This window comes from Vulpes lagopus, chromosome 4, assembly GCF_018345385.1.
Source record: "Vulpes lagopus strain Blue_001 chromosome 4, ASM1834538v1, whole genome shotgun sequence".
Lineage (NCBI taxonomy): Eukaryota > Metazoa > Chordata > Mammalia > Carnivora > Canidae > Vulpes > Vulpes lagopus.
The window spans coordinates 104,332,947-104,477,125 of NC_054827.1; the positions used below are offsets into that span (position 1 = coordinate 104,332,947).

The window sequence follows — 144,179 nt, forward strand, 5'->3', positions numbered from 1 at the left end:
AATAAAATACAAACAGAACAACAAAGGAGGGGGGGATTTATCTGATTTAATTTCCTTTAGCCACAAAACTCAAGGTGAATTTTGGAAGAAGAAAAATAAGTTAAGGACTAATTTTCATTCTATTGGTTTTTAGAAGGCTGAAAGAAAAGTTTCAACATAAAGCATATAATTAAAGAAGTAGATGAACAAAGACACACTGCCATAATAGGAAAACATGTGTGAATTTAGAAAACATAATTAATTAATTAATTACCAACTGCATTTCTCCCCTTGAGAGGGTGATTTCTTGAAACGTTGAAGGTACACATTAAAAATAAAGGACTTCTGTTCAAAATTAAGAGGAGGATATTTAACATGATATTCAACTCCATGACCATAGGAAGTTTCATCTTGAGAGTTTACAAAGTATAATATTTAAATGAAAAGTACACTGGTCCTTTTATTTTGAATATTGGATGGAGACAGGTACTTTTCCCATCTGTCCATTACAATTTATAATAAATTAATCAGCCTTATCGAAGAGATTACGAAGTGCTTGACTGAGGTAAATTGATTTAGATGATATCACTTAAAACAGTTTAAAGCAAAAGTGAAAACATAAAAAGAAGGGGATATTGGCTTCAGTGAAAAATGTCACATTGGGTATTTCTTGACAGGGCCACATCATATCATATTTCAGGGGGAAGTAAAAAATTGGGCAACTCTGTTTCTGTGCAGAATGTATGTTAATCGCTTATTTATTGACTCTAAAAGTTATAATGCAGATTTTCATTTTGCATATACTTTGTTGCCATATTACCATGCAATTAGAAGGAAGCCAGCATGGTCAGATGTAAGGGAGGTGAAGGGGTGGAGGGGTGGGGGTTAAAAGAGTATTATTTTTCAGTCTCCAAGACTTAATGCTTATTCACTCATTGATTCTTTTCATATGATATTGGTTAATTTAATGGCTTTTAAAACCATATACTTGCTAAAACCTACATTGTTTCTAAATACAAAACAAAATCAGAGGCATTCTATTTAAAACAAACACACTTACAAATATCTAAACCTACTCTTCTTTGCTAATAACTCTCAACATTGTTACTGACGTGGCTGTGGATGAATATTTTATATAAGAGCCTTTAACTCTCTTCCTATTTACCCTGGAAATGCATTTAATTTGTCTTTTGTGCTTTAAAAAGCGTTAGTCAATATGCAAGAATTATTCACCCTCTTTTAAAAACCAGTAAATAAAAATTCTGATCATAGGAAAGAGATGTGATGTTTACTTTGAAGTTTCAGGAACATATAAAGTTTTCTTAATAAACTAGAAGAAACTCTATCCTAGATAAATTTAAATAGGGCAGCTGTGGGGTATGGTTTATATTCCTGTCCTTCTGCCTTCTTGCCTTTGGCACTAAGGTATCTGGGTTTTTGTCTTCACACACTGTCTATTGTTAACAGAGTAGATTTTGAGATTAAAAAAAGAATTTTCAAATTGTTTTGCTTTTATAGTCTAATGCATTATTAAAAATAATATTTATTTCTGTGTTCAAGTTTATATATCTAGGCAATAATGAGGAGGTGAGGCTCTGAAACCCTCCTGCGTCCCCCCAAAAAATAAAAACAAAAATAAAAACATTAAATAAATACACTAAAGAGGAAACAAAACCCCAACAACAGGATTCTGTGTGTTGAAAATACAGGCACACTGTTTTTACAATGGAGCTCTTAGGGTTTTTTTCATCTTAACTATCAACCAGCATGTGACACTTTGGTTTTATAAAGAATTTATGAATTTTAAACAAACTTTAACAACATAGCATCACAGGCTTTTTGAAGTAAAGGAAGATTTGAAAAATCAGCCTCCAAGATAAAAGACACAAATAAGAACCAGGGCATTGTGGCTTGCCTCAGTTTTTAAAGCTGTTAGGAAAGTTATACTTTTAAAAATTACAATAACATGCGTTTTCATTAGAGTGCAAAACAAGATGATTATAGGAGAAAAAAAAAAAAGAAAAAGATTCCCTGCCACTCCTCCCCATCCCCCCAACCCCCCCCCCCCCGCCCAAAACAACAACAACAGAACACAAAACCAAAACCCCAATCCTAGACCCCACCTAAGAAGCCCCTTACCACTGTAGGGAAAGTCTCTGTGTAACTGTGGGTCCTGCCAGAGAGCTTCGGTCTACTTTTTAAACGCGGCAGGCAGCGGTTACACTAGTCAGCAGCCTGGCAGCCTGGAGAAGGAGGCACAGTGTCGGAGCTCCACGGTGGATGACCTACCACTTAGAAGCAAACTTTGAAAGCAACTGTTGAAAGTTAACCTCTCCTTTCCAAAGGAGGTTTTCAGGGGCTGGACAGTGGGAGCTGATATAATCAATTTTATTATTTTTGAAGTCATTCCTAACTTTTATGATCCTGCCACCCCCCCCCCCCCCAACTCTTTTACTATCTGTCTTTGTGCCTTCAGGGCCAGTGAAAGAGCAGGGCAGATTCTAGATTGCTTTCAGAGTTTGCCTTCTCTGATGATGGATTACCATGTCAATTTAAACGGCATAGGATTAATTTGTTTCAATGATTTCTCTTTAGGCTGAATGCCAGCCATTTTTCTATCTCTCTCCCTGCTCTTCAGAACAACAACCACAAAAAAAAAAAAAAAAAAAAAAAGCCTTCTTTCCATATTCTAAGTTAGGAGACAATAATAGAAATAGACAAGTTAGGTGTAATGTTGCAACACAGTTATAGGTCTAAGGGTTTTTATCTCTGCCTAAGAGGCTGAAACATACAGTCAGTCACATTAAAATGAAATTGGACTGAACATTTATTCAATAAATACTTGTCTTGTAGATAATCCAGTGCCGGGTGCTTTTGACACATAAGGACTTAATTTGTCTTGGATAACAAGTTATTAATATGGCACATTTAAACTTGCCACCTACAATAAGGTTATTGAGATCTGTAACAAACTCAAATGATCATTGGGAAGAAACATTTGAGGGAGGGAGGGAGGCAGACTTTTTTGAGAATGCATATCTTTATCATACTCACACTCACACACACACACTAGTAACAGATATGTATTTCAGATCACATATGGACAAAAAGTTCAATGAAGTTAAGAATAATTCCATTCATTATACAGGTATATCTAACCTTTCTCAAGTAAGAATGTGTCAGGGAGTTTTCTCATTTGAAAGGTTTCTAAAGTGCACAAGAAAAATGCTGTTCAAATCCTATTTCTTTGCAAGACCAAACCCATTATGAAGTTGAAAATGGCGCAAAAAAAAAAAGCACTTAAGTGCAATCCAAAATCAAATACTCCCTGCACTTTTTTTTTTTTTTTTTTTGCCTGGACTAGCCTTGCAGCCAGATAGTGAAAGTTGCCTGTAGAATAAAGGCAATTTAGGTGAAATAATCTATCCCTAAAGTGATTATTGTATTTCTTTCTCTAACCAGAGGTCCCCCAGCAGAAGCAAAGGACCAGGAGAGGGGTTTTATCCTATTAACTGAGTCTGCTGAGTAAATGTGGCTATTTGAACGCGGGACTGCATTTCCATCACCCCCTTTTCTTAATTGCCTCAGCATCCTCAGCATCCTCCTGCACCGAAATTAAACATCATAGTTCAGGATATTTGAATTCCAAATATGAACGCGAATGGATTTTATAGACTTCCCCTTTGGCTAAGCCCTCTCAAATGCTTAGGCGGTCTTTCTTTGAGCAGGTTCTACTTTCTAAGGACATATGCAATCAGAGGCCAGTGACTGTCAGAACTGGAATCTATGCAATTTTAATTTGTAAAAAAGTTGTTGGTTGTTAACCTTGGAGGAGATTGTGCATCTCTAAGAAACCAAATCTTTGAGAGCTCTCCCTGGGAAATGATGTTACACATGAGCAGAAAATCCAGGCAAGAAAGGCTAATTGAATGAAGAGAGAGAATTAGGTTAAAAAACAGAGTACAATCTAGTATCACATTTTCAGTAGTGTAACTTGAAATGAAGGTGTCTTCAAGTCGCCGGTGATGCCAGAGTGTTTAGATGTTGGCCACAGATGGGGACACCTATTGAAATGTGTCTGAAGAAGATTAATAGGGCTTGTCACTGTTGGGAAAGCACTGCTTTGCTGTAAATTTCTACCAGCACAAGATGAATTACCGATGAACGCTCACTTATCAACCCCATCACTATCGTTCGACACTAAATCAAATTGAGAAGTTATCTGCAATCAGAAAATTTCTTTTTAAAATAGACATACACCTTTAGGCCCCAAACCCTTTAATAATCCCACTCAGAAAACAATTCCCGAACCCATGATGCTTCTTTAGCTTGAGCAAAATTATATCTCCATAATGAATATATTTTTAAGTTCACATGCAACAGACAGCTGGCTGGTCAATAGCAAAGTTTGATAGTATTTTAACGAGGGTATGAAGGCTGCTTCTTGGAAGCCTGCATTTAATCTTTCATAAAACGCATTTTCTTTGCTTTGAGACATTTCTCTCCCTTACTTGGAAGGCAAAGAGGAGAGGGGGTTTGCCGTTTTCCTCTTCTAAACGCAGTCCCTGTGAGCTACTTGTTATCTAATCCTCTGGTAAGATAAAATTATGAGCGAACCACAAGTTTAGGTAGAGAACAGTAGAATAGGATTAAGGGGATAATGGTGATAATTGAGGAAATGAATTTATTCTTTTATGATTTAATGGTGTTTTACGTTTAAGGTGGCTTATTTGGGAAACAAAACAGTGGCATTATCTCTTTTATTATCTGCTAACCAACTCCAGGCATACGGAGGGTTTCCAACCTAGGAAGAATAATGTTTTAATAAAACTATGAGCCCTTGGGGTTTTATCAGGTTCTACTTGTTTAAAAATTATCTTGCATGCATAACTCATTTGATTTTTACTGCAATTCATCCCAGGCAGATATTTTGAATTCCCATTTTGCTGATGAGTAAACTGAGGCTCTGAGAGTTAACTGAGGCCATAGAGCCAATAGGAGCACAGCCAGAATCCATAACTATCTTTCCTAGGTTCAGGGGGTCTATTGCTAGTCTCTATTGCTAGTCATTGTGTAAATGAAGAAGAAGAAGAAGAAGAAGAAGAAGAAGAAGAAGAAGAAGAAGAAGAAGACAGGCTAATAGCAGACTGACATTTGCTATAGACCACAATTATGGGAAACATATAGGCCGTTTCATCTAATCTCAATACATTCATATATAAGATATTCATTTTGATCTCTATCAAACGTAGATACAGTTACTACTTCCATTATCCAAGAGAAAAAAATAGAACAACCCAGAGTCTTACAGAGTTTAGGGACTCACCCAAACACCCAAAACTTGCATTGCTAAGTTGAGGACAAATTATTCAAGTCCAGGAAGTCTACTTTCAAAGCCACTGCCCTCCCCTGAGCTCCTGTTTCTAATTGTAAGGAGTCTTCAATCGTATGGAGTGGTCACAAGAAATCCCACTTATTTTTGGAATCTAAAAATCCCTCAGACTCTGAGGCAGTGTGTCAGAGCAGAATAGACCCTGGTTTAGAAACAAGGAGACCTGGGTTTAAATTCCAGCTTTGCCAGTTACTGTGTGATGTCAACATCTTTGATTTTTATGTTCCTCATCTCTAACATGGGGTGATTGGAGGAATGAAACTATGGGCGTTGGTTTGGAGTGCTTTCTTCTTTCATGATGCCTTAGGGGATTGAAATGAGGAACAGAAATGGCAGCCATGTCTGAAGAGGTGAGTGGGGACGAGTGACATGTTGGGCACTTTGAGAAGATGTGGCTTCCATCTCTCAGACTGGAGACACAGCGTCAGACGAGGTCTTTGCTTTCTTCCTCTCTGCTTCCAGAGGGCAGTGAATATTTAAGACAATGGTCATTCTTTCAAAAACCATATGATTTAAAACTTACAAGTAAAACTGTCCCAGATAGAAGAAGAAAAACCTGAGGTCTGGAGCAGTTAGGTGACTTAGGTAATGTCACCCAGCTGATTGGTGACAGGGAGAAAGTAAGCTCCTTTTCTCTCAGCCTCGTAAACCAGGAATCCACTCCCACTGCCCTTGCCCCACGCCCCCAAAAATATATCCTTCCAATGCTATGCTTCTTATTCAACAAAAACATACTTTAGATCATCTAGTCACATCTCCATTGTAGCTATTACTCTATTTTTTTATAAGAGGGGTCATGTGGGGTACTAATGGTTGCACTATGAGATCTCCCTGGATTTCTCCCACCATAATCTTTTTTCTTTTTTAAAAGATTCTATTTATTTATTCATGAGAGACAGAGAGAGAGAGAGAGAGAGAGGCAGAGGGAGAAGCAGGCTCCATGCAGGGAGCCCGATGTGGGACTCGATCCTGGGACTCAAGGATCAAGCCCTGGGCCGAAGGCAGGCGCCAAACCGCTGAGCCACCCAGGCATCCCTCCCACCATGATCTTTCATAAAATCTATTAAGTTAACTAGACAAATAGTCGAAACTGCAATGAAGAACCACACGAGAATAAGAATATGCTGTAATCTCTGTTAGGTCACTATAATATTCCAACCTATATTTATTAAAACCCTCCTCTGATGCTTACATAACCAAACTTGCTAGATTTATATTCTCTAATGGCTCCCCAATGGGAAAAACCTGTGTTTCTTATCTTCCTTTTCCTGTCCCAAATCACCCTTCCACATACATTTGCCTGCTTTGGGACCCCCTGTCTGGGTTTCATCAGAAGTTGCAAGACAAAATGTGCATTATTAAGAAATATAAATATTTTCAGAAGCAATCAAAGGGATGAAAGATTGATTCAGCATGTAGATTGGACCTAATTCGAAGCAGCTTTGTTCTAATGAGGGCTACCGGGATACAGAGTCAGGAGCTGTTGTGGCCACCAGTTGGAGATTCCGAAATCGTTAGGATAATCATCAGGATTTCTCTTGTGAGGTTTGCTGAAATAATTTTTGCAAGGGATATGTTCTAGTGTCAGGGCTGTGCCACCTTCCTTGCCACGCTTAGGGATTCGTGGTACTTATCTTTGAGAAATCATGACTAATTTCTTCTCTTTAGAGTTTAGGTCACTGAGTACCTCCCTTTTGCACTAACTGGGAAGTTGGCTTAGCATTAACTTTCATAAGAACATTTTGGCCCGGAGGCATCTGTATTACAATTTCTTTCTTGGCTTAATAAAAGGTATCACATTATCTACCTGGTCAATCTCTATTGGCTTTCAAAATAGAGACATGGAAAAACCTAATAAGCCTCATTAGGATATCTGCTTTAAAAACAACAGGCTGCCTCATTTAGCATGTTGCTTTGAAATGTCCCAGCAGAGCTGGGTGGTCACTGCTTGAATACAGGTATTGCTAATTCGGGATCTTTGTGTCTGGGGTAGCTCTGAAAAAAAAAAAAATCGTAATGTGTAGGTGGAATTTTAATACACAGGGGATCAAACCTGATTGTTGTATTTTGTTTTTGTTTTCCTTCTTTCTTTCCTTTAATCCCACTTTCTGTCCACATGGCCATGTGTGAGAGATGGCTTGATTTTCTTGATATGGTTCAGCCATCCACAGCTGGAATTCCAAAGACTGAAAATGTCTTTAAAATCAACACAACTCAGGGAGCCTCAGAGAACAAGTTTTCCTTTGTTGTAGGGTATAGTATTATTTGCTGTAGGTTTTTTGATATACATTCTAAATTAGGCCTGCAAAGGCATGCTTCATCTTTAATTCATCACTCTCAGCTGAAAGAGATTAGCAATGTCTAGCACGCACCCCTCGTATGGTGCTGACCTCATCAAGTATGGCCTGAAATTAATTAGCCTCATTCATTCCAAATGGAAAAGGATAATGGAGCAGCATTTTAGAGATGACCATCACAAATTGTTTGCAGCATATTTAAAAGACCCCTATTTTCAAACCATGTAGATTAAAATTCTTTCCAGGGCCAGAGTTATCAGGGACTCAAAGCAAAGGCTGGTCAGGTTTCGTGTCTGTACGTTTGTGTGTGCGCATGCGTGTGCGAGTGTGCATGCCTACCGAGTTGTTTATTGTACGAGTGTTAGAGCCTGTGGATGGACGTGTCCGTGTCCGTGTCTAGCTGGCTTTGCTGTCTAGCATGACACCCGGAATACTTGACCAACAAAAATCGGATTTTTAAAAAATCTGGTGTTTAATACTGTTTTAAATGGTCCAGTAATAGAATATGTTAGTGGATCTTTTTTTTTGTTGTTGTTACCATGAAGTGGGCATGCCAGCATAAACTTTGCTATTTTCCAGTAAGAGGCTATTCATCCTCTAATTTAGAAACAGAAAAGCCTCTTAAAGAAATGCACAATTTTTCTATTTTGAGTTATTTTTGAAACTTTCTATGACTTTTCCCAGTCTTGATTGTTTGATCGTATTTCAAAACATGATTGAGGAACTAACTTGGATTAGAGAATCACTTAAATTTACCATCTTTCTAAGATTAGCTGATTTTTTCCCCTTTTGGGGATTGACTAAGGGAGGCCAAATTTTTGAATATCAAAACTGCTTTCTTTTCTAGCCAAAAAAATCTTGACCGGGGTTCTTTGGGATTCTCAAAGATGCTGTAAAGTTTATTTTTATGAACAGTCATTTGGGGACTACAGATTAGAAGAAAGGAAAAAAAAAAAAAAACATGACATTTTCTGTTTTTAGGTTTTAATTTTTAGAATACTGTAAAATGTGGTCAATTTATGAAAAGGTATTAGTAGTATTTGGGGGAATTTTATCTAATGCACATTTCCTAAGGAAGAAAAAATTAATCCCAGAATAACTTTGTTTAGATAAATTAAGAGGTAGATACTCAAAGTAATGTAACTAGAAAGCTTCCACTTAACTGTTACAGTGAAAAATGCACTTTTAGGCAAATAATCTTTTTAGGGTGCATTGATATATTAATCTCCATATGTAAGTTATTTAAGATTATTTCATCTTATAATAAAAAAGAAACTGGAATCATGTTGTCCCTATCTCTGCAAATGTAGGATTTAGAAATTTCTCTAAGCTCACTTTTGCCTAATTTTCTCATCCCAGAAGGCCCCTTTATCTAATGGGCATATATCATTTAAGTACAAGATCATCAATCACAAACTGTGAACCTATCATTTTGACATAAAAGATCTATCCTTAAATCTCTTCAAACCTCTAGCATATAATTTAAGGAAATTAGCTAGTTTAAAGTCTGGATTTCTGACTTCTCGGGGATGAAATGCAAAAATGAAGGAAGCTTGAATTATACAAATTTGATTTTAAAGTCACAGTTCAACTGAGCCAGTGATAAAAGATGATGCAGTGCAGATCTTGAAATGTTGACAGAAATAGATAACTTTGTTAATTATCATCTGGTCAGTTTGGAATTTCATGGTTAATAAACATAGTATGAAATAAAGACAGATATTTGCAAAAATAGCTTGACTCCTTAAAGCACATTACCCCAAATATATTTTCCCCATAATTTTTTTATTACTAAGACAAAGAAATGGATACATTGCATAATATTGCTGTTTGCTCAAATACCGAACACTATGTCTCCATTTTTATTTAATTTTTTAAAAAAATTTTGTCAACTGAGGTGAATATGGCAGGAAAGCCATAAATATAAGGATTAAGGCTTCATGAAATTGGAGTTCATTGAAATGACAAACCCAAAGTAAAACTCAGATGAACTTACCAAATTTCATTTGCTATCCACCTGAAACTATAAATCCTTTTCTGGCATTTGAGAGTAGAAAGGAGGTTCACCTAAAATTCAAACCAGGTTTTTCTAAACCTAACCCAGACTCACTAACTTTAGGTAAACTGCAGTTGTGTTACGGCTTCTTACTGAAACTTTCATCCCACTTTAGCTAATAATGAATAGATGATGGGCCAGGGAAAGAGAACCAGAAGATGTTTTTGGAGTTGCTGTTTTGTCCCCCCTCCCCATATTTCCTGTAAAGTTCAGAAGTAGGAAAGAACTGTATATGAATCAAATTTTCAATGATGTATGTGGAAAGATGAATTGACAGTAAAATATACATAGGATTTTAAAAAAGGGATTCTTTAAAAAGGAGAATCCTGACAAAATACTGTTAACCAACATTTCTCAAGTGCTTACTATAATCAGGCACCTTACATGGAGTGATTCTACTTGGTTTACCATAGTAGTACCAGACAAACACTATTATCTCTATTTTGCTGATAAGAAAGAGTAGGCACAGGGAAGTTACATAACTTGCTCTGCCCAAGGTTACACTTCTCTGAAGGGGATTTGAACCCCAGAATGTCTGGTTCTGGAATCTTGGCACTCCAGCACAATGCCATACTGACCCTGTGGAGGAAGTGCAATCACAATGTTGTTTGGAAAATAAACTGCTACAGACTATGAATGGGAGAGATATTTTCCATTTTTTTAAACTACTGAGAACAGTAGTTAATTTAATGGGAAAAGCCCAAGTAGAGAAAGCTCATTCTCGATTTCCCAGAAGTAGGAAGGGAGTTGACATCACAAACCTCCCAGAAGTCTTTGCTGAGCTTCCACTTGGAATACAACATATGTAGGATACCCTAGTGCTAACAGATAGAAATAGTGCAATGGAGTTAAAAAAAAAAAAAAAGATTCATTTATTTATTTGAGAGAGAGTGTGTGGAGGGTGGGGGGAGGCAGAGAGGAAGAGGGACAGAGAGAATCTTAAGCAGACTCTGTGCTGAGTGTGGAGCCTGACCTGGGGCTCAATCCCACGATCCTGAGATCAAGATCTGAGCCAAAACCAACAGTCTGACACTCAACTGCCTGAGCCACCCACCCTTGGCGTGGAAATTAAAGAAAAAAAGTAGAATGACCCAGTGAGAGATTGGGGAGAAAAGATGAAAAAAAAAAAAACCTGAATAAGTAAAACTTGGAGAAGCATTAGTTAATGTAGAACTCAACAGGATTCCAGAAGTATTTAGAGAAGTGAAGGCCTAAGGGAACTCGGGTTTTTGTCAATGTCTTGCCAGATCCAGAATGAAAGCTATATTCTCTTGGACTACTGAAGAGATTTCACAGGATTTTGTTCCCTGCCACGTGTATGTTGACTTAAAGATAGGCTGAAAAAAATATGGTTTCAAAACTGCTTTACATAATATATAATGTGGATATATATTGTATTTATAATCTATAATCATAATAACGTGGAATGCTCCATAATCTTTATATTCATATTCTCATTTAATCCCCACGCTGATTTTGCAAGGTATCTATTATCGTCTGCACTTTATAGATATGGAAACTGAGGCTCAGGGAGATTATGTTGCCCGCCTGGGGTCACACAGCCTGCAGTTCCCTTGAGCGTTCCCAAGCCCAGACTCCTCCCAGAACACCACACTGGCTTCTCTTACACAGCATCCCTAGGACTTTGCCCAGAAAATGATGTCATAAAACAACTGGTTTTCGGCCAAATTCATTATGGTGCGTTACCCTCAAGGAACGTACCGATAAGAACACATTATGCCAGAATGAGACATAGCTCAGCTTCTGAAATCTGGCTGGCATCCTCTAAGAGGTGGCCCTGTCTGCTCAGCTCTTGCAGAAGCTGAGCATGTTAGGTAAACACCCGGATGTCGGCTCGGGTGTGGGAGCAAATGATAGATGAATGAACATTCAAAAACAGAATGGATCTCTCCGAAGCAGGCCCCAAGCCTCCTGTGTTTACAGGCCCCCAAATGAAATCACCTGGCTGTTTATAGGAGTCTTAGTGTTGATGAAAATACGGTTACACTCCAAACTTTTTCCTGCCAAAGGGAAAAAAGTTCCAGTTTCTTTAAAAAGTACGTAAAGCATCTGATCTGAAAAGTGGCAACAGCATTTGGGACCAATTACCCAGATTAAGAGGCAACAATGTTCTGTTTACACTTTGTAGCCAAGAGCCCTTTGGCTCTGGCCCACAGGCTGGGGATTGTAAATTACAGAAATTGCAGCCTAACTTGACTTCTCTTTTGACCTAGGTGTCTGAGTGTAGAGAAAAGCAGATAGAAAAGCCCTATTGCTGTCTGCCCTAAAGCCTCAGTGGATGAGGAACTGAATGTTGTCTTCCAGGTAAGACATTTAACACATGCAATCCCTGCAATGAAAGCAATGGGTTCTTTTCTAACTTGGGGTAGGGTCTGACTATGAATACGATGTGTCAGGAGATGGCTTTTCAGTTTGCTCCTCCTCCAAAATCATTTTTGTAAAACCAGTTACAAAATAAAGGCTCCTTGACATCTTTTGATTAGTTAACCATAGCACTCCAGTTTCGCTCCATTTTCCAATATACTGTGGATTAATCAGTAACAAATGGTAGATCATGAAGTTATACCAGGAGAACCCCGCCTTTGAGTGTGGTCAGATGTAGATGGTGGCCAGTATAGCCACTGTGGGCAAAAAAAAAAAAAAAAAAAAAAAAAAAGCACCATTTGGTCCCAAACTCAGAGGCTGCTAGGGATTTGAATCACTTGGGCTTGGGATATAGTTTCCTCCCTTTACAAAGGAGGACCAGTCCCCACTTGGCATAACCCTGATAATTCCAGAAGTTTCCATGAAAATTTTTGTCTTTCTTTTAACATGATCCTGATGTTAAGGGCCTGACCTTGTCAAGGGAAAGGAATCACAAAGGTCAAACAGCAAGGAGGAGACACGTGAGGCACAGGCCTGCCCAACACAGAGGTGGAAAAGACAAGCCATTATTTTACTGATAGGCGGAATCCGTATGTGTTCAGAGATTTATGATCTAACCATTCTAATACCACATTTAGACCATCAAATTGGAAATATCCACAGGCAAGGATAGAGGTCTTCTTTTTAAAGTTCTATACATTGGGTAGTCATTTAGATGAAAACATGATTGAGGTGGTGATTGTGGAGTATTATGGGAATCTTGATGTTCAAAGCATTTTTCTGACTCAATAATCCAGTGTCCACTTAAAGGAGGTTGTCTTTTGAGACAACTCATATTTGATGCCACTTCTAGTTCCCTCTAGTGTCAACACATTTTTTTCTGAGAAAAACTGATCAACAACCAACAGGGATTTTTCTGACCCTGGTTTATCCCAATAATTTATCATTTTCTGCAGTGTCAGAGCTTCCTGACATATACAATTAACTCACAAATTAACTTAGAAATGATAGTAAGCTCTCAGCTAAATGATCTAGTGGCCACTGGGGACCAGACCAATTTTCTAGAATAAGGTTAGGACTAAGTTGCTCTGGAACAATGCTAAGGTTGGTTGTGTAGAAATAGTTACTTGAGTGTGAGCAGGAATCTAGGTATGAAAGGGAAAGATTTTATCTGCCCCTGATTCCATCAGTTACTCCATCCTGTGATATTTCTTCATCTATAAAACAGGGGTAACTGGTTTTAAAAATATTTCAGAATTCAAGGTTCCATAATGGAATTGAGAAGTCATGGTGTCTTTTCATTAGAAGGGAGCTTGGGGAACACTGGTCCAACTTTTCACTGAGGCCAGAGGTCTGGAGATAGGCAGATGACCAGGCTGACACCGATTTAGTAGTTTATAAGAGTTGTAAATTTAAGGCAGGCAGCACAAAGGTGTGAAGGTCTGGGTGAAGGCTGCCAGTTTGGAGAGGGCTAGCCACCTAGAGAGATGGGAAGTCAGGGCTCGCTCACTCTCTCCAAGGTTACTACTGTTGGGAGCTTTGTTTTAAGAAATTTTTGCTCCTTCTATGGGAACAAAAATCTGTGTCTCTGGAACATCTTTTTATTGGGTTGGATGCTGTCCTCAGAAGAAACTCAGCTCAACCTCATCCCTCTATCATACGACAGATTTTCAAACACTTGAACATAACTTTTGCTCTCCCCACCACCTCAAAACCACCATTTTGTTTTATTGGGAAAATTCTCCAGTTCCCCACGGGACTGGGACTCAGAGGGTTTTTTTTTTTTTTTTTTTGGTTGGCCATGGTTTGCCAGATTTTCTTAAGAAATGTCCAGCAACAAATAAAATACTGAGAAATCTCTTGATCAGCGCTGTCCACCACATCATGTGACTGGCTTTAAACATAGCCCTGAATTAGGGGGAGTCAGATTTCAGCCGAGGAGTCAGATCTCAGACATCTAGGGCTTGTGCAGGGGATTTATTCCATTTAAGAATGTTTCATGTTTATCTCCATTAAATTGGATTTTTAAAAAAGATTCTATTTATTTATCCATGAGAGACAGAAAGAGAGAGAGATAGAGAGAGAGACAGAGACACAGGCAGAGGGAGAAGCAGGCTCCATGCAGGGAGCCCGACATGGGACTCCATCCTGGGTCTCTAGGATCACGCCCTGGGCTGAAGGCGGCGCTAAACTGCTGAGCCACATGGGCTGCCCAAATTGGATTTTGATTTGGCTTTTTGGTAGCTTACAGAGTCTGTCTCCCTCGTCTTTTGGTAAATGGACAAATGAGTTTCCATAGTGTTCTGGACAGTGGTGCAAACAGGCAGTATAATCCATGCTATGGTTTCCTAATGCTAACAGATTTTCATTATTTTTTTTTTTTAAATTTTTTTTATTTATTTATGATAGTCACAGAGAGAGAGAGAGAGGCAGAGACACAGGCGGAGGGAGAAGCAGGCTCCATGCACTGGGAGCCTGATGTGGGATTCGATCCCGGGTCTCCAGGATCGCGCCCTGGGCCAAAGGCAGGCGCCAAACCACTGCGCCACCCAGGGATCCCCAGATTTTCATTATTATGATAAAGATATTGACTATGGAAAGAGGTCATATATTCAACCTCAAACCATCATCATAGGGGTTATTTTGCTGCTCATTTTTTTCTGTGAATGCTCATCAGTGTCACCTGTGTCTTTCTTGATGCTAATCTGTTGTCTCCGTTTAGCATGGAAGGGCAGGAGAATCCCACACTTAAGTCCAGTCTCAATTAAAAAGAAAAGAAAAGAAAAGAAAGGATTCTACTTAATTTGCTTGTACTAAGCTGAGAGGGGACACTGTATTTTTAGCATGAAAGGGAGCTTAACCAAAGAATGCTAGTGTTCCTTAGTCAGATCTTCACGTTGTTTAAACTTTTGCAGATTTCCCAGCATTGGGCAGACTCATTCAAAGATATGTGCTCAAAGAATTAGATGCTTTAAACGTCATCCATGGCATGGAAGTTTCTGCATTTCCCTACCTTTCCATTAACAGCAAAACGTAAGTGCTAGCATCAGGCTAGGTCTTGATTTAAGTGCCTAGCAACGTAACTCTCCCCCTCGGTTCAGCCTGGGTATATTAAATCAGGTTCTCCCTGGACTGAAAATTTAAATCTTTCGGAGATATCTTTTACATGTAATTCCCTTTGAACTTCCACCCATGCTAATTTTAAACACATTTGGTATTTTCCTCCTTCTATATGAATACAGTCGAGCTCAAAGAATGAATTTCACCAGTGTTTTCTCCTTTGTATGTGTTCAATAGGTACCCCTGAAGCAATTACCTACTGGGAGAAGTGGGAGGAGCCACTCTGTGGGAGCGGGGGCCACCAGTAATATGATCCGTGGTTGTTGTGTGTGTAAAGTGCTAATACTTTTGACAGCAGCCATCCTAAAGGGGTGTAGCGAGTCATTTGAAATTTGTACACAGACTGCCCTATCCATTACGCATCACCCATATCATACCCATAATCTCCCAAGGCAGATATGCTATTACACTCAGCGGGCCAAGGTCTGCCTGTGCTTATATACACACAACTCCCACTGACTCTGTGCCACCGAGGCACTTCAATGGGAGTTGTCAGCAGCATAAATTTAGCCCGGTACAGTCACAACCACAGCGGGCGCAGCTAAACAGAGAGACCTGGCTGTGTGTTAAAAAGGCTGAGGAAGAACAAAAAAGCTGCCAGTTTTCATAAGAAATCTTATCCCTAGAGCATTAAGAACTGTAGCCTGACACTTGCCACACTATCCTCATCCTGCAACCTGCCGATTCCAGCCTAGGACTTGGAAGCAGCTTAAACAGAGTGAGTACTTAAAAAAAAAAAAAAAAAAAAAAAAAGGTCTGCTACAGGGCATCAAACTAAGCTTTGCATCCAACCTTATTAGGCAAGGGAAGAACTCCCCATAGGTGATCCTCAGAACATTCATTTATCAAAATGTAAAGGGACATCTTGGAACCATTGACCCTCTTTAAATATATAGAATATTTAAAATACATACAGCAAGGGTACAAAGATGCCCAGCTTTTGAAAGTTACCAGTTTATCCATTTGAGTCATACAGTGTCACGGGTGTTCTGATATGTAACATACATATTTTCGTGCTAATGTTAGAATTGCTGCAACTTCATGATGCCATCCATCGTGTTGTCCAATATGATTCTCTTTCTTAGGAGCTCTTTCTTGGTCTTTCAGACATTCCCCACATACCTTATGAATGATCAGGTGTCACTGACCTCAAGCATGCAGTAAGTTTCAGCATTTAATTTCTACTCCAAGCCCTTGCCATTGCAAACAATGAAGTCTACCACTCCTAATCATCGGAAATGCTGTGGTTTGGTGAGCAGAGCCTAGGTTTGAATCTTTGCTTCGTGCCACACTAATTGTGTCTTGGGTATGCTGCTTGGTATCTCTAAATCCCAGTTTTCTCATCTGTATCCTGAGGTGAATATCTTCTTCATTGCAATGCTGTGTGGACAACACCAGAAAAGATGTGTGAAGCACTCAGCCCAACCTCAAAACTCCACCAATGAAATAGATGCAGGTGTCACCCGTATGATACATAGTAGGCACTCAGTAAAGTCTTTCTCTGCCTCCTTTTTCCCTCTGTTTTTCCCCAGCACAATCTGATAACTTAATTCTCATGCAAGCCTATGTATATTAAAAAAATACTACCTTTAAAGAAAATAGCTTAATTAGATAGTAATCCGTGAATGACAAATGACCACACATTTAATAGAACACATTTAAAGCTATACTCATCCTTTGATTGTTATAGAGCAGATAAGAATGCTATATTTAAAAGTTAAATGAAAAAATAAAAAGGAACCAAATTAGACATTCAGTCAAGTCTGATTAATGGCTAATTCCAATGGAGATTTTAGCTGAGTATATATAAGATTCTTGCATCTCTGACTGTTAATGTACAGTGGTTTGGGGTGACCATTTTTAAGAAGTTGAATGCATAATTCATTCAAAGTACACAGAGATTTTCTTTCTTAGTTTGGAAAGACAGAAAGTCGGGCACAATTCTGTTAATGCTATAAAACCGGTATGTTTCACAGTAATGAATTTAGATATAGAAAACTATCTTTCTCTGGAATAAATTTAGCTTGCCTGTCATTTCTTCATTTTTTTTTTTTCCATTTCTTCAATATGAAGACCTTAGTTGGGAGTAGAATTAATCATGTGTTTAAAAATTACATCACTCTAAAAGACTTCCACTCATTCTACAAAAGGTAGTCTAGGTCATTTTTAAAAACTAACGCGTTCTCAAATACGAAAAAGTGCAATAGGTTAATTTGAAAAGTATGAATAATTCAACACAGAATCACGTATTTCTTTTTACATATTTTCTTGTATAAAACTGTTGCTTTATCATTGTTAAGTAAACTCTCATTGGTGCATGTAACTTTCTGAGAGCTCTGATAGGAGGTGCAACATTGTGTTTAGTGGAATAAAGTAACAACTGAAATTTAACACATTTGGAAAGAGCATGTGCAGACCTGTGTGTGTGTGTGTGTGTGTGTGTGTGTGTGTGTGTGTGTGTGTTTAGGAACTGACTTTTTCAGTTCACAGAGTAATATTCTCTGGTTTGGAGTGGTAGTTAGAAAATGTTGACAGTTGGGGCACCTGGGTGGCTCAGTGGGTTAAGTCTCAGGCTCTTGGTTTCTGCTCAGATTGTGATCTCCTGCTTTGTAGGACTGAGCCAGGTTCCTTGTTCAGTGGGAAATCTGCTTGAAGATTCTCTCCCCCCATCAAAATAAATAAATAAATCTTTAAAAAAGAGAGAGAAAAAATGTTGACAGTGAAAAATAACTGAACAGGATTTGTATGAAGTTCAGGGGATTTGCAGAGCTTGTATCTAAGAATTTGGTAGCGAGGGTGACAGCGCAGCCACTCTTTGTGTAATAAGATCGGCAAAAATAAAACAAGATTTACTCTAACTATAAGCTTAGGTAGTAAATTAAGCTCTGAACAGAAAATGAAATTGATAGACACTCCAAGTATATACAATCAACTCCTTAAATGTTGATCTTATTAAAGAGAACAGAAAAATAATGAAATTGAGAGCTGTCTTGTGCCTTCTAACTTCACTTCCTTTTATTCAGGGCTGACCCTAGCAGCCCCTCAAGTCCGGCTAATTTTTTTATCACTGAATCTTGTTTAACAGACACTCTTTTCAGAGAACGAGGTAGTCCCCCAGCTCAGCGACAGTTTGCCTCAGTTTTGCACATCCCTCCACTCAGCTAGGCTCGGCACATCATGGTATCACATCAGCCTGCATGGAATCAATTTAGGACACGACGCACTTCCTCAAAAATTAAATTCCTCACGAAAACTTAACAGGACCAACAAGAGCATCAGAAAAAGCGTTTCGGGAAAAGTGCCAGAAGTTGAGCAAAAGTGAAGACCGAATTCTCGGTATCAGAGAGAAGGGGAGGAGGGTCAGATAGGAAGAGAAGCAAAAGGAAAAGCAGGGCAGGAGGAGAGACACGAAGGAGAGAAGGGATCTAAATTAGAACAAGAGGCTATGTTTATTAATAACCTTGCTGACCCACAGGCCCCTGACACAAAATACATTAAGTATTGTTGGGACACTCTGCTCTGTCACTCCTAGGAGGAGCAACTAAAAACGTGTGGGAGGCTGCAAACTTTCTGAGCACAGATAAAAAAAGAGCTACCACCACCACCACCACCACAACAAAAAAGCCAGAATACGGTGAAAGCACAGACTCACCAGCTTGAGCAGCCCTGTAGCCTGAGATCTCCTTTATTTCCTGCAGCACCTTCTCTGGGCACGTCTGGCAAACTAGAATTGAAAACACGCAAGACGTTTTGTTTTTCTTGATTGCAAAAACAATAAAGTGTCCATTGTAGGATGTTTGGAAATTATGGAAACACATGAAGAAGAAAATAAAAATAGACTATAGTCTCACCACTTCTTCCTCTACATTTTTTTTTTTTTTTTTAGAGACAGACAGCGAGTGGCTGAGCACAAGAAGGAGGGGAGGGACAGAAGGAGAGCGAGAGAGAATCTCAAGCAGACTCCGTGCTGGGCTGGGAGCCAGAGGTGGGGCTCAATCCCACAACCCTGAGACCACAACCAGAGCTGATGTCAAGAGTCTGTGGCTTCACCCATTGAGCCACCCAGGTGCCCCTCCTCTACTTTTTTATGTGGATGTATTTGTATACTTGAAAAATAAGATTGAGGCCCTGCTATCATCCACTAGTGTGTGATTTGGTTTTCCCATGTGACAAGTCATAATAAGTATTTGCTTCTGTGTTGAAACTATTGTAAAACATTATTTTTATGTTGGCATTCTGCTTCCTTTATTTGTAGGTATCATGATTCAGTTGAGCTCTAGTCAGGTAATCATGTTATTTATTAACTTTTTGCCTTTATAAAAATCTTTGTGTGCATCTCCATTTCTTCTGGAAATTACTAGAAGCAAAATTCTTGAGTCAAAGAGAAGAGTTTTTTTTTTTTTGAAAAGATTTACAGAGCTGCCCTCCAAAGTGTTTATGCCAATTTATATTCCCACCTGCAGTGAATAAGAATGCAGAATTCACAAACCATCATTAAGTCTCCCCAAATTAAGATAAGAAACTTTGAATCCTATTATGATTTGTATTTTTTGATTATTTATGATGCTTTCTTCATGTTTCTTGGCTATTTGGTTTGTTTTGTGAATATGCAGTTTGCCTGTTATTTACACGTTTAGTTAAAAACTTACCAAATTAGGGATCCCTGGGTGGCGCAGCGGTTTAGCGCCTGCCTTTGGCCCAGGGCGCGATCCTGGAGACCCGGGATCGAATCCCACGTCGGGCTCCCGGTGCATGGAGCCTGCTTCTCCCTCTGCCTGTGTCTCTGCTTCTCTCTCTCACTGTGTGCCTATCATAAATAAATAAAATTAAAAAAAAAAAAACTTACCAAATTGAGTTTCTGTTAAACTGTAAAACTTCTTTACATTTTAAGTTTATTAACTCTTTCGACTATCATGCCTGCGAGCATTTTGTCCATATTATCATTTGATTTTGAATTGTTAATGGATTTTTTAAAAATATTTTATTTATTTATTAGAGATCAAGAGAGAATGAGAGGGGAGGGGAGACACGGAGAGAGAGAATCATAAGTAGACATGAGGTTTGATCTCATGAGCCTGAGATCATAACTTGAGCTGAAATCAGAAGTCAGATGCTTAATGGACTGAGCCACTCAGCTGCCCCAGTAGATTTTTAATGTATATGTTTGTAAATCCAAGTACATAGATATTTTCCATTATTCTTTCTTCCTCTGCTTTTATGTTCAGAAAGGACTTGCACATTCCAGGGTTAGATAAATATTAATCTACATTTTTTACTTGTGCTTTTGTGGCTCTTTTTATTTTTAAAAGATGTTTAAATTTCTTATTTGTTTGGAATTTGTTTGGTCTGTGTAGTAAAAATCTATATACTGAAGCCTCTTTTCCTTACTTATCTAAATCTTGTATGTTATTGGGTCTGTTTCTGAATTTTTCAATTTTATTTATTTATCTTCATGTCTCCACTGCTTCTTCTGCCAAAACCCTCCCTTTCTATTATTACAATTTAAGACTATGTTTTCATACCCAATAACACAAGTTTGTCATCCTTACAATTAGTTTTCTGGATTATGTTCCCCTCTTTGTTATTCCGTAAGAACTCATCCAGTTCAAAATGTGAGTATACAATTTATACATTAATGTGAGGGCACTTGAAGTCCTTAATACTGAGTTTTCTGAGCTACAAGTAAAACATGCTTCTCATTTATCTTTTCCTACAAATTTCTGCCAAGTTGTAGTTTCTTCATGTAATATCTCAATATAGTCTCAAGTTTATTGATTGTTGTTGTGAATACTGTTTCTCTCTCTCTTTTTTAAAAAGATTTATTTATTTATGATAGACAGAGAGAGAGAGAGAGAGGGGCAGAGACACAGGAGGAGGGAGAAGCAGGCTCCATGCCGGGAGCCCGACGTGGGACTCGATCCTGGGACTCCAGGACCATGCCCTGGGCCAAAGGCAGATGCTAAACCGCTGAGCCACCCAGGGATCCCCAATACTGTTTCTCTATTAAATTTTTTAACCACTGAGGAAAGGTGCCTACTGTCATATTTTATTTGGCATTTGCCACTTTCCTGCTTTTTATCTAGAGAGCTTGTCAATTGATTCTTTTGAACCATACAGGTAAATATTGTCATCTGCAAAGAATGATAATTTTGTCCTCTTCCTCAAAATGACATAATTTCTTCATTTTTCCTGTCTTCTTGCAAAACAATAGAACTTACAAATTATTTTAAAATATTCTTTATTTGACACCCCTCCAATATTTCACTAGTAAGTGCAATGGCCTGAATGCATTGTATTTTTTAAGAGCTCTGGCTTCTGGAAAGTGTTTTCAGCTTCAAATGGCAATCTTCCTCCTGAACCTTCTGTTCACTGGTCCCTTTGAGTGTCTCCTAGCCCTCTCTGCCCAGAATTGAACAAGTCTTACCCTTTTCTTTTCTTCTTCTTTTTAAAAAAATATTTAATTAATTAATTTATTATTTTGGAGAGAGCACAAGAAAGATTGTGAGTGGGGGCGGGGAGCAGCAGAGGGAGAGACAAAGAATCTCAAGCAGACTCTGTGCAGAGTGCAGAGCCCAATGTGGGACTTGATCTCACAACCTGAGCCAGAATCAAGATTTGGATGCTTAACCAACCGAGCCAGGCAGTCACCCCAAGTCTTACCCTTTCCTATGTAAGACTGTCCTATCTATACTGGTAACCCCACTGTTTACCTATGGATGCTTCTTTTCTAACTACCCACATTTCATTGTGAGATCATGTCTCATACCAACACATTCCTTACAAATCGGAACCACTACTGTGTTAGTACATCATATGAAACGACCAGGCTATTTTCTCCCAACTTAAAAGTTAGTGTCTTGTGGAAGTTTTTTGTTTTTATTTTGTTTTGTTTTGTTTTTAAATGTTTGCATTTTAAGAAAATGCTGAACTATTTTCTCACATAGGAATTGTTTCATTTGAATTTGCTGACTTTTTGCCAGTGTAAAGTAAAAATAACCTGGGGTTTTGCAGAAGCCATGCAAAGAGGGTTGGTTCTATGGGTTAGACTGGTTAGAACAATGTGTGAAAACAGACTGAGAAAGAGTAACGTTCGCAGTTAGCAATGGGGGTGGTCACCTATGCAGAGGGAGAAAGATGCAGGCCTTTGGAGAGGGCCGGGCCTAATAACTGTGGGAAATTGAATAGTCTCTATCACTCTGAGACTCCAATTCAGCAACTCTGAATTTGGGGGGGGTGGTTATTACCTGTTTTGCAAATATAATGGGAGAATGACAGACAATGTGTGTAAAGCATCTGGTAGGACACTCGGCACCTATCAGGCACTTACTAAGAGAGACTGTAAGCTCCTGGCTAGATTTGAAGGCAGGATGACAGACCATGTTATAGATAATAAAATGGAAAAACAAGACCTTTCCCTGCTACACAGAATTAACCCCAAGCATGTTCAAGAATTTCAGGATTTAGGAGCACCCGGTGGGGGGGTGGAGGGGGCTCAGTGGTTGAGCATCTGCCTTTGGCTCAGGTCATGATCCCGGGGTCCTGGGATTGAGTCCTGCATCAGGCTCCCCACAGGGAGCCTGTTTCTCCCTTTGAGTATGTTTCTGCCTCTCTCTGTGTGTCTCTCATGAATAAACAAACAAACAAATAAATAAATCAGGATTTAGCTAACAGGTAGTGCCATACGTGGGGTGGGTTCAAAAGGCCTCTGGCCTCTCCCCAAGGCAGTCCTCCTCTTCTCTGTCTGGTTCGACCCTTTCTGTGAATGCCGAGCATCACTGGACCCTGCTTTCTAGCCCAGCCTGATGGAGCATGAGCTCTGAATGTTTAGATTCCCTCTGCCTCTGAATGGGACCAGGAGGGCTCCTCATTTTGATGATATAGCAGAAGAGTCATTGTGTCCATGTGTCTGGCACTTAAGAATTTCCTTATCAGCCCACCTTAATGTTTCCAATTTGTTTGCCTGGAAAACACCCTTATTAACATCAAACTTAGGTTTTAACAAGGCAGAATCAGAATTTTTTTTCTATCTTTCCCAAAGTGAAGCTAGCGATCTGGATTAAATCTTTTTTTTTTTTTTTTCACTCGGTGGGAGGTTTCTGTATTATTATTGTTTAAAGTCAATTATCCTTTACTTCGTGTTCTTTTTCTGTTGTTTATTTTATCCGTCCTTCTCTCCCAGAGGGGCAGAATTAAGGCCCCCATTTGGTTTTTATTAGTGTAATCAGTTAATAGCTCTTCTATAATGCTTTACTTATTGTGTTAATTTTCTGTAGTTGTGTCCAGAGGCAGCTTCCTGGAAGACCACATTTAAAAAAAACAAAAATCTATCTTATTTCTTCTTTAATGGGTCCACTTAGCATTTATAGTTTCAGCTAAGATTATTGAACACTGTTGATTTATAAGATTATTGAAAAAATATATATAAACTGCAGCTACTATTTTAAATATATCTATGGTAATCCTAAAAATTCCATTAGTATGGTGAAAGTACAAACACTATCCCTAGTGTTTCTATTGACTTGGCTTATCACATCAATTCTTTGGATTTATCTTGAACATATTAGATGTATGGGTGTCTGCTGTTCCCATGCATACGGTGCCAGTCACTGCAGTTCTATTGTTTCAGTAGCTGAACTCCACCTCCCAGGGACCACTGTCTAATTGCTGGTGGGGATCTTTTTTTTTTAATAGGCTCCACATCTAGCACAGAGCCCAGTGCAGGGCTTGAGCTCACAATTGTAAGAGTAAGACCTGAGCTGAGATCAAGAGTCGGACACTAACCAGTTGAGCTACCCAGGTACCCTGCTGGTGGGGATTTTAATAGGAACATTTCCTACATGGACTTTCACTTTCGTACTCATAGAGTAGTCCTCAAGTGAAAAGGGGAACTTCAAAGCTTAGCATAGGAATAAACTAACATACTTGAAGGGTAACAAAAAAGATATTTATTATACATGTGATACATTGAGCCCCCATGTTAGGTTGCATTCTGAATTAGGCCAACAGTACCGAAGCCAATAGGACATGACTCAGTGATTGGCATCATGGGTTCTGGACCTGCCTCTGGTGCCAACTGGCTCTAGACCCACCTGGGACATGGACTAGCTGCAGACCCACATCTGATGGTCCGACGGGAACTGGCTCTAAGGCCTTTTCTCTGTAAAATGAGAAGTTGGGATGAACGTTGTAAAGTTCCTCCCAGCTTTCACCCTCTATGCAATATTCAGTTAGTGGTTGTTCTGGGTGTGTGCTCAGTCAGAAGGAATCATTAGCAGGTGACTGACTCAGGATTAGAATGCTTTCCAGTCATTGTTGAGTCTTGGGAGATGAACAGGGCACTTCGCACAAAATAGGAGCCCATCGATGCTTTTATAATAAATTTGTTTTTATGGCTATGCCTAAGTAAAATTCTAGTTTTGAGAACTGTCACTTGTCCAGCACAAAGGCTGCACATGGACATGGGAAAAGCACCAGAGAGAAAGTCAGAGCCCTGCCGTGTGAGCCTGGGCAAGTCACTTTCTCTCCCTGGGTCTTTCCCCCTTCATTTGCCAAATGAAGGGGATGGAGAAGAATCACCAAGGTAGCTTCTAGCTAAGGAAGTCTGTAACCTTGCAAGAATTGGCTGCTGTGCAAAGCAAATGAATAGGTTCAGATGTTCCCCCAACGTCTGGTGCCCAGAGCAGTTGGAGCCTGTTAGCTGTGATTTAATGCTTGCTGGGAAGCAGGCCGTGGGCTTGCTATGGGGAGAGGCTGGGAAGGAGAGGACAGACAGGAGATCTGTGGGCTGAAGGTTGGCTAGAAATTCTATGCATAGAAGGAAGTGAGGTCTCCTGTAATTACCTGTTTCTGAGCTACAGAACATATCAGATGCTGTGTTTAAAACAGTGCGATGCCTAGTTAGCACAGGGCACCACCTGTTTCATCTGTCTCTGTACCCTGCCAGTGGTGGTGATGTTTGAGAACTTTCCTTTCAGGCAGTGCCATCAAAGAGGGCAATGGAAGGCAACACAGCAAAATCACGACAAAGCATATTTGAAAGGAAGAGGGAAGAAGCCCATATACATTTCAATGAAAGTATGTTTAAGGATTTCAAGGAGGAGTCTGATACATAATTACAAAATTTAAAAAGAAAGAATCTTAACTTTGATCTGATTTTCTTCTGTAAAGCAATTAGTTCCATTATTTTTCAAGTGTGAAGCTGAAAATTCTAATGGCTGGACCCAAACAATTTCATTTGAGTCTTGGGACTTCTAACTTCCAAAAGAAAAAAAAGTTTAAAAATGTATTAAGATGATTTTTTTGCAGAGGGATTAGTGCATAAAGCATTTACTGGTTAGCTCTCATAAAGACTACGGCACTGTAGTATAGCTGAGATTAAGAGCTAGATTTAAATCATGCAAGAGTCCAATTAATAGCACTGAACTAAGAAATCTATAAAGTTGATTTGATGGAGGGAGAAAAACTGTCAAGATATGAATAGAATTTTCCCTTCCAATTGCTGTTGAGGATTTTAATGGGAATGTATCCTACATGAATTTTAGTGTTTGTGAGACTAGTTCTCAAATCAAAGTGGAGCTTCAAAGCAGAGCCAAGGGACAAACTAACTTAGCCTGACCACTTGTGTACCAGCTAGGTAGCATAGCAAAGGTGGCTTCCAGGCTGAATTTGGCCAGAGTTTGTCTAACCTTTCAAGATCAAGAAACTTGAACTTCACAAACCAGTATGGATTTCTGGCTTCTTTTGAAAATTCTGCGAGTGTGGCACCATTTGGTCCACAGCTATACTTGGTGACAATTAGCTGCTCCCATTAGACAGGGCTCCTTCCAGTTGCCCACCATTCCCTAGCATATGACTCTAGGCTGACTTCACTGTCTTACTCATCAGCCTGACCCATGGGATAGGCACTCAGATAAGGATGTGTTACATTGGTATGTGTTATATTGATGTTAGAGGTGAATGAGTTAAAGATCTAGCACTGAGCTTAATGGTTTTCTCCAGCCTGAAACTGGAGACTCTTCTGTACTATATGCTTAGGGGGAGTCTAAGTATGCACGTTCCTATGACTTCCATATGCCCCACTGGGAATGGAGCAGGGGAGAAAAATAACCCCAATGATATCACATAGAGCCCACTGGGGAGTTGTTCGAGTTTGTTAGAGCATATTAAAATACCATACATTCACATCATCAAAAAAGTCACATCAGTCTACCTGTCTATACATTCCTTTCTGATATTAAATTATTCCATGGACTTTTCAAAATTACACCCCCTACCTGTACTCCCTCCCACAGTGAATAAACATGCTGAAGAAGTGGAGAGCAAATCAGAATAATGCACATAGGTGAAAGTCCTATAATTGAAATCATTATTGCTTAAGATACCATTGCTTTAATCAGCCCTATCATAAATCAGCGCTTTTCACAAGTGAAGGTTTAAAATAAAGTGCTGTTTAAACAGATTGGGTCCCTTAAAAGGCATGATGCAATTGGGAAGCTCCGGAAAATGGATAAAAAAGTGGTTTCTGAGCAGATACACTGGTTCCAGCATTTTATCTTCCACTTAATTTTGAAAAAAATTACCTAGTCCTTTCTTAGAAATTATATACCGGAGGCCTGTAATGGCCGAGCCTTTAACCCATTAAAAAAATTTACTCCCAGGAACAGTTAATATTTGATGTTTAATTGCTTTTTCTTGTTGGAGAGGAAAATCTTTTTCTTTCCTTCCTTTCTTGATTGACTTTTCAAAAATCACCTTGTGAGCTATAAGATGGAGAGGAGTAATTGATTTTCAAAAACTCAAGTGCGTGCACATGTATTTGCATATGCGTATGTGTATGCGTGGATATTACAACCTCCGAGGGTCAGGCACTGGGGCTTCCCTCGCAGTAACCATGCAAGGCAGGTGTTACTATTTCCAGTTAACAGAGAGGCAGCCAAGACCCAGAGAGGTTGATTGCTTGCATGGGGTTACACAGGTAGTAGGGAGGCTGAGTCTTTTCTTATTCCTCCAACTCTGTTGCCTGCCTGTAGGGGCATGCCATACCCAGGTGTGCAGACAGCCACGACAAAGGCCATGCCAATGATCCCCATCATTGCAGTAACTAATCCTCTCAGCCTGTTTAACTGGCACCACTTTCTGGAATTTAGCAAATAATGCCACGCCATCCACAAATGTCAAAAGAGTCCAACTATGATTTGCGCCTTTTATGTGAACATTACATTGTCACTGAGCTGAGAGAAGCAGTTGAACCAACCTTAGCAGTGATGACAGCTTGGGAGAGATTTCTTCTTGGAGAGTTTTAGGTGGATGGGGGGTGGGGTGGGAGGGTCGGATGTTCTCTTATTGGAAAAAGGCCTGCACAGAATTCAGATGACTTTCTGGGGCTCCTCAGGACTTGTTTCTAGAGAAAGAGAGGATCATGAGGACATTGGTGTGGAAGGAGACAGGGGAAAAACCTCTTTGTGATTACCCTGGGTTGAAAGATTTTCATTTCAACATTGTCAGTCCCTCACCTTTCATGTGTGGTAAATTCAGTCCCAAAGGCCAGAGTGTTCTCTCTCCCTCTTCCTTCCTTTCTCCCTCCTTTCTTTCTTTCTTTCTTTCTTTCTTTCTTTCTTTCTTTCTTTCTTTCTTTCTTTCTTTCTTTTTTTAATTTTTTTTTATTTTTTTATTTTTTTTATTTATGTATGATAGTCACACAGAGAGAGAGAGAGAGGCAGAGACACAGGCAGAGGGAGAAGCAGGCTCCATGCACCGGGAGCCCGATGTGGGATTCGATCCCGGGTCTCCAGGATCGCGCCCTGGGCCAAAGGCAGGCGCCAAACCGCTGCGCCACCCAGGGATCCCCTCTTTCTTTCTTTCTTTCTTTCTTTCTTTCTTTCTTTCTTTCTTTCTTTCTTTCTTTCTTTTTCTTTCTTTATCCTCTCTCTCTCTCTCTCTCTCGGTTTGTCTTTTCTTTCCACAAAACCACATATTACTTAGGTCTCTTGCAAAGCTGTACAAACCAACTGTTCCTTCTCAGATTATGCCCTTCAGAGGTCAGCTGATATGCCTCATTGGGTTACACCTTCCATGTTTTGTGGTGAGATGTGGGCTGTGTCATTCTACATTACTCCACCTTGCAAGAAAATATTTATATATGAGCCTCACCAGGTCCTATTTCCTCTGGGATTGCTTCTGAGGATGCTGTCTTCATGCCAGCGGCAGGCAGTTGAATCACAGGCCTTCACAGGACCACTGGACTTCTGGCAGCAAACAGGAAATCGCTCCTTTCCCTCTGACTTCACTGAGCTGGAAGACTATAGAGGTGTGTGGCTGGAGGATGAGACATTTCTGAGAGGTGGAGTACAATATTTCCAGAAAGGGCTTGGGAGGAAACTGCCAGATGTGGAGGGCATGAAAACTTGCACCATTCACAGCATTTTTTTTTTCTAGATCTGGAAAGACAAGAGCTTATTATACGAGGTCTTTCTGTGATTTTTAATTATTTTCCTTTTTATTTCTAGTAAGTGGTAATTCCCGTTGTTCACCAAGTAGTGGTAGTGAGTCGTATATGGCTGTGGTGGGGTATGTGGTCAAAACACTTTTGGGAAATTCATTTGGCAGCATGTGTCAAGACCACAAAAATTTTTGCAGCCCTTGACCAAATAATTTTACTCCTGGGAATTCATTCTCAGTACCAAAAAGAGTGCTCAAAGATGTTATTTATTTATTTATTTATTTATTTATTTATTTATTTATTTATTCAAACAAATGAATAAATACATTTTAAATCTTTTATTTATTTAAGTAACCTCTATACCCAACATGGGGCTTGAACTCACAACCCCCGAGATCGAGAGCCACATGCTCCATCAACTGAGCCAGCCAGGTCCCCCTCAAAGATGTTCTTTAAACTATTGTTACAGTTCTTAGAACCTTAATATAAACCTAACAATAGGGTAAATGGAACTATAAAATATTTTCTTGATACGTAAATGATGTCATAACACTGGAATAGGATATGTACTTTAACGATTACAAATATGTAGGTAAAATATGCTCAGATAATAATAATAATAATAATAATAATAATAATAATAGATAACATTTATTGTCTACTGAATATATGGCAGGCAATGTGTCAGATCCTTTGTAGGCATTGCCTCCTTTGGTGTGCTTGCTAGAATAAGCTAGATTTAATTTTTTTCCTCTATTTTACAGATGAGGAAAGGGGAAGATTAATTGGATTATCTGAGGTCAAACTGTTAGTGTGAGATTTGAACCCCATCCTGGTTGACTGTAGAACTCGCACTCTTAACTTATCATTCCTCATGATATGTGGATAATTTTAAGTAAAAAACAAATATTAGCCACCAACACCCACCCTGCAACAAAGTTACCCCAAAACTCCAAACCAGAAACAACCCAGCACCAACAAACACAAATCTGACAAGCTCTATTCTTCTTGTAATCACATGGAAAAATAAATAGCAAAGCTTAGACCAAGAGAAATAGCCCAAGTTGAAAAAGCTTATCTGCAACTGGCCAATAAAATGACAGGTAGGTGTCTGAAGCAACAATAAAATGTTTAAGGTCTTAAAAAAGAATGTTTAAGGTCTTTTCTCTGGATGGGAATTAGATACTGTAAGTATGATCTTATACTAAGAGAGTCCAATTAATCTCTGCCAACTTAAAGAAGTAAATCTTGCAGGGTAGCAAATCTTGCATTTAGGTGGAAAGGACTTTGCCCAGAGTGACTTGAGAAATCTCTTGAGGATTAGGGCCTAGACCTGTGGTTCTTACCTTGTTTTGTGTGAGAATGTATTTGAAAATATTAATGGCATCTATGGTGTCTGTCTCGAGTAAAAACACGTATTTATGTTTATGCCACATTTTGTTCTATGTCTGTTTACTTTTGAAATCTATTTTAGGCTCATTGCTTGTTTGAGGATTCTAATGACAATTTCCCTTTGTGTTTTGGCTTGCAGAGTGTTCTTTGTCCCATGATTGGCGAATGTTCTTTCGTTAGTGGTTCAGAAACCAATGCCATTTCTTCAGAGCATTGTCTACACCTGCATAGGGTTTGTAAAGTAAGTGAGTATAATGAATAATTTAGTTTCACTGTTTTCTTTAATGTGACAGCATGTTATTGTGAACATTTGTATTTGGATGCGTGGCTAACAACTGCCTTTTGGATTTTCCATGTTAGGATGAAAAAAATGCATGACACACATCACCAAGAATCAGGGGTTGTGCCTGGCAATGCAATTGAGAAAAGCTTTGGAATGTGAGTGGACAGCATTAGGAGCAGCTTTCCTTACCACACCTGCAGAAATGTACTTACATTAAACACATATGTGCTAAGTGCATGTGTGTAAGGCGCAGTGTTAGACAGATGTGAAAAATGGATGGATGATGCCTTTGTATAAGATTCTCCCAGGACTCCGATGTGCTGAGGTTTGGAAATGCTCACACGCCCTCCAGGCGCAGTAGCCTGTGTGTAATAAAATTACATCCAGGGCCCGATTCCCTTCCATGAGATATTTTCATTGTCAGGATGAAGAAAATTATTTTTCATCATTTCTGTGTTCTGAAATGGAAACATTTTCAGTATGAATCCCAAAAGACACTATGCGCCCTTTCTACCTCTTGTTTGGGATTGTGCAAGGAGTCTGAAATACCAGGGTACAGGACACCTGGGTGGCTCAGTGGTTGAGCGTCTGCCTTTGGCTCAGGGCGTGATCCTGGGGTCCTGGGATTGAGGCCCACATTGGGCTTCCTGCAGGAGCCTGCTTCTCCCTCTGCCTGTGTCTCTGCCTCTCTCTCAATATGTCTCTCATGAATAAATAAATAATTTCTTTTTTTTTATAAAAAGGAAAGAAATATCAGGCTAAGAGGTCACTGGTCTGTCTTCTCCAGGAACTCCCCCTGGGCAGTGTTCTCTGCCTTCTGTTACAGAAGACGGCAAAAATAGGAGCCGGTGTACCTCTGGCCAATTATTCAATGCTCCATCACAAGGGGAAATTCCTTCCTCACCCCAGCTGGTGAACAGTTATGCCCTGGAGCCCAGGACGGACATGCCTTGTAACTTTTTAACCTGGTTAGTGTAACTGCCAATATTATTCCTATTCATATAAATGTCTAATCCTTTCTTGAATCTTGCTAGACTATTTGCCTCAATAATATCCTGCGGCAGTGAATTCCACAGGTAGATTATACGCCATTTTAAAAAGTATTTCCTTTTATTCATTTTAAATTTGTTACCTTTTAACGTCACAAGATGTCCCTTGTTCTTGCATTAAGGGTTACAGGGTACAGGCATTGGAAATTCAGCTTTAATTTTTCGAAGCATTCCACCATTATTAAAGCTCCATCTTCTTCATATTGTTTCCTATTTTGGCATATCTGATCTTGATTCAATGAGATGATTGAGGTAAATGGTCTCATACTACTTCAGACACAGAGTAGGCACTAGAAGAAAGGTCTCCTTGATATTTGATACCATTTATTGGACACATGTTTATTGAGCACCTACTGTGTGCGGGATTTGTAAGTATTGGACAGACAGCTTTGAGTGAGACAGAGTCCTTCTTCTGAAAGCTCTAATTTTCTAGAGAAGATAAGCACCAATAAAGTGAATAAGGATGAACTACATGGTTTTGGGTGGACTTAAGTCCTACGGGAAAATTTGACAAGAGTGACTGGCAGAGGATGGGCAGGAGCCACTTCAGATTGCATGGTCAGGGAGTAGCTTTCTGAAAAGGGGACGGTTGAGTTGGCCATCAAGGAATCATATATATGACATCTCCATGAAGGTGAACCCACGTTCCTAGACACTGCTTACCATGAGGTGAGATTCCATCCTTATTTGTTGAGTGAATGAATGAATCAAGTTGAGGAGGGAAATCATAGTTTCAGAAATCATTCAGTAAGTTACTCATAGACCTAGGAGTAACATTTCTTAAATCCCTATGCTCTGTAACTTCAAAGACTGTTGGGGTAGAAAAAACAGGGGATTTAGTTAGTTAGACTTGCTATCAAGCCCTTCTCAGGTACCCGGCTACTCCCCTATGTGACCTTGGGGGGTGTCTTTTCCAAAGTGATCTCATTTAGAAAAGTGGGTTTCCTTGGGGTCCCTGGGTGGCTCAGTTGTTTAAGCGTCCACCTTCAGCTCAGGTCATGATCCTGGGGTCCTGGGATCGAACCCCATGTGGGGATCCCTGCTCGGTGGGGAGTCTCCTCCCTCTGCTGCTCTCCCTCCTTGTGCACATGCTCTCTCTCTCTCTGTCAAATAAATAAATAAAATTTTAACAAAATTTCCTTTCTTCATGTGTTTTGGAGCATTGGAGATAAAATTATATAGCAGCTAGTACTTTACAAACCACCCAATGATCAGTCATTCTGCAGGGAACCGGGTGTTCTCAGCTCTGCACACCTTTTCTTTCCTCTGGCCTTTTCCCTCCTGGTTTTCTCTGTTCCCAATTTTTATTTATTTATTTATTTACAATAGTCACACACACACAGGGAGAGAGAGAGAGAGAGAGGCAGAGACACAGGCAGAGGGAGAAGCAGGCTCCATGCACCGGGAGCCCGACGTGGGACTCGATCCCGGGTCTCCAGGATCGCGCCCTGAGCCAAAGGCAGGAGCCAAACCGCTGTGCCACCCAGGGATCCCTCTGTTCCCAATTTTTATCCTTGCCTCTGCCTAAAGTTTATCAGTGGCATCCGTGGTACTTAGCTTTCTGACCCAGAACTGGCTTACGTGAGAGTGGTGGCAGAAGGGAGTTTACCTTTGTGAAATATTGCCTATTTTTTTAAGGGCTTTAAAAAATGAAACCAGGTGGGGGTGCGTGGGTGGCTCAGTCAGTTAAGCATCCTACTACTTGATTTCAGCTTAGGTCTTGATCTCAGGGTTGTGAGTTCAAGTCTCACACTGGGCTCCATGCTAGGCATGGCACTTACTTTTAAAAAAAATTGAAAAGATAAGAATAAAAAAATAAAATGGAATCAGGTGGAGCTGCTGTTTGTTGAAACAGAGGACCAGAGGTGTATTTCCAATAGCGATTGTTTGCTTTCATTTTGCATACTGCTTGGTCTTCCAGAATCAGGTAAACCAAATTTCTTTAAAAATTTTTTTCTTAAGATTTTATTTATTTGTTCATGAGAGACACACAGAGAGAGGCAGGGACACAGAGGGAGAAGCAGGCTCCCTGCAGGAAGCCTAATACAGGTCTCGATCCCAGGACCCCAGGATCATGTCCTGAGCTGAAAGCAGACTTTCAACCACTGAGCCACCCAGACCCCCCAGTTAACCAAGCTTCAATGCACAAAGACAGAGGCTGTGCCTGAATTTCTGAAGGGATCCTTCCCCCAGAAAGTGGAGGCTTTGGTTGAAATGATCTGATTACCTGCTTGGAGCTTCCCTCTGTGTTCTAGCATGATAGGCATATAGCATTTCCTCATGCTTCCTCTTGTTATTTTTTCTAATTGCCCCTTAATTTACTTTTTTTTTTTTCCATTTAGGCAATTTGAAGTAGAAGCATGTGCAGCTCTGCATAATAATGTATTAGAAAGGCATTTCAAGGAATAAATTATTAGCATTGTTTACATGGATGGTTCAAATTTACTGGCAAATTGCTCAGGCCTTGGTTTTACGAGGTAGCTGCCAGCTCGGCTCCTTCTGGGTAAAACCCTGAAATTGGAGAAGTTTCCTTTTGGTTTCCCTCACCCACACATCCTCTGCCTCCTTCCTCCCCTTTCAACGCCTCCCTGGGTTCCCACCCCCACAGAACCGTGGAAGGCTCAGGCCTTTTGCAACTTCACGTGCAGACATTTCGTGGGCTCTACCCCCGCGTCAGGCCGGCCCCGGGTGGAAGTGAGGTGTGCGGAGGAATAAATGTTCAATGGTATAATTTTAGATGCTGTGGCAACTGGGAAGGGCGGCTATTTTGGGCTGTGGGCCTTTCTCCTTGACCTGAGATGATGTTACTCTGCCGGCCGCTGGCGCGCTGGGCCAACCCTGCCCGCGGTCCTCGCAGCCACGTGCCTGACATTGCTGGGGGATGCTTCTTCCTTTCTCCCCCAAGCCCTTCTGTGCTCCTCCAGGGCTGTGTGCATTAGTGCAAGGGAACGCATCTGTCCACGTGTGCCCACCTGGGCTTGTCACAGGTGACATTATGAGGTGGTGGCGTAACCCAGATGGAAGGGAGTCTCTTCCACAGAGGCCTCCCAGTTTCGTTTATGCCTGTCCCCCAGCTTCCACGCTGCTCAGTGACCATTCTGTGGGTCACCCCCTATCTGGACAAGGTGATCATGCGGTCTCCAGGCCACAGTGTGTGGGCACCCCTCCTGGGAGGACTCATCTGAAGCTGCCCTGGGTTGGGGGGTCAGTGATCCTGACCTGTTCTCTTCCCACTCATGCTCCTGATGCAGCTGCAGCCTGCAGGCCCTGTCCTGGCTGGGGAAGCAAGTCAGGACTCCTGCAGCTGATGGGTGGGACAGCGACACGAAGATCCGAGGGTGGCCCAAACAACAGTGCTTGCCAGAAGGGGCCGAGAGTCTAGCTAATATCACCACTGGGGAAAGTATCTTGTTTGTAGTTTTTACAACCTAAAAAGTACACACGAGACCCAGAGATCATTCAGGAAGGAGGACTAGTAAAGAACAAAAGGGGGGAATGTTTTTTTTTGTTTTGTTTTGTTTTGTTTTTTAAAGGATTTAGCTTATTTGTACCAAGAAGAGAAAACAGAAGTCTTTTATAGGTCTAGGGAGAATGTGGCTCTCTCTTCTACAAGTCCCCTGGACATTAAAGAAACTTTCTATAGTTGGAAAGAGAAGGAGAGCAAGAGTGAGAGCAAGAGAGAGAGAGAGAGAGAGAGAGAGAAAACAAGGTGGGGGAGGGGACCAGGACATAAGAAGCACCTGACTGAGGCACAGAAAAGATAGTGGCTGGAGGGTAAGACAAAGAAAGAGAAAAAGATCAAGAGATAATGCTGCCTTCCTTACCTGTTGTTAAATTATTATTATTATTATTTTTTTTGAGAGGGAGGGAGAGATAGTATTCAGGGGTGGAGGGGAGAGGCAGGCAGTGGGGGAGGGGTAGAGAGAGAGAGAGAAAGAATCTCATGCAGGCTCTACACCCAGTGTGGAGCCCAATGTGGGGCTCGATCTCAAGACCTTGATATCATGATCTGAGCTGAAACCAAGAGTTGGACGTTTAACCATCTGAACCACCCAGCCACCCCTGCTGTTAAATTAAAATGTAACAGATATTTTGAGAACCAATGATGTCTGTCCCAGGTGTCTATTTCTGTATGACAGATGCACCCTACAATTTATTTACTTAAAATCACGACAATAATTTTCTTGTTATCTCTTGTGGTGCTGAGTGTTGGGTGGGTTCAGCATGGTGGGTCTCATGCAGCCTTTCATGAGGATGAGGTCTGCAGGTGGCCCAGGCTGGGGTCACCTCTGTGGCTCCCCCACTGACATGTAGGGACTGATATCAGCCGGAATGCCTGCTTACTGTTCACAGCAGCTTGTCTTCCTACTCCTTTCCTGGCCTTTCGGGGCTCCAAAGATGAGTATCCCAAGAGAACAAGGTGGAAGCTGAACCATTTTTCGGGCCTGGCCCAGGCACATACTCTATGGGTGCACCAGTCAGCAAGGCCAGCTCATATTCAAGGAGAAGGCACATAGACCCCCTTTTATGGATTTGAGGAATGTTCAAGAACTTGTGAATATGTCATAAAACTGCTAAAATGTCCAATCATGATGTCACCTGTTCTTAACCTTCGGTCTTCCAGGAGCTTCTAGTGGGAGCTCTGAAAGCCAAGTAAGTAACCAGTGCAAGGGAATGAAATATCCATTCTCCAGAATGGGAGGTAATAGTGGAGTATGTACCAAGTGGGGGTACAGGATGAACTCTTGCTTGTGTAGAGGCCATAGGTGGAGGGTAGGTAGGAAGGCCTGTGGCCTCTTCTCTTTTTGGAGAGTTTGAGAGACAAATCAGATGGCAGTGGCTTACATTCCCTAACTCTGGAGTGGGTGTTCTGGCCAGCTTTATTCAAGCCTTAATATTTGTTCTTAATAACTTCATATCTTGTTACCTATTTTCTCTTCCCCTGCCTCTCCTTTATACCACCAACCATCCTTCCTTTCAACTACATTATTGTTCTGTGGTTCTAAAACTCTCTCCATCCCTTTTTCTCCTTGGTCATCACTCTATGCTTTCTGTGCATAAAAAAGACTTACCGCCCCCCCCCCCCCATTCCTCTTCCTTACTTTTTGCTTCTCTACTATCATTTATCAGACCAGTGGCCTCTACCTCCCTTTCCTTGTCCCACTTCTCACTTGACTGCTTGAAATATGTATCTTAATTTTGGGTTCCCTCCTTGTGGCCACTGTCTCTTGCCTTCTAAAACCATGTCTTATATTCCATGAAGCTCATGCCTTTCTTCTCTGCTCTGCCTTATCTTATCCTAGGTGTCACTTGTCCAGCACAGTGTCAGAGGGCAACAGGCCCTGGTGTGCCCAACACCCAGCATCTCCATCAGATACTGCTTTGACATCTTCACAGTGAGGTCTTATCCACAGCCATGAATGTTTAGGCGGGGTTTGCTGCTCAGCTGCTGACCTTTCTCTGGTAAGAGTTTCCTATATCCTATCAACACTAAAGACACTTTTTCTCCGCATGTCAGTCTCTGGTCTCCAAATATTACTAACTGTAGACATTCACTTAAAAATTATTTATTTAAAAATTATTTATTTATCCGAGAGAGAGAGAGAGAGAGAGAGAGAGAGAGAGAGAGAGAATGAGCCAGAGGAGCAGAAGGAGAGGGAGGGAGAATCTGAGTATGAGGAGCCTGATGCAGAATTCAATCCCAGAACCCTAAAATCATAACCTGATTGAAAACCGAGAGTTGGATGCTCAACTTACTATGCCACTTAGGCACCCCAGACATTCACTTTTTAATTCCTATGTAGATTAGAGTTCTTTTCTCCTCTTAGTATAAAGGTGATATATATCCACTGTAGAGAATTTAGAACACACAAAAAAGCTAAAACAAGAAAATTATCGTTGTGGGTATAAACATTGTTAAGACATTGGTGTGAGTAACTCTTTTCCCTCCATATTTATAATTTTTATTTAGAAATAAAAACAGAATTACTTCTTATATGGGCAATGCTTTCCCCCAAGTTATTTCCTATTTTATAGAATCAATTGTTACAAAACTAGAGTCTCTGGCCCCTGCTAATTGGACCAGTATGGCCCTGGCTGGGCCAGTACCTACTCTTTCCTTAGTGTTAAGTCAGATGATATTGGGGTCTGGAGCCATAATGGGATTCAAATTTTCACTTTGAAGCCTAAAACTTTATTGGAAAAGGTGGTTTGCATGAGTCAAGTAGAGAATACCCAGCAATCTAGAGACATTCCTTGGATGCTGGCACTAGCTCCTGTGATGAATTTTGTTCTCTAGCCATTTGTTCAATAAGTTCTCAATAGATTCTAGCCATTTATTGAGATGTGAAACCCTTTTTTAGTGGTGGAGCTGTCTGTGGGATATTTCCCTCTAACAGTATCTGAGCAAGGTGACACTTTTTTTGCAACCTGCTTTTTTCATTTAATAACGATTCATAAGTTTTTTTCTGTGTCGTTATACATTCTTCAAGGTTATGATTTTGGTACCTGTATAGTGACAGCTGTGGATGTTTGAATATTTATGAGGAAAATGGAACAAACTGCTTAAACTCTGGCATTAGATACTACTGAGTCCAAATGCCTGCCTTGACACTTAGTTTGCTATGTGACTTGGGCAAATTATTTAAATATTCTGTCTCAGAATCCCCATCTGTAAAATGGATATAACGATATGGTCAAGTGATGTAATGAATCAAACATTCCTGAGACATAGTCTGCCACAAAAGTAAGGGTTCGAAAGATTTTGCCTATAATTATTAATTATCATAATCCTAAATCTTCTATAATTACTCATGAAACAGCCCCCATACTTTTCCAGCATCATGAACAAAGCTGTGATGAACATCCTCAAATATTTACACATGATTTTCTTGAGGTAAGTGCCTAGAAGTTGCATCATCGGGTCACAGATTGTGGACATTTAAAGAGTACAAAACTGTCACTGCTTTCACTAAATCTTCCCAGTTGTCCACAACCCAGCCTTTCCCATATTTTTCTTGTCTACAGTCTCAGAGACATGTCTCTTTCCACATCCAGGATTTGCTGTATGCCCACCTTCCAACAAAATTCAGAGTCACATCTGAAATTTTCTTGAAATTTTTTTACATCTGACATTTAAATTAGGGCTCTTTCAGGTAGATTTCACCCATTCATTTAGTTATTCACTCATGTACTAAGTGGAAATTTCTATAGCCTAGGTTGATAGGATAGATTTATGTTGTCAGAGCTAACTTTTGTGTTGCTCACCATGGAGAGGGCTTTGGCTTTGAGGAAGAGTTCAAGACCGTTCTAAGGATGTCTGTCAGCTATTGATCCAGGCTGAACGATATCTAGAAAATCTTTCCCCTCTAGAAGAAATAGGGATATCTGAAACAGGAACACCTTGGTCCTTTGACCCGCTGGGAATGATCTCTCGCCCAGAGACCCTACCTTGGCTTCCAGGATCAGGAAATATTAATATGAAACTCAGTGAGATGCTTCTTTGAACTAACTACCCACTGTACTGGCCACTGGAAGAAAACCCAACATGCTCCTCATCCTCAAGGAGCATTGCCCATTGGACAAGCAGATGTGCAAACAATTATAGGTCATAGTTAAATTTGCCAGAATGGAGGAGTGTATCTGTAAGGAAATCCCCGAGTGATGGTCTGCACAGTTTGCCTTCTGGTCTCCAGAGGGTTTTGGTTGGTCCAAGGTTACGGCCCTTAGAAACATTTTTAGTTGCCAATAATCAGCAACTGGAGATTTCAGGTAAAAATGAGGTTTCTGTCTCACCTTGAAAAAAAATGGGAGCATTGGCAATATTGAGCCCTCGTCTTACCCTGGCAACATTGAGGAGTGGCTGACCTGTTGGCTAGGGTACGGGTTCTTTTTTTTTTTTTTTTTTTTTAGCATAGTCCCCACCACTCCCTACAGGAGGTAATAACCTTTTGCTGTACTGCTTATCTGTGCTGTCTGGATGAGCCTTGAGCTTATGACCTTAGGCCTAGTTAAGGGGGCATTTACTCTTTCACAGGCTCTCAGAGAGGTCTGCTAGAGTGGAAGGCTGCAGGGTAGGCAAGAATTTGCTAGGTAGATGGGTGGAAGGAGGACCATCCATGGCGGGCAAAATAGCATGTGCAAAGACACGGGGGCTTGTGCATGGAGGTCTGCTTGGGTGATGAGAAGCAGGAAATGGGGAAAAAGTTGGGCATTTGAAGGAAAGGATTGAGAGAAAGAATTGGAGAGTCATGCAAGCATCAGCTCTTGAGCAGCCTGGCATGCGCAAATAAAGAATTTGGTTAGTCATTGTTGTTGTTTTCCGTAAAAAACTGGATCCGATGATTGATAAAGGAATAGCTACAAGAGTTTCTATGATCAGTGCCCTGACATCATGGTGGCGCCTTGCAAGGTACGTTGTGTGCAGAACCTCATTAAATTCTGACACCAAGCCCAGAAGATGTGTGCTTTTATTACCCTCACCTACAATGAGAAAATGCAAATAGAAGGAGGTTGGTAAGGTGACTTCCCCAAGGTCAAAACCAGTAAGTGACAAAGTGGGAAGTGGATCCGGGGCCCAACTACAGAGCTTGCAACTTGATTGCTAGGGTGCTCTGCTTCCCAGATGGCATCCATGCTTCAGAACTGTTACTCCAGTAGAGAAGGCAGGGTTGCTTTGGGAGTGGGTAAGGAGAGGCTGACAGACAAACAGGGCTGCTGGGTGTCCACTGCAGTGGGCAGCAGGAGAGTGGGAGAGACACACAGAGCTGCGTCCATGCAGGGCAGAGAAAGGGGTGCATGTAAGATATACAGAGGGGACCCTTCTTCATGGAAGGGGCCAGCCATAGGAGTTTTCTCTTGCCCCTTTGAAATCTCAGGGCACTTTGTGTCTCTTTTCCAGGGCTTGCTTTTGCTATGTCCCCATAACATATCTTATAGCATCTTGTACAGTTTAAGTTTGTAAGGGGCAGGAGGAATTATGCTTTATTTGCCTTAATTTTATTTTTGCATTGCTGAGCACAGTGCTTTCATAAACGAATGAATTCCCAAATTATCTTTTTCAGATCACTCCTCCTTATGTGTACATTTGAGAAGTCCATGGCAGGTTAAACACTTTTTCTTTTCAAATATGAGAGTAATTTCTTTACACAATCTACTTTAAGCTATTTGAAAATATGAGGGAAAGGAAAACAGGGAAGCTGTTTAAAGGCAGCAAACCCTTTAAGAGTCAATGTCACATTTATTGTTATAAAATATTTTTCTCTCTCTGTTAGACATCTGGTTCCCATTACATACAGTATTGGGTACTTGAGTTCACCAGGCATTTTGCATACCAAGCAGTGTGCATGTGAAATCCCCCAGACATCCACCAGTTTGTATTTGCACCATGCAAGTCCTACTTTACATTTACAGACAACCCTTCTATCACCAACCTAATTCTTCCCAATATGCTTTTGAGGTTACTTTGTTCATACCTAGCTGGAGGACCAAATTGCCTACATCTAAGAAATGAAGAACTTAATCATGGAGTCTTTGCTTTATGTCACTGTATGGTTCAACTATCTATAAGCTCGCACCGAAGTCAATGAAACATCTAAATCTTAAGTCTATATTTCCCAGTAACATTGACCCAGAAATGAGAAACACAATATGGAATGTTTGCTAATGAGTCATGAATTTCATTATAATTGCTTCCACATTCAGGATAGCGCCCTTAAACCATCTAATCTTGACATATCCTGCAACAATCCCATGTGTTGTAAATGATTTTGCTTTATTCCTTAGGTTACTGTTCAGAGCTTATTTTATGCTTCATTTCATTTTCTTAAAGAAAGCCACACACGTGTGCATGCACACTCACACTCTTGCATGTGTGCATGCGCACACACAGGCACAGCATTGAGGCTTTTGCCTCAATCTGTAATTTTTGAAATAAAATAATTATGAAACCAAAAGGGACCCTCATCATTTGGTTTGAAAATAAAAATAAATGCATTTAGGAAGAGAACTGAAATATGGTCAACTCTGGAGTTTCTAAGTCAGGTCTCTGAGAATTCAGGCCAGAATTGAGCAATGCCTGGCCAGCAGCCGTCTGTCCCCTCTCTGTCTGGACATTAGGGTATATGGCTGGCTGGATGGACACAACTAGCATTCAGTACAGTAATGATGGAAAATTAAATACGGCTTTTAAAAACTGCTCACATTATAAAGTGATCTATTAGCATGATATGACTTTGGCACTTAAAGGGACTGATTCTAATTGTACGATTTGGCCCATGGCAAACATTAAAGAGCTGCAGAATATTGTAGGTCTCCTTCTTCTTCTTCCTCTTCCTCCTCCTCCTCCTCCTCCTCCTCCTCCTCCTCCTCCTCCTCCTCCTCCTCCTCCTCCTCCTCTTCTTCTTCTTCTTCTTCTTCTTCTTCTTCTTCTTCTTCTTCTTCTTCTTCTTCTTCTTCTTCTTCTTATCTCTTTTGGGATATTTTAAAGTGGCGTTTTTCTTTGGAATCAAGCTTTGTTCCTGCCACAGGAAAAGTTGTGCAGAAGTAATATTTTGGTCCAGATAGAACCAGAGGTAATTATAGTTTCTTTTTCTTTGATTCATGAATCAATGAGGCAAATATTAAGAATATTTTTGCATTTTCTTCTCCTCCTTTTTTTTTTTTATTAAGTGAAACTCTGTTTTTATGGCTTATGGATGTTATCCTGAAAAAGTAAAGATGGATGGTCTTCCCTGATGAGCTTTTCTAGTAATCAGACAGGCATTCTTTCCCTGCACCTGGTTATCATACTGTATCCTGCCAAAGCTTTTCTTCAGGAGCCTGTGGGTCGCTAAGATGATGTTGCATGCCATACCTTGAGCTGAATTTCATTTAAGCAGGTCAGCACAAAATGAAGAGGACTTCTGAGCAGGCCTGCTTCTTAGACATACCTACTTAAGAGGTTTGCAGTTTTCAGAAAAAAAGGGGGAATGAATATAAGGGAATGCCATTCATCTTTGAATTAGACTTTATGTTTTTGATATATACTGGCTTTTTCGTAATTCTTATGTTATGGACTACAGGAAGCTTATTAACTGAATAGTATTGGAAAGGGCAGCTGTTTATGCTCAGGGAGTTCTTTTTGAATTTACATGTTTAAGCCAAACTGAAAGTTTACCTTAATCTCTGTGCATATGAATTTCTTGTTGGCAGTTTTTCGGTCTCTTGATTGTTGAAAAATTGCCTACTATGCTTTAAAGAGTTTTGGTTTAATGACCCACATTGTTATCCACATAACTGACAGTGGGGTCTCAAACACAAAGTTTAAAAACTCCAGTAACACTGTTGGAGTGTAAACACCAGCCTTATTTATTGGAAACATCTCTTTCTGAAATTGGACTTTTAAAAAATTTTAATTTAATGTTTTTAAAGACAATGCTAAAGTAGAAAGAAGTTTAAAAGCACTCTGGTTTCTTGTGAGTTTTTCACTAACCCTTCCCTGTAGCTTGGAATAGCTCTCTTTCTTCCAAAACCTGGAATCTGCAGAAGAGAGCAGAAATACTTGTTATTGACCTGAATTAGGATAAAAGGAAAAGAGAAGATAAGATCATAGCCGCCAGCACTTTGTTTATGAAAACATCATTTTGAGGATGTGCTTGAATCAGGCAAAAGTAATGCACCTCCTCCTCCTCCAGCATATTTGAAATGCCAGCCTGATCACACCTAGAAAACAATGCCCAGAATTGGGGCATTACCTTTCCTGTATGCTAGTGCTGTGCAAGGATAGCATCACTTAATGCTGACAGTTTTTCTTTGTAATTTTAGAAATACATACGGAAATTTAAAAAATAGAAAAATAAAAAGATGTATAAATAGAAGCACAAAAAATAAAAAAATTGTTTTTAAAAAAGTTACCATCTTTTATTTGAAAAGTTTTAGGACTCAAAAGAAGTTGTAAAATAATTCAGAGAGATCACCTGTTCTTTTTCACAGATCCCTCAGAGATAATATCTCATATAAATATAGTACCTTGTCAACATCAGGAAATTGATTCAATAATATTATCCCAGTTATAGACCTTATTCAGACTTCAGCAGTTTTTTTTTAAAGGTTTTATTTATTTATTTTATTTAAAAGAGAGAGAGAGAGAGAGAGAGAGCGAGCACGTGTGTTCAAAAGCAGGGGGAAAGGTAAAGGGGGAGGGAGGGAGAGACTCAAGCAGACCCTGCACTGAGTGTTGAGCCTGACACAGCGGCTCAATCTTAAGACCCTGAGATCATGACCTGAGCCAAATCCAAGAGTAGGATCCTTAGCTGACTGAACCACCCAGGTGCTCCTGGACTACAGCAGTTTTTATATGCATTCACTTTTAGAATGTATATTAAAATGTAGAGATGGATTAACCACCAAGTGTTCAGGGAGCACCTCTCACCAATGAGTATTGACGATATTGCAAAATTCTCAGATAATTTGATTTTATATATCCCATGGCTGACGAAAGAAGAGGTAGATTTGGTTGTATTAATGAAGACTCTTTACATTAATAGCCTTTTCCATTTATTAATTGGCTAAAAAAGTAATCAATCCTGTATCAAGTGCCAACTGGCAATAGAAAGATGATGGTATTGACTCTGCTCTCAAAGAACTGACAGAAGGAGGTAGAAAAAGAATCAACAATTATACCACAGAGAGTTGTATACCATAGGACAAATGAAACAACCTCCTATTAATAAGCACCTACAAGTGCATTAGCAATAAAGCAAATAAGGTGCATGCCTCTGTTGTTCTGTGGATCTTACTGCTGAGTGGAGAAGACAAGACCGTTAACAAGTAGTGACAACAGAGGGCTCTCTACCACAGGGCAGGGGGCTCAAAGTGGGTAGGTCCTGACGTAGTCATGAGGCACAGGCAAGTGACTCAGGATATGTCCTGTAACCTCAGTCAGCATTTCAAGATGTTGAGTGTGACAACTTACACTATCTTCAGACTAGGTCATTCCATTCAGAGCCTATATAGTGTCTTCTAGCTCTGGTGTTGCATTTGAGCAGATGGCTTGCTAATACAAGAGCAGTCACTGTTTCTTAGAACTGACTCAAAAGTCTTTGATATCATACCTGATATGCCATATCTTCCCCACTCAACGCTGGCAGGCCTTGTACTGGGCTCACATAGCACATAGGTTGGAGAGAGGTCCCTAGAGCATGGTTGATGGTTCCCTAGAATATGGTTGATAGCCAATGCTAGAGAAATAAAGCCATTGTATGCCTTAAAAATTGAGGTTCCTCATTCAGAATGTAACAACATTATCACCCTCTGGCCTCCTACAGACGTGATTATAGGCATTTCCTGCTTGGAGCTCCTCAGTTGCATTCCATTGGACTTCAGATGGCATTCAGAATTCCTAAGTGGCCTGTGGCCCAATCTACCTATGTCCTCAGCCTCATGACATTGCACTTTACTTCCAGTTCCCAGGGGTTCAGTCTTGCTGGACTGCTTATGGCCCTTTAATTTACTAAGCTGTGTTCCACTCCTAGGCCTTGAAAACTCTCTTTCACAAATGCTTCCCCCTACCCCCCACCCTTTCTCTCTACCTCATCTATAACCTCAGTCTTCAGGCTTCTATTGTAAGACTTTCTATACTGAATCATTTGTCTCTATGAAGTTCCCACCAAGAGTCCCATTTTATCCATAGTTATACATGCATTGTATATATAATCTTGTAATCAGTGGTGTGACTACATATATGTCTCCCCTATTATACTGTGAGTTCCATGAGGACAAGAATGATGTCTTTTTTGGTGATTATCTCCTCAAGTTTCAAGGAGTATTTGTTGAATGATTTATTGAATGGATAGATAGATGAATGAATGAAATAATGGAATATCCTCTCATTTCTCCCATAAATTTAAGTAATGTCACACCTGGGATTTGAGCATATTTATAAACTCTTCATTCTGGGATCATTTGTTTTGGGCTCATTTTTGGAGTCTTTCTCATGTTCAGGTAGGAATAGCTTTTCATAGGAAATCATGGTTGATGTGCTTTGGTGTTCAATTTTGCCTACGCCAGTAGATTCTGCTTTGCATGTTTTATCTGGTGTAGTTGTCACTTCAAGACCACTCCAAAAAAGGAGTAGCCATTCCTCATCAACATAGTAGCCATTCATTGGCAAAGAATAGCCGAGAGCTGCTTTACTAATCTCAGGGCTCTGAGAATGGCACTTTGGTATGTTGGTGATCTTGACAATGGGAGCACTTCAGCAGACAAGTCCAACACACCATTGGGAGAGTTTGTAGCTGGATTCTGGATCCAAATCCCATCTTCACTGGCATCAGGATGGGAGAGACCATTATGAGGATGAAGGAGGCTCATTTGAGAATATCAAATCAAAGAGGTATTTGGAACAGAGATAGAGAGAGAAGCCAGGGACCATCTCCATGGACGTGTGATCTTTGAGCTAATTCTAGATTGATGGTCTGGGTGAATTAGTTCTATGGGGATAAGTGACAGGAGGTAAGAATGAGATGGAGTGGTATGTGCAAAGGTCTTGGAGAGAAGTTTGATAAAGAGACTCAAACAAATCTCGGGAAAATTTGGATACAAACGCATGTCTCTTGAAAAGAGTGACCCTCCCCGTCTCTAAAAATTAGGTAATTGCTTCAATTTTGTGACTGGTATCTACTTAGTCTAAACAAAGGTTAGTAAGCAAATGTAGATTATTTATCTTATATTTAGGTAGGTGGGTAACAATGGGGTGTGGGTTCCATTCCTTTTCTCCTTTCTTTGTAGGTTTTTATCAAGGTGTGTTTGTGTGTGTGTTTGTGTGTGTCTTTACATTCATTTGTCAGTCTTGCCCAGATACAAAGGAAGACCACAGACTTGTTGAATGTAAGAGCTTTGAGATTCTGGAGGGTTGCTGCCTATGGTGAATGTGTAGCTAGAATAAAGTCAGCATGACCTTCCTGAAGGCATTCAGATTTTGGAGTTAAATTCCTGAAGACAAGGTTCAACTTCATGTTTGCTGACTTGGACTTTGGGTAAGTCCCATAACCTCTCTGAGCCTCAATTTCCTCACTTCCAACTTTGGGATGACAATAAAATTATTTGCCTCATTTGTCTCATAGAGTCATGTATATGATGTGATTTATATGAAAGAACTTCATAAATTATGAGGCACTGGATAAAAATTGGGTATCATTATTATAAATAAATGTACTCTTAAACAGGTGATGGTTACTGCAAGTAAGTGCTGTGGATGAGACCTTCCCAGGCTCAATATCACTTGAAAATTTACAATAACATATTTCAAAGATGGCAGCAATATGGCAGCTAGCATTCAAACATTTCTAAAAGCAATGAAAATTTACAATTGTTGTGCTGCAAGCTTATCATTTATACAGCAGTTTAGTGTATACATATTGAGAAAGAGAAAGTCATCATCAAATAAAGACTGATAAAACTTTTTGATTTTTAGCAAGGAAGATATCCAAGTGAATTTTCCTGGGATATTTCTCAGGAAAGTGGCTAGAGTAACTGGAAGGAAATGTGAACACGTTTTATATGTTACAAAAGACTCTCTCAAATATCAATTTTAAAATATAACAAATCTAAAAATGCATGTATAGTTCAATACTAAAAAAAATAAGTGAGATCCTTTTGCCATAAAAATGATTTTCTAGAAGCTCAAGTGGACACAAGGCCAGAAAATATTTGGTGGGTAGTACAAACTAGGTTATTGATGAATGGCAGGGAATTGGAGTGGAGAACTGGAACTGTAATTAACATCTTGATAAGAAATCTAACATCAACTATTTTATTTTATTTATTTATTTAATATTTTATTATATCTTTTCACTGTAAGCCAAGATAGATTTGTTTTATTTTGTTTTTGTTTTTTTCCTTCTTTCCTCTTTCTATTTTGCCTAGTTGGGATACTTTTTTCCCCTTTACTCTTGAGACTCTCATGAATGAAGAGGGAATAAATATTAAAATACTATATAGGAACAACACAAATGACATTGGAGATGGGCCAACTACAAGCGATTGTGTTCATTGGCTTGCTGGTCAAAACCCCTGGTCAGCTGGTCCATGTAGGAAGTGAAAGAATGTTTTCTTGTCAACTTATGAAATCAGAGTTTTGGATCTTGAAAAGATAAGACATTTGGAGTGGGGATGGGTGCAGTACACTTCAAAGTAGCTAATACTCCGTAGGACTAACTTCTTCCACCCAAGAGTTAGAAATGGGAGGATCCTGCAACTAATTATTGGAGACGACTGAAACATTATGTTCAGCTGGAGTCTCACTTGCACAAAGTCACCCCAGGACATTTTGCTAAAAGTACCCTGGTTTCTTCACTGGACTTGAGAGAGCTGCCATTTGTACTTTCCAACCTCATCCAATCCAAAGCAGTCCAGTAGCTAGATGGCTGTTGACTATCAGAATCTCGCTTTTACTTAAGAAATTTGTTTTTTTCCCCTCTTTAGTAGAAAGTCTTTTGCATGGAAGTGAACCCACGGTTAGGGGTTGTTAGCTCAAGCCTCAAAATGCACACACTGCATCTTTAAGAAATAGTTTACTTGTGAATCAGTAAACGTACCAGACAAAGCAGCCATTACTTATGCATTCCTGCATACCCGGCAAGGTGAAAATAATAGAATAAACATCATATACTTCATTATGATATCGGTTTACACTTCCAGGGTACACAAAAAGAGGCCATTTCATCAAGCTAATTGCCTGAAAGTAAAAGAGAGAGAACTTTAGCTATTAGTCTATTATAGGGCTTTTTTCTTAATCACAAATAGGGGCCGTGCGTCCCTGGGGGGATGTGTATTCTAATTTACAATTGAACTACAGATCAGAGCAATCAATCTTGGGCAGCACTTTACAGTGTAATTGCTGCAACAATAACAAAAAAAAAAAGAAGAGGGAGAAGGAGAAGGAGAAGGAGAAGGAGAAGGAAGAAGAAGAAGAAGAAGAAGAAGAAGAAGAAGAAGAAGAAGAAGAAGAAGAAGAGGAAAAAGGCCTAGCTGAGCTTCAGCTTGAGGTGGAGATTTTTCCAGGCTCTGGTTCAGGGTGGGAGGGAGAGAAGACCCGCCACAGACATGAATATGCAATGAAGCTCATTAGCAGCCTCGTGTTGCCATGACGAATGGCATTATCCCCGGCCTGGTGCTGCCTAAACATGAATTTTATAACGACCCATTTATCATGACTTGTCATGAGCTTCTGTACTGTACTTTCTTCCAGCACACACACCTTTCCCTATTATGACGGTAAAAATCTTCCCCTTTTCTATTATTGTTTCCTTTTGTATTGATTTCTGGCCCTTGAAAGCCAAGTGCTGCAGTATAGCAACATGCTAATGAGTGATTTGTGACTTCAAAAAGTTGAAGAAGGAAAACTCGATTAGTCATTCCATTTTCCCTGTGATCATATAATTGAGAAAAAAGTTGGAGTAAACTTTTAAAGAAATGTCTTAAAGTATGAGCTTTTGTTTTACTCTACTGTCAGAATGGTGACACTGCAGAGAGCTCTAAAATTAAAAAAAAAATTTTAAAGATTTTATTTATTCATTCATGAGAGACACAGAGAGGCAGAGATACAGGCAGAGGGAGAAGCAGGGTCCCTGTGGGGAGCCCAATGTGGAACTCGATCCCAGGACCCCAGGATCACACCCTGGGCCAAAGGCAGACACTCAACTGCTGAGCCACCCAGGTGTCCCGAGAGCTTTAAACTTTAAAATTAACTACATTGTCTTCCTTTCATTCGTTATACTCCCCCCTACCTTTTTTTGGCCGTATAAGAACCTTTCAGCATCTTAAAAGTAGAACTCAAAACTTTAGAGATATTTTCCAAAACTCTTGGAGCTCTGATGAAAAAGTAGAAGACTAAAATGCTTGAAAAACGTTTAGGGTTTATCATTTTATAGGTTGGTTTCTCACTTAGATACCTACTTAGGGTGTGGGGAGGAAGGCTTGTTCTTTGATGATAACTTCCCAGGACATACATTTTATGAGTAGTTAAAAACAAAAACAAAACCTTGTAAGCAATCTCCCTTGATAGAAACCATGAGGTCTGTTGGAATATTTAGCAGCCACAAAACTGCTAGATGCTACGGCTGGACTCTTTGCCATTGACCAAGAGTGTGTGTGAGCGCATCAAAGTTAAGTTCAGCAGTTGGTCAAGAATATGGTTCTAAAAGAAAAGAAAAGAAAAGAAAAGAATATGGTTCTAGACTGGCAGAAGTGCCCTCATAGTAATACAGGCTCAATCAGTGTGATCTATGAATAATCTATTTAGTTACCGTAAAGAGAGTAGTGCTAAAATGATTTCTCAGCTCGACTAGGCAAATGCAGGAAGGAGACAGGAACACAGGGAAGGAGAATGTGGATATTGTTTTGCACACCCAGAAGTTCTGGTCATACTGATTTGTAAACAATAGCTGGCCAGAGTTATTTTCAGTGTGGTATCTCATGCCCCTGAATTCCATATTAACAGAAATGATACTTTTATGTGATAACATTTAAACTATAATATATAAAATGAATGATAAACTTTTTCATATATTAGTGATAATTATGTACTTGTGAGGTATTCTGCCATTCAGAGTTCTTTGATCAGATTCTTAGGCTAATTGGGGCCAGGGTTAGTATTTCCAGTTTAAAGAAGGAATAATTGAGACTTGGAGCTTAAGTGACTAGCTCAAGGTCACACAGTGGGACTGGGACCACCACATGTGGTGCTGGGACTCAACACCAAGCTTTTATATTCCTAGGTCCGTATTTCTCTATTCCCAAAGTCACCAGACGAGGAAATTGCTCCTAAAATGTCATCTCTTTTGGGATTTAACAGTAAGTGAATAAATTGGAAAAGGAGCCCATTGAAAAGGTGGCCATCCTTTACACTTGAGAGCCCGTTATTTTCCTAAACTACTTACTAGAAATTGAAATTGGCACATACATGTCAATTAAAATTGCCATTCTGACCATTTGAGTTGAATTTTTTTCATCATTTAAAAATGCAGATAGGAAGTGTTTTTCAACATAAAGACTTGGGCACTATTCTGGCTTGTATTGTTTTTTTGGAGTCTGCTGGGCATTATATATTTTTTTTTTCTGAAGAAAATCTCTTTGTGTTTCGCCCTATGAATGAATTTTTTTTCCTATGAATGAATTAAACAGGATTGTTATAGATAATTTGGTGAAGAGGGGATTAAAATATTGGCAAATGATATTAAAGAACATTGTGATTATGACTGAGCACATTAAGACTGTGTATATATGACACCAAACATCTGGATGAAAATGGAAAAAAAATTGTGAAATCCTTGATTGTTTTTTTTTTAACTTGACATCATACATCTGGATCTTTAAAAACAGCTGGGTTAAAAAAAAATAAATAAAAACAGCTGGGTTTTTGACTCTTGTGTCCCAGGTTTTATCTGGGTGTTTGGTGTCATGTACAGAAAGGTGGAAAAAAGTTTTTAATGTTATTATTACTGAATTAGATAAAATTATTGCATTTAATTAATCTGCAAATATTAACTAATTATTCTATTTAAGAAAGCATTTAATGGATAAAATTTTCCACTAGGCAAATAGATAAATAAAGAAAGATGTAATTAGGTGATTTAGGAATTGGCTTAAGGCATATTTCAATCTTGGTCATAGTTTACTGACAGCAATTTCCTTGGACGAAATCTTTTTAGGTCTTGAGACAACAATTTTCTCTCTTTGGGAGTAGTTTATCTCCATGTGTGATGAGGTCTGTTAATTCACAATGTGTTTTGACAATAGTAAAATTTCATAAACACTTAATAACATGTGAAATACATCTAGTAATAGACATTTTCTTTGCCAAGTGAATTATCCGGCCTGATAAAATCAGTGTAAACCCACTCTCCAACCTGCCTCCTGACATGCCCGAGGCTGAACCCCAAAGAGGAATCAAATGAAAACAGGACTTCAAAGACTTTGCTGCAATGAAAAGCACCTTATGTGACTGAATTTTTTTGTGATCTCATCTAAAAAAAGTTATCATAATTATTGAACATTTCCTCTGTAGCTTATTCTCAATCCAATCAGTTATAATGAAAATAGTCTGCTTGCTTTTTATATTCTCAAGTTTTCGGAATGATTAGTGCTTCCTTGAGATATCCCATTAATTGGACACACAACCTAGATAAAAAGGCTGAAACCCAAGAGTATATAAAAAAACATAAGGTTGTTGCAATTTAAGTGCCTTCAAAAGATCTAATTTGATTTTTAAAAGCAGTTCTGCCGATGTGAAAATTAAAGGCACGCAGAAACAAGATATGGTTTAATTGAATGTGTAGGTAAGAAACATTTAGAGGCTTCAGTAGCGTTATTCGAGTTTTTGTTTATTTTTTATTTAGCCGTTGGGTTGGAAAGATTGAGCCTACAACACAACAGAAATTGCTGACTTTTATGGGTTGCTATTTCTTTTTGAGCTGCCCCATTTTTTCTTGCCCACCGTATTTCTGAGGCAACTTGGTATTTCTCTGCGCAGGTTTTCAATCCTGGCACCCATTAATCAGATTTCAAATTCTAATAGATTGAAAGGGTCTCTCCATTTGGCTTATCTTGACTGTTTTATCCATAAGCTTGTCCCCCTCCTACTATGAGCAAAGTGTATACTTATCTCCATTAAAAAAAAGAAGATGACGAAAGAAAAAAAGAAAGAATGAAAGGAAAGAAAAAGAAAAAGAAAAGAAAACCCTTTTATGGGCTCTAATGACATCTTCAGTCATTAATGAGTTAATAAAAATCTCAAAGTCATCTGGGGCTAGATAAGGAGGAAGAAAGAGAAGTATTGTACTGTAATGACAGGCTCCCTGGCTGCCCTCGGAGATGTCATGGGTCAGTCATGTTAAGAATGTGTGCGTCCAATCATCTGCTGATTTTTATCAGCCAGCCTTCCAGCAGGAACTGACAAGGGCCAGTTTGGGAGTCACAATGAATAAACAATGACTTTTTGGATTGTTGGGGGCTGTGTAATAGAGTGAGGGGTTTATAGGTACTAAAACATGATGACATTAGCAATCAATATACCAATTACTAGACAAGTTATTGGATGAGGCATTCCCAGGTCTTCAGCCATCTTGCACTTTGAAGAGGCCTTGAGGAGGGAGACTCCCTGGCTCAGAGGCAGCCAGAAGACCAAGACCCGAGGGGCTGATCTAAGAGGCAAGCCTTGCTTCTCTGACTGAAGTAGTCCAGACCTGCATGTTTTGAATTGCTTGGGGAGTTATTAAAAATACAGATTCTTCTTGAGTCTCTCCTTCCTAGAGCTTCCATCTCAGGGCTGTGACCTGGTGTTTATAACTTGTTTAATTGGGTAAGTTAGGGAGCTGCTATACAGCTGCGATCCTCAAAGTTGGGTCCCGGGCCAGTAGCATCAGCATCACCTGGGAGCTTGTTAGAAATGCACATTCTCAGGGGCACCTGGGTGGCTCAGTCAGTGGCATCTGCCCTCGGAACAGGTCATGATGGAGCCTGCTCGGGGGGGGGGGGGGGTGTGTGTCTGCTTCTTTCCCTCTCTCTGTCCCTCCCCGCCTCACATAAATAAATAAAATCTTAAAAAAAAAAAAAGAAACGCAGATTATCAGGCCCCTCCACAGACCTACCAAAACAGAAACTTTGGGTGTGTGGCTCAGAGATCTGTGCTATGACACGGCCTCCACACCTGGAGAATCACCTTCTGATGCACCTTGCTGTTTTGAGAACCACAGTTGTGAACCACAGCTAAGATCTTCACCAGGGGTCATGCTATCATCCATCACCTGTGATGCTCCTCATGAGTAATTTGTCACTCAAACTAGTTAAGAGGCAGAAGTGTGCAAATGAAGGATTTACTTAAAAAATTAAATGAAGGTAAATCCAAGCTTATCTCCATAATTCTGTCACTCTCCTTCACCCTGCTAGGTGTTTTTTTTTTTAATGATTTTGATACATGAGTGACTTTGATCATAGAAAGGGAAGAATACACATGGCTTTTGTTTATTATTTAAAATAGAAAGAGGAAGTGAATTTGTTAATAGTCTTCAAAGGCAAAAAATAATCTGTAAGAAAAAAATCCAACATATGTGGAGCATACATTTACAAATGTAACTAATATTTGGGCATTCAATGCCCACAGGCTCTCGCACAGATTAGAGAGATCTACTTAAAAAAAAAAAAGAAGCCACAAGTTCCTCAACATGCAGCTGTCCCAGGTAGGAGAGGAGCATGTGCATGGCCCAATGCTAGCATATCAGCAGGAAAAGAGGAATGGCAAAGTCTTCGTGTAGTGAACTTGCGGATTTCTCTTCTTTTGGCTGAGCATCTCGTTGAAGGGGCAGCCCACAGCTTGCTGAATTTTCAGAAGAGATGGGCCAGTCTTCTAGACGTGCAGTGGGTTTAAATATTTTTCCCTGAGTATGTTTCAAATAACAATTCCAAGGTTCTAAAGGTGAATACCAAAAGAAGTCTGGGTCAAGTGACAAACTCCAGGTTAAACAGGATTGTTTGTAGCAGAGGCCCGTAACATGTTACTCTGCACTGTAATTCTCCGGGAAGAGTGTTGTCCACAGGATTTGATCAACAAAACCCTTTTATGAAGAGTTAGTGTTTCAAGGAGTAAACTTTAGGAAACAGGGATTCATATGTTTTAAGATGGCAAACACCTGTGGGCAGACGATAGTTACTCTTTCTCTTGTGTAATAATGGACCTCTTTCTTTGTTATAATTTATTAAACCCTCTGTGTCTGGCGTCAACATTAATTATGTGGTGGCTTGAAGCCAACAATAAGGTTCATGTAACCATCACCAAAGAGTTAAATAGGTTGTCCAGCTGGTGATGGTCAGGTTAAATCATCCCTGCATTTTTGGCATATCTCCCAGAACAGGTACTCATTTAAAAGAAAAAACAACACAAAAAAAACAAAAGAGAGAGACAGAGACAGAGAGAGATGGAAAAAAATCTGGATTTTACTCATGAGATTACATTATGGTTTCACAAATGAGAGATAATTCCATCACAACTTCTTACATCTACCCAGAGACTTCATAGGAAAGCAGATGTGTACCTAGCCTGATATTGGAAAGTCCTTCTGCTCCCCGCTGACCACATCACCCTGATAATTTCCACCTCACTGGGTTCCAGATGGCTGTGGGGTGGACCCACCTTGGTTCCCACACTGGCTATTCTTGAAGGTGATAGGTGGCTGGGATTGTATACTACAGAGGTCAGGCCAGTTGGGATCTTAAGCACATCCTTGGTTGTAAAACTTCTCTTGAAGTTCTTGCCAGAGCTGTGTGTTAATGCCAAATGTTAATTCTTGCTGGGGACATAATGTCTTATAAATGTTATGAAAAAATATCATTTTTCCTGCAGAAGTGAAGGTACTTTTAAGGCCATGTTAAGAAAGGGATTAGTTTTCCAAGTAACATCTGCAGGTCACGTGCTTGCTTATAAATTGCTTCTTGGCTAAAATCCCCCCCAATCCTCCCCGCCCCAACCCCCTCAATTGTTACTCAAGAGTTGGAAGGAATTCTCACATGGAAGAAAGAATAGAACTTAAGTGGCATCTGAAAGACGTGTAAAGATCAAAAATAAACAACCAGAACCCCTAAACATAAAACAATCCCACCACTCATGCTAATATTTGTCATCTTTTCGCTATCATCCTGCAAGTCAATGCAAGACTCAAAACTCATCAGGATATATCTCTGAATGAAAAATAATAGAGCAAATTCAGCTTTGGGAGGTCTTAAAGCCCTATTTTCATCTCCTTTGTAAATATATCCCTGTTGACACCACATGTGCTTTCCAGCTTTGGAGACACAAGACGTGTGCAGGAGGGCATTCACTCCACATCCTCCTAGGAAGGAGCAGAGGCTCAGCAGAGTTAACGGAGGTTTACCTACCAACTCGTCTGGTTTGTTATGGAGCTGAATATTTCTCCCCTTTCTATTCTTTGAAATGGTTTGAATTAAAATAGCTTACTCAAGGTCACTGAAGGCATATGGTCCTGCTCAAAACTTTAAACAAAACATTAGTTTTTACAACCTTTTGTAATTTGGTATTGTATACAACATGGATATGTGCAGAGTTTCTGTAATCTTTTCAGCGGTGACAGAAATATGAGAAGCAAATTTATAAGCCATTTAGTGAAGCATTTAATCAATTTCATGCATAGGAAATAACTCCGATTGCTTTGCTTTATCAATCTTTCTCTCTGGGAGAACTCCAGTCAACGCGATCTCCAGACACTGGCTGGGGGAGTGGGGGAAGTGGTGGGGTTTGGGAGTGCAGGGGCAGGGTTGAGAGGGGTGGAGAGTATGCATAAGCCTTTAGATGCACTTGAGATATCAGGGACTTCTGAAGTCTCCCTACCAGGATTGCCAACATCTCTGAGCCTTCTGGAGGCTGTGAATCAGACAGATTCTGTCTGTGTGTATTTCAGACAGAAAGTACGAGTCTAATGGTTAGAAGGAGTTTTCAGGCAGGGCCTCTAACTGCAAAGTTACTCATTAAACCCCCTTTCTCAGACTGCCTCTCACATGCTCAGCATGGCCAACTGTGTCTAGCTCTAGGCTCAGAGAAATAGTGGTTCTTACTTAAAAAACACACGAGAAAGAAAACAGCTTACATTAAAACTGACTTCTGCACCAGGGACTCAAAGCAACATGTCCCAAATAACTGAAAACCCACCGAAGTGGTCTTTTTCAAGATGAGATAGTTTAGCACTTTTCAGAATGTTTAAACTGCCTTTTGGGGTTTGTGTTCTGATTCTTTTTTGAATTGCCTGGAAGATTAATCCAGCTCTTGGCTACATCATGGGTTAATATTTTCTTTTCCTTCGTGTGCTAGAATCGCACTTATAGCACTTTACCCCAAACACCATCAAGTTCTTGAGTGAAAAAAGATTGTAAGGGAGCAAAAGACGATCTTGCAGTAATCACTATCTGATAAACTATATTAAAGTTGCATTAGCTCTTCCTTGTCCTCTAAGATTGGAACTTGTATAAAGGTACTACCGACATAGATTCTAATTTAGAAAATAACTTGTTTCCACTTACTTCCGAACCTAGAAAAATATTCCAGTGAATAAGTTCCAATTGAGATTATCTAGTTCTGATTTCAGATCAGCTCTGTTCATTGATCTCATTTCAGGAAGATATGGTGTTTCACGTTCCCTTTTAACTATGACATACACAAGGATATCCCTGAGTTGACAGTTCAGTGGCATGCCATTTGATATTTATTTTGCCATGTTTTTAAGCTGTGGGGACAACACAATCAAATGGAACAGAATTGCCTTGGTGATCTTCTATGAAATTGGTAGCTTTAAGGGAGATTGGCCAATGGAGGTTTGCATGTCTGTCTGTCTGTCTATTTATCTATCTATCATCTATCTATCTATCTATCTATCTATCTATCTATCTATCTATCTATCTATCCATTGCTACTCAACCATTAACTCATGGATTAACCCAGTGACTCGCTGACTTTAAAAAGGAAAAAAAATTAAAGAATCATTTTAGAGGAAAGATGTCTTTGGTAGAGAGCAGATATTTGGTGGGAAAAAAAGCCATTCCTTTGGGCCAAGATATTTAAAATTTCCAAAGAAATTTTGAAACTTAAAACAAATAGCATACACTTATTGTCTTGTGTATATTAGAATTTAGAGCATGAGGCTAACTAACGTCCTTCCTGCCACTACCTCCAACCTTAGTTGCTTTTCCAACTTCCTTGATATGACCTATATTAACAAAGGCTTAGTTTTTTTTTTCTATTCCAAGAACCTCTATCACATGTTTCATACTCAGCAACATATTGTGTGCTTGATCATTTCACGCATCAGGGTCTTAAGAGATCTAACTTGCTAGTGGAAACAGATGTATATTGTTCTTTCTAAGTCCTTCAAGAATTTCCCATGGTATGGCCATACCAACACTCATTGAGTTATCTCCATAAAATGTGCATGCAGATTCCTTCTACCTTTTCGCTGTCATATACAGTGGTGCAGTGAATATCCTTGGACATACTACCTTATGTATTTGAGTATTTCTCATATGCTCCTATGTGTAACACTCATAATACTCGTATGCTATGAGTATTTTTCTAGCACAGGTACTTAGAGTGAAATTGCCGAGTAGGTACATTTTCTTTTTTGATTATTATTGCCAAGTTATCTAGCAATTTTAATTTCAAATGAAAGTCCTACTAGCATCGCTGATGTGACTTTTCTCAATTCCACTCAAACCTACACATCACTCAGTGACCCCTATTCTTTGTTAAAAACTTTGACTTTGTTTCTCCAAGAAGTTGGAGACCATCCAAAGTGCCTTCTCACTGAGTTTTCCTTGTTCCTGGGCAAGCTGGGCCAGACAGCCTAATCACTGGCCATATGTCTAGAAGTTGGGCTCCTCAGTCCCATTGAGGGGGCCAGCTAATCAGAGATGGTGCAGCATCAGCCAAGAAACGAGACCAATCTAAGCCTATTATTCATCCTTTTCCAGTGCATTCATGAAGTCAATCATACATTTCCATTCCAATCCTAACATTGATGCCCAGATTCAAGCAATAGTTTCAGACAGTTCCATACCAAAGGCCTACAGATTTTTACCATTTGAGAAGATGGCCTTGTAACAAATGGTATTTGCTTAGGACTTAGAGCACAGGAAGGACATTGTTCTGGAATGAGCCGCCAAGAACAACTTTCCCTGTCTCCTTCACTTGTGAATTTCTGTTCCCCTCTGCAATACCTTATACCTGTGTCCTCCTCTCCATTCTCCACTGCTGCCTTCTCAGACCTTTCCCTCCACCAGCTTTTGAAACAATATGGAAGCTCCTTATTTACTCCAGCACACCCCCTCTCTTCCATCCAGTTCACCCACTAAATCTATGAAACACAAACTCATTTGCTTTAGTTTTTATTTGCAATATTTTCTTATTATTCAGACCCTTTGTCCTACTGTTCAAAATCCTCCATGATTTGTCCCCAGACAGATTTGTCCTCCTCCTTCTTTATATACTTATCAAAACAAAATAGTCATGATTTCCTAAACCTTGCTGCCTCTCTGCCCTTCCTTTGCCCTGGAATGCCTTTCCCTGAACTCCAGAGGAGACCTGATTCTCAAAGTTGGGTACCTAATGTGGCTTCAGCCATCTTCCTCATGCTCTACCAAAGTCAGTGACAGCCTTATTTGGGGGGACAACTGCAGGTATTAGAACAAGAAAGGGAAAAGGAAGTCAGATGTTGGGCTAGTTCTACATGAAATGGCTGGACTGATGATAATCTCAATAAAGGTTAAGCAGATTCTAAGTGATGGATAGTAATGTGTTTTCAATTCTACAGTCTAAAGCAGAAAGTGAGAATGTAATCAAATTACATCTGTATTAAAATGTTAGGCTACAGCAAGTTTCTATTCAGCTCTACTCTAGTGCAAGTATCTAATCAGGAAATGGCCTACTATATAACCCATGAATTGTTTGCAACTCAGAACCTTTAAGTGCAATGAAGCTAACCCCATTATATGAATAACATATTTAGTCTATATTATGTATAGTAATTCATGGATGAAAATGATACTTTTGGGTCTCTTAGTAAAGCATGTACTTTCAGCTGATTTTTAAGATAAAAAGCATTGATTTTATATACTTTTTTTTTTTTTTTTGCCTGTTCCCCCTTCTAACTAATGGTATACACTTCTGAGTAGCCTAATGTAAGTTAGCAAAGTCATCCTGGCCACAGACTGACTTTTTCTTTTCTTTAAAGATACCTGCCAATTATTGGGATTGAGTCCCTAAAAATTCTAAAATTAGATTGTTAGTCTGATTAGGATCAGACTGCATTTCTAATAATGAAAAATTAGAAGCCCACGATATGTCCAAGAGTAGCAGATTGATGACATATGCATAGCATATCAATATTGAACTGTTATACCGGCATGGAAATACTGTGAAGTCTATAACCATGTTGAAAACTATTTTTGACATACTCTTAGGGAAAGTGAAATGGCAAACCCACACGTAAACTTAACTTTCTTTGCAGATGGCCCATGAACTTGTCAGAGTGGTAGAATTGCCAGTAATTTTATTTCTTTAAAATGTCTTTTATATTATAAAATAATAAGTGCATGTCAAAATCCAGGCATTACACTAGCTGTATTGCTCCTAGCTGAGTGGTGACAATTGGGCTGGAGGAAGGGAATTTCTTCCTCTGTTATTCTGGAATGGCGGCTGGAGGGCTTCCTCCTAAGTAGGGCAGAGTATGCCTTGCCCTTACAAACAAGGAGAAATTGCACCAATTCCACTCAAGAAGCTTGGTTTAAACAAACACTTGTAAGGAACCTGACGCTTTAGCACAAGGGTAGAATTCGTCATAGCTTCCCCAGCTACTATAAACACACCCGTGTCTCCTGATCTTGATGGACTGATTATCTTGTGGGGCGGAGGTGGAGGGGGACAAAGAAAACTAGCAGATGGGATTGCCAGAATGCTTTACTAGTCTTCAAGGAACTGTGGGAAAATAGGAGATTTACTGGAAATTGAGGCAGGTGCAAATTGTGATTTACTTTCCAAAATATGTCACAGGCGACTTTTGGAAATGCTTGAAATACTTGATAGTCCACGACTTAGATGCTGAGTTTCAACAAAATTTAGGAGAAAATCTTGATTGGATATTTTGTATTTTTTTTTTTTTTTTTATCAGACGGTGATGGAAATCTAGAATGTTAGATTGGGAAGGAAGTTGGGGATAAAAACAGAGCTCCCTTGGGTCCTGCGTGGGTTCACTAAGAACACTTTACGTCATGCCGAGTTAATTTGTCTTTTCTTTTTCTTTTTTAAAAAGATTTATTTGTTTATTTGAGAGAGCGAGACCGAGAGTGTGCATGTATGTGAGTGGGGGGAGGGGCAGAGGGAGAGGAGAGAGAATCCTTTTTTTTAAAAAGATTTATTTATTTATGATAGACATAGAGAGAGAGAGAGAGAGGCAGAAACACAGGCAGAGGGAGAAGCAGGCTCCATGCAGGTAGCCTGACGTGGGACTCGATCCTGGGACTCCAGGATCGCGCCCTGGGCCAAAGGCAGGCGCTAAACCGCTGAGCCACCCAGGGATCCCCGAGAGAGAGAATCCTTAAGAAGACCTCCTGCTGAGTGTGGAGCCCCACACAGGGCTTGATCCCAAGACCCTGAGATCATGACCTGAGCCAAAATCAAGAGTTGGATGCTCAACCAACTTAGCCACTCAGGGGCCCCTGACTTATTATTATTATTTTTTTTTAATAAAATGAATACATAGTAGAAGGGGGAAGCTGTAGACCAGTGCTCTTTAAATTGTGATATGTAGAGGAAGTCACTTGGGGATCTTGTTAAACTGCACATTCTCATTCAGTATACCTGAGTGAGTTCTAAGATTCTTTCTTCCTAAGTGGCTGCTTGTCCACAGACCATACTTTGAGTAGCAAGGTTTTAGACCATGGGCTCCAAATATGGCTTATTAAAAATCAGGTTCCTGCACTCTGTGTGCAAAGTTGCTGATTCATTAAGGATGAGACTGCATTTTTTCCAAGCTTCTCAGGTGATTCTTTTATCCCATAAAAAAGAACAGCTTTAGACACTGCATGACAAGTCACAATATCATTCCAGTTTTGATTACAACAAATTAGGTATATTTGTAACTGAGTGGACTTTTATTCAATCCTGGATGAAATTAATCGCTTCTACCTCTAACTTCTTTGCCTTGTACATACTTCCATTATTGCATATTCCATCTTCTTTTCTTGTATGACTTGGCTTCTCCTACCTGTTCCCTCCTTACCAACACGCCCTTAATGGACTACTTTGTATGCTCAGTCACTTCCCTTTGAACTGAATTGGGGACTGACTTGTTCTGGGTCCTGAGCTTCAGGCTCTCATTTGGCCGATGACCATGATGACACTTTCTCTGTCTACTTTGATGAGGACTAAATGAGAAGCCTGAAAGAGTATCCAGAGCTTGATACTGTATGTTGGGAAGCCTAAGTTCTTGGCTATTGTCTATCAAATTTGATGTGACGTCAGACAGCCATCTGAGTCTCACCAATAACAGGAAGGTTTTAGAAAGTATGAAGTGCTAAATAAACCGGAGGTGGGGAGTTTTATTATTTGTGGTTGGGAAATAGATCATTTTCTTTTAGAGTGGCAAAATTAACACACAAAAGTAATTGAACAGCAATTAACTAATGCCAATAATTTTTGTGAGAATTCTCCCACTAGCAGTATTTTTTTTTTGAATGTCTAAGAGAGGGGTCCAATAGATAAGCAGCGCTTTCACCTGACACATATTCTATATCCCCCCTCCCTTGCATGATTCTAGCTTTTCCAGCCTTGAGCTGCCACCATGACATGTGGGGATTGCTTTCTTCCCCACAATGCAAACCCATTGTGAAAGCACAGTGCCATTAGCACCTTCCATTTGTGCTTCACTAGAGTTCCACTTTTCAATCCCTCCTTGGCTTTGGCCAGAGAAAGAGGCCAATGATTGCTTGTTAACTTTACTTGCTGCCTCTAGGGCCACCTTCTCCCACTGGGCTCCAAAATCAACATTCCTGTGATGATGTCTTTTTTTTTTTTAATTTAAATTCAATTTGCCGACATACAGTATAACAATCAATGATGTCTTCTTTGTAGCATTCTTTGCCTAAACATGAGTGGATTTCAGAGAGAAGAAACACAGATGATGGATGGATTTTTCAAATTGATAAAAATTTTAAAAAGATTTATTTATTTGTTCATTAAAGACACACAGAGAGAAGCAGAGCATAGGCAGAGGGAGAAGCTCCCTGTGGGGAGCCCAATGCAGAACTCAATCCCAGGACTCTGGGATCATGCCCTGAGCCAAAAACAGATGCTCAACCACTGAGCCACCCAGGTGCCCTGAGACATTTTTTTTTTAGGGCCAGTCTGCCTAGCTGAGGACTTCTACTGAATAGAGTCCAGCTAGCTACATTCAAATATTAACTTCTCAAGGACCCAGAAAAAGGTCAGTTGGAAATGGGAAAGGTACAAGAGATATGTTTGGTTAAGAAGATGGGTTCCGATGGCCTAGGCTCTTATTATGACTTACAGCTTTCTTTCTGGGTGATGTTAGGTCAGTTAGCTTACCTCTCTGAGCTTTAGCGTTCTCTGTGCAAAAAGGTTCAAGGAGGCAATCAATTCTCCTAGAACCTATCCTGGTAGGAGAAGAAATCTTTGTTTTGTTCCTCAAGGTACTCCAAATGCCCAGAAAGGTTCTCTGCACATAGTAGGTGCTTGAGGTTTGTTGAACAAATAGTTTCCTTCCAGAATGACAGAAAACACATAAGCCTTTCTCGAAGCTCCCTTTCCATGTATCTTTATGTTCTCTGAAAATGAAGCTTCATTGGAATATTCTTATTTTTCTTTAACAGTCAAAAGGCCCCAGCATTTTTTTTTTAACATGCCAGACCAAAACTAGTGGCACAGTTAAAAGTCTAAGCACTCTGTGGACTTTTACATCATCCAAAGTGTTTATTGACTTGCACGAAAGTAGATGCAAATATTTGAAGCTTCTACCAAGTTTAGTCTTTTTTTTTATTTTACTGTTTACAAAACAAGATATTTTATGGATGTAATTTATACATTGAATAGGAGAGGGCTATTCCCAATATTATCTTTATCTTCTAGACATAAATAACAAACAACTCCAGTAATCAAAATTTACTACAATTGTAATAGATTTTGGCAGAGTTTATGTATTGCATGCAATGCTAACATAACGCTGACTTCCAAGGATAGGGGCCAGGATTTTTAGTTTGGCTTTGTAAAATGGAAAAAAAAATCTACTACTGTATTTGTGGGTTTTACTACATTCAAGAGATTAATTTTCATAAATAAAATAGTTTATACCAGCTTCTAATCAGAAAGTTGAAATTATCTGAGGCAATGTAACCACTAAAAACTTGTATACTATGAAAATATTTCAATAATTAATGCATGCTCCATCTAGAGTAATTGACAGGAGGTCATAAACGTAATGGGCCATCTGTGTTTGATTTGTACATGAAAATGCTTAAAGGGATAGGCAGGTAATTCAAGCTTCTCTGGCAAGGAAGATTTGTTCCAACTTCTCCAAGTAGCAGAGCCATTTACTAAGGCGGTTTTCCTTTCTTAAGGTCTTTTCCAGATTTCTGCTGGTGCTATGTATTTCCCACTGCTACTCATTCTAATACAACAATCTCCTTTAGAGTTTTGGTGTATATGTGGATCACAGCCATCTTCAATAATTATATTTGGCCCTCCTAACCATTTCAATAGCAACTTGAAAGCCATATGTCTGATTAAAAAAATAAAAAAAAAACGAGGCTCACTGCAATGCTATGACTTTACCATTCATTCTGCTCAGTCTGACCACTTTGAAAATTCATTTTGTAATTTTTCCTCCTGTGTCAGTAAACAAACAACCTCGCCTATATCTCCAAACAAAGAGTAACAAGACCACTGGGAATCTTAGTAAGAATTTTGTAATTCGCTCCCTTGGGAGTGGACCAGAATCACAGTATGTGAAGATGTAAAATGGTCTTGGTGGACATCAGAGGAGACTCCAGAGTTCTCTGGAAACCAGGGAGCATTGAATAATTTCCTGAAACGCTGTCCTGAGATCTAGACCCACAAATTCATTGGAGAACACTTATTCAACTAGAATTTGCTGAGCATTTATCATCTTTCAGTTGTCGTGCACAGCAATGAATATGTTGAAAGCCACCCACCTGTCTGATTGGCTGAACTAAACCAACAAGGTCCCTGCCCTCATGGATCTTACATTCTAGTGAATGCAAATTTTTCCTTAGATTTCTTCTAGATACCATAAACACAATGCCTGGAAAATGAATTGTGATATCTCCTCTAACTACTTCCCTGGAAAAAATCTCTTTCTCCTCCTGTATGCCCTGATTTGGGAAAATGTGGTGCCATCTCCTTGGTTGCTCAAGGCCAAAACCTAGGACTATCACAGGCTCTTCTCTTCATCTTTACTCTTCATCAAACCAATTCACAAGTTCTGTCACTGCTAATGACTTACTACTGTTTGACCCTGCTTGCTTTTTTCCATCCCTAACTGTAACACCCTTAATTCAGTTCTTAATATTTTTTATATGAAATATTGCAACAGCCCACAATATTATATGCTTACCAATCTATTCTTCATACTATTGCCAGAATGATACTTTAAACATTAAAATGCTAATGCCATTATGTCATTTCTTTATAAAATGTCCTCACAGTAAGAGTACTGTTGAGCCATCAGGTGCCCTGGCTTTTAATACTTTTAACCCATGCCCATCACATTTTCCAAAAACTTCTGAGAAAGATACAAGAAGAAAGTTCAGCTTATTGTATTCTGACTTTTGAAATAGAGGAGAGTTTTTCAGTTCCACTGTGGTGTTTCACATAATGCCAATTGACTAGATAAAAATTAAAAAAGAACCCCTACAATCCCCCCAAACCCAGTTCTTTATGTATTTGATGTCACAAATATAGAATATCTGGCTGTTTAATTGAAATTTTAATTTTTCAGATACAATTTTTAGATTTATTTATTTATTTTAGAGAGATACAGAGAGAGAGAGAGAGAGAGAGAGAGCAGAGGGGAGGGGCCGAGGGGGAGAGAAAAATCAAGCAGACTCCTCTTGGAGCATGGAGCCTGAAGGGGGGCTCAGTCTCATGACTCTGAGAGCAGACCTGAGCCAAAACCACTTAACTGACTGTGCCACCCAGGGAGCCCCATTTTAGTTTTTAAGCAGGCAAAACCCCTCTCTTTCTCTCCTATAGGAGAAAAAAAATATTACCAGCTATCCTCCTGATTTTAATCAGAAAATATAAATATAAAATATAAATTCAATACAAAATGTGAATTCAGCTCTTTACTAGTTCCTAAACATGTGTTCATTATCATTAATATATAAAGTGCATGCTCAGAGTGGTAAGAAAAATAAGGGCTTTGAAAATTGTTAATGAATATGGTTAACTATCTATTGAAGCAAAGGGGTTGTTTCTATGGTATAACTATTATACCAGAAAGAAAGTGCAGTAGGTGGTTAAGAGACCTGTATTTGTGATTATTTCAACATGGCTAAGGGCACTCAGTGTCCTGTGCTCTGTAGGATGCCACTGAAATGGGACATAGGAGAGTGACACGGGTCAACCCTTATTTCTCTTCCTGCACCAAAGTTATGAGGTTAATTTTGCCTTTAGTGCATAGAACTAGTTGTTCATTTTATCATGATGATCTGAAGAATTTTACGTATTTTTTCTATATATTCAAACACTAAAAAAGCCCAATATTAAACAGCTAGAGATTTTGCCACCCAGATGTTTAGAGTTCAAAGCAAATAACAGTATGATAGGCCAGAGGCAACTTAGCCATCTATCAAACAAATGCACAGCCTGATGAGACAGCAGATTAAAAGCTTAACTGGGGACAGTTGAGCTGGTTGAGATAAGTGCAACTATGTTTTCCACCAGAACCTAGTTTCTTCTATTGTTTTGAGATATTATAAAAGCAATGTATATTTGTTACATAGAAAATTTAGAATATATAAAGAGCAAAACTAAAAACATTCATTCCCAGGATGAATTTTCCCTTTCAAAACAAATCAGCCATTGTGAACCCATTGGTATATATCCTTGCAGGTACGTAAAATTGCATCCTGTTCTATATACGCAGATGTATTTATTTAATATAATTTTTATGGCTTCAAACTATTTCATTTTCTGGATTTACTAATGTATCCTTAACCAATTCATATTTACTCAACATTTGGGTCATTTCTAATTTTTCTCTCTGTCAAGATATTGCTCTAAAATATGTATAGTAAGACATCTTAATTGGTATAAGCATCTCAAGAGGTTTATGTATCTTGACTAAGAAACTGTTGTTTGTCAAGAAGGCATATTATATGCTACAGATCAGTTCACGTATTTTTTGAAAATTTCAAACATATAGAAGACTGAGAATAAGATATAAATATATCCAGGTAGCATGATTATTTATTTTAAAAACTTGGACGATATGCTTTGTGAACAAACCATTTCAGGTTTGAGAGTGATAGGTAAAAACATGGATATTTTAAGGCTATGTGGCTATAATAAGGCAATAGTGACTTTGGAGGTCAATGAACAGGTGTTTGAATCTCAGCTTTTTGACTGGGTTGGTCCTGACACCTTGTGCCTCAGACTGTGTGTAGGTGGGAACCCCTAACACTATGCTTGACACTCTGTTGGTCTGGGGAGAGTTGGCATTCTTTTAAGTTTGTGGGAAGAAGTAGGGTCTTAGAACATGAGGATGGTAAATGTAAGATGGGGAGGAGGATGTGAAGGAAATACTAAAATTACTCTTTGTGCTTGAGAAATGGGAAGAAATCTTGCAGGTGGAATGAAGAGAGAGAAAATGCTATACTGCAACTGAGCCCAGTGATGATAATGGTGATGGTGTTGATGATGATGATGGTGATGTTGGTGATGGTGACGAGGATGGTGACAGCTAATGTGTAGCATTTACAACAGTGATGACAGTAGCAGTTCATACTTCCATTGCACTCATTATGCCAAACAAGGTCTGTAAGTACTTTAAATATATTCATTTAATCCTCACTACACCTTATCTCACTTAGTTCCTATATTTGTAAGAATTAAATAGATTAATATATGTAAGGCACTTAAAATAGTGCTTTATAAATGTTTGTAAAAAAAAATCCCTCTTTTACTGAGACACAGAAAGGTTACACACCTTGTCCAAGGCCACACCATTAGTCAATGGCAAGAGTGAGGTTAGAACCCAACCCTGTGGCTGGAGTCTCTGAAAGATCTCTGGCCAAGTAGGACAGTGATAAGGTGCAGCTGCCCCTTCCTAGACTTCATTTCACCCACAAAATAAAAACAAAATGGGTGCTTCTTTTTTCCACAAGACAGGCCCGTAAAGCTGAAGTTTTCCAGGCATGCGCACTCAGTCACCAGCTGGTGGTGGCATGACTGTTGTGCCATTTCACCTTACCCAACACACTCCATCCCTGTGGTCTTCTTTGGGGCAAATTGGGCAGGACACTTTTTTGAGAGGTTTGGTGTAACACTATTTAGCAAGATGGAAACAAAATATAGACCCAACCCAGTCATCATTAGTGGGAAATGATTTAAAAGCTCTTTAAATAATCAGTGTTTCCAAAACCACTGGGTTAAGACAGGGCTCAGGTCCTCTATTTCTTGTCTTTTTCCCAGCTCCCCTTCCCCTTAACTTGCTTCTGCCCCTCCATTCTTTAGTACTTCATCACTTTGCCCCCACTGTAATGATAATGCTAATAGCAGTAATGCTGGGAGCTCATAATTATGGAGCTCTTATTATGTGTGAGGCACATTCATGGATTATCTCATTTAATCCCCATAACAGCTTTCTGAGTAAGGATTTTTTTTTAACTTTATATGTGAATAAATTGAGATTCTGAGAAGATAAATCACTCAGTGGTAAGTGGAATTGGAGCCCATCTCTAACTTGCTTAAATCTGATGCCGCACCTTCCTTTTTCATTATCCAATGCACCAGAATCATCTCCATGGAGCATTCTGTTTTCCAGCGTCCCCTGATTCTTGGAAGATAAATGGGTAGGTGTGCATAGGCTTCTTTGAGTTAAATACTCTGGCAAGTTTTTTGCTTTCTATAACTTAAAAATTCTGCACATGGGCAAAAAGCTTGGCTGGGTACTCTGGGTGGTATAAAGAGTTACTTAGAGAGGTAGAAATCCTAATCTTTGTGACAGTACACACACACACACACACACACACACACACACACACACACAAATGTGGCAACTATGGAGGTATGATGCTCAGATACAAGAGTGCAGTTACAATACAGTATGAGTATATAAAATATGAGACATTCAAGCATACTTTGTACTAGGAAAAACCTTGTATCTTGAAATTGTCTTCAGTGTTTAAGAAAATAAAGATTGAAGGGCATCTGGTGGCATAGTTGGTTAAGTGTCTGACTCTTGGTTTTGTCTCTGGTTGTGATCTCAGGGTCCTGATCTCAGAGTCCTGATCATTCAGTCCTCAACATGGAGTCTGCTTAAGACTCTTTCTCCCTCTTACTCTGCCCCTCCCCTCTGCATGCTTTCTCTTTCTCTCTCTCAAATAGATAAATACATCTTTTTAATTTTTTTTTATTTATGATAGTCATACAGAGAGAGAGAGAGAGAGAGGCAGAGACACAGGCAGAGGGAGAAGCAGGCTCCATGCACCGGGAGCCCGACGTGGGATTCGATCCCGGGTCTCTAGGATCGCGCCCTGGGCCAAAGGCAGGCGCCAAACCGCTGCGCCACCCAGGGATCCCGATAAATACATCTTTTTAAAAAAGATTTTATTTATTCATTCATGAGAGACATAGAGAGAGAGGCAGAGACACAGGCAGAGGGAGAAGCAGGCTCTATGAAGGGAATCCGATGTGGGCCTTGATCCCAGATACCAGGATCACGCCCTGAGCTGAAGGCAGATGCTTAACTGCTGAGCTATCCAGGTGTCCCTAGATAAATAAATCTTAAAAAAAATAAAGATTGAGAATAAATTTTAGAAAATTCAAATTCAAAAGGAACAAAATACAATGGGGATGTAGAGGGAGGAAATTAATAAAGATGAAATCTAAAACTGAAGGAGATAGAAAACAAACACAAAATGGGATAAGTAAAATCAAAATTAGTTTTTTTTGAAAGTTTACTGAACTAGATACACCCCTGACAAGCCTAATAGAGAGAAATCAAGATAAATACAGCATTTTCAAGGAATATAACCACAAATATGGAGATGAGAGAAGTTACTGGTAGATGTTATGTACAACTCTAGATATAAATGTGAAAACCTCAAGGCAGAGGAAAATTCTCTAGTAAAAATAAAAACTCTTAAAATAACTAGTTTAAGAAACATGACTAGACCAATTATTAGTGAAGAGATTGGAAATTAAAAGATCTATCACTGAAAAAGTCACCAGATCTAGATGGTTTTATAAGTGAATTCATTACAGTTTTATTTATTTTTAATTTAAAAAATTTTAAATATTTTATTTATTTATTCATGAGAGACACACAGAGAGAGACAGAGACACAGGCAGAGGGAGAAGCAGGCTCCCTGTGGGGAGCCCAGTGTGGGACTTGGTCCCAGGACCTGGGGATCATGACCCAAGCTGAAGGCAGGCACTCAACCACTGAGCCACCCAGGTGTCCCCATTACAGCTTAAAAAAATCAATTTCAGTGTTACACAAAATCTATTTGCCCATAAAAAGGAAATATATAAAATAATTTTGTGAAGACAGAGTCTCAAGACTGTACAGGGGCACCTGGGTGGCTCAGTTGGTTAAGCATCTGATTCTTAGTTTCAGCTCAGGTCATGGTCTCAAGGTTGTGGTTTTGAGCCCCCAAGTCAGGGCTCCTCACTCACTCCAGAGTCTGCTTCAAATTCTTTCTCCCTCTCCATCCCCCTCTGCCTCTCCCCGCTGGCATGCTTTCTCTCTCTCTCTGAAATAAAGAAATAAAATCTTAAAAAAGTACAGAATTTGAAGATCAATTTCTATAAAGAATTAAAAACAGAGTATTAGCAAATCAAATCCTTTAGTGTATCCAAAGCATATGACACAATTACCAGATAGCATCTATTACTGTAATATAAGAATCTATCTTAACTATTCCAATTTTACATAAATTGTGGGAAGGCTTCCAATTACTTATAATGGATGTGATGATGGCCAATGAATTCTTAATGTGTAATTCTTAAACTCTGATACTTGAATAGCTTGGAGATTGTAGGAGTGATGTAGGGAGAGAAGGTGGACATTGGGGGAAAAGAGAGTCATTTAGCTTTAGGCAAATGCATTAGTTATTTGTGCTTATTGATTTAATTTCTAGGATACCCAAGTTGAAGTGAGGGATTATAAATAAAGAATGAACCTGTAAGGAATAGCTACCATGTTCCAAAACCTGGCTAGGTGGTCTACACCCACTATTATTTAATGGTTTAATCAGGTCTGGGCAAATATGCAAAGTGCACACATGCACACTCACATCAATGTAGTGCCTTCTAGGAACATTCATTAATTACAGAACAAAAACAACATATCATTTTTTAACAAGTTAATTAACGGTGCTGGGTGGCTCAGTTGGTTAAGCGTCTGCCTGCAGTCAGGTCATGATCCCAAGATCTTGGTATCAAGTCCTGTGTCGGGCTCCCTGTTCAGTGGGGGGTCTGCTTCTCCCTCTGTCCCTCCCCCACTTGTTCTCTCTCTCTCCTTTCTCAAGTTAATAAATAAAATCTTTAAAAAAAAGTTAGTTATGAGAGGAACTTATACATTGAACATTATTGAAATCGGCCCCAAATAAACACTTCAGATACTTTACTGACAGATGCCATTCACGAAGCTGGAGAGATAGTAATTTCAACTGACATGTGAGTTCACAGATCTTGGCATGGCTTTATAAGCTCATTAAAATGGTTTTACTGGTTGGAATCACAGAGACAGCAGAGACTCATGCTGCAAAGACATCTTGGCTCACCCTGATTTCCTGAGGCTCTCTTAACAGGGTAAGTGTCTGCTGTTGTACCATTTTGGAATGGAGAATTTTATAATCTCACAATTCCAAGGATGAATCTTTTTTTCTATCTGGCAGAGCTGTATCTAGAGACCCTTGGGATCCTGGGTAGGTTGGTGTGTCCCAAGAGAAAGGAAGAAATCTCTGGGCATATTTTTGTCATGAAACAGTCTTCCAATTGTCCCTTTGAGGATGCTTTCTGCTTCATTTGTCTCAGGCACTGCCTGGGGGAAGATTTTGAGGTTTCTTTCTTCTGTTTTCCTTGATAAAGGAGATTCTCTGCTACAGTTACCTGCCCTTGAAGACCTGGTGCCTTCTTATGGGGAAGGGAGTATTCTTTCTTACAGTGCAGAAGAGCAATAGAGCAGAGCTCTGCCTCAAAGATATTGACTAAAAAAATTTAAACAAAGCAAACTATGGACACCTCAGACACAAGACTTTGTAACTTAACCAGTTGGAGTGATAACTATTAGGTCAGTGACTGTAAGTCTATCCTATAAACAAGGATTATAAAATTTAAATAGGGCTTTGCCTCACAACAATTATGTCAGTAGCCAATGATGATGGCAAGGGAGCTACCCTGTCTTTCTGCTTCATCACCTAAAGTGACAGTATCCAACTTTCTTCTCTGCATCTATCATAAAGACACATTGATTTCCTTTCTGCAGAAACACATATTTCTTTTCTCCTGCTAAAAAGATAAGTCTGACAGATTTTAATCAAATGTAGTTGTTCACAACTACAGAAATTCGTTCAGTGCCACATATGAAAACAAAAATATACCAGCAGCTAAAGAAGGAGTTTTTTGGCCAAGTTTATTCGGGAAAACACTTGTATTAAAACACACATGTACACACGTACACACACACACACAAGTAGTGAAGCTTATGAGTTGGTTAATATTTTTCAAGATATTCATCGTGACATTGGTAATTGTTGGTCTCCAGTAACATTTCCACTAAACTATGCTGTCCAGATTCTCTTTTTAACCCCAAGATGTTAGAATATTGGGCCTTGGTCTTTAAAATGAAGACTTTCCCAAGATGAAAATTGGCTTATTTGAGCTATGATATAGAAAGATGAAGAATCTTCATGTCTCTTATCCAACAGGCTCTCCTCACTGTATTTTTGCTCTGTATTTGGCTATGGCCTGGCTAACTGTGCTATGAAGTATTTGCATTGTTTTATAATGTATTTCTTATGCATTGATTCTGAGTAGCTCTTAGATACACTGTATATCCAAGGAGAACCCAGATGTCATATATATATGTATTTTCTTTTGTATTAGAGAGCCGTTGAAGCTGATTTTTTTTCTTAAAATTTTTTTTTTCAAATAAAAAAGTCAGTGGGAGAGGAGCTTAAAATCAACAAAGCTTGACTTTTTTTTTTTGCATCTGATTCATTAATTCAGTTCTTCTCAGTATAAGTTGTACATGAACTGATTTTTTTTTTTCATGAACTGATTTTTAATGGTGCTTTTCTAAATATTTGAGTCTTGGGGATATTTTGTCTTTTCTTTTTGTATAGATATGACTGATTGCATTTTCATTAGAATGGAGAGATTGGATGTCTCTTGTTCACACCTAGTGGCAATTTCCTGCCCAGATATCTTGGTATAATACATCTTATTTCAGCTAATTTTCTGAGGTGAAGAAAAATAATCCACATTGTGAATGAAAGTGTACAGGTACAGTTTTAATTGACCATCAATCCAATCCTGACTTACAGGGCCCATCATTTCAGTAAAGTTTTTTTTCATTCTATCCTCATAATCTTGAATATTATATTAAGATATATGATTCAAGAATAATTGTATTTGGAAAGAAAATTATTGAAAGTTATTTTAATAATCCAACATAGTGATTCATAGTGTGAATATATATAAGCATTTCACTGGGCAAAAATAGAGAACTATATTTCTTTTTTTTTTTTTTTTTTGAGAACTATATCTCTTTTAAATGTGAGCTTTAAAGGCTTCTCTCAAGTGTGCTTTCACTATCATTTCCAAGTTTGTGAAAATTATAAAACATTATTATTTATATGATAATGTGCCCTATACATGAATTGCCCACAATACATTATTGGGTTAACTTTGACAACCCCTTTGGTTTAAGAATGAGCTCACAACTCTGATATTTGTCCATGATGTGCCATTTAGAGATATTTCTTTTTTCTGAAAAGCATAGGGTGATCTGGGAAAAAGAGAAGAGTGGCTAAATCAGAAGTTACCTTGCAAGAATAATATTAGAAGAGCTTGGCATTTAAGTTGTAAGAGGAATAAATTAACTTCTGAAAGTAAAAAGTAAGAAAAGGAAGCCAGTGAAAGTGGGTGATCTCATTCACTTGAAAATCATGGTGTCCTCGTTAAGCCTCAGCCAAGAAATTGGTGGTTAAAGATTTGTCCCAATTTTCATCTGGTACTGGCGTCCTTTGAAAGTTTAATCCAAAATGAAAGCCCATTCTGACACAGGAAATATGTGATTCTTTCCTGAAAGAATATTTGTGATGCCCCAAACCACAGCCACTAGAAGATACGAAGGCAAGCACAGAATATTACCTGGATCATGATTTATACATGCTGAACAGACAATAAACTCACCACCTTCCTTTGCCCCTACAGAAAATGCTACCAGCTAGCTATAACTATGACACAGTATTTTGAAGCAATATTTCTCAAAGTTTTTTCTTATTTACAAAAGAAGCAATTCATTTTGTAGGACATTTCAAACTGGCAAATGGCCAACAACAATTTCGACCAAAGCAGGGTGCAAAAGGTATCGCAAAACACAAAACGGAAGAATATTTAGGAAAGATGAAAACAAAAGGGAAGATTATTCATCCTTCCATATGGCTTTTTAAAGCCATTCTCAATTATGTATCGTTTATGGTAGTTTCTATAAAATTTTTTCCATTGAGAAGGCAGAAGACTGAATAAATTCTGTGAATGCACCAGAAAAGAAAGAGAAGAAATTCAGAATGACAATGGAATTTAGCTGATTGTTTGAGAATCTGTGTGTGATAATGACACTGTTAACCAGGAGAATGGAGAATGTGATCTCATTTGTTTTTCCAGAAAGGGATTTTAAGAACTTAACCAAAAATTAAAGTCTCTAGTGAGAGTGTGAACGTAAGCAATAACAGTCCTACCACAATTATGCATCTGATTGAAAAGGTACAGTATATCAGAAGTCGTAGAGACAATGTTTGTTTTTCTAGCTTGTGTGCAAGGGAATACACTCACTTCAATAGAGCGGAAAAAGTATGAGGTTTTCTCAATATGTATTTAGATAACTTTTTACAATGCACAATGTAGACCATATATCATGCCACCAATTCATGTCCTTGGCATCCTATAATTATTTATTTATTTATCTATTTATTTATCTATTATTTAAAATAGATAAATTATTATTTATTATTTTATTTATTTATTTATTTAGAGATTTTATTTATTTGTTTGAGAGAGACAGACAGACAGACAGAGACAGAGATAGAGAGAGCACAAGTAACGGAGAGAGAAGAAGCAGGCTCTCCGCTGAGCAGGGAGCCTGATACGGGGCATGACCCCAGGACCCTGAAATCATGACGCGAGCTGAAGGCAAACACTTAATGGACTGAGCCACCTAGGTGCCCCTAAACTGTATTATTTAGAGACATTTGGGCCTAAGTGGGATGTTGGAGGTTTCATTGTTCATTCCCTAACTGCCAAATAAAGTATTTTTTACACAATTCTAGCTCAAATCTAAGACATTTTATTTGTCAAATTGTTCACAGATCTTCATAGTCACTCCCCCAACACACCACTACTTGACAACTTCCAATCTTGTGTCTTTTTTTTTTTTAAGTTATTTCTACCCTCAATGTGGGGCTTAAACTCACAAGATCGAGAGTAGCCTATTCTACCAACTGAGCCAGCCAGGCACCCCCCAATCTTGTGTCTTAAAGATGGGTGTTTCATAACTTCTTTATTTGGGTTGCCCTTCCATTTGTTTTAGAAATAATTCTTGGAGCCCTTTCATAATTCTCTATAGCTCCTTAAAATCGGGAGGTCAAATCATGGCAAGTCTATACAAACCTTGGATGTGAAAAGACCCTAGGTTGAGTCTCTGCATGGCCAGATACTAAGTGTTGGACCTCAGACAAGTTACTACTAATTTTAAGCCTGAACTTTCCCATATGGAAGATGAGAATAACAATGCCTACCTCAAGGAACATAATGTGGGCTAATGCAGCTAATGTACTGAAAGCCCTAGTGTAGAAGAGCTCACTAGATAGATAGCTTGCAAAAGACAGTGGAAAGTGGGAGCCAGCGAACCCTTTGAGGCGTTCCCCTCTATCATCTGGATCCTGTCACTTCTGCTCATTTTATTGACAAAACTACGTACATGATCGTGAGACAATTTCTTGTGTTCCTTGTTTTTTTCCTGACATATTCACTGCTCATCTTATAACAGATCACTCTAAATTTGGGATCTCAGAACTTTATGAAATTAAATATTTTCTCAAAAAGTGTGACTACAACAGAGGAAGTCATTCTCGGGGTTCCATTTAGTTAAAGTATAACCCCAATGCAATGAATGGCATCCTGGAAGTAGCAGATCTTGCCTCCCAAGTGCCCAGGCTTCCCTAGGATTAGTCACTTGGCTGTCTCACCATGCAGCTAGTAATTCAGAGATAATCATGTTACCAAGATGCCATTTAATCTGTATTTGGCATATCTCAAGTTTTCATCTTTGTTAATAGAGCTGTCAAAGTTTCATTGGGCCTGACTGGTATTGGACATACTAGTGATTCACCCGGGGCGGGGGGGGGGGGGGAGTTGCAGTTTGCATGGAGAGACTCTATTTGCCAGATGGCAGCTGTTAATCTGCCTGCATCAGGGGTGCGAGGGGGGGTGGCTAAGCTCTGCTGGCCCCAAGCCAATGGGGCAATCCTTCACCTCTGATTACACATCGCTGTTGGCCCAGGCTAGGGAACCTGGGTCCTTGTGTCAGGGTGGGCTCTCCTCTGCCTGCTGGCTGGAAGTCACCTGGGGCAATGGATGCCAGATGAAGGGAAGGTCCTGTTCCCTCTTAGCATAGGTCATTGAATCAAAAGATTCCTGTGGAAAGCATTATGGTACAGTTGACTGGTACAAACCCAGGAGTCAGAGAAATTTGGCTTAAAATCCTGACTCTACCGCTTAACTAGCTATGTGAAGTTAGACATATCACTTAACCTCTTTGAGCCTCAGATTCTCCCACTTACATGATATGAACCTGAGAATGTCACCATGGGAGGTTCCCCATTACGTAGTCAGAACAGGGGAGCCAGATGGAGACCAGTCATGCAGTCCCATGAAGTAAACAAATAAGTGAAGGGCCTGGTACAAACTTACAATGACAATGAGTCGAGGAGTAGGGCTTACGCACTCTTTTGCCCCTGGATATAAAAGAAAAAGAAGGGGCACCTGGGTGCCTCAGTGGTTGAGCACCTGCCTTTGGCTCAGGTCATGATCCCGGGGTCCTGAGATGAAGTCCCATATCGGGCTCTGCTGCAGGGAGACATAGGCACAGGGAGTCTCTCTCTCTCTGTCTCTCATGAATAAATAAATCAAATCTTAAAAAAAAAAAAAAAAGAAAAAGAAAAAGAAAAAGTTATGGGAAGGGGGAGGTTTTAATAAGAGTGATGCTTTGGAGGCTGCAGGGTCAGGGTGTGAGGACAGGCATCTGTATGCAGTGGAATGGGCTCTCCATTAGGGTCTCTTTCTTTCTCTGTTGAAGGTGGGAAGAAGTCTTAGCAACATGTGACACTGGGATGAAGCAGAATGTCCTGAGATTCTCATTTGCCTTTATCTGAATTCTCAATCTCCAGACCCCAACTGCCTGAAGGCACTTCCTTAATTTTTGCCAATTCTCATCACAGACCCAATTTTTGTGACTTGGTCACTGTGGAGTTTTAAGGTGTGGTGCTCATTCTTGTTAAACCAGTTGAGAATTTCCTGGATCCCCAACTCTCGGCCCTTGCACAGAAGTGTACTGCTCTTCTGCTCAATGAGACCTTTGTGTGCCATGGGGCCGAAGGATATTACTGCATAAGAAAGAACCACAGGAAACTCCCATCGTTTTTTGTAGAGTCTGAGAAAAAAAAAAAAAAGTAAACATGTAACGGGGCACACTCTGTAGTCTCCTTTTGCTAATTTATGAACTGGAAGATGAATGTAGATTTATGGGAATAGTATAATAAAGTGTCACCGTGGTTTGGAGCATAATTTTGACCAATATAATAAAGCAGAGAAAGAAACAATTTTCCCCCATGAATGGCATCATCTCTATAAGCCTTGCCTTCTTCAAAGCTTTGTTCATTTCCCTTAAATATAATAAATTGGGCAGGCACAAATAAAGAATGATCTGTAAAAGAACACGGACTGATTTGCAATCCATGTCTTGTCTTGGAAGCTAAACTTTTGAGATAATATAGAAGATTAAAACCAGCAAGATACCTCTGGGTTGAGCCGCCACTCTTGTGTTACACTTGTGTTTATCACCAGGATCCACTTCTATTTTTTTCTTCCTTTTCCCCACTTCCCCCTCCTTCTCTGTTGGTCAATCAGATGCCTAATGCCTCTGACTTGTCCAAGAATGGTCTATGATCCAGGCTAAGCCAGTTCAAGGCTTCCCTGGGACTGTGGTTGGTGATACAAAGACAGAAGTGCTCTCATATCTAGAACAGCCGCATATTATCCGATGACTGCTGGCGGTGGGAGCCTGACTTGAGAAGGAAGCCAGAGCAGAGTAGAGCAGCAGCAATAGTGAGACGGACAAGAAGCCTTACCTGAGTGCTCTCCCTCAGCTATGCTCAAAACCAGAGCTCTCTAGACGCTTCACTTCTGTCGACTAATCAATTCCTCTTTTGGCTTTAGCTGATTAGAGTTGACTTTTTGTCATTTGCAAACCAAAGATTTCTGAGTAATGTGCCACGCAAGTAAGGTAAATACTGCCACACTGGGGAGCATGCTCATTTATCAAGCATTTAGTGCATGCTTACTTGATGCTAGAAAGACCCTTTGCATAGCAAAATTACATGGTTTATTTGAATCATTGTCAAACAAAGAGAACACATCTATGTGTTAGTTCAAGGATACCTGACATATCTTTGGGTATCTGAAAAATATGTGTGTGTGTATCTTTTTTCTTCAGTAACTACACAATAGTGCTAAACCATGTGTCGGGGTTCCTGGATCATATAATATGATGACATAATTCATGAATCTTTGCTGACACTTTCATTTTCACAAAGGCATGAAGAACTGCTTTTTGTGTTCGTGGGCTGATGAGCTGTGTGACCTTAGGAAACTTACTTAACTTCTCTGAGCTTCCTGTGTTCATCTGTAAAGTGAAGATAATCTGTCTCCACTGGTTGTGGTGAGTAATAAACTAATTCACATAAAGTGCTCAGCATTGTGGCTGCCACACAATAAAATCATTCAATATTCAAGAATTTGGTAGCCACTTTTAATATAATTGTCGCCATAGTCGCCGTTGGCATCATCACGATGAAGGAAGCTTCACCAGTAGTTTGAATAATTTGCATGCATGTAGGGCTTTATTTACCATTTGCAAAGTACTTTTTCATCCCACTTGATACAGTGAGCCTACCCTGCTGCGCAACACCCATTTCACATTTCGTTTTCTTGCAAGTTGATAAGAGCAGTTCTTTCAAAGGTTTCCATGATATTTGGCAAGATCTACTGAGTCTAATATTCAGTATAAGGGACTGAGGAACATATCCCTTTCCACAGAAGAGTAAAAAAAAAAAAAAAAAGGAAAACATTTTTAGGATAAATGTGGCCTGGTCCGGAGTATCTTTAATCAAGGCTGGAAGTTTAACTGCTTCATGAAATTTGGTTACAGCTGTTACACCTGTGAACAGACATAATCAGGGGAGATGAAAAGTTATTTTGACAAGAGTGCCTTTCTTTTTCTTTTCCCTAATATAATATATCACTGATACCAAAAAGAGAAGTTTGAAGCAGACTCTCTGTTTTTGGTCGCTGGTCCTTTAAAATATCTTTAAAATTTTTTTTTCTTCAAGTTGGACCTCCTGAAAGACTATGTGTGTCTTATGTTACCAACATAAGCAGATTGTTGAATCTGATGCATTTAAATGTTTTCTTTGTTTTTGGAATTTTTTTTACAAAGGCATGCTTTCAAAAATGCCAAAATTATGGATCTGTGGTAAGATCTTTTTGTGTTTTTTTTTTTTTCCCCTCACAGGAAAATACTTTTGAATTAACAACTGGGTAAAAATCCTCAATTGTATTGTTTAAGGGAAGGTTATACTTTTGATCTCACACAAATTTCTAGAATAAGGGGAGGCCTTGATTTACTAATTGAGCAAAACTTGCTAATAATTCCATCTTTTTGCTTTGGATCAGGGTGTTTTATCTAATTCAGGGAAGACACAACTTCTTTAGCTTCTTTATTAATTGTTACGGGGGACAGCGATGCTGTGGAAAGTGGGAGTCATACCATCTTACAGGTATAAATTTTAATGGTCTCTTCCATAAAAAAACAAAAATTAACCAACAGGCATATGAAACAAAACTTTCCTGGGTATTTAGATTCTTTCTTTTTGGCCAGAGCTCCTGCCAGAAGCTGGAAGAAGTACTGAATTCAGAAATTTCTCCCTCTGTTTAGGTTATTCATGTTAATAAGTGACTTCTGATGTTGCAATATTAAAAAGATGTCAAGAAATAGTTTTCATTCTGTATCATTGATTTACTGATTTATTCCACACGTAGATTCTTAGAGTAGCTTATTAAGGGCACTTATTTTTGTATCCTTCATCATAGATGACAAGGTGAATGCCGAATTCTAGACTTATGTGTTAACATTCGTAATTACGGACAGTAATCATTGTATGAAGATGAGCCATAATATTTAGGTTTTATGAATTTTTAAGAAAGATTTTCTTTATTTATTCCTGTGAGACACACACAGAGAGGCAGAGACATAGGCAGAGGGAGAAGCAGCCTCCTTGTGGGGAACCTGATGTAGGCCTCAGATCCCAGGACCCCAGGATCATGCCCTGAGCTGAAGGCAGATGCTCAACCACTGAGCCACCCAGGTGCCTCCGTTTTATGAATTCTTGATGCACTTCGAAAGACAGGGAGCCAGATTCACCTAATGCTTAAGAAATTGTTTAGTGACAAATCAGGAATCCTTAGATGCTATATTAAGATATAGCTGCAGAATTTTTTGGTAATACACAGGAAAGCTATGTTAGCATTGGTAGACAATCTATCCTAGAGAAAGGAACCATAGGGACAGGCTACCCCATTCAGCTTCATATGATCGACGAACAGTTTAGGTAACTTACTGCCAAGTATTCTGTAGGTGATTCCCAAATTTTAAACTTAGACTCCACAAATATGACTAATATGTTACAGGTTGGGTGATATATGCTCAGCTCGATATTCCATACACAGAGGGAACCTGGATACTTTTCAGTCTCATAGCTGTGGGCACATATAAGACCAATTTAGCCTTAATAGCTCTTGAGAGCCCTTCCTGGACACCCACAGGACCTCCTGTGCATGCCCTGTCCCCTCCATCACTCCATCTGGATTCCACTGGGCTTGGTAGGTCCCCACTGCAGTTCAGCATGGAAAGTCAGAGCTGCTGGGAGGTCTGTGGTGGAGAGTGTGCATGTGGGGGAGGTGGGAAGGTCCTTCTGTCCATGTGTCACACTTTATCACTTCAGCCTGGAGGCAACACAGTTTGGACCTGAGTCTCACAGTGGCTTTCATCAAAATAGAGCTGCCAGCTTCATCCGGCAATGTCTCTCTCCAGTGTCAGACTGAGTTTCCAGCTCCGGGAAACACATAGCATCCTCTTCCAGGTACCTGGCTTTTTATGTCTTCATGGATGTTTGTTCTCCACAATATGTCTCTTTCAGTCCAGACCTCCAACAACATTGGACATGAACTCATTCAAAGAAATGGGGATAACAAGATAGGGAGCCTGTGGCTCTATGGGTCTCAATGAAAATGTTGCTACCATTAGTATATTTTATTTTTAATGGATCATTTTGGAAGATGACCTGAGTATCATGATGATTTGGGCTCAAAGGGTACACAGACCTAGACATTTAATAAAAAACTTATTTTGTGACATTGTGGTTATGACAATACTGGACTCTAAAGAAATCTACAATTAATAGGTGGTCACTGTAGGTACACAGACCACCACAGAAAGTGAATAGAAATTTAAAGAAATTTGTGAAAGATCAACACAACAACCTCACCATGATGGTTTGTCGAGGTGGCTCAGATATTGAAGAGACAGAGTGTTCAGTAATCAGTGACTTCTGCATGATATTTGCATAGAGAGAACTTTAAAAAGGTTACATTTCTGTTCTACTTTCATATTTACTTTGTGTTAAGGTTATAGGATCTCACTGGCAATGTTGCTGATGCTATTTTTGTGAACTCCGACTCAATGTTTAAATGTAGCCGGATGGAAATTTTGAGCTACAGCAACAATAAATATATCTGACATCCTTGTGCCTTTCAAGTTGTACGATGCCTGAGAGTCATTCAAGGCTGTTTTTATGTTTTTTTTTTTTTTTCCTTGAACTCTGAAGTAAGAAAGAAACTTTTGTTTATAAATTTCAGAGATTTTTGTCTTTGCACTTACCACGAAGTCAAATGTAGATATAATCCATTTTAAGCACTTTTGGCAAAATTTCAAATATGCCTGTTTTTTTGATAAGGGGAAAAATCCCAACTTTTTGTCAACATAAGTCCTTTACCCTATGTTGCAGTATATGACTTCTGTCGATCAAGCTGTGATCTTGTGGACTTAGGGAATACTGATCTTGTACAGGAAGTAAGAGGCAGATATGTAATCTGGGCCATCTTTCTGATCCATTTTAGTTATATCTGATTCTAAATTGAGTTATATAGAACTTAACACAACGGGACCCTGTTTCTTTATGCCTTCTTTCTACAAATGTAAAATTTTATATGCCGATCTGAGTGAAGTGATCTGAGGGTATTCAACGTAAAAGATTAAAAAAAAAAAAAACCCAAAACAAAGTAAAAGATTACTTGACTTGTGCTTCAGTGTGTTCTATATTGGACTCCTTTATGAAGATATTTGGTAACAGAATATTTGTGTGTGTTTGTACATGTGCATAATTTTTTTTAACTCACCACACTTAGATGTGTGAATTAGACTGCAAGTGCCCTGTAGAGCAGGTTTGGGTGGTGGTGTTCACCATAACACCTGGTGGAAGGCTCTTGTGAAATAAAATGCTAGTATATAATTGTATAGACTTTATATTCCTGAAGATGTCTGTCTGTGACCTCTCTTACAACCATCTGGTGAGATGGATCGGACAAGTCTTACAATCGTTATTTCGCAGACAATAAACCTGAGCCTCAGAGAAAGAGAGCAATTTGTGAATCCCTCCATGTCTTCCACTACACCTTTTTTGTGAGTCTGAGAGCTGGAACCATACATTGAATGGGAGGAGCATAATTACAAAAGGGTGTTGGGGAAAGGGCATGTGTGAAGTCATGTGTCAGGCTGGCGAGAGTTGACACGGAGCTGCGGGACTTCTCCATCACCACTGGTACCTCACCTCCTGGCCCAGAGGGGAACATCAAACTACATTCATAATGGCCATGAGCAAACCTCAGCATGGCTGGCAATGAGGTTTCCAAATCAATGTTAGTGGAAATGAATCTCTGGCCTTTCTGAAAGTGGTCCTCCGGGTGCCTGCAGCATGTAGTAGTTTTTACTTAAACTTCAGGGTCAGGGATCCCTGGGTGGCGCAGTGGTTTGGCGCTTGCCTTTGGCCCAGGGCGCGATCCTGGAGACCCGGGATCGAATCCCACATCAGGCTCCCGGTGCATGGAGCCTGCTTCTCCCTCTGCCTATGTCTCTGCCTCTCTCTCTCTCTCTCTCTGTGACTATCATAAATAAATAAAAATTAAAAAAAAAATTAAAAAAAAAAAAACTTCAGGGTCAGTCTTTGAGTTGCTGGACCATCTTTACCTAACTCTTACCTGGTCTTGCTCATTACAGACTGAATTATCTCTCAGATGTACAGAAAATTGTATTGAGAATGAGTCAACAACAGCAAACAGGACTGATTGGGTGCTTGCTACCTTGCATTTTTGGGCTACAAATATTTTAATAACAAAATGTTCTCATCTATCAGAGTCCTAGTGAGAGACTTAACATTTAACTAAATCTTGCACAGAATTCTGTGATGGACAATGTAACAATTTGGCTTGTCCCTTCCTAATACATTACCATCCAATTTGACAAATGGTTTAATGAGTACATGTTACAATATGCAGGTGGCTGTGTTGATAGTGGAAATATGGTGGAAAGTGACATGTGTACTGTACCTGCCTTTACAGAATATATAAACTAGTGGGGATAGATGAGAAGAAAGGAATGAAAGCTGGATTAATGTGATGAAAAGACATGTCCCATGAAATGGGCATATCTTTTTCAGAGAGGTAACCATGCTGGATGAAACTTTCTGGTTATTTCAGTTTAGATTGCCTGAACTCCTTAATGTGATCACAGGTAGGCTCTGGTCTTAGTAGCTATAAAATATTGTGAAAGTTCCATGACCTCTTTGGACCACAGTTCTATCATTTGTGAAACACAGGAGTTGACTGGATATACTTATCATGGTGAACATTGCATAATGAATAGAAGCACCAAATCACTATGTTGTACACTTGAAATGAATATAATATTGTATGTCAACTATGCTACAATTGAACCAAACAAACAAAAATCATTTCAGTGAAATGTTGAAAGCTCTTCCTCTAAGGTCAGGAACAAGGCAAGGGTGCCTCTCTCACCCCTCTGTTTTAACATAGTTCTGGAAGTCCTAACCAGAGCAATTAGGCAAAACAAAAACCAAAAACCAAAAAACAACCAAACCAAACCAAACAAACCAAAACAAAAATGAAAACAAAACAAAACAATAACACCCAAACCAGAAAGAGAAGAAAGAAAGGGCATCTAAATTGGAAAGAAAAAAGTAGAATTATGTCTGCTTGTAAGTGATATGATTTTATATGTAGAGAATCCTACAGACTCCATCAAAAACCTCACAGGGTTAATAAAAGAATTCAGTATGGTTTCAGGATACAAAAATCAATATACAGAAATCGGTTGTGTTTCTATACACTAACACAAATATATCTGAAACAGAAATGAAGAAAATAATCACATTTACAATGGCACCAAAACCAAAAACAATAAAATACTTAGAAATAAATCATGAAATATCTCTACCTGGAAAACTATAGGACTTGGATGAAAAAAATTGAAGAGGATAAGTAAAGAGAAAGATATCCCATGTTCATGGATTGGAAGAGTTAATATTATCAAAAATGTCCACACTACCCAAAGCCATCTATAGATTCAATGCAATTCATATCAAAATTCCTGTCTCATTTTTCACAAAAACAGAAAAAAAATCCTAAAATTCATATGGAACCACAAAACACCCCAAATAGACAAAGCAATGTTGAGAAAGAAGAACCAAAATGGAGGCATCATATGTCCTGATTTCAAATTGTGTTACAAAGCTGTTGTAATCAAAATAGTACGGTACTGGCCTGAAAATAGACACAGACCAATGGAAATAAATTGAGAGCCCAGAAATAAACCCACACATATAAAGTCAACTACTGTATGACAAGGGAACCAAGAATAGTCAACAGAGAAAGGGTTGTCTCTTCAATAACTCGTGTTGGAGAAACTGGATAATTATATACAAAAGAATAAAATTGGATCCTTATCTAACACCATTCATAAAAATGAACTCAAAATGGATGAAAGACCTGACATAAGACCCCAAGCTATAGAACTCCTAGAAGAAACCATAGAGAAAAAGCTCCTCGACATTGGCCTTGGCAAAGTTTTTTTGAATATGACACCCAAAGCACACACAACAAAAGCAGCAATGAAGTGGGACTATTTCAAATGAAAGGTCTTCTGTACATCAATAAAACAATAAAAAAAAATGAAAAGGCAACATTTGGAAGGGGAGAAAATATTTGCAAACCATATAACTGATAAGGAATTAGTATCCAAAATATTTAGGAAACTCATAAAGCTCAATAGCAGAAAACCAAACATTCTGATTGAAAAACAGGTAAAAGACCTAAATTGACATTTTTTTTTCAAAAAAGCCATACAAATGGCTGGCAGGTACATTGAAAGGTGCTACACATCACTAATTATTAGGGAGATGGAAATCAGAATCATAATGATATAACCTCACACCTACTAGAAGGGCTGTTATTAAAAAGACAAGAGGTGACAAATGTTGGTGAACAAATGGAGAAAAGGGCACTCTCCTGCACTGTTGGTGGAAACATTAGGTGGCAGAAACATTATGGACAACAGTTCGGAGGGGCACCTGGGTGGCTCAGTCAGCTAAGTGTCTGCCTTCCACTCAGGTCGATCCCAGGGTCCTGGGATCAAGCCCTGCATTGGGCTCCCTGCTCCATGGGGATCCTGCTTCTCCCTTTCCCTCTGCCCGCCACTCCCCTTGCTTGTGCTCTCATTCTCTCTTTCTGTTAATTAAATAAATAAAATTAAAATAAAAGGAAAACAGTTTGGATACTCCTCTAAAAAATAAAAAATAGACTATCCTATGATCCACAAATCCCACTTCTGGGCATATATCCAAAGGGAATGGAATCAGGATCTCAGTGAGATGTCTGCACTCCAGTGTTCAACACAGTATTATTCACAACAGCAGAGACACAGGGAAGCATCCTAAGTGTCTGTCTATGGATGAATGGATAAAGATGTTGTGATGTGTATATATATATATGTATATATATATATATTTTTTTTATTTTAATTTTTATTTATTTATGATAGTCACAGAGAGAGAGAGAGAGGCAGAGACACAGGCAGAGGGAGAAGCAGGCTCCATGCACCGGGAGCCCGACGTGGGATTCGATCCTGGGTCTCCAGGATCGCGCCCTGGGCCAAAGGCAGGCGCCAAACCGCTGCGCCACCCAGGGATCCCATATATATATATATATATATATATATATATATATATATATATATATATATACACACACACACACACACACACACACACATTTCTGGAATCTAGTGTACAAAAATAGAAATAATACAGTTGTATAAATATTACTTAGCCATGAGAAAGAAGGAAATCCTACCATTCTAGACAGCATGGATGGACATTGAGTGCATTGTTTTAAGTGAAATAAATTAGATGAGAAAAACAAATATTGTCTGATCTTGTTTATACGTGGAAGCTAAAAAAGCCAAAACTCATAGAGACAGAGTTAGAATGATGGTTGCCAGGGGCTCAGGGCTGGGAGAAATGGGGTGATGTTGGTCAAAAGATATTAATTCCCAATTATAAGAGGAATGACCTCTGGGAATCTAACGTACAACATGGTGACTATAGTTAACAACACTGTATTATGTACTTGAGATTTAGATAGATATTAAATGTTCCCTTCCCCCGAAGCAAGGTAATTATGTGAGGTGATGAGGAGGTGTTCGCTAGCCCTATTGTGGTAATCATTTTGCAAAATGTATGTATATCAAATCATCATGTAGCACACCTTAAACTTACAAAATGTTATAGATCAATTGTATCTCAGTAAAGAAAAGGGGATGGGAAGGTTGTTCAATCTGAAGTATTTTTGCTTTATTATTGAAATAGCTAACATCTATAAAAGGCTGCATGTGTGCCAAGCACTGGACAAGTGGCTTTGCTGGCATTGTTATATTTAAAAAGTAATTTTTGTGAAACTGCTATGTAAACCTGCCTACCATGTCAAGAGTGGTGTGGTGTTAGGTAACCATCAAGGCAGCATATGGCTTTGCCCAGATGTCTTTCTGGATTTAGATATTTGAGATCCTTTGAGAGCAAACTTGCATCACATATATAAGCATTTATGTGCTGTTTATATAACATTTTATGTAAACTCTTTGTTCATGGTGAAAAATGATCCATTTGATGCCTTGCATAATTTAAAAGATCTCTCAAGACAAGCAGTTCTCAAGAACAGAGTCCTTCTATCCATTATAGCTATTTATTTAAAAAGGGACTTACATTTTAAATGCCCCATATCTACATATCTCCATCAAGTATCTCCTTTTGCAAAGTTGTTTCATTTTTTTTTTGGAATCCCTTTGTGTTGTTCCCAACATTATTAAATTTAATTGCTGCTTGGCTTCTCAGTTAGACTTGGTCTTCAGCTATCTGCCAGGGATTAGGGCACCTTCTTTTCAATAACGTTAGAGCAGGAGAATGAGCAATATCCTTGCAACTGGCCCAAAAGCACATACTAGGAGAAAGAGGTGGGGTGTTCAATGGTCCACTAATGTGGTAAATTAGTTAACTAACCATGATGATGCTGCCAATGACAACACTAATGATAATGTATAATATGACAATGGTAGGGGTGGTTGTGATAGTGGCTACTGTGGATGGAGTGTCTCAGAAACTTGGAAGGTTGGTTTGATTAACTATCTTATTTAACACAACCACCAAGTGAATGTGGTGATAATTTATCAATTGATTGAGGATGAAACTGAGCCTCAGCATTTTCATCCACCTGTTCTAGATCACACTGTCAATAACCAGACAAGCTGGGATTTAAACCCAGTTCAATCTAATTCCAGGTCTTTAGCTTTTAGCTGTTCCCTAATGATGACCTTGACATCAGGATTCCTTTCTTAAGAGATACGGTGAGTCTATTCTATCTTTAATTCTATTATGATTTACATGAAGATATTAATTATTATTAAAACATTATCAATCAATAAATAGGAAATTCTCTCAAAATCACAATCAGAAAAAGTAATGTTACGTAAATGTCATAAATGTTTAGCAATAACATGTTCAGTCTATGTGTGGGAAGGCAGTGTGATGCAAGGGAAAAAAACCTGGGTATGAGGTTGGCCTGGCCAGCACCTGGCTCCGCATGGGACCAGACCTGGGTGTGATCTTGGCCAGTCACTTACCCTCTCTGAACCTCAGTTTCTTTACCTATAAGGTGGCTAAAAATACCCACCTTGAAAGAATGCTGGAAACTTTGGATATCATAAATGACAAATCTTTTAAAAAATATTTTATTTATTTATTCATGAGAGACACAGAGAGAGAGAGAGAGAGAGACAGAGATACAGGCAGAGGGAGAAGCAGGCTCCATTCAGGGAGCCCGATGCAGGACTCGATCCTGGGTCCCCAGGATCACACCCTGGGCTGACGGCAGGTGCTAAACCACTGAGCCACCCAGGCTGCCCATAAATGACAAATCTATACAGTGCCTGGCAAGGAAAGAATAACATTGCTCCTCCTCAATAAAAGACAGGAAGTGATATCACTTTACTTTCCTGCTTACAAACCACTGGTTACAATCAAGCTTTTGAGATAAAACTCTAATTCCTTAACTCAGCCTCAAGGCCCTGCCTGATTTGATCCCTGTCATGTAACCAGCCTTATCTTTGGACATTCTCCTTTTCACTGGGCTCAGATAGGCCAAGCGCTACCCCTCCACTCCAGGACCTTTGAATATGCTGTGTCCTGGGCTGAAAAATACTCTTTCATCTTTTTATTAACTCACTATTCTTTCTTGTCCTTTAGGTCTTGGCTCAAATATCAGTTCCCCAGGGAAATCTTCCCTGAAGCCAAAAAACATCAGGCCCCCTCTTATATACTCCTAGAGCTCCTTCTTTTTTGGGATACTCCTCACAGTGGTAATTAAGTATTTAAGGGAGTACACAATGAGGATTTGTTGAATGAATGAAAAAAAGAATAAACGAATTAATGAATACAAGATTGCCTTATCTCAGAGATTCCCCTTGGTGTTTTCTGACCTGTTTTTATTAAAAGAAGACCATCGGTTGTGAGCTATGGAGACTTCCAGCAAAGGCACAGGTTTTTGTCCAAAGTGGTGTCCTTTTCACTCTTGATGAGAACAAGACTTCCTTGGGGACCATTTGTTACCTGCTGCACAGTAGGCAGCCTTGCATACCAAATGAGCTGCACTGGGTCTGACCACAGTGATACACTGGATGAAAGAAACATACCACCTCTCTGAAACAGATGCTTCGGTTTATGAGGGAAGCCTGCAGGTGCGGGCAGGGCTGACACGGGCTCTGTGGAGAAGCATTAGAGCCTCCTCGGAGATGTGGATTTACTCTGTGTTTAATCAGCCACGGGCAGAAGAAATGGCCTCATTTTAGCTCAATGAGAGCCAGATCACAAGAGGAAGATAGATGGCCAATATGGTTCATCACTATAAGGATATTGTCTTAATTTGAAGGAACAGCCTGCACCTGTGCTAATCAAGGCGGAGATTGAATATATGGCTAAAGCATTGAGGGCCAGCTAGCTCAACTCACAGTGCACCCCTTAAGGAAAAGCTCTCATTTGGTTCTTAATTAATATTTTAAGGCAAGTGAGAACTATAAACCACATTCCTCAATCACTTGAGAAATTCCCCCGCTTGGAATTCAAGACACTTAAGGAAGGACTTTTCTTTTTTTTTTTTTTTTTTTTTTTTTTTTTTATAGGAAGGACTTTTCTTTCCTGAAATGTCTGCATCCCTACCTTTACAAAAGCACCACAGCCAATGAATGAGGTGCCTTAGGAAGGGCAATTTGCTAGCCATTTGTAATGCATGGTCATGTTTCCAGTTCGCCTGGAAATAGATTTGAATAGAGGCAATTCAGTGTCTCTGCCTGCAGGTACCTGCCTGTCACTCTTGGCCTCCTTGTTTCCAGGGCCTCGGTCCTCTACTTGCCTTTGGTCCTGCAGAGCTCCCGCTGGGGAGGCACGGAAAATGGGTATTCCTTTCAGCCACAGTTAGCTTGCCAATGGCCTAAAAATGCCAGCAAAGGGATTTTAAGCTCGTGCAGGAGGAATAACATGCATCTGAACTCCGTGCCCTCGCCAAACCCCTCTTATTTGAAGTGAGAGCAGATAATGAGTCGTTGGGGTACTTACAAACAAGTGGATGTTTTAGAATCATTTGGTATGTGTCACATCCATGTTTTCATTCTATCCCCTGAGCCCGCGCACAAAGAGCTTTTACAGCCCGCCCCACCCCAATGACTATTTTCCAGATGTTCTGAAACAACATCAAGTGACCCAGTTTACCCCTGATAGGTTTATTAAGGTGCACTTATGGAGAGCCCGGCTGAGTGAGGCTGAGATGTTCGCTTGGCGGCTTAGTCCTAGATAATCTCCCGTGAACGTCCTATCAAATCTTACTTTACCTAAGGCACACTGAGTATGGTTTTTAGAAAAAGATATGCTAAGTACTCCCAAAGTGAAGAAGTAACTTAAGAAGCTTAACAAGGGATGTAGAAATATTATCATCAGCTATCGGGGTAATAGTATCCAGTCATCCTTCACCTACGGGCACGGATTTGGGCTTAGGCAGAGAAGACAGCACAGTAGAAGTACGTGGTCTTAGGGCATTTAAAAATCAGCAAGATGAGGCGAAGGACCTTGTTAGCATAAAACCTGAACACATGTCATTTGCTTTCTGTGCCGCACGAGATGAAAAGAAAATCACAATTGCAGAAATGGAAGGAGGCAGGCTGGGGGTTTGGGCACAGACCTTTATGGGTTAGTGGTATTGCTGAAATGAGAGAAGTCATCATTTATGGACAGGAGATCATTTCTTCTTTGCACATGGGCAGCGAGCACCAAAGTGGTCCCTGGGATCAGAACCCAGCTCTTCGTCCACGTAGCAGAAATGAGCCATTTCTCAAGGAGAAACAATATGTTGTCTTATATTCAGTCATATGGAAAGGGCTGCCAATTCCATCCAAATAGGGGCATCTGACAACATGTCAAAACCTGGTGAAAAGTTGGGTTAACTCTTCCACAAGACATGGGCTATGTGTAGATGGCATTCAGTGGGATAGGTCCCCTCTCCAACCCCAAAGTAAGCAACAAGGCCTTGATGTGAAAAGTGCTAAAGTTCTATAGGATGTCAATCACCCAGTGGTTGCAGTGGAGAATGAACAGCATTCCTGGCATGAATTCCATTATCACTGGCACCGAACTCAGTGAAGTCCTCCCGTGGAGGCCCTTTACACATGAAAGGGAAAGCAAGCAGGGGTAAGAGGCTCCTGCTCTCTGCACATCTCAGGATACCTGTTGTTCAGCCACCATTCACACTGTAGCACTGCAACGTGTCACCAACCAACAGATGACAGTCCCTTCACTGAGTTTGGAAATGGATGCTACTTCGTCTGTTGAAAAGCTAGGAAGTCTTGGCCAGCACTTGACATGCTTGTCTGGGACAAACCCTGGTAAAGAAGTATAATTCCCACTTTTGTGGGGACATGGATGCCTCCTTGAGATAAGAAACTACTCTTTGGAAACCTGTGGTGTTGATGGAATGTTAAAGACTGATCATTTTGAGTCTGCTGGCACTGCTGGTGCTTTTTGACTTCTGCAACTGATCTGCTCATGGTTAGAAACCTCAGTTACCTTACCCTTATCTCAACATCCTTAAGCATCAGTGTTTTTCCTGGTCATCAAATTAGCTGCTTCCTCTCATTTCAAATCCACTGACAGTTTCGGGTGGTTTGAGTTGAGTGGGGTGGACAAGGGGAAATTGGTGATTTCCTCTGCCTCTCCTAGAGTTAATCTCTCATCCAGATACTGCTAAAACATCTCTCTCAACAGCGATCTTTATTCCTAGTTTAGTAGCATAATCGTAAAGAACAAGTTTCTTCTTTATAATGCTCCAACTCAAAGTCCAAATGATAGATGATTTCCTGATCCTGAAGAAGACACTTAAGCACTTATATTTCTTTCAGCAATTTATCCCAGTTTGAACAAGACAGTCAATTTCTCATTTTAGCATGGAGCAAATAGGTTGTGTGTGTGCAAACAAAAATGTCTGGCATCTGTTCAAGAGTTGGGGGAAAATAAGGACCCTTAAAGAACATTGCCAGCCAGAAATATTAATTTTTTGTGTCCACTAGTTGGTAGCTGGGGGCTTCTCTCCTGTCTGCACACATTTCCTCTGGTCTTAAAAGATCCTTCTGGGTGTGGGAAGAACATAGTTTCTTCCGATGGATCTTTGGATGTTTTTTAAGTCTATCTACCCTGGTAGGCCCAACAAAAGGGCACTTCTAGTTCTTAATCTTTGTATTGCTTTGTTATGCATCAACACCCCTGCTCCCAGACACACGCCCACCAAGTAGCTATTTGGGTTGCTCACGTGGTCAAGTTGACCCTAATCTATCCCAACAAATGCCTCTTTCCCTTTGTAAAACATTTGTTTCGACTAACATGTTTTGTTCTGTGTGCCACATCTGAACTGCTAACATGTTACTTCCCTGGCAATCATTTCCACAGGGACACATTTGCAAGCATCTTCTAAAAGGAATCCTCCAACAAAAATACAGCAAAGTTAGCACGTGTGTTTCTAGAGTCCCCTTTCTTTCATAAAAGTCATCTCTATTCTTCCTTCCTGATTAGCAGGGAGAGGTATGTATGCCCACATTCTCTTCCCAAGGATGAAGCAGTATATATTTTACTGTATGTACTTGGCCCACAGAGGCTCAAAGGGACTATAACACATTTGAGCATAGTAGTGATTTTACTAATCTTGTGACAAGTTTTCCAACTGGCAGGTCTTTGGGGGAACCTTAGACCTGCTCCTTCCACGGGTGCTTCTCAAAGGAGCAGCGAGAATCAGAAGTGAATGGTGCTTCTTTCCCACGTTTGCACTCCGAGTCTAAGTGTCTGAAATCTTCCTGATAAGGAACTTCCCCAAAGACTGAGCCATGTGATGTCTAGAGAGAAATCACTGCCACTCAGAAAACTTCTATTTGCTTTCTTCTGCACTGCCTGTGCATAAGCATCAGCTGGATAAAGTGTTATGAGAAAATTTATGCCTCATCACAAAGAAACAGCTGTGTATTGCCACAGTCACTAACTTTTGAAAGATGTTAAAGGAAAGTATTCATTTCAAGCCAGTCACTTCAGCTACAGCTTTCCATTCATGTTTTAATATCATGGTGTCTCCTTCTGGTCCTGTAAGTGTTACTTGGTTTCTCCACAGGAGTGGGGGGAACCAGGACCCATAATTTATGGCTCCTCTTAAGAGGGTTGGCTGGACATGTGGACAATATGTCAATAATTATTTCTGGTGGGGCCTTAACAACAGAGGAAGTGCCTCTGTAGAATGGCTTATTTTAACAGAAGACAGATATGCCTGACCTGGGTTTTATGACAGATGTCAAATATATCGAAGTGTGTTGTGAAGCAGATCGCCTTATTGGCAAAGAAATGAAAGACCACCAGGAAGATGGATGGGAAGCTTTTTCCTCAAGGGGTTTCCTGTCTCTCTGTACAGGTATGGTAGTGAACAAGAAGGGCCAATTGGCGGGCTTGAGGGGAGACTTCAGTGAGCACTCAGAACTTCCACTGGTCCATGAGACTTGGAAAGAAAAGTCCCTGACCCTGACCCCTGGAATGATGTTGGGACAGTGAGGATTGGGTGAGGGAAGAGGGCGGGCCCTACAGCCATGTGAGGGAGGCCATCCTGAGAGCGAGCACCTCCTTCTTTGTGACACCTGAGGTGCCTCCCAGACATGCTCAAAAATATCTTGGTTCTCCAGCCTTCCTTCCCAGGTTCAGCTCAAGAAAGATTTCTTGAGAGTGCACATTGTGCCAAGAGTTGTGCTGGGCATTAGAGATTAGTGCTAAATACCACATGTTCCAATCAGACCTCCCCACCTTCTTTCTTCTAAGTTCTTCTACTTGGGGGGCAGGAAACAGGATCTTAGGGTCACTTATTAGCTACTGGGTGCTAAGGAGGTAACTTGATTCACTTCTCTGGGCCTTGTTTTCCCCATCTGGAAGATGAACCTCATAGAGTTAAGAGGATTGAACATAACAGCATCTTTATGCTTGCCCCAATGACTAGATATAGAAACTATAAAGGGGAGGTACTGGCCACTTCACTGTTTGCCTTTGATCCCTAAAGACTGCTTTTTGAGGAATTTATATCACCTGCCACTAAATCGACTATTAAATCACAAGCTTCCTACATGCCTATGCCCTGAGCTACCTCAGTCAAATACGGTGATCAGAAAACTGTGCCCTTTGGGATAGATGATAAAAAAGGACACCTTCCCTCCAGGTGGGTGTATCCAGCACCAGCTGCTGGGCCCAGTAGAAGCTGGATCTTGCTTTACACAGTGCTGGGCACATTGTGTGTGCTTGGGAAATGTTTTCAACTCAATTTATTACAGGCATTGCTGTGTTGAGAATGACTTTTGTCATTGGCAAGACATAATGGATAAATTGTAGGTAAAATATAAAAAGTCACCACACCAGTATCCTCCCTTCTCCTTTTCCTTCTTCTTCTTCCCCCCTTTTTTTTTGTCTTTTGATCCTTCTTCTTCTTTTAAAGATTCATTTATCTTGCATTAAGCCCCAGATTGGGCTTCCTGCTCATTGAGGAACCTGCTTCTCCCTCTGCCACTCCCCCTCCTTGTGCTTTCTTTCTCTCTCTCCTTAAATATTTTTTAAAAAAGATTTATTTATTTATTTTAGGGAGAAAGAGAGAGCACAAACAGCAGGATCAGGGGGAGAAAGAGAGAGAATCTCAAGCAGACTCTGTTCTGAGCATAGAGCCCAATGCAATGCTTGACACCAGGCTCAATCTCATGACCCTGAGATCATGACTTGGGCTGAAACAAAAATTTGGATGCTTAATGGACTGTGCCACTCAGGGGACCCTCCTCTTGTCCTTTTTAAAAAAAAAAAATTTTAAAGATTTTATTTATTCATGAGAGACACACAAAGAGAAGGGCAGAGACATAGGAAGAGGGAGGAGAAGCAGGCTCCATGCAGGGAGCCCGATGTGGGACTCGATCCCGGGACAGGATCACGCCCTGACCTGAAGACAGATGCTCAAACACTGAGCCTCTTGTCTTCTTAAAAATGTTTCTTCCTCAGAGTCCATTGTTGAGAAAGAATATATTATTTCATTCTTTCTGGGTTTACTGGACACAAACTGTTATAGGTGGGGTCTTTCTGTTTTTGTTTGTTTGTTTGTTTGGTGGAACTATGGGGTATCAACAGTAACATGGATTCAGGAAAAGCATGGAGAAATAGTAACACAAATTATTAAGGAAGGATGTGTATGTCTTTACACACATGGGACTCCCCACCATTAGGTGAGCATGATGAAACAGAGGCATTGAGAATTATTTGCAAGGAAAGTTAGTTGAGATACAGAGTATTTGTTGGTGTAATTACCTCTCTTGTTGCTAATTCTACAAAGACAACTTAGATGCTAAAAGTAAAATCTATACTGCATGAAAGAGCAGCACAGTTTCCTGTTCTGTATTTTTATTTTGTCCCATTTTGCAGTAATACAGAGAAAAGACATCTTAAGAAAGTAGATCTTGTTTATTTCCCCCTTAATCAGCTGAGCTTTTGACCATGACTGCCTATGAAGAGCAGATGCTGTCAGAGGGAAAGTAGAATGGGGACTGTTTTCATGGGTTTCATCCTCAAGGCAGCTGCCAAGGTGGTTACATGCTTTCTCTATGGGCAGAAAGTGCAAGACTCTTTAGAACGAAAAAGCAGGATCTAGTTTCACAGAAAATACAGGAACAGGGTAAAAACTGAATGGAACAAGGAATTGCTCTGTATGTGAGGTGCTCGCCTTTAGTGAGGCACTAAGGACAGATTTGTGGCTTCTAAGGAGGGAGGGGCATCGCTGTTGATGTCTCTTTCTTAGGCGGGCTTGAAGTATCAAATGAGAAATGAATGACTTCCCTCTTGCACTGTTAGTGGGAATGTGAACTGGTACAGCCAATCTGGAAAACAGTGTAGAAGTTCCTCAAGAAGTTAAAAATAGAGCAGCCCTATGACCCAGCAATTGCACTACTGGGTATTTACCCCAAAGATACTGATATAGTGAAAAGCTGTGACACCTACACCCCAATGTTAATAACAGCAATATCCACAATAGTCAAACTGTGGAAGGACCCTTGATGTCCTTCAACAGATGAATGGATAAAGAAGATGTATGTGGTCTATATATACAATGGAATATTACTCAGCATCAGGAAGGATGAATATCCACCATTTGCTTTGACATGGATGGAACTGGAGGGTATTATTATGCTGAGTGAAATAAGTCAATCAAAGAAGGACCATCATCATATGGTTTCACTCATATATGGAACATAAGAAATAGTGAAAGGGATTATAAGGGAAAGGAGCGAAACTGAGTGGAAAAATTAGAGAGGGAGACAAACTATGAGAGGCTCCTAACTCTGGGAAACAAACAAAGGGATGTGGAAGGGGAGGTGGGTGGGGGATGGGGTGACTGGGTGATTGGTGACGGGCACTGAGGAGGGCACTAGGTGGGATAAGCACTGGGTATTATACTATATGTTGGCAAATTGAATTAAAATTTTAAAAAAAGTTAAAAAAAGAAATGAATGACTTTTAGTTCTAATCTAGGAAATGTAGGATCTCTCACAGAAAGGAGGAGCAAATGGCTTTTCAACCACAAGAGTATTCCGCTAATGCATTACTTTTCCTGTCTTTATTCAGATACCCTCTCCTCCTGCTCTTTCTTACTTCCCTCTGAATCTGTATTAAATTTGTTACATGCTCTTTAAAAAAAAGGATTTTGTTTATTCATAAAAGACACACACACACAGAAGCAGAGACACGGGCAGAGGGAGAAGCAGGTTCCCCGCAAGGAGCCTGATGTGGAACTTGATCCTGGACCCCAGGATCATGACCCGAGCCAAAGGCAGATACTCAACCACAGAGCCACCCAGGTGTCTCTTATTACGTGCTCTTAGGGGAGAGAGGTCTCATCGAGGTGTAAGATGCTATGAATAAAGAAAAAATTGGTTGTCGGAATCTACCATTGCTTCATTGAACCAAACTATAGCTAATCTCAAATGCTTGCCCTCCTTTCAGAGAAAAATATACCTTTCTCCTCTAGGAAGCTCCAAGTCTCAAAAGCCTTATTAACTTGATCTTTGGGAATACTGTTTTAATTTTTCCCATAATCATCATGCAAATTGATCATGATAGTCTCTGGAAAGGAATAGGAGTGAACCAGTGGCCTCATTAACTCCAATGCTGGGAGGATGCATGCTCCTGAGAGCTAGTGTCCTTATCTGCCAGCAGCTCATGCCTTTGTGTCTGACTTGGTCTGAGCCCCACTGCGAGCTGGGCTTGTGCCCTGTCCAGCTTGCTTAAATTGCCTAATGCATCTGACTCCCTCACAAAACAATGGGAAATAGGGGCACCTGGGTGGCTTAGTGGTTGAGCATCTGCCTTTGGCTCGGGTCATGATCCCGGGGTCCTGGGATCCCTGTAGGGAGCCTCCTTCTCCCTTTAGCTATGTCTCTGCCTCTCTCTCTGCGTCTCTCATGAATGAATAGATGGAGCCTATAAAAACAAACAAACAAGCAAACAAACAAAAAGATGGGAAATAACTTGAAAGGTCCCAACCTTACAAAAGAGACATTTGTGTCCTGCTAGATTCCAACCAGAATTTCTAACTCTCCAGTGACAGAACCACTGATGTCTGTGTTCTATCCAGGCCTTACCTTAAATACATTGAGGTCTCAAACTGCCAAACTTTGTGCCAGAAGTTGAGTCAGCACTAAAATGTGTGGCTTGCATGCATAATTCTGCATGTTGTTCTGCTGAATGAGGAAGGCTTTTTAAAGAGTGTGTTTTAATTTTAATTTAACACGGAGAATGGCAGAGACAAATAGGTCTGTCCAAAATACACTTAGTAACAGATTTTTGAGTTGGTTATTAATTTCATGTAAGCGGTTCCTCTTTTCATTTTTATAAGCCGTAAGATTTGGGAGGAGCAGAATCAAATGCAATATACTCTTACTGATTGCCTGCTATGTGCCGAGCAAGGTGTTAAATGGTTTCAAGCGCTGCCTCATCCAACATCCAACTGATGAGGATAAGGCTGTGTCCAGAGGTGAAACAGCTTGCCCAGGTGGAAAGTGGCAGAGTCACTTATAGATCTGCCACATCCTTGAAAAGGATTTGACACAACTCTTTGGAAATTAACTTCTTCTGGGCATTGTAGAGCTGCGCTGTTTCTCAGTGAATCCCACCTACTGGTGAGTAGTAAGGAAGTTACTGTAACTCTTGGAGCCATCGGGTACCAGATACTTTTGGGTGAGGACACGCCCTCAGTGGTGTCCAGCGCTGTGCTTTGGGCATACTAGTGCCTTCCACTGGTAAGTTGTATCTGGGGTTAAAAAGTCTGTGTTTTCCTCTTTGGGAGAAGCGTGTCATTTTCTAGTGAGGTACAGATGCAGCAGGTGCTCATGAAGTTTGGGGCGGGGAGGAATAACCATACTGCTAGCTGGGTTAGCTGACCTAGCTGATCTTGAGCTAGTGCAGGACCTTAGGTACATCTCCTGTGGGAAAATCTCTTTCTTTTGTCTGTAACCCCTCTAGATTACATATTCTTAATTTTTAAAAAAGATTTTATTTATTTATTCATGAGAGACACAGAGAGAGAGGCAGAGACACAGGCAGAGGGAGATGCAGGCTCCATGCAGGGAGCCTGATGTGGGACTGGATCCCAGGACCCAGGATACGTCCTGAGCCAAAGGCAGACGCTCAACCGCTGAGCCACCCAGGCATCCCTAGATTACATATTCTTTAAAGTCAGTTTGACCTCCCTTGAGAAATTCGATGACAAATATGCATTGACACCTACTCTCTATAAGATATTGAATTAGAAGACAATGAAATATGCCTTCAAATCAACATTTGTTGAGTTTCCAATATGCTAGGAACTGTGCTAGGTACTTCAAATGCAAATATAAAAGGGCCTGATAACCTTGTAGGGAAGGTGAACCTGTGAATGAATGCATGCAGTATTAGAAGGATGATCCACAGCAGAGCGGCACAGTGGAAAATACTTTTTTAAGGTAGGGGTAGCTGTCCCTAGTCTTTAAGAAATGAAGGGTTTCTACTTCAGAAAGAAACTCTGGGCACCCGGGAGGAAGAATGCCCCTAGTGACAGACTGGATGCAAGGTAACCTGTAACCCAGTTGTTAAAATCTTCTGGGCAAAAGAAAATAAAGGTCAGCACTAAGGCACTGAAGATGTAAAGGAGATAATGGAATGGAAAGATAGTTAACAGGTAGAATGGATACTCTGTTGACCATATGGGGGTGAATGAAAAATGTTTTTGTGGGTGACTCTCTGGAGTCTAGTTGGAAAGCTCGGCAATGAAGAGAAATTTTGAGCAGAAGATGAAAAAGTTAATTTCATATGGGATGTGATATAATCCTGGTGTCTATAAGACCTACACAGAGAGTTGTTCAAATCATCTAGCAGTTGGAGATACTAATCTGTAGCTCAAGCTATACATGGGTATAATTTTATCTTTCTGTGATGCTTCAGATGACTATTACCTAGCAGTGTCTTAGGGGTCAGTATAATTACCCCTGGTAATGGGTATGGTTAAGTGTTGCTTACCATAAATGTATAGAAATGTAGGTTTTAGAGAGCTGGGGCTAATAGAAGCTGAATACATACCATTAACTATGTATACTAAAATGTACCTTGCCCAGGAACAGTGTACAGGGAAAAGCGAGCAAATGAAAAATATATATAAAAAATAAATATGTAAAGAAAGAAAAAGACCACCATTGCTCAAGGGACTGATTATCTTAAGCCTACAGAAGATATGACAAGTGGCCAGATTACCTGTGTTAGGATCCTGGACCTTGCACTTCCTACCTTGGGCATACTATTTTAGAGCTTGGATTTTTTCATTTATAAAATCATGTTTGTAGAATATTAGTATCTTCCTCATTAAGTTGTAAGGATTAGACGTGATTAAACAAAAATTGATTTACTGTATTTTGAATGTATAAAATAAATTTCTTTAGGAAATAATGTATGCATTGTGATCTATTTAATAAATTTTACTATTGCTTTATTTGATTTACAGTTAATGCCAAATAATAATCTATTTGAATTGCAAAAATCAAGCTGGTTTGAATTAAAGAAGTGTGAAAAATTCTTGGGTTGGCAAAATACGTAACACTTTCATCAATTAAAAATAGGTAAAATGTGTTAAAAATAATGAAAAGTCCACGCTTTAATTGAACTGGCTTTTTCATGAGCCTATATTTTTATGAAGCTTAATGAAACAAAAATTGAAATGGTGCCCATTATGAAATCTGTGTTAATTGTTTTTATTTCCATAAAGTTCACATGATTACAAAAAGTTTTGCAATTATGCCAACTAGAAATGTACAGTACCTGCCTTTCATTTTCTGTGGATTTATTTTTGGTAATAAAGACCAATATTCATTTTGGCAAATAGAACATTTGCTAAATTGAAAACTTCCTTTAAAAACACTCGAAACTTTTGACATAAGATTGCCAGAATTGCAGGGTATTTTTGTCAGTCTGACAAAACTTTCTTTGTTCTTCCTGGCTTCATCAAAAGCAAGACTGTTTCTCCACTTACTGTTATTCCAATACTATCGCAATCTTAAATATCTTTGTGCTAGAAGGCACTGCAATATTAATTAAAAATACAGTCTAATTATTTATCCTCGTTGGTTCATACAAACCTCTATAGTATAATCAGTGGACTCCCTTAAGGGGTTTCACCGTATTTTGGAGTGAAATAGGAAGGTTTGTTACTGACTCACACTGGCTCATGAGTGTACTTAAGAATAACCTTCAATTCACTGATAGGTCACTAGATCAAACAGAACTTATCTGGGCAACGTCCAAAGATAGATGCTAAGTTGACTGACCACTGTTGGGCAGCATCCATAAATGAGTGGAACTTTTATTTTACTTCCAGTCATCTCGGAGAACATTCTGGGGGTTTCTGAAGACAAAGGGACATCAAAGGGTGATAAGATTGCTCCTTTATTTTTAGACAGTTCTCAAGACAAAACTCCATAAATCACATCTGAGAACGACTCAGTTGGCTGAATGGTATTTTGTGATGGTCTCTTCCTACTTCTGGCCTAAGTGCTAGCCTAGAGATGCAAAGAAATATTTTCTAGCTGTGAGAGGTGAGGTGTGAGGACTCCTGTGTGCCTGGGGCTGACTCATCAGGGCTAATGTCCTCTGGAAGTATCACAGAGAAATGTTTGGGTAGACAGACCTGTGTGTAAAACCGTATATCCTTGGGCTTATCTGGCATTTTTTAATAAGGAAAAAGTTTCTTCCAGAAGGACAGTCAAAGTTTTTGTTGGTCTCCGATGAACTGACTTCATGGCATAGAGTGTCCAAATGTCACCTGACTTCCACCCTTTAAAATCCGAATCGGGTCTAAGAGTCCTACACAAATTGAAACATCAAATTGGCTGGCCTGAGGAAGAGGTGAACAGCACAGGCAATCACATAATGTGGTAAAAGTTTGGGCAATGGGAAACAGTAGTAAAAATAAAATAATATTTGATTCTAGACACTGAAACTCATGACAACTCAGGGTACACGTGTTGAGGGACAATGTGGAAGATAAGAAGAAAAATCTAGTTTGGGCTAAATCTGGAAGCCTTTGAGTATCTCGGATATTCTTTTGAAATGTGCAAAACCAATAGTGTGGCTTAACCTACATAGCAACTCCATAAGGAAGGTCTCTATTCCTCCAGAGTCTGAAGGGGGTCAGGTGTTTGGCGTGACCTTCCTGATGAAATTCTCCCTGAAGTTCTAGTCAAGGAAAGGTAAGAATGCAGAGTAGCAACATGCTCCGTTTCATCATTCACCAGGTGTTAGCAATCAGGAAGGTGTATGTGCGGAAGATGGTAGATGGTGCGTCGCATGGGGTGATCTGTGAATAGGAAAAAGGATAAAGCAACCAGGGATTATGGTGTTTGGGTTTCTGCCTGTGGAAAAATGACAAATAGAATCCTTGCCAGCTGGAGACTGACTCACAGAAATATGAGAGGTCATGTGAAATATAAAGTCAAATAGAAAGAGTTATATAGACACTCGAGAGGTTTTATTTTATAATGTGCTAATCTTGATATTGGGGGATTGGTCAGGAAGTTGGTCGAATCTGCTAGAAAGGATTCCAGAACACACCACATCTGTCCAGTAAATAAGCTGCCCATCTATCCACTCAGTCAACCATATTTATGAAGCTCCTACTATGTGCTTGTCACTGGGATAAGGCAAAACAGATGTGTTCCTGACCTCACAGGTCTGACAGTTAAATGAAGTGTCCGAGGAGGGATGGTGCTTGCTGTCCCATTGGGGATGTGGGCGAAGCGGAGAACCAACTTTCTAACAGCATTCTCTAAATACCTCATCTCTCCCTACTGCCCATGGCGAGGGGTTTTCGAACAACCTCCGCAAATCGATGAGTGCCCAAGAACAGTGTTGACAAGAAGCCAGAGTCATGGGAATGGATGAAGTGATTCTTTTCTTGAGTTTGGACCTTCACGACCTCACAATTGGACCACAAAGTTGTTCTCTTTGATTGTCCTGGATCTGATGCTTTCCTCTCCTGCCAGACTAGTCTTCTCTAACAATTGCTCATAGCATGGCCCTATCTGGAAGCCTTCACCAACTCGCTAGTGCTAACAACTACAGACCCCTTTCACAGGACAATGAGGCACCCCGTGGAATGGTGCCTGTCAGTCTTCCCTGTGCTGTTACCCATGATGTTTGCACAGTGGAACTTCCCAAACGGGTACCACAGAATGTCCAGTTCAATGAGATGTTAACAGATGCTCTGTTGAAAATAGAGAGGGGGCCCACTAGTCAAATAAATTGGCAAAACAAATCCAGCATTATAATACCATCCTGTACTCGAGATTTATGATGCGACGAATCTCACTAAAGGCTCTGATAAGTCCTGCAAAATTTCATTTAACTTAGCATTTCCCATCATAATTAACATCAAATCCCTTTCTGTGCATAATGACGGTGGTCACCATGTTGAAAAGTTTGGGAAATACTACTCTAGATAAACTTCCCACTTTTTTTTTTTTTTTTTTTTTTTTTTTAACTTCCCACTTTTGATTGGTTGGTCTATTTAGCCCCAAATGTGCCTTTTGAATTTCTCCTGGCATGGCTTTCCTTATGCAGTTTCTCCTTTTGCAAAACTCTTCATTATCCTCTTCCTCTTTCTAAGCACATCCAACTTAAATGTCACCTCCTTCCTGAAGCCCACCATGATAATTTCTACTCAGATTGATGTTGCTCTTTTCTTCACTTTTAAAGCTCTTTTAACGACCCAGCAATTGCACTGTTGGGGATTTACCCCAAAGATACAGATGCAATGAAACACCTGCACACCTGCACCCCGATGTTTATAGCAGCAATGTCCACAATAGCCAAACTGTGGAAGGAGCCTCGGTGTCCATGGAAAGATGAATGGATAAAGAAGATGTGGTCTATGTGTACAATGGAATATTACTCAGCCATTAGAAATGACAAATACCCACCATTTGCTTCAACGTGGATGGAACTGGAGGGTATTATGCTGAGTGAAATAGGTCAATCGGAGAAGGACAAACCTTATATGTTCTCATTCATTTGGGGAATATAAATAATAGTGAAAGGGAATAGAAAGGAAGGGAGAAGAAATGGGTAGGAAGTATCAGAAAGGGAGACAGAACATGGAAGATTCCTAACTCTGGGAAACGAACTAGGGGTGGTGGAAGGGGAGGAGGGTGGGGGGTGGGGGTGAATGGGTGATGGGCACTGAGGGGGGCACTTGACGGGATGGGGACTGGGTGTTATTCTGTATGTTGGCAAATTGAACACCAATAAAAAATAAATTTATTATTAAAAAAATAATAAAAAATAAAAAAATTTAAAAAATAACAAAAAATAAAGCTCTTTTAAGCTGAGCTATTTGGTATTTATTTGTGGCCTCATATTCTTCCCTTTTATGTTTACAGTGTTACTCTTTCCATCTTTAAGTTACAATATTAACTTAGAAGTCTCTTCAAAGGAGTCATGGTCTACTTTTTACACTGAAAGGCAAAATTATAAAGAACATGGGCGTTGGAATAAAACAGTCATGCTAACCACATTTCAGCTAACCAGCTGCATGACAATGGGTGAGCTACCAAGATTCTGTAAGTCTCAGTTTTCTCATCTGCAAAATGGGGATAATAAACTCTCTCCTTGTTGGAGGTATTGTGAAGATTGATTGAGACCATGTAGAGTATCTGACAAATTGTAAGCAATCAAAACATGTCAGCTACTATGAGTGTAATCACCATCCCTGTCATGATTTACTACTACAAAAACAATTGTAGTTATGGTGACTGGTACATGTCCAGTGTTCCAGGACATCAACATTTCTGAATATTCTGACATTTGGCATCCAAGAGGCTGCCTCTCACTTTGTGAAGGCAGAGAGGGGTATATTAAGTATAGCCATTGCCTAGCAAGGAATGGTGTCTCGCCCAGAGATGGAAAGCCTATGGCTTTAACAGCCAGGCTCCCTGGATTTTCTGGTTCACCCAGATTTTAATAGTAAATCCCATCAGCAAACAAGGTATTAGTCCCATATATCTGATTTCTGCTTTAATGCAACTGTGTATTGTGTGAAGAGGTGTTCGGTCCTTGCTTGGGGGCTGACTTGCCTGCCTGGTTTACATGGCCCTGACCTCAGGACACCTGCAGTTGTCACTCAGTGGCTGGATAGAATCAGCACTTCATTTGCTTTAGGTGATGTTTTTCTTGAATCTTGACATGTGATTGTCTATGATGTGATAGTGCAGCAAAATGAAATGTCAAGGGACTTTTATGTTTTACATAGTAAATATAAGTGAATTAAGAACAAGGAGCAATGCATATACATGTATATGCATATACATTTTTCATTCACTGGATATTTACTGAGCTTCTTGTATGTGATGGGAACAGTTTACAGGATACTGTGATACAATAGGAAACAAGAGAAGGACAATTCTATCATGATGGAGCTCAAATCTTGCCAGGAAGGCAGAAAACAAACCAGTCAACAAATGAATCTATAATACACTGAGTGGTGCTATGTGCTATAAGAAAATCACAGTAGGGTGTGGGGCTGGAGAGTCGGGGAGGTCAGGGAAGCCCTCTATAACAAGATAAAATTTATGGGGTGCCTGGGTGACTCAGTTGACTGAGCATCTGACTCTTGGTTTTGTTTCAGGTCATGATCTCAGGGCCCTGGGATCAAGCTGTGCATCAAGCTCTGCACTGAGTACGGAGTCTGCTTCTCCCTCTCCCTCTGCCCCTCTCCCTGCTTGTGCACGCATATTCTCTCTCTCTCTCTAAAAGAAATAAATGAATAAAGTTTTTTTTTAAAGATGAAATTGAGGACAAAGCTAGGAAGGAAATGTGAGAAGTACACAGGTTGAGGAACTCTTGACAAGGAAAAGGCAAGAGAAGAAAGCTGAGACAAAAGGCACCTAAACGAGGATCATCCTCAGTGAGCCTGGTCCTTCCACTTGGCACCCACAGCACCATTCATCCAGGGGAGGTCATCAAAACAGGACTTCTGGAGTCCAACAGATCTGGTTTTGAATCCAAATTCTACCACTGAATCTTACATGACCTTGGGCACATTACTAAGCCTTGCAGTGTTGCTGGGTGAAATGAGGTGCAATGCTGTATTGAAAATCACTTGCACAATGCCAGGCATATGGTAGATGCTCAGTAAGCGATAAATGTAGGAAGAAATACAGAGAGGTACATCCCTGCGGATGGCATACATAGTTGGAGACAGAAATGGAGATATTCTCTGAAGAAGGTCCACTTGAAGCCCTCGGGGGCATTCGCAGGAGGAGCAGTAGCACCTCAGCTAGTGTGCCTGAATTGGATCGGCTGTAACTCTACACAGCCCAGAGCCGACATGCCCGTGGGTAATGTAATGAAAGGTGTTTTCCACCCTTCAGGACAGGTGCTCAACTGATACAATTTAGAGTCTCAAATTCCAGAGCTTAATTGTTTGTTCTACATACAAGTTAGCCCGGCTCAGAACACCTGTGGACTAAGTTCTTTTGATGCACCAAAGCCTGTCTTTTATTAAGCTCTTTGCAAGCAGTCAAAATAAGCCCAAACGTCCATGTGTCGCTGAATATGCACGTGGACATAAAACAAGCCAGCATGAGGACTGCCCAGCATATGCTTGAAATAGCAAGTGAATCCCAGGGCTCTGGAAAATATGGTTATGTGATTAATGTAACCAGAGTTAGATATAAAATAAAATTAAATATTTCATATACATAGAAACTTGCCTACACACACATAAAATTCCCTATTAGTTGTACTTGAGGTCTAGCCATGTTGAATCGATAAAAAATGATTTAGAACGGATGGTTTTCAGCAGCTGGTTGCGCTTTCAGTCTTCCATAAAGAAGTTAAAATTAATTTTAATATGTTGATGGTGCTTATTGATGATAATACTCCTAATAAATATCCATTGGAAAAATTCTCTGGCACATCTAGGTGACAGAGAGGTCAAGAATGTTAATGACAATCACAACTACAAAATGCAATTCAGTCAATTACTTTAATTAAATCTAAAACTACTTTATGTCTTCTCATTTATATAGTAAACTGATAGTGGAGAAAAGGGCATCAGCTTTATCTGGTTCATTTTAGAGTCCAACGACGTGGTCTCAGATTGTGTTTTAACATTTGTAGCTCTTCCATCCTTGTGGAACATTTAAGGTAATTATGGGTCTTACAAGTAATGCTGCTGCTTCTATAACGGAAAAAGAGGTGGAGATTTCCTTTTGAACGTAGTTTTATGGAAGGAGAGCTTTCCCTTCACAGACGCTAATCTTGTATTTACAGACTAGGTTATATTGGCTAGAGCCAACATTCCAGGGTAAATGGTAGAAACGTCTACATTTCAGTGAATCCTTTTTAATTATATTGTTGGGGGATCAGAAGAAAAGGAACACAGCTGTCTGAAGTTCTCACTGCCACACAGGTTCAAGGGCTTACAGCTCACTCAGTCGTTATAGCCAAATCAAATGCTTTAAAAAATGAATCGTGGTGTCATACAAAACTTTGTGTTCTTTATGCATTTATGTTGTTCAAACTGGGAAAATATAAAGGTGAGCATTTTAAAAAATGAGTCAATTGGGTGGGTGGCTCAGTGGTTGAGCATCTGCCTTTGGCTCAGGTTGTGATCTCAGGGTCCTGGGATCGGGTGCCACATCAGGATGCCTGCATGGAGTTTGCTTCTCCCTCTGCCTATGTCTCTGCCTCTCTCTCTGTGTTTCTCATGAATAAAATAAAATCTTGAGCAAACAACGAGTCATTAGATTAACAGTCCAATCAGTCTTTAAACAAATAGTCATTTAGTGCCTACTATGTGGTGAGTTGTGTTGTGGGCATCCACATATAGCTGTGAATCACACAGATCAAATCCTGTCCCCACCCTCAAGAGGCTTCCATTTTAATTAGAAGGAAATGAGAATACAGACATGTAAAGAAAATATCAGATAGTAAGTAGCAAAGACTATGAAGAAAAAAAACAAAAAGCAGGATGGTGGTAGAGCCATAGCTTCTTCAGACTTGCTTAGCACTGTACTGATTTTAGCACAATCCTACATCCTGGGAAACGCCCTCATTTCGCACAAATTGGGATTATTGGTCACCCTCAAAATGGGACAGAGCATGACTAAGAGGGAGTTTCTTTTGAATGGGTGGTCAGGGAAGGCCTTCCTGGAGAGGTGTCATGTGAGGTAAGAGAAGAATGATGCCAATCTGCTGTCTTCACAAATCTGTAAAACCTTCCAGATGAGACTCATCTCCTCCAGATGATCGAACAGGGGATTTGTTGCCTAGAGAATAGGAATAAATGGGTAAGGAGCATTTTTTATGGGCCAGACAATGTAAATATTTTATCTTATTTAATTTACAAACCAAGTGGTAGGCATTAATACTCCCCTTTACAAGTAGGACATAAAGCAATTACTATGGTCTGAATTCTTGAGGCTAATAAGTACAGAGAGGTGAAAAAATCTTGCTCAGCCTGAGTGCAAAGATCATACCAAAGTAGAGTGAGGAGTGAGTTTGAACTACTTTTTGGAGGAAGATTCATTTCCTGCTTGTAGAGGAGATGAAAACAGTTTCTTTATTTCATGGACCCCCGGATTTTGCTGTATAGCCCATTAAACCTCTGCTAAGCAGGATTAGCTTGGACATTTTTCTTTACTCTAGACCTGACAGCTTTTGGATTAAGCAATGTCTAAAGGGTGGAATACCTCTTGAAGAACTCAGGATGTGGAGGGAAATATGAAGGGGTAGAAAGATGAAACTTGGAGTTTCTGCAAATCACAGACAAGGTGAGAGGCAAAGAACATGAATTTTGTTAGCATTACTGTGATCCTATTGATCTCTAGGCTCTTGTAGCCTCTGGACCAATGGGAGGCATATATCTTTATCATTACTTAGTTTCTGGCATGTGTATATTCCTTAAGTCTTTTCAAAGCAGACTTTGTGTAACAATTTTTTAGATTTTCCATTGCAAATGATCTATGTACTTGCATGTAATATAAGATCCATAATTATTTGCTGAAATTCAAATATTTGGGGAATTAGTATTGGTATCCTAATAAATTTCAGATTATGATTTTCAGAAATTTTCTACAAGAAGATTTCTGGTGACTCATGTCTGGGTTTGGCTAACAACTGTTTTGGCCTTCAGAAGGAACAAAATACTTTGCCATAGTTAGATTTTTACTCAATTTATGCCATGATTACCAACTTTGAAGATACACATTTGTTTAAACCAAAATATAAATATGAGAGAAGTCAATTCTGTAAAGGTATATTGAGGACACAAAAAAATTCACTCCTTCATAAAAGTAGTAAGAATACTGGCAAAAATAATTAAAAGCAACTTTTTCAGGACTCTGGAAATTAACCAAAGGTTTGTAGTAATCTGAAGAGTGTTTATTCAGGAAAGATGATTAAATTATGATAAGGGTAAGTGGTGTGTGGCATTTTAACTTGGTTTCACTCCAGTCCACTCTCCCCAATTCTGTAGTAGCCTGGAAAACCAACAGCCTGATAAGTATGGTAATTAGAAAAACAATTAACCTGGTAGCCACTGAAAGAGGAAAATGGTTTTTGAAGCTCCCCAAAGGCCCCTTCCCAGAAAACTGTCACTATTTGACTTGTGTCACAGTTTGTCTTTATTTGACCTGACTCAAGGCTCACTCTGTACAAACAACCCTTTCTCTAGGGTGTTTGTTAAAAACAATCAGTGGCATTGTTTAACATGGCAGATCTCTGAGTTGCTGATAGCATTTGGAGTTACCAAGAGACTAAGCAAAACATTAAAAAGGAAAAAATTGGAGGATGAGATATCCATACAGGGTTTTAAAAAGCTCCAACATATTCTTGAAAATCTAGAAACCCACATGCAAGTGCAGGGCTAGGTACATGCTTGGGAAAGACCCAAGAAGGCTCCAATTTCTCACCTCTGGTGATCTTGAGTCTCTGTAATCAGAAAGTGAAGACTAAGGTGGGGTTCTCAGCTATGTGGCTGAGCATTGGAAGTACCCCCTCTCTCTTTCAGAATTCCTTGGTGAAGGCTGAGAGACTTAGTGATTGAAATAATTTAAGGAAATCTCCTCTACTCATGAGCTGACCACTTATAGACACTTCAGTGGCTGCGTATGACACAGTCTATAGATGTTACAAAATTATTTCAAGAGAATGACTAAGCAAACAAGCAGCAACAACAATAAAAACTTCATCAGCAATAAACTCTGGGCAGGGGGAGGGAGGGAATCTTATTTCCAGAGTAACACATCATACTTTTTTCTAAACAATCCAGTTTTCTAAATAAAAAGGAGAGTCTGGCCCACACCCTCAGGAAAAAAATCAGGGAAAGAAGCTATTCCTGAAGTAGACCAGATGTTGTACTTAGTAGGCAAAGACTTTAAAAGAACTAAAGGAAAGTATATCTAAATAATTAAAGGAAAGTATGAGGGGATCCCTGGGTGGCACAGCAGTTTGGCGCCTGCCTTTGGCCCAGGGCGCGATCCTGGAGACTCGGGATCGAATCCCAAGTCGGGCTCCCGGTGCATGGAGCCTGCTTCTCCCTCTGCCTATGTCTCTGCCTCTGTGTGTGTGTGTGTGTGTGTGACTATCATAAAAAAAAAAAAAATAAAGGAAAGTATGAGAATGAGGTTTTGCCAAGTAGAGAATACTAATAAAGAGATGGAAACTAGAGGGGCATCTGAGTGACTCAGCTGGTTAATTACCTGACTCATGGTTTTGACTCAAGTCATGATCTCAGGGTGTTAAGATTGAACCCCACTTGGGCTCCATGCTCAGTGGGGAGACTATTTGAGATTCTCTCTGTCCCGCTGTTCCTCCCTCTGAATGTTCTCCCTCTTTCTCATAAATAAATAAATAAATAAATAAATAAATAAATAAATAAATCATTTAAAAAAAGAGATATAAACTATAAAAAAGAACTCAATAGGAATTCTAGAGTTGAGAAGTACAAAAATTGAAATGAGATATTTGCTGGAGTAAGTTAGGATATTGATTTTAATACCCAGGGCAACCACTAAGAAAATAACAACATTAACAAAAAAAGGTAAAACAAACAGCAGAACATTAAAACAGCATACCATAAAATATCAAAATAACATACAAGAAAGATGGTTACAGATGAATAGTGGAACAAAAAAGGCATAAGATATATAGAGAACATAGAGCAAAATGTCAGCTATAAATCCTACCTTATCAGTGATTACCTAATGTAAATGCACTAATCAATCAAAAGCAGAGATTAGCAAAATAGGTAAAAACAACAAGAACAACAAAAACAACAGACAAACGTGATCCAACTATATGCTACCTACAGAAGACACACTTAGAGCAGACACAAATAGATTGAAAGTAAAAAGATAGGAAAATGTTTATCAGGTAAGCAGTAATCAAAAGAGAGCTGGGGTGGCTATACTAATCCAGATGAAACAGACTTTAAGACAAAAACTGCTCCCAGATGTAAAGAATGGCATTTTATAAAAATATAAGTATCAGTTCATCAGGAAGACTTAACAATGATAAACATATTACCCCTCCAATACAAAGTCCCAAAATATATAAAGCAAAAAACCCGACAGAATTGAAGGGCAAAATAGATAATTTAACAGCAATAGTTGGAAATAAAACTATTTCTATTTGAAGATGACTGATCTTGTTTATAGAAAATCCCAAGGAATCCACCAAAAAATATTAGCACTAATAGGTGAATTTTGCAAAATGTAATGGCAATATACCAAAATCAATCGTGTTTGTATACATTCATAATGAATACTTCAAAAACGAAATTAAAACAATTCCATTCTTAATATAAAAAAGAATAAAATATTTTAACAAAAGATGTACAAGACTTACATGCTAAGAGCTACCAAGTCTCAGGGATCCCTGTGTGGCTCAGTGGTTTAGCTCCTGCCTTTGGCCCAGGGCACAATCCTGGAGTCCCGGGATCGAGTCCCACATCAGGTTCCTGGCATGGAGCCTGCTTCTTCCTCTGCCTGTGTCTCTGCCCCCTCCCCTCCTGTCTATAATAAATAAATAAATATTAAAAAAAAAGCTACCAAATCTCACTGAAAGAAATTAAAAAAGAGCTAAATAATTGGAAAGACATGCCATGTTCATGGATTGGAAGACAATATTCTTCAAGTAGCAACACTTCTCCAGATGGTCTATAGAGTCAACTAATTCCATTCAGAATCTCAGCTGCCTTTTTTTTTTTTTTGCATTAATTTACAAACTGATTCTAAAATTTAAATAGAAATTCAAGGGACCCAAAATAGCCAAATGATCTTTAAAAAGAACAAAGTTGGAGCACTCACATTTCCCAATTTAGAACTTAGTGTAAAGTACATTGATGACAACTGTGGTTCTGGTATAAGTATAAACAATTAGATCAATGGAAGAGAAGTGAAAATCCAGAAATAAATCCTCACACGTACAGTTAACTGATTTTTGGCAAGATTACCAAGACAGTTCAATGGAGCAAAGAAGAATCTTCTCAAAACTGGTCCTAGGACTACTGGTAGTACACATACGAGAATGAAATTGGACCCCGTCCTCTTACCGTATTAAAAATTTAACTCAGGATGGATCATGGACATAAAGGTAAGAGATCAAACTGCAAAACTGAATTAGACGATGGTTTCCTAGATATGACACCAAAGACCAAAACAAAAAAACAAAACAAAAGGAAAATTACAGATAAACTGGACTTCACTAAATTTTTTTTTAAAAAAAGGCTTTATGCTTCAAAAATCACCATTAAGAAAGACAACTCGCAGAATGGGAGAAAATATTTTCAAATCATATATAAGGAACTTAGATCCACTGTATACAAAGTATACTTACAACTGAACAATAGAAAGACTAAGAATCCAATTAAAAAGGAGTGGGGGATAAGAATGGAAATTTCTCTAAAGAAGATAAACAAACAGCCAATAAGCCCATGAGAAGATGGTCAGTATCATTAGCCTTTAGTAAAATACATATCAAAATCACAATAAGATTTCACTGCCTACCAACTAGTATCGCTAAAATATAAAGAGGCAGACAATACCAAGTGTTGGTAAGGATGTTGAGATATTGGAATGCTCATGCATCGTTTGTAGAATCATGAAATGGTACAGCCCCTATGGGAAACAATTTGGCAATTTCCCAAAATGTTAAACATGGAGTTACGGTAAGACCCAGCATGCTTACATGTATACTTAAGAGAATGGAAAATACATGCTCACACAAAAACTTCAGGAATATTCTTAGCAGCATTAATCGTAATAGCCAAAAAGTGAAAGCAATCCAGATGTCTATCAATGGATGACTGGATAAACAAAATGTGGTATATCCATCCATACAATGGAATATTATTACAAAAAGGAATGCAATGTTACTATATATTGCAACATAAATGAAAATGTCATACAAAAGAAGCCAGGCACAAAATGTCACATTTTGTATGATTCCATTTATATGAAATAACCATACTGGACAAATGTATGAAGACAAATTAGATTCGTGGTTGATAGAAGTGGGAAGAGGGGGAGATGGAAAGTGATGAAAATGTTCTGAAATGGATTGTGGTAATGATGGCACAACCCAGGGAATATACTAAAAAACCACTGAATTGTACACTTTAAAAGGGTACATTTTTTAAAAAGATTAATTAATTAATTAATTAATTTAGAAAGAGGGAGCAAGGGAGAGAGTCTCAAGCAGACTCTCCACTGAGCATGGACTCTGATGCAGGGCTTGGTCTCAGGACCCAGAGATCATAACCTGAGCCAAAACCAAGAGTCAGATGCTTAACCGCGAGTGCCACCCAGGCGCCCCTAAAAGGGTACATTTTATAGTATATGAATTATATCTCAGTATTACTATCATACAAAATGCTAATATGCTTTATAAAATTAACTTCTGTAAGAAAAAATCAGTGTCTTATTAGATAAATTTCTAGGAGATAAAATAACTGTGGCCAGGATTCAGAATCATCCTTCAATATCCACTATTCTGGTTCTACTATCTGTGGTCATAAAGCCACTTAACTGGACTGTGTTTCCCAACTGCCCTTGCAAGTAGGTGTAGCCATTAGGCTAAATTCTGGGCTATAGTCTAAGTATGAATATTTAGTGAAACTGATCTCTTGTGTCCGTAAAAGGAAGCTGCTGGCCTGGTCCTCTACTTCATCATTCCCATTTCAGGCAGGCTGAGATGAGGACATGGGAGTGGTGATCAGTCTTTAGATGGCCATCCAGAACAACATCCTAGGGCATGATGAAAAATAGAATGGAAGGAAGTTGGGTTACTGGGCCATCTTGAAGACTAAACCTTTTTTTTTTTTTGTAAGATTTTATTTATTCATGAGAGACATACGGAGAGAGGCAGAGACACAGGCAGAGGGAGAAGAGAAGCAGGCTCCTTGCAGGGATCCTGGACCCCGGGATCATGCCTTGCGCCGAAGGCAGACTCTTAACCGCTGAGCCATCTAGGCGTCCTGAGAACTAGAACTTTCTGAATCACTCTGATGTGGAAGAGAATAAGACTCTACCATATATTTGCCTTTATTATTCTGGACACTTTTAAAGCAGTCAAAGTGATCTTCTCAACTATGTAATAACTCTTTGGGCTGAGATCAGGTAATTTCTGTTAGAGGCTTTTTTTCTTTCTGTGGATCAGCACTCAAATGGTTTCAAATGAACAACTCTGGGAGTACAAGGATAAACAAGGCACAATCCTTTTCTTCTGAGAGTTCAAAGCATAGTGTAAGAATTTGTGCATGAGTCTAATGCAAAATGTAACAGCTACAGAAGCAAAGATTCGAGTAGAGTTTTATGAACATATATATAATTGTGGGGCTGGAGGCACTTGGGTGGTTCAGTTGGTTAAGTGACTGACTCTTTTTAAAAATTTTTAAAAAGATTTTTATTTATTTACTCATGAGACACATGAAGAGAGGCAGAGACATAGGTAGAGGCAGAAGCAGACTCCCTGTGAGGAGCCTGATGCAGGACTTTATCCCAGGACCCCAGGATCAAGACCTGAGCCCATGGCAGACCCTCAACCACTGGCCACCCAGGCATCCCAAGCAACCAACTCTTGATTTTGGCTCATGATCTTAGACTTGACATCAAGCCCCGTGTGGGCTCCACACACAGCAGGAAATATGCTTGAGATTCTTTCTCTGTCTCTCTCCCTCTGCTGTGTCCCACATCCCCCTCCCTGTGCACATGGGCACATGCACGCTCTCTCTATAAATAAAAAAAAAAATTGTGACTAGCGGAAGCTGGAGAGAATGAGCAGGCATGAATTGGAAAACCCATTTGCAAGTGGATGAAGGTAACACATTTTTTTTTCATTCCACTTCATATGTTCTTATATAATGTGGTTTTGTATCAGGATAATTGGAGTTGTTGCTCTTTTCAAGACCTTTTTATTTTGAAAGAATCTTAGAGGTACAGAAGAATTCAAAGATAGTACAGAGAATTCCTCTACACCTTTCATCCAGTTTGCTTTTACATAATCCTAATACTGATACTAACAAAGTAAGACTGTGTGTGTGTGTGTGTGTGTGTGTGTGTGTATAAAGTATAATACTATTAACTATACTACAGGCTTTATCAGATTTCACCATTTTTTCCTGTAATATATACATTGTTTTTCTGTTCTAGGATCCAATGGGAGATCCAAAAATCACACTTGGTCTTTAACTTGAAATTCTCCTTAGCCCGATTTAGATAATGGGCTATTCACAGAGTATTTGTCTAGTCTGAAGTCAAGAAGACTGGAATGGGAGCTGCAACATGCCGGTGGAGGCTCAGATCAGTCATTAATGAAACACGAGGCCTGTCAACTGGATGGTTGTGGGGATCAAACATGAAAGCACTCTGAAAATTATAAACTGACTATCCTCCAGTGAGATCATTTATTCTTTCATCAATCATTCAGAAAACCTTTCCTGAGTGCCAGCCGTATCTCAGACATTGCATTAGGCACAGAGGCCACAGGATGCTTGACTTCCATTCATCTCTTACTGGAGCTTTTAGTCTTGTAAGGCTGATCCTTAAGTATTTATTGAATGCCTACCATGGGTCCTAGGATACTGATTATTAACTTTCCAAGACAGTGCACTGTCTGAATATTCCATAGCGTGTCTGAAAGAGTTAATGTGTTGCAAACACCTTGGCAGTGCCTGGGGAACTTCTCCCTTGATGAAGGCTGCAGATGCATTAGGGCTCAAGTACATATTTTCTTTTCCTCTCTGTTTATGTCTCTGTTTTCTGTAAAGTCTCCTAAACTGCAGTAGTATCTACCAAGTTCTCTGACAATGCCATAAATTTCATTAAGAAGATGAAGCCTTATGGGACAATTAACTCCAAAAGTGGTACAAAGCAATAGCAAGGAGATACTGGCCTGTAGTACTTAGCACTAGCTCTGAAATTGAGATAAGCCCTATCAACTCGGGGTTGTGTTTAATGTTCACTGCCGCTTCCATACCACAGCTACAACCTAGCGGTCACCGTGTTAACACTCCCCAATATCTATTACAATTAGTTTTTGATTAAGAGGCCTTACATGGCTTTTGAAGCCTTTTATGTTGTGTCAAATGGCCAGTGATGGAGTGACATGGGCAGACACCTCCCAGTAACAAAGCATCTTGTAAAAGGTTTCAAGTGAACTATTTTATCATCCTAATGGAAACCAGATGACTCGAACTCCCCCCTGTAATTTCAACTATTTACTGAAGAGTCCTTGTTTTGAATTACTTAAAAGATTTATTCCTAAATGCCTACCTCACGCATTAAGAATCGCTAATAATGGTGCCATTTGGAATTTGGGAACACTTTTAGAGGTGACTGGGGCAATTTTCACAGAAAATTTATTTTATTTTATTTTTTGTTTTCTTTTGATTTTTAAAGGAGGAGATACCCCTGTCTTTTTCTAGTAGTTAAATATTATTTTAATTATTGTGCAGGAGGCCTTTTTCTGTGGAGTTATGCCTTCTCTGCTGGGGTTTTTTGGCAACAAAAAAGTTTATTTTTTAAGAGAAAGGTCACTGGTATTTTTCAGGAAGAAAAAACTAACTTTGTTTGTTATGTAAGATTTAATTCTGCACCAGCCCAAAATACATGTTATTTTTATAAAGTAAAATTTTATCAAATTTTTGATATGAGATCAAAGAAAGAATTATTTAAAGAACTTTTATGAACTATTAATATACTTGTAAATTTAATGAAAATAGTATATAAATAAGATATAACATATGAATATGAAACATATCAGCATTTTTCATGACTGTCTTTTTTATTGTCTTTGTGGCATTGGCCACGTACTACCTTTTGAACTTCAGTTTTGTCATTTACGATTTGGGGTTGGACTAGATGCGCCTGCATTTTCATTCACCTCTAGAAATTATTGGTTCAGGGCACTTGGGTGGCTCAGTGGTTGAGCATCTGCCTTTGCCAAAGGTCGTGATCCTGGGGTCCTGGGGTTGAGTCCCACATCAGGCTCCCTGCATAGAGCCTGCTTCTCTGTCTTCCTGTGTCTCTCCTCTCTCTATCTCTCATGAATAAATAAAAATCTTCAAAAAAAGAGAAATCATTGGTTCTGTGATATCTGATGTGCTGGAGACTATTAGCTCCTACAGCATAAGGGCTTCATCGTGGAGAATGTGACATCCTGAGTTGACAACTGTTTACCCTTCGGTGTGGTACCCGACTCATTGAGGCTCAGATTTTCTCCCATGTAAAATAAGGACAGTGATCTCTACTTCACTTACAATTACAAGTGTAATTATAATTTGGTTACAATTAAGAAGTAAAACCAGGTGTGTAGAATGCCCCATAAATGGTAGCCTCTCAATTTCTATTTTCCTTTTTATCTTTCATATTCCATATTGTTGAATATTGTCTAGTACAGTGTGAATGAATGGGAAATTACCACAATGTTTGTATGGACATCATTCTATTATAAGCATTTAGTGAGCACTTGCTAATTGCTCAATGTCTTATTAAGCTTGAGAATCTTGAGATTAGAGGCAGAATCCTCACTTATGTGCAGATTGGACTGTAGACAATAGAAAATTTAATATTTATTCATTTAAAATATTTATTTACTTATTTTAGAGAGAGCATGCAGCACGCAAATCCGCAAGCATACGTGAACAAGGGAGGGGGAGGGGCAGAGGGAGAGAGAGAGAATCTCAAGCAGACTCCCTATTGAGCACAGAGCCCCTATAGGGGGCTCAGTCCCAGGACCCTGAGATCATGACCTGAGCCATAGCTAAGAGTCAGATGCTTTAAAGACTGAGCCACCCAGGAGCCCCAGTAGAGAATTTTAATAGAATCAGACAGAGATGCATGGAGAAGAGTCAACCATCCAGTCTAGGTTCTCCAGTTAGGGCTTTATCATTCATAGGGTGACTCTTTTTTTTACATGGTCCCGTATGTCATTTCAGGTATCCTTCTCAACTACCTGCTGAGCTGAGGGGGTTGGGTGGGGGGCGGGGGAGGCATTATCAGCTCTGTATTACAGATGAAAAGCTGAAGCACTGAAATTTGGGATCTTTTATGACCGTGCTTACTAAGATTCATAAGATCCTTCAAAATAAAACTTGCTACCATCAGTGTCATTGCAGCAAACACGTGCAAAGTTTTAAACCAACTAAGAAAGCTATAACGATCATGTATTAATATTTTCCTTATCAGAGTCTTTTTTTAAAAAGATTTTTTATTTATTATTTTTTATTTATTCATGAGACACAGAGAGGCAGAGACATAGGCAGAGGGGGGATCCAAGGACCCCAGGATCACACCCTGAGCTGAAGGCAGATGCTCAACCAATGAGCCATGCAGGCATCCCCAGAGTCTTTTTTTTCTGAGTATTATTGCTCTGGGATCTGTGCATGCCATTCCTCAATACATTCATTCCACATGAGTGTACTGCTTTCCGAGCACAGAGTGATGTGGTGGAGGGTCCAAGATTGAACTGAGTAGCCCCTGCCTTCCTCTAGGAGTTCACAGCCCAGTTTGGTGGGGGTGGGGTGGGGAATGTGTCTACCCATGTACCCATGATTCTAGTGCAGAGGTGAGTGCTAAGGCAGAGATTGGCAGAGGTGCTCCAGGCATCAAGGGGAAGAGGCATTATGGACAGAGGTGAGGAGTCAGGTGAGGTTTTCTGGAAGAGAACACACTTGAACTTAGCTGAATTTTATGGGATACATAAGGATTTGCCTATGTCAAAAGTGAAGATGTTGTGGATAAGGCTGTAGACTAAGAGAGATTAGGAGAGCTGCAAAAGCATGGCTTAAGGGTCAGCTGTCAATGATGAGGAGAAATTACAGTCGACATGGGCTGTGGCCAAGTACGGAGGGACCAGACCGTGATGCCATTAGACCAACACCTGTCCTCCACAATGGGTTCAGAAACAAGATCCCACACAGCCTCTGTAGTTTATATGAAAAGTCTAACTCACATTTAACTAGTAAATACGTCCTGTACCTGATTTTCTTTCCACCTCTTCTCAAACCTATCTCATTTGCTGCTTTTGGCAAGTCTGGTTTTATAGTCAACCTTAGCAATTGGTTAGAGGCTGTTATTAATATAACCAACCTTAAATAATTTGATTTTCAGGTTGGGTACGTCACAATATCTCCTGTGGGCTTGATAGCCAAACTACACATTTATTTAAAAATTGGTTTCTTCACATTATATTTGAAAGCACTGCTACCCACTCATCTGTAAACCATTAGACCACATATATACACGTATCTCATTTGACTTTTATTCACAGAGCTCTGAGAATGAGGTTTAGGTCCTTGCAGATATTCTGGTTTTCTATTAAGTCTATTGTCTTATTTTATTTGTTTTCTTTAAGAATATATATATATTTTTATAGAGAAAAGTGTGTTTGAAGGAGAAGAGAGACTGTAATACATTTTAAAGGCACACTCAGACTCTCCTCCTCCTCCATGAATTTTCAGGGATTTTTGTTTGCTTTTTAAATTTATTTTAAATTTAGATAAGAAATTTAAATTGAGCTGGTATGGCCTGCAATAAATGGGTATTGTTTGGCCTGAGGAGGGTTTCAATGATTTTTCAACATTCAAAAGTCCAGAAATCTAGTAATTTGAAATGAAATCTGGCTTCCTTAAAAAAATAAAAAAATGTGGGGCACCTGGGTGGTGCAGTTGGTTAAGTACCTGATTGTTCATTTGGGCTCAGGTCATGATCTCAGGGTCATGGGCTCAAGCCCCACGGCTTGAGCTCTGTGCTCAGCATGGAGTCTGCTTAAGAGTTTTTCTCCCTCTCTCTCTTCCTTGCTCTCTGCCCTTTCCCGCTGCTCTCTTGCTCTAAAATAAATAAATAAATAAATAAATAAATAAATAAATCTTTTTTTAAAAAATTAAAAATATGATGCCATGAACTCATAGGATAGCACTCTGTGGGGCTCAGGCACATTCATTACTACACATTCAGTCCTGGGGGAGTCATCTCACTCACCAAGGCTCACTGTCTATCCCCCTAACCCCTTCCCCACTCCTTTGCCTTCATAACCACAGCTCTGGCTTGGCATTTCGCAGTAAAAAACAAAACTGAAACTTATGTCCACACCAAAAACTACATGTGAATGTTGATAGTAGTGAGTTAAAAGATCAGAAAGATCAGAAGATTTTTAGGGCAGTGAAAATACTCTATATGATACTATAAAGATGGATACAAGTCATCACATATTTCTCCAAACCCAGAGAATGTGCAAGACCTAGAGCGAGCCCAAATGTAAACTATAAACTCTGGGTGACAACGATGTGTCAAAGTAGGTTCATCAACCATAACAAATGTACCACTCGGGTGGGGGATACATACAGAGAAGTATGGAAATCTCAATGCCTTCCTCTCATTTTTGCTGTGAACCTTAAAAAATGTCTTAATCTCCTCCCAGCCCCCCAAATAGGAATAAATGCCAATCAGCTCATGCAAAATTTAACCCCCTCAGTTCAGAAGTTTTAATAGAATGCAGGGGCATAATAACTTCAAGAACTAATACTTTTAGTGATACCTTATAGGTTAATGAGAAAATAGATTTCTTACTTAATTTTATAGATTGTCCCGGCAGGTAAAACAAGGGAATAGTTAGTGATGGGCTGAGTATAACTTTTCAAACACATTTTTTACCTAGAAGTTTTCTTTATAATCCCTTCTCTTATTCTCATCTCAAAACTGTTTTTGGGGGGTGTGAATATGAAGAATGTGAACATGGAACAGAAAAAAATTTGGGATTGAGCCACTGGGTGGCTCAGCGGTTGAGCGTCTGCCTTGGGCTCGGGGGATTGAGTCCCACATCGGCTCCTTGTAGGGAGCCTACTTCTCCCTCTGCCTATGCCTCTGCCTCTCTCTGTGTCTCTTGTGAATAAATGGATAAAATCTTAAAAAAGAAGAAAGAAGAAGAAGAAGGAGAAGGAGAAGGAGAAGGAGGAGAAGAAGAAGAAGAAAGAAGAAAGAAGAAGAAGAAGAAGAAGAAGAAGAAGAAGAAGAAGAAGAAGAAGAAGAAGAAGAAGAAAATTTTCACGCTGTAGCGACCAGAAATCACCACTGGGTTTTTCTCATTCTGGGAGGGGGTGGCGGAGGGTTTCCTTGGTACCTACTTTCCTGAGTTTGGTTGAAAGCGCGAAATTTTTTCTGGTGTTAATTATTAATGTGCCCTGCTTATGTTCCAGCTATCCGGCTAACCATTAATATCTGTTTACTCATTGATGACCTTTGCAATTTCGTACCTCTCCCTTGGTTGTAAATGTCAACCCTGCTCCTCCCCTCCCAACCCTTTTTTTTTTTTTTTTTTCATATGCTCAATGTTCTCTTCCTATCTACTGGCCACCTCAAGCAACTCCTTCCCAGGGTAAAAGACCACAGGGCCACACAAATGTGATCTTCATGTCGATCAAAGGAAAGACAAGAGCTTTTACATTAAGGGTACTAATAAGACCCAGAACATTCCTTTTCAGAATGAGCAAGAGATGTACACAAATGGCGAGTGCAAAGATCCCTGGCCCTCGGGGTGGGGGGGTGGGGTAAGGGGGTGGGGGTAGCAGGGGACAGAAGTTGACCAGAAAAAACTTGCTTAGCTTCTGTGCTTCAGTGGAGAGAAAAACCCAGGAAGGGACTCTGAACCAATCCTGGGGAACGGAGCCTGAGTTTCTTTTCTTTTCTTTTTTTTTTTTCAAAATGTCAGTATAAGCACTTGCAGATCCAAGCAAGCCTGCAGGATTTATCTCCAGTTCCCCAATCAGTCTACATTAACCCCAACACCAGCAAGACATTACCATTCCACTCACTTGTAATGGCTAAAGCTGAGATTAAGCAATGCAGCTGGATTAGGGCTGCAACTGGTGACCTTAATTTTACCCATCATTGGAGCCTGTGTATATTTGACTCGTCTTAATTGCATTTACCTAATTTAAACAGACAATAGCAGCCCAAGAAAATTTTTCCACTCCCCCCTCCTCCCCAAATAATCAAAAAAGGAAGAGGAGCTATATTTTAGAAATGAAGCACAGAGCAGTCTAGCTTTGGCCGCTGCCCTGGTAACAAAAGCAGACGGTTCCCTTCGTTTTGCTCCATTAACATACTAGCACAGGGAAGGACCCATTGAAATATTATTATCTTTGCATAACAATACAATTTTAAAGTCTCACGGCGCTTCTTTATTGAAATGTTTTAAAATATTAATATCATCCCGGCCATAAATAACCATTATGGCATTCATAGAGATTAAAGTTTTGAGATATGCCCTAGGTGTAGATTCACATTTTCTCGTTCATTGAGTTCTAACTTCAGTAAAATTAGTTTTTTTAGATACAGCCCTGAACACTTGCTGTGACTGTCACTTCGTGTTGAATTTATCATATAGAATTTAAGGCGGAAGGCTGGGGAGCAATCTGTCACAAACGATTGTATTCGTAATCTTTGAGGGTTGGCACGGGGGCTGGGGGGAAGATAAGCATTCTAGAACGCTGCTCTTCATCGCCCAGACCATTCATTCGGCTCCAGCTGCTGTGGCGGTGAGAGGATTTGCGTAGACTGTGTCATGCGTTTTCTTCAAGCCTGCCTCTTTGTCGGATGGCTATGCTGTACTTCATGCACATAAATGCCTCTCAGGTTTTCTTGGCTAAATGATAACTCAGCTTGTCTTTCCCAGTGAATTTGGTAATAAATAGATATATGGGCTAGACGTGGGGTGTTCTGACTTAGTTAGATCCTCCAGTGTCCCAGAATAGACAAGTGGACTCAATCATTGTGCCAGCAACAAAACACAGACCTCCAAGGAAACACAGAGACCAGCGTTTTATGCTAAGTTTGCAATGACATGAGCTGAAAAACAATTCAAAGTCAAGGTTAGTGTTGTAACTTCATGTCAGTCCCATGCATCTGGGAGGGAAAAATGGCCCCAAAGCACTTCATTTTCCTTGAAGACTGAGTGGCTATTAGGAGAATTTGAAATGATAGGTAAGTAGAACAGTTGAGTTCATTCTCCATCTCGTTGGATGTGTAGGTTTTGGTCTGGAGACAGCAGAGTATTTTCCCAAGGCTGCTCTTCAGCACTGTATATTTTCCCTCTGATGTGCAAAGCAAGCATTTCTTCACAACCTCTGGATTCTGGAAGTCGACTACTCTTGGTAGCTTACAGATCTAAATCTGAGTATCAAAATCAGAGGCTTTGAACTTTGCCAATCAGAATCCCACATTTACATTTTCTCTTCATGTCACATGGTCAACAGGCTTCATTGACACATTGAAGATTTCCTTTACACATCTTATTCAAGGCAACACTGGAGATTTAGGTTTATGGAATGTGCCGGCAGCTCTGAGCTGTCTTGGCTTCTCCACTGTTGGCTTGGTCCGTGGCCCAGTATGATGCAAGCTATGCATAGCTCAGAACTCAAATTAACTGCTAGAGCAATATTGGGAGCATGCTTGGGCCCAGGAGCTTTTCGGAGGGGTAGAAGGGGGAGTGGGGAGGCTCCCAGCTCACTTCCCACTGTGAGGCAGAGGTTACCGTTGTTTGTAAAGACTTGGACCATTAACTTCTGCAGGAAACCTGCCCTCATTGCCACCCTGCTGTCTCCTTAGGGGCCCTTGCCCTGGGTCCCCATGGGGATCTTGGGATTATCCCATTCATAGTGCTTACCACATGGCACTGAAGGATTCCCTCATGTGTCTCTTCTCCAATTGGAACTCAGCAGCCAGCACAGTGTCTGACATACAGAGATGCTCACTAAAAGCAGCCAGGGCATCTGGGTCGGCTATAAGACCAAGCAGGACTAGCCACCAGAATGGTAATAATAATTAATGACAATAATCTCTTAATTGGTGCACAGTTACTCAATGGTTCTAACTACTGAGCTGGGGGATTTCTTTGTCTTGAGTTTACAGATGAGAGACAGACCTCGCACCGTCAATAAATGTTCACCGGCCAAGTTAGGAAGTGGGACAACTGAAGGGAAAAAACTAGAATCCCGGATGCCCCCTACTTGACTCTGTATTCTGATCACATGCACCTCTGCTCAGTCAGAACAAAGACAATATTTCCATCATCAAAACACAGTGTAGCAGAAGTCACAGAGCCAGTAATGTCCAGAAAGCGGCCCCTTGTTCAAAAAAGAAGCATGTCTGCTGTTCAGGCCTTGCCTCTGCTTCCCTTCCAGAGGCTTTCAGATTACCTCTTATTTTCAGTTTTGGTGTTAGTTTTTTTTTTTTCTCTGCAGCATTTCATTCTTAACATTTTATAGTATGTTGGTGGCCCCTTTACATATTTCTACCTGAACTAGACTCCTCGTTTCACCACATCAAGCTGTGCCATCTTCATGTCTAGCTATGTCATCTTGGACAAGTTACTCGACCTCTCTGGGCCTCCGTTTCTTCCTCTGTGATCTGTGTGCACAGGGTTGGCTTGGGGAGCACTGTCCTAATACTTTTAAAGATCCCAGAACAGCCGGAGAGGGCAGTGGATGTGAGATATCATGATTTATCGTTTCCCTCTATCCTGGTCTCCTGTGGTGGCCACTGTCCTGGCCTGTATGAGCTTCATTACTTCTGTGGCTCTGCTGCCCACAGGTGCCTTGGGTACAAGGAAATAGTTGGTGGAATGTTTGCTGAGCCCAGCGGCCTGGGCCTGGTCCTAGCATCTAGTTATCTAGACATGGCTTAAAGCCATTCTCCTTGTGGTCCAGCTGCTTCCCCAGGGGGCAGCCACAGATGGGGACCCAGGCCCTGCCAGAAGCCGGGTCTTCTGGCCTTTGCCCCCTTCCCAGCTATCAAAATCTCTCTCCTCTTCTCTCTCTCTCTCTCTCTCTCTCCTCTCTCTCTTTCTTTCTCTCTCTCTGCTCTCAAAGTTCCCAAGCTTTTCCCCTCATCCTCCTGGCTGGCATGATCTCCTCCCGGAGTGTGGGGCTTTGGGGAAACAAAAGCCAGGTGTCTTGGCTTCGGCCTCTCAACACGAGCCTCCCCAGGGCAGGGGCACAGAGAGGCCTGGCTTCCTTTGTAGCGCGGAGAGCCGGCAAACGCTGAGATAAAAACACAAATTAATATATCAGTAAATTATCCTGCCATGCTGACATACTCTCTAATCAGGAGGACGTGAAAACACGGGGAGGATGCCAGCAAAGAATCTGGAGGAGGAGGGAGGAGCCACAAAGACCAGGGCTGGAGGAGGAGCAGACCTTTGGGAAGCTTCAAAGTCTGAAGCCTTCCCCCGAGATTCCCCAGAGTGTGTGGGGAGCAGCAGCCAGCTGCCAGGGGAGTGATGGGCAGGGAGGCAAGACAGAAAGAAATGAAGAATAAGAGGAACTTCAGAAGGAAGGGGCAGGGCAGAAGAGGCTAAGGATGGAGGTAAGGATGAAGGATGATGGAGGTAAGAGGTAAGGATGAAGAATCGAGAGGCACACGTTCTGAGAGCTTCCCATGTGCCAGGCTCTGCTTGTGCTGGGACTGGACACCACCTGACTGTGCTGCCAGCATCCCAGCCGCCGCTGCCCCACTCCGTCCTGCACACGCTTGCCCTTATGCCCATTGGAAAGATGAGAAAACTGAGGAGGCATAGATAAAGCTGGGTGGACATCTCCAATTTCCCACATCCAGTCGGTGATGGGACTGAGTTTGCAGCCAGAGAATCTGAGGCTGCACTTAACCACTTTGCTCTCAGGCTCCCTGCTGCCAAATCCTTGTCTTGATCAAATAGGGGTGCCGAGGAGTCATGTCCTGTCAGCTGGGGAATCTGGTGGTCGCTAAGAGGAGACTGAGTTCATACCTGTTCAGCCAAGAAGACATTCAGAATAGAAAAGAATATGAGCCTCTCCTCCCAGGACTTCAATATGATCACAACTGTCAAAAGGAAGGAATAAAACAATCACATCCTACAACCAACGAAGAGCTTACGTGAGGGACACCCGGTGGCTCAGTGGTTGAGCTTCTACTTTTGGCTCAGGTCGTGATCCTGGAGTCCTCTGATCGAGTCATGCATGGGACTCCCAGCAGGGAGCCTGCTTCTTCCTCTGCCTGTGTTTCTGCCTCTTTCTCTGTGTCTCTCATGAATTTATAAATAAAATCTTAAAAAAAAAGAGCTTATGCAAATATGGCCTCATTGGCCCTACCCAACCCTATCAGATAGACCAGGCCCAGGGCACTAGTGCCATTTTGTAGATTTGGACACCAAGGATGCGGGAAACTGAATAAGAGGCAGAGTTCAAGGCTGAACACAGACCTATAGGCTTGAAATTCAATGCTGGAAGGATGGTGCACATGGTCTGTCAAAGTGGTCCACAGCTGCATGCTCAGGGGCTGGCCAGAGAACTGGGGTGGGGGGGGGGGAAGGAATATTCCTTGACCCCATGCTCACTGCTGGGCTCACTCAGGGGAAAGGAACATTCAGGATGGTGGGGATTGTCAGGATGGGAAGGGACTGGAGATCTTTTTAGGGAGATCTCAGTTTCAAGTTTTTGATTCAGCAGAAGAGGGGAGAGAGTGAGATACATGATACAGAGTAAAAGTGGCAGAGGAGTGCAGGAGCAGCCTGCAGGGTGCAAAACCAGGAGAGGAAGAGGAAATGCAACAGGGATGGAGCAGTGGCTTCTGAGCAGAGAATGCTGGGCCTGCAGTTTGGAGAAGAAAGAGACAGGAAGACAAAGTAGGCAGCGCAAAGGGAAGGAAGTGGCGAAGAAAGCCAACATGTGGCCGATTGGGAAGTTGTCCTCAGGAGCTAGAAAACGCTGCCTGGAATTTATACAAAACACAGCAATCTTGCTGTGTTAAGGGAATATCATGTGTGGGGGCAGGAGAGGAAACACCTGTGTAAAGAATGATGTGGGAGCATCAGAGCCACACCTAGACCAGAAGATTCGGGAAGACCAATGGGTGTCATCACCATGAGAACAGAAAATAGCATCGCATAAGTTTTGGCCAAAAGAGAAGAGAAAAAAAGGCAGGCAATAGGAAAAGGGAGGACAAAACAAAACAAAACAAAATGTTTTGTTCTCTTTTAAAAAATGTTCTTTTTTAAAAAAATATTTTATTTAAATTCAATTTGCCAACATACAGCAAAACCAATGTTCTTTTCAGAAGTTGCTAGGGTCATAATAGAAATGTTTCAGCTTTCACTATTAGACCAATGTTTCCTGAACATGACTATAATAACCCCTCCTTTAAAAAAAATTCTTAAAGACCGTCTTTCACATCTTGTGGAATGATTCTTTTATTAGTAGTATTAAAGTAAGCCTCTTTTGCCCATAAATTCTTCCCCCCCGAATCATAGTAGATTTTGAGTTTTCAATCGTGGCTAATAATTCTTCCCCGTTTTGCTGCATTCACGGTCCCCGCCTCTGTATGACATCTGGTGAGGTATCAGCTGGAAATCCAGGCTCGTTAGCATTTTCCCTGTGTTCCCATCACAGGATGGTGGGTGTCGGCCTTAGAGACCCTTCCAGGGGTGTAGACAGGGGCCTGGCGCCCTGCTCTCACAGCTATTTTGACTGCCCTCGGGATTTTTCTTGCTTACTTGCTTGGTTCTTAGCTTCCATTCAGAGAGCAGAATTTTCCAGTTAATTGACCTCTAAATAGTTGAAGCATGATTGTGTTATTGCTACTAATATTGGCATTGCATAAAAGCCACAGAATCAGCCTGCAGATTATACACTGCTGAGGCCCTTTAAAGAAACAGTTAATCCAGAGATTAGGCTGCATATTTCGAGGACTTTTTCAAATTTTTTATCATGCACACACGCTCATCTGATGCTTGTAACAGTGGCGAGCATATTGTTTGTCAAATGATAGTGAACCATAGTGTGAGAAATACATGCCAACCTACTGGTGAGGTTAAGAAGGCCAGGAATTTGGCCATGATCAAACACATTCCTCTACTTTCTACAACTCCATGAGGCAAGAGTATAAACTCACTTGTGGAATTTATGCTGTTTTCCTCAAGTGGATTCGATGGAGGCATTGCACTGGGGGATGTTTCAGTGGCTTTCATTCTTATGCATCTTTTTCTAACAAACTACAGATCCCAGAATTTAAACAATGCAGGAATTAAGGTTAACTTCTGGCTGTGTTAGGTGAGCTTCTATCATTGAATACATCCCAATCACTAGCCCCAAAGGTTATACCCAAGATACTTCTTTGGGTGAAACTAAGAAAGGGCATTTGAATCAAAACAGTTGCATGAAAGGAAAAAAAAAAAAAGTTAATACTAAAATGGCTTCCAGGTGAAGATAACTAATAGTGTCACTTTGTGCTATACTTAGTGTAATTTGTTTCATACCAGGCATTACTTTTATCACACACCCCCCCCCCGCCGCCCAGTATTTTATCCTGAAATTTTTTTTTGAAGAATAAACTTACTATGAAAGATTTTAATCATGGAAGTTGAATGAAGTGGACAGTGAACATCCAGATACCCACTACTTAGATTCCACAATGAACATTTTACTCTCATTGCTTTATCCTATTTTTTTTCACCTGTCCATTCTTCTATTCAATCATGCAGTCCTATTGATGTTTTCATGTTGATTTTTGGATACATTTCAACATAAGTTGCAGGTGTATTGGTGCCTTCCCCACCAACTATTTTGGCATGCAGATCCTTAAGCAGAGTTCAATATTGACAGAATTGTTTTTGAGACACAGTGTCATGTACAAATTTTAAGTACATCTTTAGATTTATTTTGGCAAATGTATGCAACCTTGTAAATCAAATGACTGTCGAAATCTGCAATATTTCTATCATTCCAGAGAATTCCCTGATGCTCATCGTGGTCAATCCCTGCCCCATTCTCCCATAGACAACTGGCATTCTCATGTTCTTTCAGTTAAGTTTTGTTTTCACCATAGATTAGTTTTGCCTGTCTTAGAACATTTTTTTTTTTTTGAGTTTGATATACATGCCCTGAGAACACTAAAGTGTTTTACTTTACTTTACACTAAAGTGTAAGGCTTTTTTACCTGACATAAAGATTTGGAGATTGATCCATGTCATTGGGTATCTGGGGAGTATATTTCTTTTTGTTACTGAGTACTATTCCATTGTATGAACATAGCACTAGATGATATTTTAAAAAGGATAAAATACGTAGTACCAGAGAAATTCCAGGGAAGAGTTTCTAAGATGACAAGAGGTTGGGGGAGGCCAGGGGATTTGAGATATTTACCATAAAAAAAGAGAGCATATTTTAAAAAGGACATGAGAACTACCTTCAAATATCTAACACAAATGTCAGCAAATGTTTTTTTGTAATAAGCCAGATAGTAAATATTTTATGCTTTGTTGGGCCATATGGTTTTTGTCATAACTATGAAACTCTGACCTTACAGTAGAGTGAAAGCAGCCACAGACCATGTGTAAATGAAGAAGTGTGATGGTGTTCCAATAAAACTTTATTTATGGACACTGAGGTTTGAATTTCAGATATTTTCATTGTCGTGAAGTATTATGACTTTTTTTGATTTTTTCGACCATATGAGTATTTGAAATCCATGCTTAGCTCATGATCCATACAAAAGCAGGCCAGACTTTGCTAATACCTGACGTAAAGGACTGTCAAACTGATGGAGGAATAATTATTACTCTGTTTAAGGCTAGGAGCCATATGAAAACTGAAAGAGGTAGTTCTAGCTTAGAGAACCAAAGATCTTTCTATTAGGTCGTGTTGAAATTACTCTGTGTTCTCACCCTGTCTCTCTCCTCCCTGGTTCCCAGGCTGAAGGGACAGGCTCCAGAGCACCTTTGTTCATTGAATTCCCCAATTTCCCTCTCCATCTAGTTATGTGACCCAGTGCAAGGTATCTAACTCCTTCCCATTTCCATTGATTCATATATAATGTTAGAGGCATTGTAAAGACTCAGGAAGTTAGTGTATACCAAGTCTGAAGAACAGCACTGATTTACAATCAGTGTCCCGTAAACTTAGCACAGTGTCTGGCACATGGTATGTGTGAAGTTAACTGTCATGATCATAATAATTATCATCATGATATTGTTGTTCTGTTAATACCACCGGGAGGCTGGATAGACGTGTATGAGAATTTTGTTGAAGGAATTCCTACTTTTCATGGTAGGCTGATCTAATACATGCTTAGATGCTTTCTAGTTTCAGCAATTAGCGTTCTCTTCAATTTAGTGCCTGAGGCCTCAACCCTGAGACTCAACTACTGTTGAAATCCAGGAAGACTCGGCACAATATTTTCATCATTTACATTCACTAGCCTCTACAATAAGTTAAAGGAATGTTTTGTTTCTACTCCATCTTTCCCAATTTTGGATCTTAGACTTACCTCTCAGGGTCCCTCATGAACTATAAAGACTTATGCAGCTTGCTGCCTGATAGTAATGCTACTTTAATTTTTTCTCCATATGAGAGAGTGAGGAGGGATCTTTGCTTTGTGATGGGAAATGAGTTACACCAAAAGCACTAAGCAAGGTCATGATTCTTTCTGTGAGCTGTACTTACTTACCTATTCGATGATGCTGAATAACTGGACCGTGGTGGGGGTATCATGAGATCAGGTCTAGGTGTCATGGGATGTCGTGTAACTGTGTCCCAAGACGCCATCATTGCTGCTGCCTGTCGGGAGGAGAGTGATAAAGGTAGAGTTGGCTATGGCAGATGTCCATTGGCACCTCTTCATCTCCTGCTTATAACTCTTGCCTAATATTGTTGTGTTTGTTTACTTGCTCTCTGACATTTGTGTTTCAAGCCCATTTATCTTTCTTGGTGTCTATCTACTTTGCCTTACTTCACTCTGTTACTGGCTGGAATGATGGTCCCAATGTCTAGGGGTGGTAAAGCACAATATATAGTCACAAAAGAGCCCCAGAAGAGACATGAGAGACTATTAATGGCAACATATTTACTCTCTAGATGAGAAAACCATGGCTCAGATAATATAGAACCTCATGGGCTCCTCATGTGGTCCAGTCCAGTGTTCTGTTCATTAGGCCATGTTAATCTTTGTCTATAAGTAGGATCTGGTATTTGGGGGGCATGAGACCCACACTCATGCCTGAAATGTAGAGTTTTGTTACTACTTCCACATGAGGATATGCTACAACTGGAATAATTGTCTCTATGATATTGAACATTTAGTGATGACATTAATAAATATTAAAGCCTAATCCTTTTTTAAGCCCTCTTTGGAGATGTCTTTATTCTTTCCTATGTTGGAATCTCAAAACATGACATTGGTTTCAACCTTTCTGTAACTCCAAAATCCTAGCGGAAAAGAAGGGAGGTGCTCACCACAGCAACCCCCCAAGAAGTTAAGGTGAAAGGGGGAATGAAAAGCTTTCTGGTGAGTGAAGCTCCTAGCCTTTTGACATCAGCAGGAATGGACTATCCTCCTTAACCTCTCCTACTTCCACATCAGTTAATAAACACTTCCAATCATCTCATATATTTTTTGAAGCATGAAAGAATTTGAACCAACTCTTAATTATTTTCCATCTTGATCACCACATGGTTAATAGCAGAGGAAGCTTCAAGTTTCCACAAAAACAATATCATAAGAATTATTGATCTTAGGAGTAAAGATTATTACCTCTCTCCCTAACTGACTCTCTGGACTTTTTGGATTTGGCAACTATGGCTTTGAATGCAAAGGAATTCTGCCTTTTGTAGTATAATGGAAAATGACACACTAACATGAACTATGCTGATGATTGACCCAAATTCTTTTTTAAAAACATAGTATAGGGGTGCTTGTGTGGCTCATTCGGTTGAGCATCCGGCTCTTGGTTTTGGCTCAAGTCATGATCTCATGGATGGTGAGATCCAGCCCTGCCTCAAACTCTGTACTCAGCGGGGAGTCTGCTTGGATTCCCTCCCTCTGCTCCTTCCCCTCTCTAAAATAAATAAATATTTTTAAAACACATATCTATGAAATTGGAAAGCTATCTTACCCTCGTGTGTAAGAAATCTATGTTAATGACATTCATTTAAGGAAAAGGTCCTTTTTAAGAAGAATAAAGGATTCTGCTGTCAAACAAGTTGTTTGAATTTGTTTATCACAGTGGAGGCTTCAAGATCACACATCTCCATTAGGAGATGCAGGGTCACAGAAGGGTCTGCAAAAGATAGCCAAAGCCAAAAATGACCGTTTTTCCTTTCAAAGTCCTGTCTGTTTCCTTCACTCTCTTCAAAACACCTTTAAGTAGACAGATGTATCTTGAGGTCAAGGTAAAAAAAAATAATAAAAGTCAAAAAAAGGAAAAGACATAGAATAATGAGAGTTTTCTTTTACTATCCATTGGTCATGCATTTTGTGTATTTTTTTTGCATTTAAAAAATGTTTATTTAAATTCAATTAATGAACACATATTATTGATTTCTGAAGTAGAGGCCATGCATTTTAAAAACCTATCATTATGAAGAGAAAAATGAAGCCAAGTGTCTGATTAGAAGATGAGCTGCACAGTAGAACAATGTTCCACGTTGTCAGGATTCTGACTCAGGTGGCAAAAGCCACTGAATGTAATAGTCGAATCCCCACCATGGAGGAAAGATGGCTTTAAAGTTGGAGCAGAAGTATTTGTTTAGTGTGGGGAGAATCAAGAGTTTCTGGTATTTACGGCAGAAAATACAACCACCCCAGCCTATCTTTCAGAACAGGAATGCGTGGTTAAATTGCCCTGCTTGTCCTTAGCAACCTCAACTCAGAGGCCACATTTTTTCTTCTCTAAGAAGCAAGTGGGAACTTGAAAAGTATGTAGCATGTCGTGAAAAGGGAGCAGTGAACTTTGCTCAGGTCTGCAGCCAGCACTGAAATCTGAACCTTCAGAGGGTTTGCGACGGCGGGATTCCCGCCCCCTTCCTCTGAAATCCCTGTATATCCAGTGCCTTTGCAAAATACCTTGGTCTCGGATCAGAGAAGTCCCTACCCCGAAGAGAAAACCTGCTCTCTCAGTATTCCTGATGTCATTTAAAAGGAAGTACTAAAAACAAAAACCAAACATGAAATCCACCTCTCTGACGATCAAATTTCACCTGGTTTTATAGAGCTGGGGGACGTGTAGAAAGATTTCTTTTTGCATTCATTCTGAAAGTAGCTTTCAAAATTTTTAAAGATTCCCCATGGCGAGATTATCACCGGTTGGAAAGATTTCCCTCCCTATGACCGAGGGAGAAAAAGATCTTGAAAAGCCTCTGCATTCAGGCTGCTTGCAGTACGAATCTTTTCACGACAGCAAGTTACTTGGTAACTTGAGCTTGTGTTCGTTCCTGAAATTCTTTCACATAATTGAAGATTAATTTGATTCCCTAGATTGTTGAGGGTTGTTGACAGTGGGGGGCTGGGGTGGGTGGAAATAGATTATTCAAATCACAAAGAAGTAGGTGTGTCCTAAGTGACTGTTCTATTACTGCTCAGAAGTGTTTGCCTTCCTCAGTATTCATCAGACTCGGAGCTGTAGGATCGCGCTGCTGGGAGAAAGGAGAGGGCCCTGCCAGCGCTCCAAGAGCAGGTGAACCTCAGAGAAACTGAAATATTTTGTCAAGAGAGTTCTATGTATGAATGGCCCCTCCAGAATCCATTACCGCCCAAACAAGCCAACTCAAGGGCTCTGGCTTTCTCAAGTGTCTAATGTAAACAATATGAAAGTCAATAGTGGGGGACATTCCAAGATAGTATTAACACGATTGATTTATTGATGGTTGCACAATGGGAGGTTATCTTTTGTTAATTGACTCGGTAAATAAACTCATAGGCGACAGGGGATGGGGGAAAGTAGCTGGTGCAGGGGAAGGTGAGGCCCCCCTGGATTGCCATTTTTTTCTTCAACTCCCAGCCTTTCTTGGTAAATTGCAAACACCATTCCCTCTGCCAACCTCAAACACAGGTTAGCAGAGTTAATTGTCCCCAGGACTCAGCCTCACACCCCACCCCCCAGCTGGTGAGGGGAAGACTCCAAAGTCTTGTATTCCTGTCAACGATTGTTTTGGAAAAATTCAAAAGCTGGTGATACTAGATGTTAAAGAAAGGGAAAAATGCATCGACTCAACTTCTTGTCCAATCTAGAAACACTTGGAAGATGCAGGTGCAGCGTTTGGGATACTTGTGACCTCTGAGCAGTGAGTGGTTGAACACTGGGATAAAACAGAGCATTTACTGCTTGACAGTCATTCTGTATTCAGCTGCTCTCATTTGACCCTTCCTGGGAGAAAAGACAGAGAAAAGACCCACCACCAACACACGCTGTATTGTACCACCTGAAGTGGCATCTCCTGGGTGGATGGGTGACATTTTAAACTTATTTAGATGGATTCGGGAAACTGAGGAAAAAAGAGACAAACAATTATATTTTTTTCAAAGTTTTATTTATTGAAGTAATCTCTACACCCTGCATGGGGCTCAAACTCATGACCCTGAGATCAAGAGGCACGCACTCTTCTGACTGAGCCAGCCAGTCCCCCTCTTTTGGGGACTTTTAAACTGCCATCAGATATGGTTTAAAAATTAAAAACCCTCACAGTTCATTCCTTCCCATCTTCTGGAGCGTTTAAGAAACATCAACTTCTCCTTCCAAGATGGCTTTCCCTTCGTCCTCTTAAGGCTTTTTTTTTTTTTTTTTTAATATGGTCATGCCTCCAACTCCAGACATTCCCCTCTCTCTGTCCTCTACTGGATCTCCCAGTCTCCCCTCCACCTCCTCGGCTACCAGGTGTACTCTCTGCAGGAGAGGCCAGAGCATGAGTCAAGTGCACATCACTTCCTGTACCAGCTCAGTTCCCATCTTTACCTGTGAGCCTGGCTCCTCTGTCCCTTCATCCTTCTATTATCTTTGGTCCTAAAAGTTGGAGTCCATCTTGTTTTTCCCTTCCCTTTGCTTGTCCCATCCAAGAAGTACTCACGTCTTCTAGATCCTGCTTTTTAAAATGTATACACTAGAATGTATCTAGTTTAACCCTCCTGACTGAAATGAAGTAATCCAAGAATGGGCATGTGGTAGGATCTTCAACTGATTGTTGAATGAAGGAGTCAATGAGTGCGTAGCTTTGCCTACTACTGTATTTTTTTCCATGATAATCATCTTTGATCATATTATTTCAGGGCTTGGAAACTATTGATAATGACTTATTTCCCTAATGAAGTAAATCTCTTATTTTCCAGACATCCACAATAGACTCGCCCCCGATTTTATCTTCTGCCAAGCTCCAAAACACCCTATGCTCAATCCAGACTATTCCTGCATCCCCTAAAGTCTTCGTATGTTGCTACCTACATGTTGTAGCTTATCTTCATTTTCTTCGGCTGGAATGTTTGACCAGCTTCTCAAGTTCAAATTTTGCCAGGTTCTTAAGGTCCAACCCACATGTCACCCCCTCCATGGATCTATTTTTAAATTCTGTATGCCTCTCTCTTTCAGCCAAGCTGGATGTGTTCTCCCCCTCTTGATTCTATGCAGCATGTGTCATAGATATTTCTATACCTGATTTACTCTCTCCTGATAGAAGGCAACGCTTAGGGGACAGCAGCTAAGGAAGCAGCTTCCTTCTTTTCCTGTGACTGGATTCTCAACGCCTCCTAAATAGTAAGTGCACAGAATTCTCTTATCTTTGAATCACACTGACTGTTTTTGCTTTCTCGTTGCAGGATTTCTCTTTCTGTTTTGATTGCGTGGTGTTCAGCACTGTGTGCATGTGTGTGGTTCCCCCCGCTTGTTAACCCACGTGGCTCCTCTGGTCTTGAAATACACATCTGTTAACCAATATTTTACCACCGTCTTCAGGATGAGCCGAGGCGTGGCAGGAAAACTCCTTCGCTGTGGACAAGGCTTGCTTGGGGTTTACCCAACTTGATGCTCTTTCTCTGCCCCTTTTAGTGTCTGGGAATGAGTTAGACTACAGTTCTACTGTGCGCTGAGCTGCAATTTGAGATGCAAACTCCAACATCGTGGGCTACTTTTTAGAAGCCTGTGGTCATTTGGGGAACAAAGGCAGTCCTGTTTCCTCTTCTCAATAACAATTAAGACATCAGATTAATAGAATCTTAAAATTCTTCAACGATGCTTGCAGAATAGTTTGTGTTTGCCTTAACACAAAGGAATACTTTCCAAGCCGTAAAGGTCATCCAAGAAATAAGAGAGAGCGAGAAAGAGAGAGAGAGAAAGAGAGAGAGTGAGAGCGATCTTATGAATTGGGCATGTTGGTAGATTTTTGGAGAATGCCATGTGTCCGTCGCAGTGCATTCTGGCTTTGGAGCTACTTGGCATGGGAGCACTCTTGTGATCTACTCCAGAGAGGCAGTTCTCAGGCAAGGAATCCCTTGTGTTGAAGGGGCCCGCTTATAGGACAAGGACAGGAAAGGAGGAGGGGGGTGGGGAGGAGGAGGTTTCTCTATTCCCATCCAGGGTTCACTTAATGAGTGTAAGATTGTTGCTAATGGGATTTAACCACAATACCCATCCCTAACCTTGTCACCAAAAAGGTAGTCTACATGCTTCTTTTTTCAATACCGTCTGCCTGGTAACTATGCAGAAGTCTGTTCTCCCAATTTTCTAAGTGGTAATCCTAGAATTATCTTGGCTCAGAAATAAATGAAGAACTCGTGTACAGGACTCAAATTTCCCTACAGGGGTTGTAACTGAAACAAGGCTTAAGTACCAGTATACAAAACCTCTCAAGCAGTGGACAACGTGTCAATTGCTAAACATTCTATCGAAGGAGGCCCTCCGTCTTTCTTTTTTATAAAGCTTGGGATCAAGTTTGGATAGGGAGTAAAAAGCAAGGCAATTTAGCTCCTTTAAAGGCTTGCTCCTTGGGAAGGCTGGAGCTATATTTAGCTCGGCGATGGTCTCTCCAGGAAGCTAAAGCAACCAGGCAATGAAATGGTAAAAGGTGTGTGTGTGTGTGTGTGTGTGTGTGTGTGTGTGTGTGTGTTTAGGAGCGTGTGCAAGAGGAAGGCAGGCTCGGGGAGATGATAATAGTTCTCAAAAAGAATCTGTTCAGAAAGATTATAATAGTTGCACAGTATGCAGAGAAAGGAGCCTATCACTTGACCATCTGTTGCCCCTCACAAACATTTATTCTGATGTGGTGCAAACAGGGCCTGGATGACTCTAAATTAGCTAAACTCTTACACCTCATGTCCCCTCCCTCTATGCAGCAATAATATTAATAATCCATCAGCCATTTATTGTGTAGCTATTCTGTACCAAACACAATGCTTTACTTGTCATGTCATTTAGTTTTGATAACCGTGCTCTGAGAAGCAGATAACCAGAGGGTTTTGCCCCAGATCATGTAGCTACTAAGTGGTTGAGACAGATCTGAATCTAGTTCTCTTCCTGACTCTGCTTGTTGGTGCTTCTCTGTCCTACCTCCTATACTATTTTCTGCTGCCCTGGCATTGCATGGTTTTAAATTCATATATAAAAGCTCTTTGACCTTCTCAGAATAAGGCACAACACACAGGCACACCATCTATATCTAAATCTACATTTTAAGTGGACTGGTATCTTTAAGAAAGGAATAATGAGGAAGTCTTATTTACATTTTAATTTACATTCAGATATCCTAGAACTGTAACTTGTACTCCTCTGTTTTTTTTTTTTAAACCCTTTCCTTTCTTTTATTTATGGTGATCCCTGGAGACTTCGCTGTGCTCATGTTTCTAGATATGGGACCACAGTGGTGGGACAGAGATTAGGGAGATAAAAACATGCCAGAAAAGTAAATCAAAGGGTACAATTGAGTGGTATATAACCAGCTCTCGGTGGCTGTTTCTTTCATTTTGTATAGCAAACCTAAGATCTGTTCAGTTCGGCATCTTTGAGTTTTAACCCCAGGTAAATCAGGTAGTCCACGGTGAATAATTGCAAGTAGAAACTTGATTTACGGGAGGGTAAAAGATTTGACTTAATCTAAACAGAGGTTACTTCTTTTTTTGTTTTAAAAAGATTTTAGTTATTTATTCATGAAAGACACACACAGAGACGCAGAGACACAGGCAGAGGGAAAAGCAGGCTCCCCTCAGGGAGTCCGATATGGCACTCGATCCCAGGACCTCAGGTTCATGCTCTGAACCAAAAGCAGAGCTCAACCGCTGAGCCATACAGGCGTCCTTTTTTTTGGGGGGGGGGGGCGGGGGGGTTCTCCTTCTAAGGGCATTTTAGTGCAAGGTGATTTTCCTTTTTTATACTGTGCGCTGAACAGTAACAGGTGAGAGTCAAGGGTTGTATCTTTTGGAAGATTAGTGTTCTTTCATAAACAAACAGAATATGAATAAGAAGTATATTTCCTTGGAATGACAAAGTTGTTGGTTTAATGCTTTATGTGAAAAAGGGATTTGATAATTATTTGGCAAATCAAATATAGAAGTAAACATTAATCTACTGAGGGCCTGTCAAGGTCTCTCTCTAAGTAGACAAACGAATGCTTCCAATCTTATGCAACCTCTTTGAGCCAGGTTGGGCAAGATTACCTCCCAGGCTCTGCTAGCCATAATATTCCATGGATCTATCATAGCCAAACTAGCTTTCGTTCCTGGGCTCATTCCTTGAGGGATGGGGATGAAGTGGTCAAGGAACCAGAAATCAGCTGTTAGGCCCAGATGTAGTTACAGATATAAAACAGAATCTTTCCTTCTCCCAGATCAAAGAGAAAGAGCTCTTAGATCTTCTCAAGTTTAAAGCAGATGAAAAAGGGAAAGAATACTGAGGATCAAAAAATAGTGGTGTATATAAAAATCTAGGCTTATTACAGAGACTTGAGAAGCAACTCTTGGGAGGACATTCCTGCTGCTAGTTACCTGGGATTATTTAATTACAAGCAATTCATGATTACCCGTAAAGGAGAGAAATAGAGTGAAGAACTCCAACAGTAGATGTAGTAAAATCACATCAATTGGCTTGGGGATATTCCATGTATGATTCTCCCCCCAAGAAATTTGCCTTCCTAATTATGTTTTGCTTAGCCCAATATTAAAAATCAGTTGGCTTCCCTCGAGTCTCTCTGAGGTTAAACTGCAGAGAGAGTTGGTTAAAGAGCATGCCCACTGGAATAGAGAAGATGAAACGTTTTCTGGCACTTATGTAAGAAAAATTAAAAAAAATTCCAAAAGTTATTTTAATCTTAAAGAAATGCATATTTTTCCCCAGCTTTTGCATATTGCCTGGAATGCTATAAACATTTGTAACAATCACGGAAATGAGATTATTTTTACTTAGGTGTATTTTTTTCATTGAGAATGCTATGTCCTCACCCCTATCCTTCTTGGAAGCCATAGCAAATAATCACCTCTCAGATTTGAGTGTAGTGCCCTGCACATAAAACAATCTGAAATCTTTTTTGAATAAGTACATGCTCCTGCTTAGAAAAGGCCTCATTCTGTAACATTGAAGCAATAATACTGAACTGTGAGAAGTACAAGTGGCTTGGGAATGCTAGAGTTTTTCAGCCAGCTTTGGGAATGCTAGAGTTATTATCACAGGAGTTCTGGACTGAGCTCCTCATCCGTTGCCTTCCTTTCTCTGAAATTCAAGTAATTTCATATTCTAATATTTCTTACGTATATCAAACTTGAAAGCAGGGACACTCCTAAGTTTATGACTTTGAAACAACTAAATCTGTAACAAATTTACAGATTGCATTCAAGCAAAATGATGAATACCACATTCAAATTAACAACATTGATTGAATGTGATGGATAAAGGTTCGCTGACATTACATTCCCACTCATGGCATTAATATTGTACCAATGGGCGTGCAGAAGATATTTTGATTTTTAGCCTGCCTAAATCTCCATGTGGTATACAAGACGATTCTTCTGGCGCTTTCCTCTAATTAAACCACTGCAGAGATTTGGCCCGCACAGCATACTGGAACATCACTTGACCTTCCCTTGGCATAAATACAGAATTTACTTACTAGGTGGAACCAGGTTTTGTGGATCTGAATAGTATACAGTTTTGAGGGCTTTCTTTAATAAAAATGTAGTGAAAACAAAATTGCCAGCACTCTTCCCAGGGCCTCGGAAGGGATCCATGTGCACAAAGAAATCCTAAAGCTCAAGGTTCATTATTTCCAATGCTAAATCCATCTCTGTTCACATATCAAGTCCTCTGTTGTTGCCAGTAAAGCAGTAAGATCTGGCAACAATCAGAAGTAGTGTTACATTTTTTTTTCCTTAAATTTTAGGGAGATCAACTTTAAATGGCACATTCATACTTTTAAGATCATGTTCAAATAAAAACAGAGAATTAAGCATTTTCATTTGATAAATACAGAGATGGTTGAGAAGTATCTATTAAATTCTTTCCCCTGATAAATTTCTTGGAGGAGGGATACAGGACAAAGCTTGAGGGTTTTCCTATACTTTGCTATGTTGGATTTACAGTGGTCAAAATTTCGTGTGGAAATTGAGAGGTCAGCAGGTCCCTGGAATAGCTTTTTTTAATCTGCTTGATTTCTCAGAGCTTAAACTTTGGCCACAGCCACTGTGAGTTTATAAGCCCTGGGCTTCATATCTTGCCTGGCTCTTGGGCGGATGGTGCGGTTGGGAGGACTTGTGGGCAGGTAGAGCCAAAATGAACCTCAGGCTAGTATTTCTCTCAGGGCCAGAGGGACAAACAGAATCCAGACGTCAGGATCTCTCTCAAGGTCAGTGTCTTAGAGCCTAATGGTTGTGACTGAGTATGTTGTGAGTCTGATCTTCAGGTGCCTGCAAACAGCCAGCAAAGGGGGTATGGAAGGGCCAGGTAGGCAATGGAAACCAGGGTCAGGAAGAACTTGGAGTTGAGACATTGGTTGGCATCATGGGCAGGTATTGATATCACAACCAAGCCAATCTTATGCTTTGGGCCCTTAGTCTCCCTGCCTTTTTTCCCTGGTAGGACTCATGTCTACAGGACTGCACTTATGCTCCTAAACCCTCAGTGTGAAACCACAAATATGGAAATGGCTGTGGATCTTTCTTAATGGAGAGATTCTGGAATTATTTTTACTAGAGTTGATTGGAGAATAAATGATAACCAATATCTGTCTTCTCCCGCCTCAGGCTCTCTTCCTTCTTCTTCTCTTTTTTTAAGATTCTATTTATTTATTCATGAGAGACACACAGAGAGAGGCAGAGACACAGGCAGAGGGAGAAGCAGTTTCCTTATGGGGAAGTCTGATGCAGGACTCGAATCCAGGACCCTGGGATCACGCCCTGAGGTGGAGGCAGATGCTCAACCACTGAGTCACCCAGGTAGTCCAGGCTCTCTTCCTTCTAAGACAGCAGAATCCCCATGGTGCCAGTATCCAGAATGCATATTCTGATTTCACCATGGTTCCAAGCAAATGTTTATCTTGGAAAATTGTGAGGTTTGTCTTCTGAGACCCTAACTTTCTATCTTCCTATCTTATGGGATTACTGTGAAGTTCAAGTGTGATTGGTAAAAAGCTCATCCTGTGCCAGCTTATTGCAGTCCCATTTCTTTCCAAATGGAGATGTTGGTTTTTGTCTCACTGAAAATTATTTTCAGATGAGATTACATCACTTGATACATACTTAAAAACTTGCGATATAATTGACGCATAACATGTATCAGTTCCAGGTGTACAATGTAACAACTTGATATTTGCATATATTACCAGAGATCACCAGGATAAATTCAATTAATATCCATGAGCACAGTCACAAAATATTTTTTTCTTGTGATGACAAATCCTTTTTCTGTTTCCTTTTTTTAAATGTTTTTGTTTCTTTTCTATTTCTGGGGGAAAATGATTCCACTGGAAATTTTATATCAGAAAACAATTTTTAGAGAAGGGAGGGTTTCTCAGATTTAAAAGAGAATTTCTTAAAAAAAAAAAAAACCCGCAGTGCTGTTTGAGCTATTAAATAAACCTCTTTATCTAATCAGTTAGGCCTTTCATACAATACACTCAACTGATGCTTGGGTAGAATATATATTTCCAGTCACATGAAGTCTTATCAGTTATAATACAGAAAAAGAATCAGCCACTCTTTTATTGAAAGAGGATACCCGTGGGCTCATTCATTTTTCTTGAAATATTTGGGGTGGGGGGGAATCCAAAAGCTTGTGAAGTAAACAGCTTGTTTTGTTCAGGGAACATTCTCTGAAATAGTTAGCAGGGTTCATCTGATGACATTAACTGCGGGTAATTTCCATGATGTCAAGGGCAAGCTGGAGAACGAAGAGGGATTAAGCCTACTTGCACGGTCAAAACATTACAGTAAATTGAGTTGGCAGGCTACACCTCAGGTTGGCACCTTTCACCACCTAATCACCTACAATCCAGTTTTGTGGTGTTAGCCTGGGTCCTTTCTCAGAGGCCAGAAGTTGTGAGGCAGGCATGGCAGGAGGTTGAAGATGGCATAAAGGTGTTGTGGGTAGACTTCCAGGAGAACACGCTTCAAGACCACCTCGCCCTCAGGAGCCGCCCATGGATTAAAACATTAAGGAAAACCTTTTTTGTTGTGTTGTTGTGTTTTGTTTTTCTATTACTCCCCCACCCAAAATGTTTCAGAAAATGAACTTAGTTTCTGTTTGCCTTCCTTGTGCCTACTTCCAACTTTCTCAGAGGCGCTTTGCTCTTCAAACATTTTTAGTCCCTCGTGTGGTTGTCTTGTCTACTCTTCTGTGAAAGGAGTCAGGTTTGCCCAGGAACTTCACTGAGTAAAGGTAAGTTTATATTTTTAAAAAGGAAACAGCTGGATGGCAAAAGCCACGGTGGGAGGCAGCTCTTGTTTCATTAGCAAAGGGAAGTTTGGGGGCCCCAGAGAGACCAACTGGGACGGCCGCCACGGCGGGGAGAAGAAAAGGAAACACACCATCATAAAGAACTAATCATGAAAAAATGGAAAAGAGACTAAGGGCCAAGAACAACAAGCAATAAATAGATCTGGGAGGGGGGAGAGAAGTCGAAGAGAAATGCTCCGCCAACTTTCAGAAAAGAGGAGAGTGAGAGAGCGTGTGCGTTTCATTTGGGGGGAAAAAAGTAATAATCCTGAAAATCATTAAAAAGCCCTCTGAAAAATGTGCAAAGTGAACTTTTCAGACCCAGGTTTTATTTGGGTTGGGTCATGTCAGAGTCATGTACCATGTGCCCAGAGTGTTTGTTTGTTTGTTCCTTAATTTTTAATTTCTGCCTGATGGTAGGGAAAGGAAGCAGTTAGTTTGGCTAGGTAAAGTAAAAAGCTGCACTCGTTTGGTAAAATTAGGGGCGTTTCTGAGAATAACTCATATCCTTTCTAGCCTTAATTAGAAATATTATGTATATCTTTACCCGTGTGGCAATCACCTAATGCCTATATGTATATAATAAGGGAGAGATGGTTTATGCTCACAGGTAAATCTCTAAATATTTTCAGATGAAATTAACATGAATTTGAGGAGGATCTAAGAGGAAAACCAGATCCTAGGCTGTCCTTCATCTTGAAATCTTTTCAACATAATAAAATACACAAACATGGCCAATAGTTCAGGCAGTCCTTGAGAGAAGGCATTTTTTTTTTTTTTAACTATTTGAAGCTTTCCATCAGTTACAAACAACACCTTACCAATGAAATGGTGCCGGTCTTTTATTTGGGGCATGCTTAAGAAGTGTTTTTTTTTTCTTTTTAAATTAGTTTTTAATAGCAGCATTTGTTTAAGGAGGAGAAAATGCTTGGTGTTGAGTTCTGGAATGTACATTAATCTTGTTAATGACACCACAGTTCATGGTTGGCAAAACAGGACTTTTGAATCAACCTGTTTCTTTGTGGTAACTACACTTGAGAAATAAGGCCAGGGAGCTAGAGATATATGAAAAGTGCATGAAGACAAGATACAGGATTTCCTATGATTTTATGTTGTTCTTAATTAGGAAGCATATTGGCAGCAAACACTAACATGTGTTAGGGTGTTTAGTTGTAGCCAAATAAATGTTTTCTATTACAACTCTGAATCCCATGCCTAGTCAGAACTCGTGCTGTTCTGACCATGGCTCACAAAATCCCTTTACAATTCACCTCAAGGGCCAATTTTCTATTGGCTCATGGGGCAAAACTACTTTTCGCCACATGTTTTCCTGAGAGGTCATCTTTAGCTCAGGGTGGAAGTCACCACCCTGAACAGAGGTGG

The 144,179-nt window shown here is 40.0% G+C and overlaps 1 long non-coding RNA gene across 1 annotated transcript; it reads left to right on the forward strand.

The window, feature by feature from the left end:
• The first annotated feature begins 28,141 nt into the window (after positions 1-28,141).
• On the forward strand, positions 28,142-84,262 carry LOC121489591. The gene is made up of 4 exons (XR_005987367.1): positions 28,142-28,535; positions 30,199-30,300; positions 36,695-36,854; positions 78,282-84,262. It is a non-coding gene; the product is annotated as an uncharacterized LOC121489591 (long non-coding RNA).
• The last annotated feature ends 59,917 nt before the right edge of the window (positions 84,263-144,179 follow it).